Source organism: Mobula birostris, chromosome 6, assembly GCF_030028105.1.
Source record: "Mobula birostris isolate sMobBir1 chromosome 6, sMobBir1.hap1, whole genome shotgun sequence".
Lineage (NCBI taxonomy): Eukaryota > Metazoa > Chordata > Chondrichthyes > Myliobatiformes > Myliobatidae > Mobula > Mobula birostris.
Window position 1 is genome coordinate 4,161,808 of NC_092375.1, and position 144,179 is coordinate 4,305,986.

Below are 144,179 nucleotides of genomic sequence, written 5' to 3' on the forward strand. Positions count from 1 at the left end.
AAGAAGAGAAGTTAGAGCAAGAAGCTTGGGGGAATGGGAAGAATGGGGAGAGGGAGGGCTGAAGTAAAGAGCTGGGAAGTTGATTGGTGAAAGAGATAAAGACCTGGTAAGGGGGAATCTGATAGGAGAGGACAGAAGGCCGTGGAAGAAAAGGAAGGGGTGGGGCACAAGAGGGAGGTGATGGGCAGGTGTAACAGGGAACAGATAAGGTGAGACAGGGAAACAGGAATGGGGAATAACGGTGGTGGGGGGTGGGGTGCATTACCAGAAGTTCGAGAAATCGATGTTCATGCCATCAGGTTGGAGGCCACCCAGATGGACTAAAAGGTGTTGTTCCTGAGTGTAGCCTCATCTTTACAGTAGAGGAGGCCATGATGTAAGAATGGGAATGGGAGGTGGAATTAAAATGGGTGGCCACTGGGAAATCCCACTTTTTCTGGCAGACAGAGCATAGGTGCTCGGCGAAGCAGTCTCCTAATCTACATCCAGATACAGTAGATGACACTACCAGGCTCACAGGTGAAGTATCACCTCACCTGGAAGGACTGTTTAGGGCCCTGAGTGGTACTGCGCAAGGATGTGTAGGGTTTGGTGTAGCACTTGTTTCGCTTGCAAGGATAAGTGCCAGGAGGGAGATCAGTGGGGAGGGACAAATGGACAAGGGAGTCGCGTAGGGAGCGATCCCTGTGGAAAACAGAAAGAGGGGGAAGGGGAGGGAATGATGTAATTGGTGGTGGGATCCCGTTGAAAGTGGCAGAAGTTACAGAGAATTATGTGCTGGACGTGGAGGCAGGAGGGTGGTAGAGGAGGACAAGAGGAACCCTATCCCTGGTATTGCAGCAGAGGATGGGGCAAGGGCAGATCCGAATCAGGTTTATGATCACCAGCATGTGACATGAAATTTGTTAATTTAGCAGCAGCAGCTCAATACAATAAATAATCTAGTAAAGAGAGAGGAATAAAACATCATAATATATTAACAAGCAAATCAATTATGTATATTGAATAGATTTTTAAAATGTGCAAAAATAGAAATACTGTACATTAAAAAAAAAGTGAGGTAGTGTCCAAAGCTTCAACGTTCATTTAGGAATCAGATGGCAGAGGGGAAGAAGCTGTTCCTGAATCGCTGAGTGTGTGCCTTCAGACCCCTGTAATTTCCTACATAGAAACATAGAAAACCTACACCACGATACAGGCCCTTTGGCCCACAAAGCTGTGCCGAACATGTCCCTACCTTAGAAATTACTAGGCTTACCTATAGCCCTCTATTTTACTAAGCTCCATGTACCTATCTAAGTCTCTTATCGTATCTGCCTCCACCACCATTGCCGGCAGCCCATTCCACGCACTCACCATTCTACCTGCTGGTAACAGTGAGAAAAGGGCATGTCCTGGGTGCTGGAGGTCCTTAATAATGGACGCTGTCTTTCTGAGACACTGCTCCCGAAAGATGTCCTGGGTACTTTGTAGGCTAGTGCCCAAGATGGAGCTGATGAGATGTACAACTTTCTGCAGCTTCTTTCGGTCCTGTGCAGTAGCCCCTCCGTACCAGATGGGAAGAAACGTCCACGTTGCTCAATTTTAAATAACCAGCCCTTGGAACCTCTACTCCCTCATTCAAGATCTGACCCCAACACTAAACACAACCCCTGACCCTACACATACCCCTTACACACACTAATCCTAGACATCTCCTAATCTTGCACACACTAACCCTAGACATCCGGACCCTACACACATCCCTAATCCTACACATCCGAACCCTAGACATCGCCTGACCCTACAACATATCCCTAATCTTACACACCCTAACCCTAGGCATCCCGACACTAAACACATCCACTATCCTTACACACTATGACCCTAAACACATCCAGTATCTTTACACACCCAGAAGACATCCCCTGACCCAAAACACACCTAAACCCTAAACACATCCCATAACCATACACACCACACATTCCCTGATCCAAAACACATTACCCGGAACATATCGCCAAATACTAAACCCTTACCCTAGTCCTAAACATGCCCATTAACCCTAAGCACACACACTGACCCCAAGCAACACTTGCTGACTCTTGATCAGCTGTCCGCCAAAATAACAGGATCTCCCAGTGGACACCCATTTTAATTCCACTTCCTTCCCGTATGTCAGTCCACATCCTCCTCTCCTGCTGTAATGAGTCCAGACTCAGGTTGGAGGAACAACACCTTATTTTCCATCTGAGTAGCCTCCAACCTGATTGCTCAAATTCCAGTAATGCCACCCCCGCCATCACCATTCCCATCCTGTTACACCCTCTCACTTTAACTCCTTACCTGCCCTCTGGTTCTCCTCCCCCCTTTTCTTTCTTCCATGGCCTCCATCCTCTATCAGATTCCCCGCTTTTCCCGCCCTTTACCTCTTTCACCAATCAACTTCCCATCTCTTTACTTCACCCTCCCCTCCTTTCTGGTTTCAGCCATCACCTACCGCCTTGCACCTCTTCCTCCCCTCCCCTACCTCTTCCTCTGACCTCCAGTCCTGATGGGTGATCTAACCCTTCCCTCCCACATACAATATGATGTAAAATGAAGGGCTATAAATGATTTGGATGAAAGTATAGTTGGAATCATTAGTGTTTGCAGACAACACAAAAATGAGATATTTAAGAATTTTAACTCCACCACGGATGTTCCCAATCCCGGATTTGAAAGGGGGGTGTCAGGCATGGGGCTACAAGCCCATCCCGTAGAAACCCAGAGCTACAGAAAGTGCAAAGACCTCATACCCGGGAGAGGAAGGACACACGTCGGGACAACGTGAAATGCTGGCCCAGGACTCTGGCGAGCTGTCAGTAGGGGCAAGTAAGAAAGGTGATTGTCGGAACACACAGCAGGTTATAGATCAGTCACACATATAGGCAGATGGAATTTAATTTGGGCAAGTGAGAACTGTTAGCTTGAGAGGTAAAACGGAAAAGTATGCTGCAAATAGTGTTGATGTACCGAGGGTCCAAGTCCATCACTCAATAGGGTGACAGAGTGTGGTCGCCCTCACTTGTTGGAGCATTCAATACAAGAATGAGGGAGTCAGTTTGCAGTTTTATAAAATTCTGTTTAGGCCACGTCTGGATTATTGCAAACTGTTCTGGTCACCCCATACAGGAAGGATGTCGAGGCTTCAGAGAGGGTGCAGAAGAGGTTTACCGGGATAATGGCTGGTTTAGCGGGCACATGCTACAAGTAGAGGTTGGACAAACTTGGGTTGTTTTTCTGGAGGCTGAGGGTTGATGCATCAGATTATGAAAGTCATAGATAGGGCGGGGTTGATAACCAGTGTGGATAACTTCACTCACCCAATCTCTGAACCATCAGGCTCCTGAATCAGTGTGGATAACTTCACTCACCCAATCTCTAAGTTATCAGGGTCCTGAACCAGTTTGGATAACTTCACTCACCCAGTTTCTAACCATCAGGCTCTTGAACCAGTGTGGATAATTTCACTCACCTAGTCTCTAACCATCAGGCCCCTGAACCAGTGTGGATAACTTCACTCACCCAGTCTCTAACCATCAGGCCCCTGAATCAGTGTGGATAACTTCACTCACCTGGTCTCTGAACTGATTTCACAAACTACAGTCTCATTTTCACAGACCCTGCAACTCATGCTCTCATTATTACTTTTTATTTGTACAAATTGGCTTCTTTTGCACATTGGTTGTTGGTCCGCCTTCGTCCATGTATAGTTTTTCATAAATTCTATTGTATTTCTTTATTGTTCCTCTAAACGCCCGCAAGAGAAGGATCACAAGGCCATACAGAGTAATGTACTTCGATAATAAATTTACTCTGAACTTTGAGTGACTTCCCACTATTCAGGACAGTTACAAAGACAGGTGTGCAAAAAGGGCCCGAAGGATCATTGGGGACCCGGATCACCCCAACCACCAACTGTTCCAGCTGTTACCATCCGGGAAACAGTACCACAGCATAAAAGCCAGGACCAACAGGATCCAGGACAGCTTCTTCCACCAGGCCATCAGACTGATTAATTCATTCTGACACAATTGTATTTTTGTTATATTGACTGTCCTGTTTTACATACCATTTATTACAAATGACTATAAATAGCACATTGCACATTTAGATGGAGACGCAAGGTGAAGAGTTTTACTCCTCATGTATGTGAAGGATGTAAGGAACAAATTCAATTAGACCAGATGATAAAGGAACAGATTCGGCCATTCAGCCCATCGAGTCTGCTCTGCCATTTCACTATAGCTGATCCAATTTTCCTTTCAGCCCCAAGCTCCTGCCTTCTTCCTGTATCTTGCCTTAAATACAAACAAGGACTTGGCCTCCACAGCTAGGAAAGAACTGTCAAATACTGGAGGTTGTAGCTTTCGGCTGAGAGGGAGAGGGTGTGTTTATTTTTCCGGAGAGTGCTACAGTGCCTTTAAGGGGGTATGAACCGTGACATGAACAGACAGGGAATAGGCAGATACAGACCATGTACAGGCAGATGGAATTAGTTTGAATTGTTAACAGAAGAGATTCTGCAGATGCTGGAAATCCAAAGTAACACACAAAATGCTGGAGGAACTCAGCAGGCCAGGCAGCATCTGTGGAAGTGAATAAACAGTTGATGTCTCGGGCCGAGACCCTTCATCAGGAATAAATATTGGACTGTTTTTCCCTTTCGTAAATGCTGTGTGGCCAGTCCAGCCAGTCGGGACACTTCCTATGTCCGTGTCGTTCACATCTTGGAGTGAACTACTCATCCTCGATTCACCAACAAACCAGTTCAGAGCAAACTCCCACCCCCAGTCAACAGTTTTCTCTTTTGGATCGAACACCCTCCCTATCAACGTGACCGGGCAGGTCAGAAAACATAGCCAAACCTGCAAAATTTACATTAAAAACATCCAACTCTGTATCACAAATTTATTATACATTATTTACATTCAGAACGGTCTCAATGTAGCAGAACAAGTGATCCGGGAAGGAATTCAGTGTTTGGATCAGATCACACAAAATATTCTTAGGGAGTGAATCACAGATAAAGTTCCCTGTGATTTTCAGGGCAGGAACAGTATGAGTTAGATACAGAGTGAAGCTCCCTCTACACTGTCCCATCACACACTCCCAGGACAGGGACAGTTAGATACAGAGTGAAGCTCCCTCTACACTGTCCCATCACACACTCCCAGGGCAGGGACAGTTAGATACAGAGTGAAGCTCCCTCTACACTGTCCCATCGCACACTCCCAGGACAGGGACAGTTAGATACAGAGTGAAGCTCCCTCTACACTGTCCCATCACACACTCCCAGGGCAGGGACAGTTAGATACAGAGTGAAGCTCCCTCTACACCGTCCCATCACACACTCCCAGGGCAGGGACAGTTAGACACAGAGTGAATCTTCCTCTACACTGTCCCATCGCACACTCCCAGAGCATGGATGGTTCCTTCCTCAGCATGGCTTCCAGTCCACACCAGCAGACCACATAAACTCCTGTGGTGCGAAGTACCAATTCTACACACTTCACTCACAGCCGAACCGGTTGCGTCCCTGACTGCACACACCACCTGTAGCATGTCTGTAGTCGCAGTGCTGAGCTGGGAGGGAGCAGTGCTCACAGTTCTCAATCGCTTCCCTCCGTGAGATCATCCCCAGAGCTCTCGCATTCCTTGGACTCGCTGTCGGTTTCCTCCGCCTCTACGGGACGTTTCATCCCACGCTGCTGGGACAGAGCGAGAGCGAACCTCATATTGTAGCGATTCCAGTCACACCTACAGGCCATTGGAGTGAGAATGACGTCAGTCAAACAGCTCCGTACAACAGCAGGCAGGCATGGCGCTGAGTCAAATCCACCCCACTGAACCCCCACACCCCCACAGGTCAGAACGCACTGAGTACTGCGAGCAGCTCAGGACCTCTTATGTACAAATGATGTGTTGGCATTGGAGAGGGTCCTGTCGAGGTTCAAGAGAATGATTCCAGGAATGAATCAGTTAATGTATGAGGATCATTTAATGGCTCTGGGCCTGTACTCACTGGAATTTAGAAGAATGAGGGGGCATCTAATTACCTATTGAATACTGAAAGGCCTTGAGATAGTGGATGTGGAGAGGATGTTTCCTATAGTGGGGAGTCTAGGACCAGAGGACACAGATAGAGTGGATGTGGAGAGGATGTTTCCTATAGTGGGGGAGTCTAGGACCAGAGGACACAGATAGAGTGGATGTGGAGAGGACGTTTCCTATAGTGGGGGAGTCTAGGACCAGAGGGACAGATACAGCGGATGTGGAGAGGATGTTTCCGATAGTGGGGGAGTCTAGGACCAGAAGACACAGCTTCGGAATAGAGGGGCATCCATTTCGAACATTGATGAAGAGGAATTTCTTTAGCCAGAGGATGGTGAATGTATGGAATTCATTGCCACAGATGACTGTGTAGGCCAAGTCATTGAGTATATTTAAAGTGGGGGTTGACAGATCTTGATCAGTCAGGTTACGGGGAGAAGGCAGGAGAATGGGGTTGAGAGGGATAATAAGTCAGCCATGATGGAATGGTGGAGCAGATCTGATTGGTCAGGCCGAATGGTCTAATTCTGTTCTAACGTCTCATTATCTGATAGGTTGGAGAGTTCCAGTTCAGGGCAGATTGAGAGCTTGGAAACTCACCAGAATCAGTCCTGGGTCATCAACATCAACAATATGGATGATAATGTGGTTAACTGGATCAGCAAATTTGTGAATGACACCAGCGGAATCAAAGGTTATGGGGAGAAGGCAGGAACTGGATACTGATTGTGGATGATCAGCCATGATCACAGTGAATGGTGGTGCTGGCTCGAAGGGCCGAATAGCCTACTCCTGCACCTATTGCCTATAAGATTGGAGGTGTAGTGGGCAGCAAGGAAGGCTAATGGAGCTTGCAGCGACATCTGGACCAGCTGAAGAATTGGCTGAAAAATGACAGATGGAATTTAATGCAGATTAGTGTGAGGCGTTGCACTTTGGTACGACCAACCAGAGTAGGTCTTACACAGTGTATGGTAGGGCACTGAAAGCTGTGGTAGGACAATGGGATCTGGGAATACAGGTCCATAATTCCTTGAAAATGGCATCACAGATAGAAAGCTTTTGGCACGTTCTCTTTCATAAATCCAAGTACTGAGTACAGGAGTTGGGATGTTATATTGAAGTTGTACAAGATGTTGGCAAAGCCTAACTTGGGAGTATTGTGTGCAGTTTTGGTCACCTACCTACAGGAAGGATGTAATGAAGATTAAAAGAAAGCAGAGAAAATTTACAAGGATGTTACAGAGACTTGAGGGTCTGAGTTATACAGAAAGATTAAACGATGTTACAGAGACTGAGGGTCTGAGTTATAGAGAAAGATTAAAGTTGGGACTTCATTCCCCAGAACACAGAAGACTGAGAAGATTTGATAGAAGTTTACAAAATTATGAGGGGTATAGATAGGGTAAATGCAAGCAGGCTTCTTCCACTGAGGTTGGGTGGGTCTAAAACAAGCAATTGTGGGTGAAATATTCACTCAGAGGGTGGTGAGAGTGTGGAACGAGCTGCCAGAGGAAGTGGAGGATGAGGGTTCCATTTCAACATTGGAGAGAAATTTGGATGGCAGGGGTTCGGAGGGCTATGGTCCAACTGCAGGTCAATGGTACTCGGCAGATTAACATTTTGGCATGGTCTAGATGGGCTGAACAGTCTGTTTTCTGCTGTAGTGTTCTATGACTCCAAGTGTGAGGTGCTGCATTCTGGGAGGACAAACCAGGGTGAGACACCATATACAGACTCACAGTTTAGAGACGGTGTCGAAGTGATGCTGGATGCTCCTCTGAAGGGACTGGATCACCGGCAGCAGGTCCACCGAGCTGAGGAAATAAACTAACAGTTAGACACAGTATCCCCATCGACACCGAGCTGACAATAGACTAACAGTTACACACAATATCCCCATGGACACCGAGCTGACAATAAACTAACAGTTACACACAGTATCCCCATGGACACCGAGCTGACAATAGACTAACAGTTACACACAGTATCCCCATGGACACCGAGCTGACAATAGACTAACAGTTACACACAGTATCCCCATGGACACCGAGCTGACAATAAACTAACAGTTACACACAGTATCCCCATGGACACCGAGCTGACAATAGACTAACAGTTACACACAGTATCCCCATGGACACCGAGCTGACAATAGACTAACAGTTACACACAGTATCCCCATGGACACCGAGCTGACAATAAACTAACAGTTACACACAGTATCCCCATCGACACCGAGCTGACAATAAACTAACAGTTACACACAATATCCCCATGGACACCGAGCTGACAATAAACTAACAGTTACACACAGTATCCCCATCGACACCGAGCTGACAATAGACCAACAGTTACACACAGTATCCCCATGGACACCGAGCTGACAATAGACTAACAGTTACACACAGTATCCCCACCACTGTCGCATGCTCTCCCCACCACCGACACCGTGGTGAGTTTTGTTTGTTTGCATGCAGAGTGGTAGGTGCCTGGAACGGGCTGCCAGGGTTGTGATGGAAGCTGATATAATTGACACCTCTAAGACACACGAATGGACAGGGAGTGGAGAGAATTGGACCACGTACGTTTAACTGTCCCCAGAATGGCTGGAAGACCAAGATTTTCCCTGTAGAAGTGGGATGCAGGGGATTCGTTGCTACATCTACGACCAGTCTATTGAAGAAGATGGGGGTGAGGGGTCACTCCCTCCAACAAGCAGTCAAGTCCTTGTCAAATGCAGCAGAAGAAAGCAGCAATTGGATTTGGGTTAAAAGGAAAGACAACAACTGGGCCGCAAGATGAAGACAGGAGGGTATGGAACTGAGGGGGGGGTGTATCTGGGACGCCAGGTAGCATCGTTCGGCCCTCTGGAGACGTCGTGAGCTTATCAACGAAATGTCAAAGAAGGAGGGTGCCCACCTGATGACCCCAATGACGTACCTACCCTCCCTCCTTGTCACCACTCCAAGCCCACTGCCAACATCGAGAATGCCGACTTACCATAGGGATTGAAACATCAAGTCCTAGTAGCTCTACCACACACACACACACAGACACTATAGCCAAAGGGTCTGTTCCACTATTGAATTAATCTGTCTTCTTGGTACACAACAGGAGACAATTCCCGCACAATCCACATGACTCTGGAATGCGGGAGGAAACCAGAGCACCCAGGCGGCCACGGGGTGAGGGTACAAACTCCTCGGTGAAAGTACCGGCAGTCGAAGGATCTCCAGGGCAGTGATGCAGACGCATCTCAAAGTGACTAGGTGGACTTGACAAACCGGTGTGCCGAACACCACAGGAGTTGTCCAGGAGCAAGACTACTGGGGCTTCCACCGAGTGAGCCTCCCCCCACCCCCATAAATCAGGAGGGGAAGCCACGTGGCACCCCACTCACCGGGCCTTCAGCTTCTGTCCGTGCAGGCTCAGCAACTGCTCAGCCCAGGTCAGGAAGAACTCCAGATGACGGGATGTCTCCAGGGTCGAGGCGATGAACTGCAGCAATTTCTCCACGTACAGCGGCGGGAGGGTCGTACAGACGACTGGAACTGCAGAGAGGGGAGGTTGATCATTACACACGAGGTATGGCGAGCCTGTTCACAGGGAGATTCGCTACCACCCCCCCCTTCTTACAAACGTACAAAGCTTTAGTCAAGCACAAAAGATATACAAAGGGCAGGGGTTAGAATACCGTTACCGAATTCAAATTAAAATCCAGTAATTACCATTTATAATGCACACAATTCCCGAGATCGGGACACAGCTCCTGGAAATCCACCCACTCTACCCATAATAGTCATGTGCTCCCTCTCTAAGGGCACCCTGGCACGAGCGTAGTCCCGGAAGAGGGGCAGGCAGTCGGCTCGGACAGAGCCTTCACCAGCCCACTGCCTGGACCCATGAATGGCCAACTTGACCAGGCACAACAGCAAGTCTACTACAACATCCACCAAGCAAGCCACCCCTCTCCGTACCGGTGCCCATAAACCAGGATTGTGGGGCTGAAGTTCAGCCAGAACTTAGGAGCAATACCTTCCGATGTTCAAACGGACTGCAACCTCTCACACTTTAAATAGACCTGGTATACTGAACCCTCCCGTCCGCAAGACAGGTGGACAGGGCATCAGTGAACTTGCTCAGGAATCTATTACACAGTACTGTCCTGTGCAGTACCCTCCAGGCCCTGATATACAGGGGAAAGATGCCTCATGGAGACATCCCAGGTCACCATCACCCTCACTGTCCCGTTCCCACACTCACCCCAGTCCTCACCCCCACTGTCCCGTTCCCACACTCACCTCAGTCCTCACCCCCACTGTCCCGTTCCCACACTCACCTCAGTCCTCACCCCCACTGTCCCGTTCCCACACTCACCCCAGTCCTCACCCTCACTGTCCCGTTCCCTCACTCACCCCAGTCCTCACCCCCACTGTCCCGTTCCCACACTCAGCCCAGTCCTCACCCCCACTGTCCCATTCCCACACTCACCCCAGTCCTCACCCTCACCATTCCCACACTCACCCCAGTCCTCACCCTCACCGTCCCGTTCCCACACTCACCCCAGTCCTCAGCCTCACCGTCCCGTTCCCACACTCACCCCAGTCCTCACCCCCACTGTCCCGTTCCCACACTCACCTCAGTCCTCACCCCCACTGTCCCGTTCCCACACTCACCCCAGTCCTCACCCTCACTGTCCCGTTCCCTCACTCACCCCGGTCCTCACCCCCACTGTCCCGTTCCCACACTCAGCCCAGTCCTCACCCCCACTGTCCCATTCCCACACTCACCCCAGTCCTCACCCTCACTGTCCCGTTCCCTCACTCACCCCAGTCCTCACCCCCACTGTCCCGTTCCCACACTCAGCCCAGTCCTCACCCCCACTGTCCCATTCCCACACTCACCCCAGTCCTCACCCTCACCATTCCCACACTCACCCCAGTCCTCACCCTCACCGTCCCGTTCCCACACTCACCCCAGTCCTCACCCTCACCGTCCCGTTCCCACACTCACCCCAGTCCTCAGCCTCACCGTCCCGTTCCCACACTCACCCCAGTCCTCACCCTCACTGTCCCGTTCCCACACTCACCCCAGTCCTCACCCCCACTGTCCCGTTCCCACACCCACCCCAGTCCTCACCCTCACTGTCCCGTTCCCACACCCACCCCAGTCCTCAATCTCACTGTCCCGTTCCCACACTCACCCCAGTCCTCACCCCCACTGTCTCGTTCCCACACTCACCCCAGTCCTCACCCTCACTGTCCCGTTTCCACACTCACCCCAGTCCTCACCCTCACTGTCCCGTTCCCACACTCACCCCAGTCCTCACCCTCACTGTCCCGTTTCCACACTCACCCCAGTCCTCACCCTCACTGTCCCGTTCCCACACTCACCCCAGTCCTCACCCTCACTGTCCCGTTCCCACACCGTCACCCCAGTCCTCACCCTCACTGTCCCGTTCCCACACTCACCCCATTCCTCACCCTCACTGTCCCGTTCCCACACTCACCCCAGTCCTCACCCTAACTGTCCCATTCCCACACTCATCCCACTCGAGCCTCATCCAGTGGCCCCAACCTGGGGGTAACAGGTGGAATAGTGGCGTCTTCGGCACTTACCGGGACCCTGGCACTCCACTCCCTCGAGCTGTACGGACACTCACTCCGTGTCTCCGGGTCACTCTCGAACACCTCTGGGTTACTGACACTCACTCTGTGTCTCCGTGTCACTCTCGAACACCCCTGGGTTACGGACACTCACTCCGTGTCTTTAGGTCACTCTCGAACACCCCTGGGTTACTGACACTCACTCTGTGTCTCCGTGTCACTCTCGAACACCCCTGGGTTACTGACACTCACTCTGTGTCTCCGGGTCACAATCAAACACCCCTGGGTTATTGACACTCACTCTGTGTCTTTAGGGCACTCTTGAACACCCCTGGGTTACGGACACTCACTCTGTGTCTCCGGGTCACTCTCGAACACCCCTGGTTTACTGACACTCACTCTGTCTCACTCTCGAACACCCCTGGGTTACTGACACTCACTCTGTGTCTCCGGGTCACAATCGAACACCCCTGGGTTACTGACACTCACTCTGTGTCTCTGGGTCACAATCGAACACCCCTGGTTTACTGACACTCACTCTGTGTCTCTGGGTCACTCTCGAACACCCCTGGGTTACTGAAACTCACTCTGTGTCTCCGGGTCATTCTCGAACACCCCTGGGTTACTGAGACTCACTCTGTGTCTCCGGGTCACTCTCGAACACCCCTGGGTTACTGACACTCACTCTGTGTCTCCGGGTCACTCTCGAACACCCCTGGGTTACTGACACTCACTCTGTGTCTCCGGGTCACAATCGAACACCCCTGGGTTACTGACACTCACTCTGTGTCTCCGGGTCACTCTCGAACACCCCTGGGTTACTGACACTCACTCTGTGTCTCCGGGTCACAATCGAACACCCCTGGGTTACTGACACTCACTCTGAGTCTTTAGGTCACTGTCGAACACCCCTGGGTTACAGACACTCACTCTCTGCATGAGGGATGTTTTCCAACACCTCCAAGGTCAACTTCTGCTCATTCAGGCGGAAAGCCATCACAATGGCTACAGTGAACTCCTTCTGCCGCACTGCCCGCCGCACGCTGCTCGGCGTCACCTCCTCATCCAGGTCGAAGGGGTCAAACACGACACCACCATCCAGAGAGAAAATCAGCAGCCCTTCTGTACTCGTGGCTGCCCAGCTCCGGCCTGCAAGGGAGAGAGGTAACTTTACTCTGTATCTAACTGTCCCTGCCCTGGGAGTGTGTGATGGGACAGTGTAGAGGGAGCTTCACTCTGTATCTAACTGTCCCTGCCCTGGGAGTGTGCAATGGGACGGTGTAGAGGGGGCTTCACTCTGTATCTAACTGTCCCTATCCTGGGAGTGTGTGATGGGACAGTGTAGAGGGGGCTTCACTCTGTATCTAACTGTCCCTGCCCCAGGAGTGTGTGATGGGACAGTGTAGAGGGGGCTTCACTCTGTATCTAACTGTCCCTGCCCCAGGAGTGTGTGATGGGACAGTGTAGAGGGAGCTTCACTCTGTATCTAACTGTCCCTGCCCTGGGAGTGTGTGGTGGGACAGTGTGGAGGGAGCTTCACTCTGTATCTAACTGTCCCTGCCCTGGGAGTGTGTGATGGACAGTGTGGAGGGAGCTTCACTCTGTATCTAACTGTCCCTGCCCTGGGAGTGTGTGGTGGGACAGTGTGGAGGGAGCCTCACTCTGTATCTAACTGTCCCTGCCCTGGAAGTGTGTGATGGGACAGTGTAGAGGGAGCTTCACTCTAACTGTCCCTGCCCTGGGAGTGTGTGATGGACAGTGTAGAGGGAGCTTCACTCTGTATCTAACTGTCCCTGCCCTGGGAGTGTGTGGTGGGACAGTGTGGAGGGAGCTTCACTCTGTATCTAACTGTCCCTGCCCTGGGAGTGTGTGATAGGACAGTGTAGAGGGAGCTTCACTCTGTATCTAACTGTCCCTGCCCTGGGAGTGTGTGATGGGACGGTGTAGAGGGAGCTTCACTCTGTATCTAACTGTCCCTGCCCTGGGAGTGTGTGATGGGACAGTGTAGAGGGAGCTTCACTCTGTACCTAACTGTCCCTGCCCTGGGAGTGTGTGATGGGACAGTATAGAGGGAGCTTCGCTCTGTAGCTAACTGTCCCTGCCCTGGGAGTGTGTGATGGGACAGTGTAGAGGGAGCTTCACTCTGTATCTAACTGTCCCTGCCCTGGGAGTGTGTGATGGGACAGTATAGAGGGAGCTTCGCTCTGTGGCTAACTGTCCCTGCCCTTGAAGAGTTGTCATTTTGGGTTGAAGTCTTGCATTGGGGCTCCTGATTGTGATAGGAATCCATATGCGTGTCTCATGTAAACCAAACTGGATTGCAATTAGCTGCAATTGTAATTTCCTTAAAGAGGGTCCAGAGGAAGCTTACGAGAATGATTCTGGGAATGAACGGGTTATCGTACGAGGAGCATTTTAACGGCTCTGGGCCTGTACTTGCTGGTTTAGAAGAATGAGGGGAGAATCTCATTGAAACCTATCGAATATTAAAAGGCCTCGATAGGATGGATGTGGAGAGGATGTTTCCTATGGTGGAAGATTCAAGGACCAGAGGGCACAGCCTCATATTCAAGCAATATTCATTTTCAGCAGAGTGTGGAGGAATTTCTTTAACCAGAAGGTGGCGAATCTGTGGAATTTATTGCCAGAGAGATGTGGAGGCCAAGTCATTGCGTGTATTTGAAGTGGAGATTGATAAGTTCTTGATCAGTCAGTGTCAATGTGGAGAAGGCAGGAGAATGAGATTGAGAGGGATAATAAATCAGCCATGACGCAGATCTTCTCTATTTCTCATCTCTGTTCTAAACGAATGATCGTTGACTCTGAAGCTGTGCCCTCTGGTCCTCAACTGTCGCACTGTAGAAAACATCCTCTCCACATCCACTCTATCCAGGCCTTTCAATATTCAGCAGGTTTCAGTGAAATGCCCCTCATTCTTCTGAACTCCAGCAAGTACAGGCCCAGAGCCACACAGTCCTCATATATTAACCCTTTCATCCAGAATTATTCTTGTGAACCTTCTCTGGACTCTCTCCAATGCCAGCACATCTCTTCTTATATAAGGGGCCCAAAGCAGCATTGCCTTATAAATCCTCAGCGATTACTCAAATTATTCCACTGGCGTTTTTGCTCCACTTAATACATAACAGTCCTTACCTGTCGGAGAGAAGCGAAGGCATGTCACACGCATATCTGGCTTAAAGTGGCGCAAGCTCATGTCACCTAGGGGAGCAACCACAAAGACAAGGGGTCAGCTTAGTGTGGCCACAGAACTGCCCCTCTCCCAACAGCTCTACACAGTCCAGAACAAAACAAAATAAACTTCATTCATAATTATAAAAATATTTACAAGAATGAATTATTTTTAAGACTTGGTATATCACAAATGACACTCACTAATTTCTACAGATGTACTGTGGAGAGCATTCTAACTGGCTGCATCACCGTCAGGTATGAAGGCTACATGCACAGGATCAGAGAAAGTTCGAAGCTTAGCCAGTTCCATCATGAACACTAGCCCCCAAACATCCAGGACATCTTCAAAAGATGGTACCTCAGAAAGGCAGCATCCATCATTTTTTTTTAAAGCACACCAGCAATTACTTTAAAACATAAGACATAGGAGCAGCATTAGGCCATTCAGCCCATCGAGTCACCTCCCCCTTTCATCATGGCTGATCATGGAACCCACACAACCCCATACACCTGCCTTCTCGCCATATCCTTTGATGCCCTGACCGATCAGGAAACGATCAACTTCCATCTTAAATATACCTCCACCGCAGTCTGTGGCAGAACATTCCACAGATTTGCTACTTTCTGGCTAAAAAAATTCCTCTTTACCTCTGTTCTAAAGGGTTGCCTCTCGATTTTGTGTCCTCCAGTTCTGGATACCCCCACCATAGGAAACATCTTCTCCACATCCACCCTACATAGTCCTTTCAAAATTAGGTAGGTTTCAACGAGATACCCCCCGCCCCCACATTGTTCTAAATTCCAGTCAGTACAGGCCCAAAGCTGCCAAACACTCCACATATGTTAACCCCTTCACTCCTGGAATCATCCTTGTGAACCTCCTCTGGACTCTCTCCAATGACAACATATCCTTTCTGAGATATGGGGCCTAAAACTGTTGACAATACCCTAAGTGTAGCCTGACTAGTGTCTTATAAAGCCTCAGCATTATCTCCTTACTTTTATATTCTATTCCCCTTGAAATAAATGTCAACATTGTATTTGCCTTCTTTACCAGAGACTCAGGCTGTAAATTAACCTTCTGGGAGTCTTGCACGAGGACCCCTAAGTCCCCCTGCACCTCTGATGTCTGAACCTTCTCCCTAGTTAGATAATAGTCTACACCTTTGTTCCTTTTACCAAAATGCATTATCATACATTTCCCAACACTGTATTCCATCTGCCACTTTTTTGCCCATTCTTCCAATTTGTTTAAGTCCTGCTGCGGTCGCATTGCTTCCTCAGCGCTACCTACCCTTCCTCCTATTTTCATACCATCCTCATACCATCCCCAATCTCAGTTCTATTATCTAAACAATTGACAACCAATATGAAAAACAGCGGTCCCAATACTGACCCCTGAGGAACACCACTAGTCACTGGCAGCCAACCAAAAAGGCCTCCTTTATTGCCACTCACTGCCTCCTGCCTGTCAGCCATTCCTCTATCCATGCCAGTATCTTTCCTGTAATGCCATGAGATCTTATCTTGTGAAGCAGCCTCACGTGTGACACCTTATCAAATGCCTACTGAAAATCCAAGAAAATGCCATTCAACACCTCTCCTTTGTCCACCCTGCTTGTTACTTTCTCGAAGAACTCAAACAGATTTGTCAGGCAAGATTTCCCTTTACAGAAACCATGCTGACTTTAACTTATTTTATCATTAGTCTCTGAGTACCTCAAAACTTCATCCTTAATAATAGACTCAAGCATTTGCCCAACCACAGAGGTTAGGCTAACTGGCCTATAATTTCCTTTCTTTTGCCTTCCTCCCTTCTTAAAGAGTGGAGTGACATTTGCAATCTTCCAGTCCTCTGAGACCATGCCAGGATCAAATGATTCTTGAAAGATCATTACCAACGTATCTGTTATCTCTTTAGCAACTTCTCTCAGGACTCTGAGATGTAGTCCATCTGGCCCAGGTGACTTATCACCTTAAGATCTTTGACTTTGCACCGAAGCCTTGTTGATCTAAAGCCTTACTACTCTGACTCAAGACTACTCCGACAACAACCGCTCTCATGATGACCACTCTGCTAGTGGTACTTCTCTTTTATAAGAGACTGGGATTTTTAAAGCTCTTTGTCGGGCCTGAGCGGGAATACTCCTGTTGTATCTGTGCAGTACACCAATCATTAGGGACCCCCACTACCCAGGGTAATGTCTTTTTCTCATTACAGTCGTCGCTCGGTATCCACAGGGGATCGATTCCAGGACCCCCCGCGGATACCAAAATCCGCAGATGCTCAAGTCCCTTACACAAAATGGTGTAGTATTTGCATATAAACTACGCACATCCTCCCGTATACTTTAAATCATCTCCAGATTACTTATAATACCTAATACGATGTAAATGTGATGTAAATAGTTGTTATACTGTATTGTTTAGGGAATAATGACAAAAAAAAGTCTATACATGTTGAGTACAGACGCAACCATCGTAGCTGTTCTGGGAACGCTGACGCTGCCTCAGCTGTAGTGCTTTACGCAGCCAGCCAGTCATCCCTTACTAGCCTTAAACTCCTTCCTCTCGCTCACAAGTAGTGAATGAACGAGACGCGAGGCGAACAATGCTCAAACGAGCGCTGGGGAGAGACTGAGGATCTGTGAAATGGCGGGAGGCTACAGCAGGGTATGCCTATTCATTTGCGTGGATTCAGCGTAGTGCTCAGCGCGCAGCAAATTCAAGTTTTGCTCTTTGGAACTTTCTGGAATTTTTTTCGAATATTTTCGATCCACGGATGCAGAACCCGCAGATATGGAGGGCCGACTGTACTACCATCAGGGAGGAGGTACAAGAGCCTGAAGACACACACACTCAATGATTCAAGAGCGGAGTGGTGATGGCGCTAAACAGCGACTTCTTTGCTTGCATCTTCGGAAACAGCTCTATTTCCACCTTTAATATCTTTATTTTTCCCTTTCAGGGTTCTTTTGAAGACTCTGACCTGGAGTTGCACAGGGACCATGCTGCTTTGCAGAAATGGGACCCACTCTCAGGGTTTCATAACCAGCTGTTGTTGTTCGGCACACCAAGGACTCAGTCTAAAATTCCGGGTCGGATTTGGAAGCCTAGGATCTCGGGGGCTCTGGAGCGGGTGGATCAAGGATCAGTGTCAAAACAGGAGACCCATGTGTCGTCGGGGGAATTGGAATATCTGCGGTTGTGTGCCCAGATTTTTGGGTAGAGAGCTCGAAAAAAGTGACATGGCAGTCTTTTAACATGGTAAACCAGCGAGTTGTTTGTTATGTCTCCCCACTTGCTGGGAAAACGGAGACATCTCTTTCTCCCTTGTTAGGGAGAGAGAGAACCTGTGGTATGTTGAATACAGAGTGAAACACTAAGTCTTTGGGGTAACTGCAAGCCTGTATCTTTGCCGTTGCTTTGCTCGTGTTTAAGTGGTCGGTGGCGGGTGCTGATGCTTTTTTCTGCTGGTGGGGGGGGGGGAGGATTTGTTGCTTATACACGGGAGGGAGCAAAGCTGGGGAGGATCTCCAGGATTCTAACATTTGACTGTCATTCATTCCTTGGAACACTCCACTGTTTTCGAGGATGGTTGCGAAGAAAAAAGCATTTCAGGATGTATATTGTATACATTTCTCTGACATTAAATGTACCTTTGAAACCTTTGAAAAACCATTTTATCCCTTTCCGCCATCAGATTTCTGAACGGACAATGGACTCAAACAGTACCTCAGTATTTTCCCTCTAAATCTACGGAACCACACTTCAAACATACAGACAGCATCATGCTTAGAAAGATTATCTGCAACTCAGGAAAGCAATGCCCTCACTCAGACCCCCCGCTAGCTCTGCTAAAGAGACTCGTTGGGCAGAAATAGGACGGGTCAGACCATGGCTCCTCCACCTCCCCCTGGAAATTACATCAAGTACAATCCATTTGTAAGTGGGTACCCACGACAGGTATCTTCAGAAGTAAGGACCAAGGATCAACTTTATTCACTGTATATATTTACGTGGATTAGGAATTTGCTGCAGTGCCTGAATCAGGGTACGGACATGCAATAAAAACATTCAACAATTATAAAGAATAAAGAATTAAACGAAAAAATAAAGGTTGAGGTAAAGTACTGGGAGAAATGGAGTCAGACAATGATGCTGTGCCAATCTTTCAATCTACTCTTAAGAATCAATCTTAGTCAGAGGGTCATAAAGCACGGAAACCAGACCCCTTGATGCAACCCATCCAAGGTTCCCAACTACCTTGTCTCACTTACCCATGTCTGTCCCATAACCCTCAGACCTTTCCTATCCATTTAGCTGTCCAAGTGTCTTTTAAATGTTATTATTGTACTGCCATAGCCACTCACTCTGGCAGCTCATTCCAAATACTCACCACCCTCTGTGTGAATAACTCTCTCTCCCCTTCACCGTAAGCCTGTGTCCCTGGGAAAGACTGTGGACTGTGACTCCACTGAACAGAATAGTGTCTCAGCTGACGGACTGGCCCCGTATGGCTGAGAGCAGCAGTCACAGCGTGACAGCACTGAGCCCAACAGCACTCGGCCCTCTCTGCCTTACCTTTCTTCACCCCAGGCAGACGGACAGCCACACCATCATCACCAGCAGCATCATCGATCAGCGCCAGGCTTCCAAACTCTGTCATCTTCCTACGATCCAGGAACTCCTGCAACAGGGCATGTTACAGAGAACAGCAGCAAGGGCGGGGTGAGAGGGGGGGGAGGGGAGAGAGGAGGGGAGGGGGAGGGGAGGAGGGAGGGGGAGGGGGAGGGGGAGGGGGAGAGGGGAGAGGGGAGGGGAGAGAGGGGAGGGGAGGAGAGGGAGGGGAGAGGGGAGGGGAGGGGAGGAGGGGAGGGGAGGAGGGGGGAGGGGAGAGGAGAGAGGAAGTGAAGGGGGGACGAGAGAGGAGCGGGGGGGGGAGAGATGTTGTACGTGGGGTGTATATAGGGGGGTGTGTATGTGTGTGCGACCCATTCACTGACCCAGTGAGGGTCAGTGTGCAGTGTGAGAGTGTTTATATGCATATGTTTGAATCTTCCCCAAGTGAGGTGTGTGTGTGTGAGAGAGAGCGCTCCCCTTACCTGCATGGCGTCGAGCGACAGGTTGCAGGAGATTTCGAATTTCTTCACCAGGATCTGCTCAGTGACGTTGTAGATACAGACAAAGCGGGATTGTCCCCCCGCCAGCACCGAGTGCCCGTCCGCTGAGTAGCACAGTGTGGAGAATGACCTGAGGGTAGCAGCACGACCCAGGGGACTGTGTAAGTGTTCTCTGCCACTCGCCACTGGGATATCCTACCTCTCATCTTATCAACAACAGGACTCCCTTCTTTCCCCCATCCCCTCACCCAACAGGAGGACCCCCTCCTCCTCCATCCCTCACCCACAGGAGACCCCTCCCTCTCCATCCCTCACCCATGGGAGACCCCTCCCCTTTCCATCCCTCACCCATGCGAGACCCCTCCCTCTCCATCCCTGACCCATGGGAGACCCCTCCTCCTCCATCCCTCACCCACAGGAGACCCCTCCCTCTCCATCCCTGACCCATGGAGACCCCTCCCTCTCCATCCCTCACCCCACAGGAGACTCCTCCCTCTCCATCCCTCACCCATAGGAGACCCCCTCCCTCTCCATCCCTGACCCATGGGAGACCCCCTCCCTCTCCATCCCTGACCCATGGGAGACCCCACCTTCCTCCATCTCCTCAGCCACTGGAGAACCTTACTCAGCTATGGGTATCCCACCCCCTCCAAATATCTTTCATCCATGGTGGACCCGCCCCTCGACGTCCCCTTACGCCACCTGCACCCCCACTGCCAGGTGACCCTACCACTGTACATCACACGGGTGATCTCTCCACCCATTCACCCCTACTTACGGGTGACACTCTCCACCCACTCACACCTCCTCACAGGCAACACCTGACCCCTACCCATGGGTAACTCCACTGTCAGTGACACCCACCCGTGCACCCCCATCCATGGGTGACCCCTTTGCCGCCCCAACAGCCCCCACCCACGGGTGGGCCCTCGGAGTACCTGCCCTTGGCAGACTGCTTCGCGGTGATACGGTCTTGCTCCCTGCGTCCAATCTGCAGGTCATGCCGGCCCTCGATGGACCCTGTCTGCACCGCCTCCTGCACGTCCCAGAACGTGATTTGTCCGTCCAGGGTCACCACCGCCAGTTCCCTGCCATCCGGCCGGAAGGTGACCGCCAGAGCTGGGGGAGACAAGGACAGAGTGTCAGTGACAGCTGGAGAGGACAGGGACAGAAATTGGTTCAAACACCCTTCTCATTGTACAGACAGACAACATGCTACTCCCTCCCTTAGTCCTTTTCTTTGTACTCTGGTGTCTCTTAGTCCCCTCTCCCCGCAGGTGGAGATCTGTACACTGACTGGTCCTCCCCCCCCCTCCCTCCCTCAGAGATCTGTACACTGACTGGTGTCACTCAGTCCCTCTCACTCAGGAGGAGATCTGTACACTGACTGGAGGGAGTCTCTCAGTCCCTCTCTCAAGGGGAGATCTGTAAACTGACCAGTGTCTCTCGGTCCCTCCCTCTCAGGAGATCTGTACACTGACTGGTGTCTCTCAGTCCCTCTCTCTCAGGTGGAGATTTACATACCGAACAGCATTTCTCAGGGGGAGATCTGTACACTGACTGGTGTCTCTCAGTCCCTCTCTCTCAGGTGGAGATTTACATACCGAACAGCATTTCTCAGGGGGAGATCTGTACGCTGATCAATGTCACTCAGCCCCTCTCTCTCAGGGGGAGATCTGTACACTGATTGGTGTCTCTCAGCCCTTCTCTCTTGGGTGGAGATCTGCACAGTGACTGCTGTCTCTCAGTCCCTCTCTCTCAGGGGGAGATCTGTACACTGATCAGTGTCTCTCAGCCCTTCTCTCTTGGGTGGAGATCTGCACAGTGACTGCTGTCTCTCAGTCCCTCTCTCTCAGGGGAAGATCTGTACACTGATCGGTGTCTCTCAGCCCCTCTCTCTTGGGTGGAGATCTGCACAGTGACTGGTGTCTCTCAGTCCCTCTCTCTCAGGGGGAGATTTACACACTGAACTGTGTCTCTCAGGGGGAGATCTATACGCTGATTAGTGTCACTCAGCCCCTCTCTCTCAGGGGGAGATCTGCACACTGACCAGTGTCTCTCAGTCCCTCTCTCTTGGTTGGAGGTCTACACGCTGACCGTTCTCTCTTGGTCCACTACTATACACGGTGTGCAGCTGAGATGTCGTGCTCACCGTCAGAAGTCATGCGGAGAGTCCTCCTTTGTCTTCCAGCTGTCAGCCATATCCCACAGCTTCACCGTCTTATCCCAGGAAGCGCTGGCCAGGATGGTTTGTGTGGGGCTAAAACTCAGGCTGCTCACCGGTCCCTCATGTCCTGCCAGCACCTGTGAAACGGTGAACGGGGGGTTAGGGGCCACAGACACACACACCTGTCCTACCACAGGGAACACACCTGTCCTACCACGGGACACACACCTGTCCTACCACGGGGCACACACCTGTCCTACCACGGGGCACACACCTGTCCTACCACGGGACACACACCTGTCCCTACCACGGGACACACACCTGTCCTACCACGGGGCACACACCTGTCCTACCACGGGACACTCACCTGTCCTACCACGGGACACACACCTGTCCTACCACGGGGCACTCACCTGTCCTACCACGGGACACACACCTGTCCTACCACGGGGCACACACCTGTCCTACCACGGGGCACACACCTGTCCTACCACGGGACACTCACCTGTCCTACCACCGGGGCACACACCTGTCCTACCACGGGACACACACCTGTCCTACCACGGGACACACACCTGTCCTACCACGGGACACTCACCTGTCCTACCACGGGGCACACACCTGTCCTACCACGGGGCACACACCCTGTCCTACCACGGGACACTCACCTGTCCTACCACGGGGCACTCACCTGTCCTACCACGGGGCACACACCTGTCCTACCACGGGACACTCACCCTGTCCTACACGGGACACTCACCTGTCCTACCACGGGACACTCACCTGTCCTACCACGGGGCACACACCTGTCCTACCACGGGACACTCACCTGTCCTACCACGGGGCACTCACCTGTCCTACCACGGGGCACACACCTGTCCTACCACGGGGCACTCACCTGTCCTACCACGGGACACACACCTGTCCTACCACGGGGCACTCACCTGTCCTACCACGGGACACACACCTGTCCTACACGGGACACACACCTGTCCTACCACGGGACACTCACCTGTCCTACCACGGGACACACACCTGTCCTACCACGGGGCACTCACCTGTCCTACCACGGGGCACTCACCTGTCCTACCACGGGACACTCACCTGTCCTACCACGGGGCACACACCTGTCCTACCACGGGACACTCACCTGTCCTACCACGGGACACTCACCTGTCCTACCACGGGACACACACCTGTCCTACCACGGGACACACACCTGTCCTACCACGGGACACTCACCTGTCCTACCACGGGACACACAACCTGTCCTACCACGGGACACACACCTGTCCTACCACGGGACACTCACCTGTCCTACCACGGGACATTCACCTGTCCTACCACGGGACACTCACCTGTCCTACCACGGGACACACACCTGTCCTACCACGGGGCACTCACCTGTCCTACCACGGGACACACAGCTGTCCTACCACGGGCACACAGCTGTCCTACCACGGGACACTCACCTGTCCTACCACGGGGCACACACCTGTCCTACCACGGGGCACACACCTGTCCTACCACGGGGCACTCACCTGTCCTACCACGGGGCACTCACCTGTCCTACCACGGGACACTCACCTGTCCTACCACGGGACACACACCTGTCCTACCACGGGGCACTCACCTGTCCTACCACGGGGCACACACCTGTCCTACTACGGGGCACACACACCACGGGACACTCACCTGTCCTACCACGGGACACACACCTGTCCTACCACGGGACACACACCTGTCCTACCACGGGACACTCACCTGTCCTACCACGGGGCACACACCTGTCCTACCACGGGGCACACACCTGTCCTACCACGGGACACTCACCTGTCCTACCACGGGGCACTCACCTGTCCTACCACGGGGCACACACCTGTCCTACCACGGGGCACACACCTGTCCTACCACGGGACACTCACCTGTCCTACCACGGGACACTCACCTGTCCTACCACGGGGCACACACCTGTCCTACCACGGGACACTCACCTGTCCTACCACGGGACACTCACCTGTCCTACCACGGGACACACACCTGTCCTACCACGGGGCACACACCTGTCCTACCACGGGACACACACCTGTCCTACCACGGGGCACACACCTGTCCTACCACGGGGCACACACCTGTCCTACCACGGGACACTCACCTGTCCTACCACGGGACACTCACCTGTCCTACCACGGGGCACTCACCTGTCCTACCACGGGACACACACCTGTCCTACCACGGGGCACACACCTGTCCTACCACGGGGCACTCACCTGTCCTACCACGGGGCACACACCTGTCCTACCACGGGACACACAGCTGTCCTACCACGGGGCACACACCTGTCCTACCACGGGACACTCACCTGTCCTACCACGGGGCACTCACCTGTCCTACCACGGGGCACACACCTGTCCTACCACGGGGCACACACCTGTCCTACCACGGGACACACACCTGTCCTACCACGGGACACACACCTGTCCTATCACGGGACACACACCTGTCCTACCACGGGGCACACACCTGTCCTACCACGGGGCACACACCTGTCCTACCACGGGGCACACACCTGTCCTATCACAGGGCACTCACCTGTCCTATCACAGGGCACTCACCTGTCCTACCACAGGACACACACCTGTCCTACCACAGGACACACACCTGTCCTACCACAGGACACACACCTGTCCTACCACAGGACACACACCTGTCCTATCACAGGACACACACCTGTCCTACCACAGGACACACACCTGTCCTACCACAGGGCACACACAGATAACAGATGGTCTTCAGCTCCGCCTCTCTCCACCAAGACTTGCTGCCCACTACCCCTTCCTCCTCTCTACCTCTCAGTGGCCATCAAGGGTTTGGCAACACAGAAATAGTTCCCTCGGCCTACTCCCATCAACCTGAATCTGGACCACAGCCCTCCATGCATCTACCTATCCAAAATCTTTTAAATATTGAAATCAAACCCGCATCCGCCACTTCCACTGGCTGCCAATTCCACACACCTACTACCCTCTTTAACCCATGACCTCTAATTCTCAACCTTAGTGGAAAAAGTCTGCTTGCATTTACTCTCTCCATTTGTTCATTATGTGCCGTGTCATATGACATGGTGAACGTGGTCTTCCCGTGACCATGAGTGTTCCTGGTAAACTCTTCGACAGAAGAAGTTTGCCACTGCCTTCTTCTGGGCAGTGTCTTTACAAGATGGGTGACCCCAACCATTATCAATATTCCTCAGAGATTGTCTGCCTGGTGCCAGTGGTTGTATCACCAGGACTTGTGATGTGCACCGGCTGCTCACACGACCATCCACCACCTGCTCCCATGGTTTCACGTGACCCTGATCGAGCGGCTACGCAAGTGCTACACCTTGCCCACGGGTGACTTGCAGGCTAGCAGAGGGAAAGAGAGCCCTACACCTCTTTTGGTAGACGCACATCTCCACCCAGCCACCCAGACGAAGCCCAGGGAAGTAGTTCTGGGAGATCTCCACAGCAAGAGGCTAGAGAGGATGCGAGACAATGGCCTAATGCTCCTCAGTGGGATTCTCTTCAAGGGATATGTAAGAGCAGGCGTTACACAGTTGCCACCTGACCTCAGCAAGGTAGAAGTCAGTCCCCCAGACAGGAGCACTGTCTTTGACTGCAGAGAGTGGAGGGCAAGGCATTCAGGAGGGGTAAGGTTTGCAGACAGAAGGGGAGTGCTGAAGTTGAGACAATAGATGTCTCAACAGCAATAAGCGATGAAAAGATCCTGTGAGGAAAAGGACAGAGCGCGGTGTCCCACAAAGAGAAGGGTCATTGGTGCAGGAAAGGGAAGCCTTGCCAAGGAAGTGTGCTCAGAGACAGAAGCCATGACAGAAGACAAAAGGTGGGAACCCACCACAACAGGTAATAGATCTTCAGCCCCATCCCATTCCACCCAGACCCGCTACCTGTCACCCACTCACCAACTAGACCCTACTCCTCCCTGCTGCCTGGATGGGTTTGGATACAGTCACAAAAGTACAGCACAGAAACAGGCCATTCGGACCATCTAGTTTGTGCTGAACTATTATTCTGCACTAACCCCTCATAATTTTGAAAACTCTGAAATCTCCCCTCATTCTCCTACATTCCAGGGAATAGTTCTAATCTACTTGATCTTTGTCTGGTCAGGGAAAGTGAGGAGGTGATAGACAGGGGCTATAGGCAAGAAGACACACCGGGGCGTCAGGACACAAATAAGAGAAAAACAGTCAGGAGAGGGAAGGGCAAGAGTCAGATACTAGAGAGTACCCCAGTGGCTGTCCCCCTTAACAATAAGTACTCCTGTTTGAGTACTGTTGGGGCGGGACGGCTTACCTGGGGGAAGCAACAGTGGCCGTGCCTCTGGTACAGAGTCTGGCCCTGTGGCTCAGAAGGGCAGGGAAAGGAAGAGGATGGCAGCAGTGATAGGGGAGTCTATAGTTAGGGGTCAGACAGGCAATTCTGTGGATGCAGGAAAGAAACTTGGATGGTAGTTTGCCTCCCAGGTGCCAGGGTCCGGGATGTTTCTGATCGTGTCCACGATATGCTGGGAAGGAGAACAGCCAGAGGTCATGGTACATATTGGTACCAACGATGTAAGTAGGAAAAATGAGGAGGTCCTGAAAACAGACTACAGGGAGCTAGGAAAGAAGCTGAGAAACAGGACCTCAAAGGTAGAAAGCTCGGGAGTATAGCCTGTGCCACACAACAGTGAGTATAGGAATAGAGTGTATTAATGTGGAAGATAAATGTGTGGCTGAGGGATTGGAGCAGGGGGCAGGGATTCAGATTTCTGAATCATTGGGACCTCTTTTGGGGCAGATGTGACCTGTACGAAAAGTACGGGTTGCACTTGAATCCGAGGGGGACCAATATCCTGGCAGGGAGGTTTGCTAAGGCTACTGGGAAGAGTTTAAACTAGAATTGCTGGGGGGTGGGAACCGAACTGAAGAGAAGGAGGAAGGGGTGGTTGGCTCACAAATAGAGAAAGCTTGTAGGCAGTGTGAGAGGGAGATTAGGCAGGTGATAGAGAAGGGATGCACTCAGACTGATAGTTTGAGATGTGTCTATTTTAATGTAGGAAGCATCATAGAATCATAGAAAATAGGTGCAGGAGTAGGCCATTCAGCCCTTCAAGGCTGCACTGCCATTCAGTATAATCATGGCTGATCATCCAACTCAGAATCCTGTACCAGCCTTCCCCCCATACCCCTTGATCCCTTTAGCCACAAGGGCCATATCTAACTCCCTCTTAAATATAGCCCATGAACTGGCCTCAACTGTTTCGAACAAAGCGGATGAGCTAAAAGCATGGATCAGTACTTGGAGCTATGACGTTGTGGCCATTACAGACTTGGATGCCTCAGGGGAAGGAATGGTTAATTAAAGTGCCAGGCTTTAGATGTTTCAGAAAGGACAGGGAGGGAGGTGGAGACGTGGCACTGTTGATCAGAGATAGTGTCACGGCTGCAGGAAAGGTGCAAGTCAGAGAGAGATTGACTACTAAGTCTCTGTGAGTGGAAGTTAGGAACGGGAAGGGGTCAATAACTCTACTGGGTGTTTTTTATAGACCACCCAATATTAACAGGGACATTGAGGAGCAGATAGGGAGACAGATTCTGGAAAGATATAATAATAACAGGGTTGTCATGGTGAGAGACTTTAATGTCCAAAACATTGCCCCTAGGACAATGGCTTTAGATGGGGACGAGTTTGTCAGGTGTGTTCAGGAAGGTGTAGATAAGCTCACAAGAGGAGAGGCTGTACTTGATCTGGTATTGGGAAATGAACCTGGTCAGGTGTCAGGTCTCTCAGTGGGAAAGCATTTTGGAGATAATGATCACAATTCTATCTCCTTTACCTTAGCATTGGAGAGAGAGATAGGAACAGACAAGTTAGGAAAGCGTTTAATTGGAGTAACGGGACATATGAGGCCATCAGGCAGGAACTTGGAAGTATAAATTGGGAGCAAATGTTCTCAGGGAAATATATGGCAGAAATCTGGAAAATGTTCAGGATATATCTGCATGACATTCTGCATAGGTACGTCCCAATGAGGCAGGGAAAGCATGGTGGGGTACAGGAACCATGGTGTTCAAAGGCAGTTGTAAATTGAGTCAAGAAGAAAAGAAAAGCTTACGAAAGGTTCAAAAAACTAGGTAATGATCTAGAAGATTATGAGGCTAGCAGGAAGGAGTTTAAGAATGAAATTAGGAGAGCTAGAAGGGACCATGAGAAGGCCTTGGCGAGCAGGATTAAGGAAAGCCCCAAGGCATTCTACAAGTATGTGAAGAGCTGGAGGATAAGACGTGAGAGAATAGGACCAATTAAGTGTGACAGTGGAAAAGTGTGCATAGAAAAAGAGGAGATAGCAGAGGTACTTAATGAATACTTGCTTCAGTATTCACTATGGAAAAGGAGCTTGGCGATTGTAGGGATGACTTACAGCGGACTGAAAAGCTTGAGCATATAGACATTAAGAAAGAGGATGTGCTGGAGTTTTTGGGAAGCATCAAGTTGGATAAGTCACCAGGACCACACGAGATATACTCCAGGCTACTGTGTGAGGCAAGGGAGGAGATTGCTGAGCCTCTGGCAATGATCTTTGCATCAACAATGTGGACAGGAGAAGTTTCAGAAGATTGGAGGGTTGCAGATGTTGTTCCCTTATTCAAGAAAGAGAGTAGAGATAGCCCACTAAATTACAGACCAGTGAGTCTTACTTCAGTTGTTATTAAGTTGATGGAGAAGATCCTGTCAGGCAGGATTTATGAACATTTGGAGAGGCATAATATGATTAGGAATAGTCAGCGTGGCTTTGTCAAAGGCAGGTTGTGCCTTACCAGCCTGATTGAATTTTTTGAGGATGTGACTAAAAGCATTGATGAAGGTAGAGCAGTAGATGTAGTGTATACCGAATTCAACAAGGCATTTGATAAGGTACTCCATGCAAGGCTTATTGAGAAAGTAAGGAAGCATGGGATCCAAGGGGACATTGCTTTGTGATCCAGAAGTGGCTTGCCCACAGAAGACAAAGAGTGGTTGTAGGTGGGTCATATTCTACATGGAGGTCGGTGACCAGTGGAGTGCCTCAGGGATCTGTTCTGGGACCCTTATTCTTTATGATTTTTATAAATGACCTGGATGAAAAAGTGGAGGGATGGGTTAGTAAATTTGCTGATGACACAAAGGTTGGGGGTGTTGTGGATAGTGTGGAGGGCTGTCAGAGGTTACAGCAGGACATTGATAGGATGCAAAACTGTGCTGAGAAGTGGCAGATGGTGTTCAACCCAGACAGAGGTAGCTCAGTTTTGGTAGGTCAAATATGATGGCAGAATTTAGTATTAATAGTAAGACTCTTGGCAGTGTGGAGGTTCAGAGGGATCTTGGGGCCCGAATCCATTGGACACTCAAAGCTGCTGCACAGGTTGACTGTATGGTTAAGAAGGCATACGGTGCATTGGCCTTCATCAACCGTGGGATTGAGTTTAAGAGCCGAGAGGTAATGTTGCAGCTATATAGGACCCTGGTCAGACCCCACTTGGAGTACTGTGCTCAGTTCTGGTCACCTCACTATAGGAAGGATGTGGAAACTATAGAGAGAGTGCAGAGGAGATTTACAAGGATGTTGCTTGGATTGGGGAGTATGCCGTAAGAGAATAAGTTGAGTGAACTCGGCCTTTTCTCCTTGGTGTGATGGAGGATAAGAGATGACCTGATAGAGGTGTATAAAATGATGAGAGGCATTGATTGTGTGGATAGTCAGAGGCTTTATCCCAGGGCTGAAATGGCTAACATGAGAGCGCACAGTTTTAAGGTGCTTGAAAGTAGATACAGAGGAGATGTCAGGGGTAAGTTTTTTTACACAGAGAGTGGTGAGTGTGTGGAGTGGGCTGCCGGTAACGGTAGTGGAGGCAGATACGATAGGGTCTTTTAAGAGACTCCTGGACAGGTACATGGAGCTTAGAAAAATAGAGGGCTACGGGTAACCCTTGGTAATTTCTAAAGTAAGTACATGCTCGGCACAGCTTTGTGGGCCAAAGGGCCTGCATTGTGCTGTAGGTTTTCTGTGTTACTCAACCTTTCCCTATACCTCAGGTCCTCAAGTCCTAGCAACATCCTTTTCAATTTTCTCTGCAATCTTTCAATCTTGTTCATAGGTAGGTAACCAGAGCTGCACACAGTACTCCAAATTAGGCCTCATCAACATCTTATACAACTTCAACATAACATCCCATCTCCCATACTCAAGACTCTGATTTATGAAGGCCAATGGGCCAAAAGGACGTGCCAAAATTACCTTAATACACTACCCTGAGATTCATTTTCTTGCGGGCACTCACAGTAGAACACAAAAAAATAGAATCCATGAAAAACTTCATGCAAAGACAAACAACTAATGTGCAAAAGCTGACAAATTATGTAAATACAAATAAATTAATAAATGAGTGAATGTGTGAATGAATGAAGAAATAAACAACACTGTGAACATGAGTTGTCAAGTCCTTGAAAAGTGAGTTTGTCGGTTGTGGAATCAGTTCAGTGCTGAGGCGGGTGAAGTTATCCACACCGGTTCAGGATGGAAACCACTATGCACGATGAAGCAATAGACTCCGCACTTACATCGAGCAGCCGGCCGCTCTGCATGGACCAGACGAACACCTCGAACGAATCCTGTGAGCCTGCGCACACAATCTCTCCACTTGAATCCAGAGCCAGGCAGAAGAACTGAGTGAGTCGCGGGGATGTGAATGTGCGGAAGTTTCGATACCTGCAATGGGAGGACAGGAGGGTGATAGGGAAAGCACAGGTATGTTATTTAAAGAGGTGCAAAAGGGCACTTGGAAAATAACAAGGCTGAGCAAAGTCAACAAGCATTTATTTATTTACAGGTAACAGTAACAGGCTTTTCCAGTGTAACGAGCCCACACTGCCCAATTACACCCAAGTGACCAATTAACCTATGTCTTTGGACTGTGGGAGGAAACCAGAGCACCCGGAGGAAACCCATGTGGTCACAGGGAGAACATACAAACTCCATTCAGACAACAGAAGGAAATGAACCCGGTTTGCCAGTGCTGTAGAGTGTTACTCATCCCCAAAAAGGAAAACATTTGGAATTTTTTTGAGCATTTTCAGGTTATAACGAACAGAATAGATCAAGAAGAACGTTCACCAGGATGTTGCCTGGATTATTAGCTATAAGGAGACTTTAGACAAACTTCGGATGTTTTTCTGGAGCACCTGAGGCTGAGGGGAGACCTGATAGAAGTCAATAAAAATTTGAGAATAATGACAGGGCAAACATTCATTTGCCCAAGATGGAAATTTCAAATACTAGTGTGCAGGTTTAACATGCCAAGGGAAAGAGTAAAGGAGATTTATGAGGCAAGGTCTTTTTTTCCATGTACACAGAGTGGTGAGTCCTTGGAAAGGGCTGCCAGGGTGCTGGTGGAATCCGATATGATAATGATATTGAAAAGGAAGATAAAAGAGGACGGCACAGTGCTGACTATTCAGCCTAGAATGTTGTGACACACTCTAAAATCAATCTAACTCCTCCCTCCTACATAACCCTCTATCACGGGCCGATGAGATTAGATTCCTTGGCCTCATGGAGAGCACCGACATGGTCGGCTGAAGAGAGTGACCACTGAGTGTATGTTCATGGTCTTCTGCTGCTGTGCCCATCCACTTCACGGTTCGACAGGCTGTACATTCAGAGATGCTCTACTGTAATGTGTGGTTATTTGTGTTACTCTCAGCTTGAACCAGCCTGGCCATTCTCCTCTGACTCCTCTCATTAACAAAGCAACACTGCCCACAGAACTGCTGCTCACTGGAACACTTTTATTTTACACACCATTCTCTGAGCAGGTTTCTCAACCAGGTTCCACAGCAGGGAAAAATAAACATTGTCTTTTGAACTTTGTGTATTGGTGATTCTCGCGCTCACAGTGATGGGCAGTGACCGAACAACCCCATTAGCAATCGCTTTGGAGGTCTCTCAGCCCAGCGTGGCAATGCACAGCAGGACCCTGTTTACTTGGTTGAGTCCATTCCTCCCAAATTATCTCCTTCAACTTCCCCTTATGCACCGACAACTGACTTACAGTAGAAAGTTGGAGGTAAGTTTTCATTCTAAAGACGGTGCAATGCGACAATTTTTGAAGAGGAGGTGTGAAATGCAAGAGAAGCATTCTAGGCAATGGGCAATTCTGATCAGGTTAGATAAAGAATTACACACTCCCCACTCATTTCACTAGTGCAACAACGGACACAAAAAAGTCTGTCTTTACAATGAAAGCTACTTATCAATGGTTTTACATGGACTGGTGGTCCAAGTTATCTTATTCTATTGTCCCTAGTCTGTGGCAAACAACTTGCAAATGTAGCAATGGCACCAGCAAAATTGAAAAGACACTTAACTACAAATCACAGCTGTATGACACATAAAAGTGCTGATTATTTTAAACAGGTATTGGAATCTTAAAACAAATAGAGTAAAACTTCTGTTAATAAAGTAACAGTCAGCTAAAAGGCTCAGGAAGCAAGCTATTTAGTAGCAGCAACACAGACAAAATGCTGGAGGAACTCAGCAGGCCAGGCAGCATCTATGGAAAAGAGTATAGTCAATGTTTCAGGCAGAGACCCTTCATCAGGACTCTGAAGGGTCCTGCTAAGTTCCTCCAGCATTTTGCGGTGTTGCTTGGATTTCCAACGTCTGCAGATTTTCTCTTGTTTGTTATTTAGCAGCAGAACTTACTACCCAGAAAAGAAGTCATACATTTGTGAGAACCTAATGATGCCAGTATGCAAAATTATTGTGGGTAAAATGCTAGGACAAAATGCAGTACGAGAAATTGAAAAGATTTCACTCTCAAACAGTAGGATAAGCTGTCAGAGGATGCTGAAGAGGTTTTGTGTGATAAACTGAAGAACAGCTTCTCTTTTCCGGTTGATGAGTCAGAATTTGTAAGATTTTTAAATGATGGTGAAATTCAAAAAAACATTTTCTGTTGCAAAGAGCTGCAATCAAAGGCCAAAATATATTTAATGTTTTGTCTTCATATTTGGAAACAAAAGGTCTGTCTTGGAGGAACTGTGTTGTACTGATGGTGCCCCATCAATTGTTGAATCCATAAGAGGTTTTGTTTCTCTTGTTAAAAAAGAAAATCCTGACCTTGTCGCAAAACACTGCTTTCTTCACTGCGAGGTGCTGATGCCAAAAGCACTTGGAGACGAAATGAAAAAGTTCTGGACAATGTTACAAAAATTGTTCATTTTATTAAACAAAGACCAGTTCACTTGAGAATGTTCAGAAAACTACGTGAAAACCTAGACAAGGAGCACACCAATCTCCTGCTACATACAGAAATCCAATGGCTTAGCCATTTCTAGAAGAATTCTCAACAGGGTGTTTGAGCTGGAGGGTGAATTGCATGAGTACTTCCAAGAAAACAGGATGCCAGATTTTGCTGTGTGCTTTGAAGATGAAGAATGGCTGCAGAAACTAGCCTTCTTAGCAGGCATTTTTCATCATAAACAGTTGAATAAGTCTCTGGAGAAAATGTTTTGACTTTAAGTGACAAGATTCTTGGATTTAAAAGGAAACTGAATCTTTGGAAAAATCACGTGACAAAAGGAAATCTTGAAGTGTTTCCATTGCTGCTTGGGCTTGAGAGTGGGGCAAGTTATCAGAAAGTCTTGAGTCTTATTGAAAACCACCTGGAAGAACTGCAAAACAAAATTGACAGTATTTTCCCTCCCTTTCAACATGCGTATGACTGGCTGAGGGTCCCTTTCTCTGAATCTTCCGCTCAGCCTGAGAACTTGACTTTGACAGAAGAGAAAGAACTTTGTGAGCTACAGTCTGATCATGCACTCAAGATGAGATTTACTGACCTGTCCCTGGGCAAGTTCTAGATTTCTGTAAAAGAAGGGTATCCTGCCATTCATGGGAAACCAATGAACATTTTGCTAGTTTTCAACTTCTTACATGTGTGAGCAAGCTTTTTCTTGTTTAAAAAGCATCAAGAGCAAGGCCAGAAATCGTCTCATTTCAGTTGAAGGTGAAATTCATTTGTGCTTATCTTAAGTTCGATCCAGAATTGAGTGTCTGTGCAGCAAAAAACAAGCACAGATTTCACATGCTAGGCCGAAATTTGAGCCTGATCATGTCATTCAGTAAGAAATTTTTTTTTTCCCAAAAAGGCTTGTACAAAATTGTCTTATTGTTATTCATATTGCTTGGCTTGTGGTTTTTAGTACCTTTACTATTCAACATTGTCAATAAATTTTCCAGCTGTAAATAGCATAATTAAAATCAATTCATAACCTTATTTAAATTAAATCTACCAGGCCTACCTTTAGAAAAATTAAATCCCATTTTGGCTTAAGCCAGTTATTTTACATAAATTTATTATGTTCACCTTATGAATTTTTAAAATTTATGAAAGGGAGTAATTTCAAGAAAGATTGAATTGGCTAAAATTCATTTTCTACTCGAAAGAGCATTGACAAATATTTTTGGATTAGTATATCTACAACTTACTAATCATGCTAATGTACCGTGAGCTGTAGATATAACAACTTTTACGCAAGGGTTCCCTGAGACCTGAAAGTTATTTCAAGGGTTCCTCCAGAGCGAAAAGGTTGAGGAAAGACTGCTATGTGTGAAAATCCCAGGAGATCAGCAATTTCTGAGATACTCAAACCACCCCATTTGGCACCACCAATCATCACATTTCTTCCTCATTCTAATGTTTGGTCTGAACAACAACTGAACCTCTTGACCATGTCTGCATGCTTTTATGCATTGAGTTGTTGCCACATGATTAGCTGATCAGATCCTTGCATTAGCAAACAGGTTCAACTATGTTGCGAAATTAACAAGGTGTTAATTGTGCCACATTGTTCTGTGGCAGTACAGTGCATTACACTGAAAACCTACTGTGAGTCACAGGAAGAAATATTTAAAAAGTAAGTTCAAACAGAGTGCTGACTGGATTGGCTGGTTCGGTATGTGTGTTAACGAGCAGGTGTACAGAGCACTGACTGCATGTTCCAGTGACCATGTGTTTGGAGTTTCAGGATCTGAGGAACAGTTACTGTGAGAGAAATCATGAGCTTGTGTGCAGGGTAACACACGCCGCCTCATTATCTCAGGAGCAGACGCCATTCAGAGTATGCAAGCTGAGCAGCGCGCAGACAAGCCAAACACATCCTTGTCTCACCTGTGAAGATCAAACGCCCTCACCGTGCCATCCAGAGAGGCACTGACCACAACAAAGCCGGTAGAGTTGAAGGTAACCGCGGTAACGGAGCTGGTGTGTTCACTAAACGTCACAATGCAGAAACCGCTGCTGGTATTCCAAACCTTCACCTAATGGGAGAGATAACGTGGTCAGTCTTCAAGCACCACTGAAAGCACCAACTGTTTATTCCTCTCCACAGTCTGACATGCTGAGTCTCTCCAGCACTTTGTGTGTGTTGTTGAAGTCTTACAGCCTCTACAGAATCTCTCTTGGTTATAGTTATCACTTTACATTTTCCTTTCTTACATCTAATTCTCAACCCTTGTCATGCACACGAATAAGAGAAAATCGGCAAATGCTGGAAATCCATGTAACACACACAAAATGGCTCGAAATGTCAACTGAACTTTTTTTCCCATTGATACTGCCTGGCCTGCTGAGTTCCTCCAGCAATTTTTGTGTGTTGTTCAAGACTTCCAGCCTCTGCAGAATCTCTCATACTGGTAAAATCACAGATTTTTATTTCATAAATTGTCACTTATATCAATTCAATAGTTTAACATCAGGGTTAGGGTTCAGTTCTGATGAAGGGTCTTGGCCCGAAACGTCAATAGTACATTCCTCTCTACAGATGGTGCCTGACCTCCCGAATTCCTCCAGTATTTTGTGTGTTGTTGCTCAAAATTACCAGCGTCTGCAGAATCTCTTACGCATCAACAAGGTGTAAGGAAAGAGTTAAATCAGATTTTTTCTTAGACGTTTAACACGAAATGGAAGTTTGTGAAATAAAACAGTTTCAGCTTGGAATGCGTGGGGATACTTGCAGGCTGTGTAGGTTGTTAATGCATTTCACAATATTGTTTTGATGTACATGTGATAAATAAATCTAAATCTGAATGTGATGATAATCTGGAGATGTGCATGCACAAACATCATTGAGATGAGATTCAGGGGAAGGATGTTTGCTCCTTTCAGGCCTGTTGCCTGTCATAGACCAGAAGAAATAGAGGAGAATTAGGCCACTCGGCCCATCAAGTCTGCTCTGCCATTCCATTATGACTGGTTTTATTATAGAACATAGAATAGTACAGCACAGTACAGGCCCTTCGGCCCACAATGTTTTGCCGACCCTCAAACCCTGCCTCCCATATAACCCCCCACATTAAGTTCCTCCATATACCTGTCTAGTAGTCTCTTAAACTTCACTAGTGTATCTGCTTCCACCACTGACTCAGGCAGTGCATTCCATGCACCAACCACTCTCTGAGTAAAAAACCTTCCTCTACTATCCCCTTTGAACTTCCCACCCCTTACCTTAAAGCCAAGTCCTCTTGTATTGAGCAGCGGTGCCCTGGGGAAGAGGCGCTGGCTATCCATGCTATCTATTCCTCTTATTATCTTGTACACCTCTATCATGTCTCCTCTCATCCTCCTTCTCTCCAAAGAGTAAAGCCCTAGCTCCCTTAATCTCTGATCATAATCCATACTCTCTAAACCAGGCAGCATCCTGGTAAATCTCCTCTGTACCCTTTCCAATGCTTCCACATCCTTCCTATAGTGAGACAACCAGAACTGGACACAGTACTCCAAGTGTGGCCTAACCAAGAGTTTTATAGAGCTGCATCATTACCCCGCGACTCTTAAACTCTATCCCTCGACTTATGAAAGCTAATAAGCTTTCTTAACTACCCTATCCACCTGTGAGGCAACTTTCAGGGATCTGTAGACATGTACCCCTAGATCCCTCTGCTCCTCCACACTAAGTATCCTGACATTTACTTTGTACTCTGCCTTGGAGTTTGTCCGTCCAAAGTGTACCACCTCACACTTCTCTGGGTTGAACTCCATCTGCCACTTCTCAGCCCACTTCTGCATCCTATCAGTGTCTCTCTGCAATCTTCGACAATCCTCTACACTATCTACAACACCACCAACCTTGGTGTCATCTGCAAACTTGCCAGCCCACCCTTCTACCCCCACATCCAGGTTATTAATAAAAATCACGAAAAGTAGAGGTCCCATAACAGATCCTTGTGGGACACCACTAGTCACAATCCTCCAATCTGAATGTACTCCCTCCACCACGACCCTCTGCTTTCTGCAGGCAAGCCAATTCTGAATCCACCTGGCCAAATTTCCTTGGATCCCATGCCTTCTGACTTTCTGAATAAGCGTACCGTGTGGAACCTTGTCAAATGCCTTACTAAAATCCATATAGGTCACATCCATTGCACTACCCTCATCTATATGCCTGGTCACCTCATTAAAGAACTCTATCAGGCTTGTTAGACACTATCTGCCCTTCACAAAGCCATGCTGACTGTCCCTGATCAGACCATGATTCTCTAAATGCCCAGAGGTCCTATCTCTAAGAATCTTTTCCGACAGCTTTCCCAACACAGATGTAAGCCTTATAGCCTCATAATTTGCCCTTCCCCAATTAAAAATTTTCCTGTCCTCTCTGACTCTATCCTTTTCCATGATAATGCTGCAGGCCAGGGAGCAGTGGTCACTGTCCCCCAGGTGCTCACCCACTGAGAGATCTGTGTGTGACCTGACCCGGTTCATTACCCAATACCAGATCGAGTATGGCATTCCCCCTAGTCGCCCTGTCAACATACTGTGACAGGAATCCGTCCTGGACACACTTAACAAACTCTGCCCCGTCTAAACCATTGGAACTAATCAGGTGCCAATCAATATTAAGGAAGTTAAAGTCACCCATGATGACAACCCTGTTATTTTTGCACCTTTCCAAATTCTGCCTCCCAATCTGCTCCTCTGTATCTCTGCTGCTACCAGGGGGCCTATAGAATACTCCCAATAGAGTAACTGCTCCCTTCCTGTCCTGACTTCCACCCATACTGACTCAAGAGAGGATCCTGCTACATTACCCACCCTTTCTGTAGCTGTAATAGTATCCCTGACCAGTAATGCCACCCCTCCTCCCCTTTTTCTGCCCTCTCTATCCCTTTTAAAGCACTGAAATCCAGGAATATTGAGAATCCATTCCTGCTCTAGTGCCAGCCAAGTCTCTGTAATGGCCACTACATCATAATCCCATGTATGTATCCAAGCTCTCAGTTCATCACCGTTGCTCCTGATGCTTCTTGCATTGAAGTACACACATTTTAGCCCTTCTACCTGACTACCTTTACACCCTTTATTCTGCTTCTCTTTCCTCAAGCCTCTTTATATATTAGATCCGGCTTTACTCCATGCACTTTACTTGCAGTTGCCGCATGACCTTTATCCTCCTCCACCTCACTATCTGCTCTAACACTCTGGTTCCCCTCCCCCTGTAAATCTAGTTTAAACCCTCCCTGGAGCAGCACTAGCAAACCTTCCCGCAAGGATGTTAGTCCCCCTCCAGTTCAGGTGCAACCCTTCCTGTCGGAACAGGTCCCACCTTCCCTGGAACAAGGCCCAATTGTCCAGAAACATGAAGCCCTCCCTCCTGCACCAACTCCTTAGCCACGTATTTAGCTGCATTATTTTCCTATTTCTAGCCTCACTAGCACGTGGCACGGGTAGCAATCCTGAGATTGCAACCCTGGAGATCCTGTCCTTCAACTTTGCACCTAACTCCCTAAACTCTCTTTGCAGGACCTCCTCCCCCTTCCTATCCTTCCTGAGAATACCGAGAACTCAATCTGAGATATCGCGGACCCTGGCACCAGGGAGGCAACAGACCATCCGGGATTCTCGATCGCTCCCACAGAACCTCTTATCTCAACCCCACTCTCCTGCCTTCTTCCTGTAATCCAATGCCCTGACTAATCAAGAACCTATCAACCTTCGCTTTAAATATACCCAATGACATAGTCTCCATTGCCATCTGTGGCAACAAAATCCACATATTAACCACCCTCTGGCTAAAGAAATTCCTCCTCATCTCTGTTCTAAATGGACATTCCTCTATTCTGAGGCTGTGCCCTCCGTCCCAAACTCCCCCATTATAGGAAACATCCTCTCCACATCCACTCTATCTGTGCCCTCTGGCCCTAGACTCCCCACTATAGGAAACATCCTCTCCACATCCACTCTATCTGTGCCCTCTGGCCCTAGACTCCCCACTATAGGAAACATCCTCTCCACATCCACTCTATCTGTGCCCTCTAACCCTAGATTCCCCACTATGGGAAACATCCTCTCCACATCCACTCTATTTGTGCCCTCTGGTCCTAGACTCCCCCACTATAGGAAACATCCTCTCCACATCCACTCTATCTGTGCCCTCTGGTCCTAGACTCCCCACTATAGGAAACATCCTCTCCACATCCACTCGATCTGTGTCCTCTGGTCCTAGACTCCTCCACTATAGGAAACATTCTCTCCACATCCACTCTACCTGTGCCCTCTGGTCCTAGACTCTCCCACTATAGGAAACATCCTCTCCACATCCACTCTATTTCAATATTGAATAGGTTTCAATGAGATTCCTCCCTCATTCTTCTGAATTCCAGCAATTACAGCTCCGAGCTGTCAAACACTCCTCATATGTCAACACTTTCATTCCTGGAATCTTTCTCGTGAACCTCCTCTGGACCCTCTCCATCTTGAGGGCTAATGTGCGGTGGGGCATCAGGGTTACACGGAGAAGGCAGGAGAATGGAGTTGAAATCAGCCACGATGGAATGGCAGAGCGGACTCAACGGCCTCATTCTGCTGCTGGACCATTTATGGTGAAATGAGGGCCTTCAGGAGCCCAACAGAAGTGCATGGATGCGGAGGCAGACTCACCTTGCCATCATCACCCCCCGTGACGATGTACTGGGCATCGGGAGAGTATGACAGCGTAACCATGTTGTTGAAATGTCCCTGCTGCTTCAGCACGTAGCTCTCACTCTGCCACTCCCATACCAGTAGCTGTCCCAGGCCTGTAACACACACACACAGACAAAAGGTCTCACTCTGATTATTCCGTCTGGGTAGCCTCCAACCTGATGGCATGAACATCAGTATGTTCAACTTCCAGTCATTTTTCCCCTTCCCCTTTCCTTCTTCTGTTCCCCACTCTGGTCTCTTACCTTTTCTCCTCACTTGCCTATTGCCTCCCCCTGGAGCCCCTCCCATTTTCTTCAGTCAGACTCCTCCTCCTCCTCAGCCCTTCACCTTTTCTACCTACGGCCTCGCGGCTTTTTATCAACCTCCCTCCCCCACATGCCTAGTGTCACCAATCACCTTCTAGCCTGTCTTCCTTACCCTCCCCCACCTTATCCTGGCTCCTTCCCCCTTCCTTTCCAGTCCTGATAAGGGTCTCGGCCTGATCTGTCAACTGGTTAGTCCTCTTTATCGGTCCTGCATGGCTTGCTGAGTTCCTCCAGCATTTTGTTCGTCTTGCTACAACCAAAGGCAAAAAAACTGGAACATGCAAGGGAAACTTGAAGGGGAGGTTTTTCACTCAGAGGATGGTGAGAGTGTAGAACGAGCTGCCAGCGGAAGTGGTGGACGTGGGTTTGATTTCAACGCAGGAGAAATTTGGATGGGTACATGGAGGGGAGGGGTACGGAGGCTCTGATCCAGGTGCAGGTTGACGGGACGAGGCAGATTAATGGTTTGGCAGAGACAAGATGGGTGTGTCTGTGTGCTGTGGTGTTCTATAACTCAAAGCAAAGGCAGGAAAATGGGGCTAAGAGGGATATGTTCTAAAACGCAGCACCTCACACTTGCCTGATCAAACTCCTTTAGGGCCAAACACAGGCAAAAGGGACTATCTTCCATCGGCACCTTGGTCAGTATGGATGGGACGGGCCAAAGGGCCCGTTTCTGTGCTGTATGACTCTATAACCAACCCACTTAGCCATGAAACAACAAGCTTTATGCCTCTTCCCTGACTTCTGAAAGATTCCAAAAACTTGTTGCTTCACGATCACTTGCTATGTGTGATAGACATTGAAACGAACAGTGATAGAGGTCTGTAGGTGAAGGGCAAAACAAAGAGCTAAGACACTAAGATGGTGCTGAGCTTGTGGTCAGATTTTATACTCAGGGGTAAGGAAAATTCCATTCAAATGAGAAAGCTCTTCTCTAAGTAATGCAGCACCAACAGAAGTTTCCAGAATCATACTTTGCATAAACACTAGGTGGAGCACACTAAACTTGCATATACACCCCGTGGCCACTAGGAGGCATATTAAACTGTCATGTACATATAAATAATTACATAAAATACAAGCAATTAATTGTTAAACTGCCAAAAAAAAACAATTAAACAGTTTAATCTAAGAATTAAATAATCGGAAGCAACAAGTCCCACCCATGAGGAATCCAGAAGCAACATAATCTCCCAAGGAGTTTGTGGACCCGGGACCCCCCGTTGGCCTGGGACCCTTGGTGTTCCCAACTCCAGCCAATCCAGAACCCTGGTTGGTGCTGCTCTCCAGTGTTTGCTCGGTGGAAGACAAGCAGGATTGTGTTTGTCTAAGGCTGCACTAGCGCGTGATGATGAGACTGCTATGCGCTTGTTCTTGTCGACAACATCCCAGGCACCATCAATGGACAGGACATGGCATTCAGGGACTTGGGCTCTATATCGTTTTTGTGCGTTTTGCGTTGTGTGACTGTTGGTTCTGTTTTGCACCTCGGCATCAGAGGAACGTTGTTTCGTTTGGCTGTATTCATGTATGGTTGAATGATAATTACACTTTCAGTTTTGAGTGACATAGCATAGAAAAGACTCTTCCAGCCCCCCCAGCAACCTCCATTAACTCGAACCTAATCCTGGGATTTACAATGACCCACAATACGTAACCTACCCGATACATCTTGGGACTGTGGGAGGAAACAGGAGCACCTGGAGGAAACCCACACATTCCATGGGGAGAATGTACAAAGACTCCTTACAGAATGGCACCAGAATTGGGCTCCAAAACACCTCAAGCTGTCATAGTGTCACACTAATCGCTACACCACCAGGGCAAAAAGCTGAACTTTAGAAACACAGCCCAGTAACTGTGGGGTGGGAGAGACGGGTGGAAAACCCACAGATATACCTCACCTGAGCTCCCGAATGCAATCCAGTCCCCGGAGCTGTTGATGGAGATGGACTCGATCCTCTGGTCTGAAATACTGGAGATAAAACAGGTGTCAGGTGGTGGTTGAGCAACCTGACCCAACAAAGGGAGGCTCCACTTCACCCCTCCCCACCCCCACAGGAGAGAGCCTCGATTTCTGACTCCCCCCACACCTCAGCACTCGTCTCCCTCACCACCTACCCCCAGGAAAAAGCCTCAACTTAGCAGGAATATTCCATGCAACCCATTATAGGACGAGTGTCGAGGCTTTGGAGAAGGTGCAGAGGAGGTTTACCAGGACGCCACCTGGATTAGAGGGCACGCGCTATAATGAAAAGTTAGAAAAACTTGGGTTGTTTTCTCTGGAGAAGATTATGAAAGTAGATAGACAGTATCTTTTTCAAAAGTTGAATTGTCTATTACCAGAGGGTCGGGTTTAAGGTGAGAGGGGTTCATTTCAAAGGAGATGTGAGGGGCAAGTTTTTTTATACAGAGAGTGGTGGCTGCCTGGGGTGGTGGTAGAGGCAGAAACATTAGAGACTTTTAAGAGAGGTTTAGATAGGCACATGGATGTGAGGAAAACGGGAGGATATGGACATTGTGTAGGCAGAGGGGATTAGTTTAGTTGAACATTTAATTATTAATTTACTTGGTTTGGCACAGCACTGTGGGCTGAAGGGCTTGTTCCTGGTCTGCAACCTCACCAACCTGCGGTTAGCAACCAGACCACCCCCTCCACCTGCCTCTTCACACCACCCACCCACACACCCACAGGACACAGCTCAGCTGGAGCTCATACCTTTCCCCCCGCCCACCCCAGCCCAAACCTCCTCACCAGCCACACCTGAGGGAGTGGATGAGATTGAATTCCGGCAGTTCATGCAGCTGGAAGATGCCTGAGGCGAAGCCGGTGACCAGGAGGTGAGTTTTCTTGTCATAGGCCGCAGCTGTCAGGTCGTTGAAATCATTCTCTTTGTTGAAGAAATACCTTCAAAAATGGGAGACATCAGTTGGAGAAGGCAGTGAGAGGGGGAGGGGGAGGTTGGAAACAAGAGCTGGAGAGGGGGAGGGAGGGAGGAGACAGAAGAGAGCAAGGCAGAGTGGGAGGGTGGGGAGAACAAATGTAATGGGGCAGGAGGAACAGAGCAGGTCCGCAGTGGGGGGGGGGGGACAGAGGGCAAATCTAGACTGGGGGAAGGCAAGAGCATATCTAGAGCTGGAGAGGGAACAAATGAATAGTAAGAGGTGAGGGGAGACAGGAGACAGCAAGTCCAAGGGTGGGAGATGAATGGTAAGGAGATAAGGAGCAGAGACCAGGTCTACTGCAGAAAGACAGGTGAGAGTGAGTGGGAAGGTAGAGGGGTAGAGGACGGATCTAGAGCTCGAGTAGGAGCTAATGAACGGTGAGAGAGAGTGGGGAGGTAGAGGGGGTAGAGAACGGATCTAGAGCTGGAGTAGCAGTGAATGAATGGTGAGAGAGAGTGGGGAGGGAGCAAAGGCGAAGGGAAGTAGTCTACAGCAAGAAGGGAATAGTGACTGGAAAGGGGTGGGGGAGAGAGGAGGTTTAGAGTCAGAGAGGGGGTCGAATGAACAAAATGGGGCAGTGAAGGGAGAGTATGTCAAGAGAGGGAGAATGGGGCTAGGGAACGAACGATGGATGGGGAAGGGGGTTGGACAGGAGGGACTCGGCAGATGGGCAGGGGAAGGGAGAAGGGCAAAAACAAATGGAGTGAGACAGATGAAAGGGGAAGCTACGTTGACGGGGACAGAGGAATCTTGGGACAGAACAAGGGAACATGCGGAGAAGCTATGATCTGTATCCAACCATCTCTTACTTCCCAACCCGGGAATATTTCACTTTTCCGGCCCTCTCCTGCTCTGACTCCGATTTCCCTCGGACGACGTCAGCCTTCTGGTCCTGCCCTTCCCGGTCCCGTCCAGAGTCTTTGTGATCAGCCTTGGCCTTGGGAACAGGTGCCAGAAGTCCTTCCGGGTCCGTATCACACTGCCACACGCACAGTGTGGCATCACGGCTCAGCGTATAGATCTGTGGCAGGAAAACTCCACTGATTATTCACAGAGCACACACCCCATGCTCACTGAGTGATACTGACGGAGATGGGCACGGGGTGAGACACAGTACACACCCCATTCTCACTGAGTGACACCGATGGGGATGGGCACGGGGTGAGACACAGTACACACCCCATTCTCACTGAGTGACACCGATGGGGATGGGCACGGGGTGAGACACAGTACACACCTCATTCTCACTGAGTGACACCGATGGGGATGGACACGGGGTGAGACACAGTACACACCCCATTCTCACTGAGTGACACCGATGGGGATGGGCACGGGGTGAGACACAGTACACACCTCATTCTCACTGAGTGACACCGATGGGGATGGGCACGGGGTGAGACACAGTACACACTCCATGCTCACTGAATGATACTGACGGAGATGGGCACGGGGTGAGACACACTGAACACATCCCATTCTCACTGAGTGACACCGATGGGGATGGACACGGGGTGAGACACAGTGCACACCCCCCATTCTCACTGCTGGCCCAACGCTATTATAGTTCGGGGCATCTGAGTTCACAATATCATCTGTACGTTCTCTCCATGAACACATGGGTTTCTACCAGATGCTTCGGTTTATTCCTACATTCCAAAGATGTCCTGATTAATAGGTAATTGTAAATTGGCTGATAATTAGGCTAGGTGATTAGTAGGTGGGTTGCCGGGCAGGGCAGCTCGAAGGACCAGAAAGTCTAATTCCAGGCTGTAGCTCAATAAATAAATTAACCAACACACTGTTTCCTCTGGAAACATGAACAGAGATATTTTGAGTAGGGGTTTGGAAAGCAGACGGAAGGGACAAGAGGACAAACAACATAGCAGGCAGTGATTCAGAGGGGGCAGCATTGTGGAAAGACATGAGGGGTGCTGATGTGTGAACACTGTAGAGCACAGGAACAGGCCATTTGGCCCGCAATCCCTGCCTGTTCAGGTCACATTAGTGTTTTATTCATTGACTGGTTGATTGAGGTAGTGTGGGAAAGGCCCTTCCAGTCCAACGAGACACAACGCCCAACAACCCATCGATTTAACATTAGCATAATCACAGGACAATTGACAATGACCAATTAACCTACTAACCAGTCAGTCTTTGGACTGTGGGAGAAAACCAGAGCACTCGGAGGAAACCCAAGCATTCACAGGGAAAATGTACAAACTCGCTACACAGTGGCGGGAATCGAACCCAGGTCACTAGCGATGTAAACATCGGTCATATATTCTAACCTACTAACCCGTACGTATTTGGAAATGTTCTGAGTTCTGTTTGTTGGGTCTTCTCCAGATGTTTATGGCCTCTGTCCTCACTGGCAGACTGGGGGCATCCAGATGTGGAGGCTGCGATCCCCGGCTCTCTTGCCAGATGTGGAAGCACCCCAAGGAAACTCAAGGGTGAGTGTACAAACTCCTTACGGAGGATGCCAGAATTGAACTCACAGAAATGACGCTCTGAGCTGTAATAGCAGTGTGCTAACCATGACACAACTGTGGTGCCCTGCTGTATGGGCACATTGAAATCCCTTGCTAGCGTGAAGCACACAGACCAAACTATGTACACAGTGATCATAAACACGATAACGAAACAATAACTAGACCAACACGGGCAAAATAGTTGCAAAGATTGTAGAGCAGTCTGAATTAATCACAGAAACAGAAACAGGCACTTCTGCCCATCTAATCATGCTAAACCATTTAAACTGCTTAGTTCCATCAACCTACACCCGTTGTATCCCTCCCATCCAGCTACCTATCCCAACTTCTCTTAAACATAGAAATTAAGTTCACACGCACTACTTGTGCTGGCAGCTCAAATCAGTGCAAAAAGAAATGTGACTAACTTAGAGAGAGAGAATTTATGGGTCTCTCTAAAAGCCTCCTAAATGCCAATAAACATGAGATGGGTGCAGATGCTGGAAATTCAGGGCAATAAGAGGCATGCACACAAAATACTGGGGGAACTTAGCAGGCCAGGTGTCATCCCACCTTCATATTCTGGCATCTTCCCCTTTCCTTTCCAGTTCTGATGAAGGATCCCAGCTCAAAACGTAGACGGTTTATTCATTTCCACAGATCCTGCCTGACCTGCTGAGTTCCTCCAGCATTGTGTGCACGCCTCTTAAAGGTCGATCTGCTGTCTGCCTCTACCACCCCTGGCAGCACACCCTAGTCACCTGCCACTGTGTGAAAATCTTGCTCCTCACATCACACCCCCAACCCTGATCTTAACAACTGTCCTCTGGTATTAGAGCCTGGATAAAAAGACTACCTATGTCTCTCACGTCACGTCTCCCCTCACCCTCTGACGCTCCAGAGAAAACAATTCAATGGGCCTGGGGATTGACAGATGGACAGAGAGCACCAGGGATTCAGGGAGGGTAGCTGGGCTGTCATGGGAGGGGCAGCACCTCTGGCAAGGAGGCTTGTCACACCCATTCCGAGGCAGCTCACTCACCGGACTCAGGCCTCGGCTCTCACCTGTGGCCATGTGCGACAGGGGCCACACCGCTTCAACAGGCAGCAAGCTAAACCGAGTGAGGGTAGCCGGCAGCCGAATACCCCGGTGTGATAGGGACAAGTATGTCCTAGTACCTGAAGCAGTTCCAGCGGACTGAGCGGATGAGACCCAATGGCCACACTGTTTCAAGGTCATTATGGGAAAGGATGGGTATGGTCCATGGGTTGAGATTCTAAATGAGAGAGGGGGCATCTTTGATAGTATCAGAGAGGATCTAGCAAGTGTGGACTGGGGCAGGTTCCTGTGCAAAATTGAACTTGGTAAGTAAAAGGCCTTCAAGTGTGAAATTCTGGGAGTACACAGCTTGTATGTGCCTGTCAGAATAAAAGGCAAGGATAACAGAATTAAGGAACCTTGGTTTTCAAGAGATATTGAGGCTCTGGCTAAGTAAATGAGGTGCATAGCAGGTACAGAACAAATGAGGTTCTTACGGCGTTAAAGACACTTAAAGAAATCAGGAGGGCTAAAAGAAGGCTTGAGGTTGCCCGAGCAGGCAAGTTGAAGGAGGATCCTGAGGACTTCTACAGATATATTATCAGTAAATGGATAGGAAGGGACAAAATTGGTCCTCAGAGTGGTCATTTATGTGTGGAACCGAAAGAGATGGGAGAGATCTTAAATGGATTTTTTGCATCTGTGTTTACTCGGGAGACGGGCATAGAGTCTATACAGGAGAGACAAAGTGGCAGCGAGGTCATGGTCCCTATACAGATTACAGAGGAGGAGGTACTTACTGTCAGGGTGAATAAAACCCCAGGGCCTGACAAGGTATTCCCTCAGATTCTATGGGAGGCAAGTGCAAAAACTGCTGACTCCCTAGCAAAGATATTTAAATCATCCTTCGCCAAAGGTGAGGTGCCAGAGGACTGGAAGATAGCCAATGTTGTATCATTGTTTAGGAAAGGCTCAAAAAAATAAACCAGGAATCTATAGGCCAGTGAGCCTGACATCAGTTGTGGGAAAGTTTTTGAAAGTATTCCAGGGGACCAGATGTACAAGTAGTTGTACAGACATGAATCAATTAATGGCTTTGTGCATGGTAGGTCATGCCTTAACAATCTAATAGTTTTTCAAGGAAGTTACCAGGCAAGTTGATGAAGTCAAGGCAGTGGATGTTGTCTACATGAGCCTTAGCAAGTTATTTGACAAGGTCCTGCATGGGAGGTTGGTCACAAAAGGTTCAGTCGCTCAGCATTCAAGATGAGGTAGTAAATTAGATTTGACTTCGGCTCTGTGGGAGAAGCCAGAGAGTGGTAGTAGAGGGTTGCCTCTCTGGCTGGAGGCCTGGGACTAGTGGCGTGCTGCAGGGATCGGTGCTGGGTCTGTTGTTTGTCATCTATATCAACAATCTGGACGATAGTGTGGTAAACTGAATCAGAAAATATGTGGATGAGACCAAGATTGGGGTTTCATGGACAGACAGGAACTTTACCAAAGCCTGCAGTGGGATCTTGACAAACTGGAAAAGTGGCAGATGGGATTTAATGTGAGGTGATGCACTTCAGTAGGACCAACCAGGATAGGTCTTACACAGTGAACGGCAGGGTACTGAGGAGTGTGGTAGAACAGAGGGATCTGGGAATACAGGTCCAGAATTCATTGCAAGTGGCATCACAGGTAAATAGGGTTGAAAAGAGAGCTTTTGGCACGTTGGCCTTCATAAATCGAAGTATTCAGTACAGAATTTGGGATATGTTGAAATTGTGTAAGATGTTAGTGAGGCCATTTTGGAGTATAATGGCAGTTTGGTCACCTCCCTACAGGAAATACATCAATAAGTTTGAAAGGGTACAGCGAAAAATTATAAGGATGCTGCCAGTACTTGAGGACCAGAGTTATAAGGAAAGGTTGAATAAGTTAGGAATGTAGAAAATTGAGAGCAGATTTAATAGGGGCGTACAAAATTATGAGGGGTATAGATTGGGTAAATGCAAGCAGGCTTTCTCTGCTGAGGTTGGGTGAGACTACAACTAGAGATTATAAGTTAAGGGTGAAAGGTGAAATGTTTCAGGGGGAATTTCTTCACTCAGAGGGTGGTGAGAGTGTGGAAATGGTGGATGGGGATTGGATTGCAACAATTAAAAGAAATTTGGATAGATACATGGATGGGAAGGGTATGGAGGCCTATGGTCCGACTGCAGGTCAATAGGACTAGGCAGATTTTTGGGTTGGCACAAACTAGATGGGCAGAAGGTCTGTTTCTGAGCTGTAGCATCCTATGGAAGGCGGTCCATGGAGAGTGACGGGCATGACAAGGCATGGAAGATGTCACAGTCATCCACCGCAGCCAAAGACGGCTCCAGTTTGTTTTACCATTGGAATCAGGCTTCCAAAGTCCAGAGAGTGGAACTGCCTGTGCAACGGCTTTTCCACTTTAACCTCTCCCACAAAGGTTTACCGACACTGTCAGACACGACACAGAACTACAAATACTCACATCAAGACTGCCAGCTTCGAAGAAGCATCCAACAATTGCGTCCTTGTGCCCGCCCAAAGAGTAGTAGATGAGATTCTGCCAACGCTCCGCTCCGAACACCCAGGTGCTGCTGTCCAGACTGCCCACAGCAAAACACCTGTAACACATGGCACCATCACCACAGCCATGAGACAACCATCAGCTCAAACTGCAATACAGGCAAACCACAGGCTGACTCCCCAACATCGCACTCCCCACAAGGGAGGACAGCACAAGGCCACACCAGCACGTAGATTCTGACTGAGGGAGGGTCACACTGTGAAAGGGGCATTACTGAGGGAGGGTCACATTGTGAAAGGGGCATTACTGAGGGAGGGTCACAGGGTGAAAGGGGCATTACTGAGGGAGGGTCACAGGGTGAAAGGGGCATTAGCGAGGGAGGGTCACACTGTGAAAGGGGCATTACTGAGGGAGGGTCACAGGGTGAAAGGGGCATTACTGAGGGAGGGTCACACTGTGGGACGGGCAGCTTCTCGACGTCAAGGTGATAGTGGGATGAGAGTGTACTGACGACCCACACGACCGATGGTTTTTCTGTCACCATAGTCTGCGGGAACTCACACCACACCAACCAGCTAATGAGTGACCAGTGGAATCGCATTGGGCTGGGTGGAGATGAAAGGAGCCGCTGCGAGATTCCAGTCTCATCTTACTTGGAGTCCTCAGTCCAGTCAATGCAGGTGGTCTCGTCATAGGGGCCGAAGTAGGACTTGTCCAGAACGAAGGGGTTGAATTGGCGGGACTTGCCGGGGGCATGGTACATCAGCGCAACATTCTCCTTGGTCACCACAAATTTCCTGTTAAACAACAAAACATTTACACTTTTTAAATCGATGTGCTATAAAAAGTTGAGGTGGAAACTTATTTTCATGTAACTGTACACATGTACACAGCTAAACAAAACAATGGTTCTCAGGGTCCAAGGTGCAAAACGAAGAACATAAAACCACAAGCAGCACACAGACCACAGACTACACAGACCGCAGACCACACACAGACCAGCACACAGACCGCAGACCACACAGACCGCAAAACGGCACGCAGACCGCAGACCACACACAGACCGCAGACCGCAGACCACACACAGACCGGCACACAGACCGCAGACCACACACAGACCGGCACACAGACCGCAGACCACACACAGACCGGCACACAGACCGCAGACCACACACAGACCGGCATGCAGACCGCAGACCGCAGACCACACACAGACCGGCATGCAGACCGCAGACCACAGACCACACACAGACCACAGACCACACACAGACCGCAGACCACAGACCGGCACACAGACCGCAGACCGCACACAGACCGGCACACAGACCGCAGACCACAGACCACACACAGACCACAGACCACACACAGACCGCAGACCGCAGACCACACACAGACCGGCACACAGACCGCAGACCACACACAGACCGCAGACCACACACAGACCGGCACACAGACCGCAGACCACACACAGACCGGCACACAGACCGCAGACCACAGACCACACACAGACCACAGACCACACACAGACCGCAGACCGCAGACCACACACAGACCGGCACACAGACCGCAGACCACACACAGACCGGCACACAGACCGCAGACCACAGACCACACACAGACCGCAGACCACACACAGACCGCAGACCGCAGACCACACACAGACCGGCACACAGACCGCAAAACGGCACGCAGACCGCAGACCACACACACCGGCACACAGACCGTAGACCACAGACCGCAAAACGGCACGCAGACCGCAGACCGCACACACCGGCACACAGACCGTAGACCACAGACCGCAAAACGGCACGCAGACCGCAGACCGCAAAACGGCACGCAGACCACAGACCGGCACACAGACCGCAGACCGCACACAGACCGCAAAACGGCACGCAGACCGCAGACCACACACACCGGCACACAGACCGCAAAACGGCACGCAGACCGCAGACCGCAAAACGGCACGCAGACCACAGACCGGCACACAGACCGCAGACCGCACACAGACCGCAAAACGGCACGCAGACCGCAGACCACACACACCGGCACACAGACCGTAGACCACAGACCGCAAAACGGCACGCAGACCGCAGACCACACACACCGGCACACAGACCGCAGACAGACCGCAAAACGGCACGCAGACCGCAGACCACACAGACCGTAGACCACAGACCGCAAAACGGCACGCAGACCGCAGACCACACACAGACCGCAGACCACAGACCGGCACACAGACTGCAAACCACAGACCGCAAGACGGCACGCAGACCACAGACCGCAAAACAGCACAAACCGTAGACCATTCACAAACCGCAAAACGGCACACAGACTGCAAAACGGCACACAGACGGCATGCAGAGCACAAACAGTGGTGTTCAGAAATCTCAGAGCCTGAGGGAAGAAGCTGTTACCCAGCCCAAGTCCTTGTTCTTACACTGAGGTACCAGCTGCCTGTGAGTTGGAGTTCACAGAGATTGCAGGATGGATGGGAGGATCCTTGGCAATGCTGAGGCCTCTGCTTCTGGTATATATATCCTGTCCTATACTGATCTATAATGGCTGGTCAGGCAACTGCTCTGCCCATGCCAACAAGAACCTGTGGAGAGTTGTGGCACATCACTGAAAGTAGCCGTCCCTTTGTGGAACGTCAACACTCCTCAATGCCTCAGTGAAGCATCCAGGATAATCAAAGACTCATACACCTGGACACTCTCTCCTCCCTCTTCCCACCAGGCAGGAGATACAGAATCCTGAAAGCACATCCCACCAGCCTCAAGCACAGTTTCTGCAGGAGACTACTAAATGGCCTAATATGATAAGCTGGACTCGACCTCACAATCTAGCATCTTATCGTCCACCTGTACTGCACTTTCTCTGCAGTTGTTCCACTCTGTTCTGCATTCCGTTGCTTAAGAACATGGAATAGTGCAGTTCAGATCCTTCAACAGATAATGCTGTGTCCACCTCTTAACCTGCTCTAAATTCAATCCAACCTTTACCCTCCATGGTTCTATCATCCCTGTGCCCATCTCAGAGTCTCCTAAATGCTCCTAACGTACCTGCCTCTACCACCACCCCGGCAAATCATTCCACACACCCACTCTCGCTCTGTAAAGAAATGTACCTCTGACATCCCCCTATACTTTCCTCAAACACATTAAAATTATGCCCGTCACCACCTGAGAGCACTGCGTAATGATCTGATCTGTATGAGCAGTATACAGGACAAGCTTTTCACTGTGATAACAATAAACCAGTACCAATTCTTCCTGTGGTAACAGTGTAGTGACCAGACATCGCATGATACTCCAAGTTCAATGGTTTGTTCAACAGTAACATGTCACACCTCCTGGATTACTACTGATTGCAGTCGGGAAAAGATACATTCATTTATTTTTATTTAGAGAGAAGAGTGTGGAACAGGTCCTTCTGGCTCAAAGGGTTGCAGCAACAGGAACCCAGCTATTTAACCGTAGCCTAATCACAGGGCAACTTACTATGTCCAATTAACCTACTAACTGGTAGGCCTTTAGACTGTGGGAGGAAGCCCGAGTATCCCATGAGGAGGACATACATACTTCTTACAGAGAACGCCAGGACAGAACTCTGAGCTCCAACTCTCCAACTCCCTGAACTGTAGGACAGCTACACTACCACGGCACCCTACCAGAGCAGGCTGCCTGCCCTTCAGCCCCCGAAGAAGATGTGCATCCCCTACAATCATACTTTATCAGCCCCGGTGACTGAGCGACTTCGGGTCTCGGACTGCTGCATGACCTGACACCATGGGGAGGTCAGGGTGTGATTGCCTCAAGATGGGAGGGGGCTCAACTTCTCCTAGGCTGGAGCTGGAACAAGGGTCTCGAGCTCTGATGTTGAACGAAGGCAAGGGGGAAGTTTAGTGAGGAGTCAGGGCACTTACCGGCCGTCGGGAGAGAAGGAGACACTGTGCACCAGAGCATGGAAGTGGAAATGATGCAACACTGCCTTCCGTAGCAGACTGACCAGCACGGCCACACCCTCTACAAGAGAACAGAGACCGGTTAGACTCACTGGGGGGTGGGGGGGGGGGGTAACAGACTGACCAGCACAGCCCTACAGGGTCACCTGCCACTCACCTGTCCCCTACAGGGTCACCTGCAACGTACCTGTCCCCTACAGGGTCACCTGCCACATACTTGTCCCCTACAGGGTCACCTGCCACTCACCTCCTTTACTAATCAAAGTCCAATACTTCCTTACTCCCTCAAGCACCACACAGAGCACTGGAGGAACTGAGAGGGTCAGGAGGCATCTTTCGAGGCAGAGGGATGGTTGATGTTTCAGGTCACGTCAAAGAGTCTTGACCAAAAACGTCAACTGCTCATTCTCCTCGAAAGATGCTGCCTGACCTGCTGTGTTCCTCCGGCCTTCAGTATCTGTTGCCTAGATACCTGCAGAGGTAGCCTTGTGACCCCTCTTCCTCCATCTGTCGTCGCCAACCTTGATACTCCCCCAACCCCACCTTCACTCTTCCCTCGCCTGTTATTCCTTCTTTCCCCACCTTCCCCTCTCTCTGCCCCCACCTATCATCCAGCTGCCACCATCTGCCAACTTGCCTCTCCTCTACTACTCTCCCCCCGCCCACCAATCACCTCAGGCTCCTATTGCAGCACACTCCCCTCCTCTCTCTCTCTATGCCGGTTACCTCCCCTCTCTTCTCTCAATCCAGAAACATGCCATTGCCTCTCCCTTCCACACGGACGCTGCCTGATCAGCTGAGTATGGCAGCGGACAGGAGAGGACCCACCTTCATCAACCAGGATGGCCAGATGCCCGTCGGGAGACTGTCCCACACACACAATGTTCCTGTTCAGAGCTAATGGCAACGTCTCTGCTTTGTTACTGCAGGGAACCAAAAGAAATCAAAGTTTAAAGTACATTCATTATCAATGTGCATACAATCAAGATTGTTCACTATCATACCTAGTACACAAGTGTAAAGCAGAGCAAAATAATTTTCTCTCCAGATCCCATTTCGCACAAAATAAACACAAAAAGATTTTTAAAATGTTAAATGCAGTAAATATAAATACACAAGATAACTTACATTCTGTACTAGATTGATTGTATGCCCATAAAGTGAAGCTTTATATTGGGCACATGGCCAGGTGGTTAAGGCATTGGACTAGCGATCTGAAGGTCGTGAGTTCGAGCCCCAGCCGAGGCAGCGTGTTGTGTCCTTGAGCAAGGCACTTAATCATACGTTGCTCTGCGACGACACTGGTGCCAAGCTGTATGGGTCCTAATGCCCTTCCCTTGGACAACATTGGTGTCGTGGAGAGGGGAGACTTGCAGCATGGGCAACTGCCGGTCTTCCATACAACCTTGCCCAGGCCTGCGTGAAGTGAAGTGAAGACTTTCCAGGCGCAGATCCATGGTCTTGCAAGACTAACGGATGACTTAAAAGTGAAGCTAGGCACAGGAGTGACAGAGCATAAGGTGACTCTGACAGGAAATGATAAAGTAGTGGTAGTTGGGGGTATGGAGGGTTGATCAGCCTCACTGCTTGGGGAAAGTAACTGTTTTTAATTCTGGTAGTCTTGGTGTGAATGTTATGTAGCCTCCTCCCTGATGGGAGTGGGACAGACAGTCCATGAGCAGGGTGTGTGGGATCCTTCATGATGTTGAAAACATCACCATATACAACCCCAGCTGGACTGAGCACATCTATACTCACATCATTCTAGCGATGTGCAATAGACAGCATCCCAACAAGCTGCATCACTGCATGGTACAGAAACTGCACGGTGGACAGGAAGGATCTACTGATACATTGTAGTCAATACTGCCCAGTGCACCAGCAACACCAGCCGACCCACCATTGGTTTTCACCGGGTGCTCAGCTTTCTCCCAGGGTCCAAAGACGCACCGGGTAAATTGTCCTGTGACTAGGTTAGGATTAAATCGGGGTTTTGGAGTTGCTGGGCGGCAAGTTTCAAAGGGCCAAATGGCCTACTTTGAGCTGCATCTCTAAATAAAATAAAATAGATATGGGAAGGTGCCGAAAAAGGGCCAGCAGTTTCAGGAAGGATCCCACCCACCCTGCTCAGGGACTGTTTGTCCCACTTCCATTGGCTGCAAACTTGGCGTTCCCACCAATGTTTGTAAGGAGTCTGTACGTTCTCCCAATGACCGCGTGGCTTTCCTCTCACAGTCCAACCTTGTGGCATTACCCTGTACGGATGTAACTCACACCCTGACTCCTGTACCCAACGCTCTGACTGATAAAGACCAGCATGTCAAAAATCTTCTCCACCACTCTATCCACATGTACTTTCACTTTCAGAGAACCATGTACCTGCACTCCAACCTCCCTCAGTTCTACAACACTCCCAGGGCACTGTGTATATCCTGTCCTGGATTAACTGACCAAACTTCAATGCTTTGCCCTTGACCATATAAAACTGTCAGGGGGCAGTACCCAGCCGATGATCCAGTCTCGAAGGGCAGTATTCACCCAAGGCTGGGAACACTGTTTATCACTCAACACATTGAGGAAATCACAAAGAAAGCACACCAGTGGCTATACATCATCAGGAGTTTGAGAATTGGTATGTCAGAAAGTTGTAAACTCAGCCAGCTCCATCACGGGCTCTAGCTTCTCCTGTAGCAAGGTCACCTTCAAAAGGAGATATTAAGGACCCCATCACCCAGGACAAGCCCTCTTCTCATTGCTACTATTTGGAAGGAGGTACAGAAGCCTGAAGTCTCACACTCAACAATTCAGAAACAGCTTCTTCCCCCTTCTCCATCAGATTTCTGAATGGACATTGAACACTTCCTCACTATTCTTTTGCAATTTTATTGAAAAGGTTCATTTATTATCAAAGCATGTATCCACATACAACTCTAAAATTTGTCTTGATTTTGTGATATATTGTAACACTACATCTGATACAAAAAACGACAAATTTCAGGCCATCTGTCACCAATAATAAATCCTATTCTGAAACTGAGCACAGACCATCTTGGCATTGTCAGAGTGCTCACTACGGTCTCAACAGCTGCCACAAAGGTAGGCCCTTCAGCCCATTATCTCCATGCTGACCATCTCCAGCAATACCATTAATCAGCACTTGGCAGTAGCCTGGTACACTTTGGCTTATCTGGATATTTAAATGTTGCGAGCCTCTCGGAGCATCCTCTTGGGTTGACTACCCTCCAGACCCCCGACACCACCCCCGCCCAGCAAAATGTCCCAAGGAAGTGAGAGCTCAGATCACGCCCACTCACTTCTTCAGGTCAAAGACGGACAGGCGGTTCCCCACTGGGCTCAGCACCGAGCTCCCGTCCGGCGAGAAGTTCAAGTTCCCTTTCCGGTAAACTGTCCCCAGAAGGTTGGAGAACTGTGGAGCAAACACGACACGGTCACTCAGAGCGGCCGACCGGAACAGGTTGAGAGTTCACAGCAGGGGAACAGGGGGTCGGAGCGAGTTGGGGGAGAGGTCGGAGGTCAGAAGAAGGGCATTGAGGTTAGGGCAGGGGGGAATGGATGTACTGTTGGAGCAGAAGAGAGGTGAGAGTAGGGAGAGGGTGGGAGAGGTGAGAGGTCAAAATATGGGCTCAGAGTGTCACAGAGATGAAAGGTCACAGTCGGAGCACATGGGGCTGGGGCATGGTCAGAGCAGAGGGACAGACAGTTTGGGCTTGGGGAGAGGTGAAACATTTGAGCAAGGGAGAAGTGAGAGGTTGGGGCAGGGACGTGGGTGGGTCAATGGTCAGTACCGCGGGGTGGAGGGGGGTAACCCCCGTGAACCTTCACCCCACGGGACCCGTCACCCCTCACCCACCCACCAGAGTCCATAACCCCTGCGACCCTCCAGCCCACGGGACCCCTCACCCCTCACCCCTCACCCCCCACCCACCACAGTCCGTTACCCCTGTATCCCTCCACCCCACGGGACTCCTCACCCATCACCCACCACAATCCGTTACCCCCGTGACCCTTCACCTCACGGGACCCCTCACCCCTCATCCACCCACCACAGTCCGTAACTCCCGAGACCCTCCGCCCCACGGGCCGCCTTACCCGATAACCAAACTTCATCCCGGCTTCACACTCCACACACGCGGCGACAATGCTATACTTGGGCTTCCGGTTTCGGGGAGACCCACTTCCGCCCCACTCTCCTCACGCGCTTCCGGTTTCGGGGACACCTACTTCCGCCCCACTCAGTACGCACTTCCATGTCTAGTTCCGCCCCGCTCCTAGTTCAGATTTAATATGTATCTGTTGGACGTGGACTCGTCAAGAAACAGTGCAGCGTTTATTGTTTGAATCTAACCATATAACAATTACAGCACGGAAACAGGCCATCTCGGCCCTTCTAGTCCGTGCCGAACTCTTACTCTCACTTAGTCCCACTGACCTGCACTCAGCCCATAACCTTCCCTTGCTTTCCTGTCCATATAACTGTCCAATTTTACTTTAAATGACAACATAGAACCTGCCTCAACTACTTCTGCTGGAAGCTGGTTCCACACAGCTACCAGTCTCTGAGTAAAGAAGTTCCCCCTCATGTTACCCCTAAACTTTCACCCTGTAACTCTCAACTCATGTCCTCTTGTTTGAATCTCCCCCATTCTCAATGGAAAAAGCCTATCCACGTCAACTCTATCTATCCCCCTCATAATTTTAAATACCTCTATCAAGTCCCCCGTCAACCTTCTACACTCCAAAGAATAAAGACCCAACTTGTTCAACGTTTCTCTGTAACTTAGGAGATGAAACCCAGGTAACATTTTAGTAAATCTTCTCTGTACTCTCTCAATTTTGTTGACATCTTTCCTATAATTCGGTGACCAGAACTGTACACAATACTCCAGATTTGGCCTCACCAATGCCTTGTAAAATTTCAACATTACATCCCAACTCCTATACTCAATGCTCTGATTTATAAAGGCCAGCATACCAGAAGCTTTCTTCACCACCCTATCCACATGAGATTCCACTTTCAGGGAACTATGCACCATTATTCCTAGATCCCTCTGTTCTGCTGCATTCTTCAATGCCCTACCATTTATCAAGTATGTCCTATTTTGATTAGTCCTACCAAAATGTAGCACCTCACATTTATCAGCATTAAACTCCATCTGCCATCTTTCAGCCCACTCTTCTAACTGGCCTGAATCTCTCTGCAAGCTTTGAACTTCATTATCCACAACTCCACCTATCTGCATACTTACTAATCCAATTTACCTATTTACCACCACATCATCCAGATCATTAATGTATATGACAAACAACATTAGACCCAGTACAGATCCCTGAGGTACACCAGCCTCCAACCACACAAACAGTTAAACACCACTACTCTCTGGAGTCTCCCATCCAGCCACTGCTGAATCCATTTTACTACTTCAATATTAATACCTAACGATTGAACCTTCCTAACGAACCTTTCGTGTGGAACCTTGTCAAAGGCCTTACTGAAGTCCATATAGACAACATCCACCAGTTTACCCTCATCAACCTTCCTAGTAACCTCTTCAAAAAATTCAATAAGGTTTGTCAATCATGACTTTCCACGCACAAATCCATGTTGCCTGTTCCTAATCAGACCCTGTCTATCCAGATAATTATATATACCATCTCTAAGAATACTTTCCATCAATTTACCCACCACTGATGTCAAACTCACAGATCGATAACTGCTAGGTTTGCTCTTAGAACCCTTTTTAAACAATGGAACCACATGAGCAATGTGCCAATCCTCCGGCACCATCCCTGTTTCTAATGACATTTGAAATATTTCTGTCAGAGCCCCTGCTATTTCCACACTAACTTCCCTCAAGGTCCTAGGGAATATCCTGTCAGGACCCAGAGACTTATCCACTTTTATATTCCTTAAAGGCGCCAGTCCTTCCTCCTCTTTAATCATCATAGTTTCCATAATTACCCTTCTTGTTTCCTTTACCTTACACAATTCAATATCCTTCTCCTTAGTGAATACCGAAGAAAAGAAATTTTTCAAAATCTCCCCCATCTCTTTTGGCTCCACACATAGCCGTCCACTCTGATTCTCTAAGGGACCAATTTTATCCCTCACTATCCTTTTGCTATTGATATAACTGTAGAAACCCTTTGGATTTATTTTCACCTTACTTGCCAAAGCAACCCCATATCTTCTTTCAGCTTTTCTAATTTCTTTCTTAAGATTCTTTTTACATTCTTTATATTCCTCGAGCACCTCATTAATTCCAAGCCGTCTATATTTTTTCTGAACCAAGTTTCCAATATCCCTTGTAAACCATGGCTCTCTCAAACTTTTAACCTTTCCTTTCAACCTAACAGGAACATGAAGATTCTGTATCCTCAAAATTTCACCTTTAAATGACCTCCATTTCTCTGTTACATCCTTCCCATAAAACAAATTGTCCCAATCCACTCCTTCTAAATCCTTTCACATCTCCTCAAAGTTAGCCATTCTCCAATCAAAAATCTCAACCCTGGGTCCAGTCCTATCCTTCTCCATAATTATATTGAAACTAATGGCATTGTGATCACTGGACCCGAAGTGCTCCCCAACACAAACCTCTGTCACCTGACCTATCTCATTCCCTAACAGGAGATCTGACACTGCCCCTTCTCTAGTTGGTACCTCTATGTATTGCTGCAAAAAACTATCTTGCACACATTTTACAAACTCCAAACCATCCAGACCTTTTACAGAATGGGTTTCCCAGTCTATGTGTGGAAAATTAAAATCTCCCACAATCACAACCTTGTGCTTATTACAAGTATTTGCTACCTCCTTACAGATTTGCTCCTCCACTTCTTGGTCCCCATTAGGTGGTCTATAATACACCCCTATAAGCGTTACTACACCTTTCCCATTCCTCAATTCCACCCAAATAGCCTCCCTAGATGAGCCCCCTAGTCTATCCTGCCAAAGAACCGCTGTAATATTTTCTCTGACAAGCAATGCAACACCTCCCCCTCTTGCCCCTCTGATTCTATCACACCTGAAGCAACAAAATCCAGGAATATTTAGTTGCCAATCCCCATAGGCAAAGGAAACATCTGATTGCTAAATTGAGATCTTTGGGACGTTTATAGTTTAACATGAATATTTTGTTTGGCTATTGCTGTCATTGTAATATAGACAAGTGTGAATTTGACATTCTGAAAGACATTTGACTTGGTTTTTGTTTCGGGGAGGTTGGGACTTAGAACACTACAGCACAGAAACAGGCCCTTCAGCCCACTGGGTATACTCACCATGATACAGTCAGAGTGACGGGGTGCAGATACGTCTCTACCAAAGGAGGTGTAAGGCACTCCTTCCCTCCGCTAGCCTACAGGCCACCCTCGGGCAAGGTGTAGCACCTGCTTAGCCCCCCGATCAGGGTCACATGAAGCCATGGTAGCAGGTGGTAGATGGTCGTATGAGCAGCCGGTGCACATCGCAAGCCCTGGTTATGTGATCATTGACTCCAGTCGGACAATCTCTGAAGAGTATTGACAATGGCTGGGATCACCCATCCTGGAAAGACGCTGCCCAGAAGAAGACAATGGGAAACCACTTCTGTAGAAAACTCTACCGAGAACAATCATGGTGACGGAAAACCATGACTGCCCACATCATACAACATGGCACATGATGATGATACTGCTTGTCTCTTTGCTTCACACTCCAGCTCAGTAGGTGGCGGTAATGTACCTTATGTTGGTCTGCCAACCACCATTAAACTTTACAAGCAGAGGAAAAGGGTGCTGCACAGCTGGTGTCAGAAAACAAGAACAATTTCTCTCTCCTCACGTGCTGACCTGCTGAGGGCTGTGGACACAGCTCAGCATATCACAGGAACCAGCCTCCTCTCCGTAGAGTCTGTCCACACTTCTCACTGCTTCAGTGAAGCAGCCAGAATGATCAAAGACTTCACCCACCCCGGACATTCTCTCTTCTTCCTTCTCCCATCAGGCAGAAGATATAAAAGTCTGAAAGGATGGGCTGACAGGCTCCAGGACAGCTTCTATCCTGCTGTAACACACACAAAATGCTGGAGGAACTCAGCAGGTCAGGCAGCATCTATGGAGAGGAACAAATGGTCAAAGTTCAATTTATTATCAAAGTACCATATGTCACCATATACAACCCTGAGAGTCATCTTGTGGGCATTCACTGTTAATGCGAGAAACACAATAGATCAATGAAAGACCACACACAACAGGATGGTGGAAGGGAAAAGTTAAATGTGATTCCTCATTGGTAAATGCTCAGTAGGAGGAGAAGATGGCGGGGCGATGGCAGCGTGCGCGGCCTCTCCGGTGATTGATATCTGTAATCTGTCAAGTAGGGGACCGTGCACAATTCTGATTTGATGGAGACGGACATGAGAGTACGGAGGAACATCTGGAAAACCTCTGAAACGCCCGCTTCGCTGCCGCTGCTACTGTGTCGGAACCAGAATCTCCGGAGCAGAAGGCGCCGAATCCTCGGCTTTGCATGTTTCAGCGGCCAGGGCGAGGTCGAAGGTGCTTGGCAGAGGATGGCGCTCGGGAGGCTGTATCGGAGAGGCTGGTCGGAGGCTCGAAGTTTTCGGATGGATGGACTCAGTGTTGGCTCTGTTCGGCTGCTTCCAAGGCATCGGCAAGTTGACAGTGCCTGGAGGTTTATGGCAGGGAGTTTCTCCCTTTTGCCGCCTGCTATCGGGGACTCGGGAGTCGATTGACTCGGGGACTTTGAGACTTTATTTACCGTGCCCATGGTTTGTTCTTCATCAAATTATGGTATTGCTTTGCACTGCTGTAACTATATGTTATAATTATGTGGTTCTGTCAGCGTTAGTCTTTGGTCTGTCCTGTTTTCTGTGATATCACTCTGGAGAAACACTGTATCATTTCTTAACGCATGTATGCATTTCTAAATGATAATAAAAGAGGACTGAGTGTTCTCATAATCTAAACATAAAATGGAAGTTTGAAGGACAAAATGGTGGTAGCTTGGAAAGGGATTGTTTTGAGAAAGTACAATGGACTATGGGATTAATGGATTTGTGGCTAAATTTGCCAATGATACAAAGATAGGTGGAGGAGTGGGTAGTGTTGAGGAAACAGAGAGCCTGCAGAGAGACTTAGATAGTTTAGAGGAATGGGCAAAGAAGTGGCAAATGAAATACTATGTTGGAAAGTGTATGGTCATGCACTTTGGTGGAAGAAATAAACAGGCAGACTATTATTTAGATGGGGAGAGAATTCAAAATGCAGAGATACAAAGGGACTTGGGAGTCCTTGTGCAGGATACCCTAAAGGTTAACCTCCAGGTTGAGTCGGTGGTGAAGAAGGCGAATGCAATGTTGACATTCATTTCTAGAGGTGTAGAATATAACAGCAGGGATGTGATGTTGAGGCTCTATAAGGCACTCGTGAGACTACACAGAGCACTGTGTGCAGTTTTGGGCTCCTTATTTTAGAAAGGGTATACTGACATTGGAGAAAGTTCAGAGAAAATTCACGAGAATGATTCCAGGAATGAGAGGGTTACCATATGAGGAACATCTGGCAGCTCTTGGGCTGTATTCCCTGGAGTTCAGGAGAATGGGGGGGGGGGGGCACGGATCTCATAGAAACATTTGGAATGTTAAAAGGCCTGAACAGATTAGATATGGCAAAGTTATTTCCCATGGTAGGGGAGTCCAGGACAAGAGGGCACATTCAGGATTGAAGGACGTCCATTTAAGAACTGAGATGCAGAGAAATTACTTTAGTCAGAGGGTGGTAAATCTCTGGAATTTGTTGCCATGAGCGGCTGTGGAGGCCAAGTCATTGGGTGCATTAAGACAGAGATAGATATGTTCCTGATCAGCAGGGGAGTGGGGATGTCTGGAAAAATTGGATCAGCCTGTGATTGAATGGCAGAGCAGACTCAATGGGCCAAATGGCCCACTTCTGCTCCTATATCTTATGGTCTTACAAAGGAACCAATTCACAGCAACGGTTTGAGAAAATTGAGGGGGGGAGGGGGAGAGGGACAGTCTGTCAGCATAAGACCATAAGATATAGGGGCAGAATTAAGCCATTTGGTCAATCGATTCTTCTCTGCCAATTCACCGCGGCTGATCCATTCTCCCTCTCAGCTCCAATCTCTTGCCTTCTCCCCATATCCCTTCATGCCCTGACCAATCAAGAATCTGTCAACTTCTGCCTTAAATATACATAAAGACGTGGCCTCCACAGCTGCCTGTGGCAATGAATTTCGTAGATTCACCACTCTCCAGCTAAAGAAATTGCTCCTCATCTGTTCTAAAAGGACGCCTCTCTATTCTGAGTGTGTCCTCTGATCTTAGGCTACCACCATAGGATACATCCTCTCTATCAAAGCCTTTCACCATTTGATAGGTTTCAATGAGGTCTCCCCTCCATTCATACCAGTGAATACAGGCCCAGAGCTTTCAAACATTCTTCACATGACAAGCCGATCCCGGAATTATTTTCATATTAATTTGATTCCTGTACTGCTACTACTGTAGCAATTAGATAGCTTTTCTTTCTGTATTGCATTGTGCTAGTTCTAACAAACTGTTTCCTGGTAGTCTTGAACATGTGTGTCCTCCACTTTTTTGTGGATTCATTTGTGAATACCTTGACCTGAAGCAGGAAAAACACATAATAAATTTTAAAATCATTTTCATTTACAGATGAACAAATAACCAGTGTGCAAAAGATAATGAACTGTGCTAATACAAAAAGAAATAATATTGTGTAGTGACTTTGGGATTATATTATGACTGATCTTTTATTACAGATAGGGCATTATTCAGGGTATTTACAAAGACAGGTGTGTAAAAAGGGCCTGAAGGATCACTGGGGACCCGAATCACCCCAACCACAAACTGTTCCAGCTGCTACCATCTGGGAAATGGTACCGCAGCATAAAAGCCAGGACCAACAGGCTCTGGGACAGCTTCTTCCACCGGACCGTCAGAATGATTGATTCATGCTGACACAACTGTATTTCTATGTTATATTGAATGTCCTATTGTACATACAATTTATTATAAATGACTATAAATTGCACATTGCACATTTAAACAGAGACGTAAGGTAAAGGTTTTTACTCCTCATGTATGTGAAGTGTTAGGTTACCGGCAACAATGAATATCAATTGAGTCAGGTTATATAAAAACAACCAAACATTTATTAATCATGGATAAGCAATAAGAAAAACAAATGAAAACCTTAATGCGGCCATTCAACAAGTCGCCACTCGGTACTGGTTCTTAAAGTGATAAATGCGAAAACAGTTCTTAAAGCGGTAAAGTCAAACACAGTTCTTGAAATGGTAAATTCGAAAGTTCCAACAGATTTATACATTCAATTGGGAGAGACTTCTCTGGAGAAGGATTTCTTCATAGACATGACTTTCCTGCTGGTTCTGTCCAAAAGGATTCATGATGAAGGAAATAAACAGCTTAAAACAACTCACCTTTCTTCTGGTGAGCAAATCCTGCATGACTACCTTGCCCCTTTAGCAGGAGTTATCTTCGATGCAGGTCACTACTTCTTTAATGAAGACTCAATAAGGTCGATCATTTATTAAACTGCTGAACATTAACGACTTCTCTTAATCCTTCATATCCGGTACTTCAATAAAGTCTTCACTTTCCAATACTACTGAAAAGGTACATAAACAAATCTGGCAGAAATGGGTAAACTGCCAATCCAGCACTATTGTACCTTACAATAAAATGTAACACTCTGTTTTAAAAATGAAACTGCGTCATAAAACAAATACGCAATGGAACGGAGACACTGACTAACGTTCTAGCTGGAAAACTATCTGCATCACCAGGGGTCTTCCCTTATATACCCGGGGTGAACATGTCATCACGTGACCTCACATCGGTGGGAAAATTACATCAGGTGACCTCCAAAAGACCATTACATCATTCTCACGAGAAAGTCACAAGATCTCCTTGAGGTACGTAACAGAAGGATGTAAATAATAAAGTCAATTCAATTCAATTAATAGATATCTCCATTCCAAACACGATAACATCCAGAAATCGGTAAGTGAAAAACACCAGGAACATGCTGAATTAAAAGAGGAAACTGAAAGACTATGGAACATGGACAGGGTATACATTGTCCCAATAGTAACACTTACAACTGGTATCATCCCAAAGTTACAACAGAATACCATTAAACAATTAGGTCTACACAGCAGTATTTATGTAAGCCTCCAGAAAGCCACAATACTAAACTCCACTAGCATTGTCGAAAAGTTCCTTGCAATTGAGAAATGAGTCTGCTTGGCTATGCCTGTATGTCAGATTTTACCAGCTTGAGCTGAGAGAAAAAGAAAAATCATAAATAAATAAATAAACAATAAACACGGAGAACATGATATGAAGAGTCCTTGACAGTGAGTGCACAGGTTGTGGGAGGAGTTCAGTGGTGGAGCAAGTGATGTTGCCCAATGGTTGGGGGGTTGAGGGGTAACAACTGTTCCTGAACCTGGTGGTGTGAGTCCTGAGGCTCCTGTAGCTTCTTCCTGATGGCAGCAGTGAGAAGAGACCATGACCTGGGTGGTGGGGTCCCTGATAATGGATGCTGTGACAGTGCTCAGTGTAGACGTGCTCAATGGTGGGAAGACTTTACCCATGTTGGACTGGGCCATATCCACTATATCTATAGAAATTCATCAAAAGTTTTAGATGTCGTGCCAAATCTTTGCAAACTCCTAAGCAATTAGAGGTGCTACCGTGCTTTCTTTGTAATTGCACTGACGTTCTGGGTCCAGGACAAGGCCTCAACAATAATAACACCTCAAAATTTAAAGTTGTTAAATTTCTCCAACTCTAATCCTCCGACGAGGACTGGCTTACGGACCTCTGGTTTCCTCCTTCTGAATCATTTCCTTGGTCTTGTTGACATGGAGTAAGAGGTTGTTATTATTACAACACTCAGACAGATTTTCAGTCTCTGACCTACGTGCTGAATCATCACCAACTTTGATTTGTCCATTAACACCGGTGTCATCAGCAAATTGAATATGGCATTGGGGCTGTGCTTCGCCTCACAGTCACTTGGAATATGGTGATCATGTGCTGGTGTTGGAGAAGGTCTAGAGGAGGATCAGGAGAAGGATCCAGGATCCAGGGAATGCATCAGTCTTCACTGTGGAAGACACAGGCAGTGTGGTAGAAGGTCCAGGAGTCAGTGGGCATCATGTGTGTGAAGTTTCCATAACTAGGGAGAAGGTCCTTTGGAATCTGAAAGGTTTGTAGGTAGATAAATCACCTGGACAAGATTGTATACACCCCAGGATTCTGAAAGAGGTGTCTGAAGAGATTGTAAAGTCATTAGTAATGATCTTTCAAACTCCAGAAGACAGCAAAATTGCAAATGTCACTCCACTGTTCAAGAAGGGAGAGAGACAGAAGAAAGGAAATTATTTTTCAGTTAGTCTGACCTCAGTGGTTGGAAAGATGTTGGAGTCGATTATTAATGATAAGGTTTCAGGGCACTTGGAGATACATGATAAAATAGGCTGTAATCAACATGGTTTCCTCAAGGGGAAATCTTGCCTGACAAATCTGTTGGAATTCTTTGAAGAAATAACAAGCAGGATGGACAAACGAGAATTGGTTGATGTTGTGTACTTGGATTTTCAGAAGGCCTTTGACAAGGTGCCACACATGGGGCTGCTTAACAAGCTACGAGCCCACGATATGACAGGAAAGATTCCAGCATGGATAAACCAGTGGCTGATTGTCAGGAGGCAAAGAGTGGGATTAAAGGGAACCTCTTCTGGTTGGCTGTCAGTGATGAATGGTGTTCTATAGGGGTCTGTGCTGTGACTGATTATTTTATATGTTATATGTCAATGATCTGGATGATGGAATTGATGGTTTTGTTGAAAAATTTGCAGACAATTGAAGATAGGTGAAAGGGCAGATAGTTTTGAGGAAATAAAGAGGCTACAGAATAATTTAGATTAGGAGAATGGGTAAGGAAGTGGCAGATGGAATATAGTGTCAGGAAGAGTGTGGTCAGGCACTTTGTAGAAGAAATGAACGGATAGATTATTTTTATATGGAGAGAAAATACAAAAATAAATCTGAGGTGTAAAGGGACGTGGGAGACTTTATGCAGTATTCCCTAAAGATTAATTTGCAGGTTGAGTCTGTGGTGAGGAAGGCAAATTCAATCTCAGCATTCATTTCAGGCAGACTAGAATATAAAAGCAAGGATGTAATGTTGAAAATTTATAGTCATAGTCATAATTTATTGATCCTGGGGGAAATTGGTTTTTGTTACAGTTGCACCATAAATAATAAATAGTAATAGAACCATAAATAGTTAAATAGTAATATGTAAATTATGCCAGTAAATTATGAAATAAGTCCAGGACCAGCCTATTGGCTCAGGGTGTCTGACCCGCCAAGGGAGGAGTTGTAAAGTTTGATGGCCACAGGCGGGAATGTCTTCCTATGACGCTCTGTGCTGCATCTTGGTGGATTATAAAGTACAGGCGAGGCCTCACTTGTAGTATTATGAGCAGTTTTGGGCCCTTTATCTTAGCAAGGATGTGCTGGAACTGAAGAGGGTTCAAAGGAAGTTCACGAAAATGATTCCAGGTTTGAATGGCTTGTCATTTGAAGAGCGTTTCCTGGCTCTGGACCTGTATTCACTAGAATTCAGAAGAATGAGTGATGACTTCATTGAAACCTATAGAACGTTGAAAGGCCTTGAGAGAATGGATGTGGAGAGGATATTTCCTATGGTGGGAAAGTGTAGGACCAGAGGACATAGTGTCAGAATACAGGGGTATCCTCTTTAAAGCGGAGATGACGTGGAATTTCTTTAGCCAGACAGTGGTGAATCTATGAAATTCTTTGCCATAAACTGCTGTGGAGGCCAAGTCTTTATGTGTCTTTAAGGCAGAGATTGTTAAGTTCTTGATTGGTCAGGGCATGAAGGGATATGGGGTTAGGTGGAGGAAGGCAGGAGGTTGGGCTGAAAGGAAAAATGGATCAGCCATGACAAAATGGGCCAAACGGCCTAATTCTGCTCCTATGTCTTATGGTCTTATATATGTACTTAGATAATATATTTATCTTGAACTGTAAGCTATGAAGTGCAGTGTGACCAATGCCAAAACTCGGCCCAAAATGTTGACAGTTTCTGTTCCTCCGGCATTGTGTGTGTGTTGCTCTGAATTTCCTGCGTCTGCAGGCTCTGAATGAATGACTCCGCGATTTTATAAAATGGACTCGTGACATCACAAGTAGCCAGTGCACAGGCGCGGAAAGTGTCAGGGGCATTGACGGCAGCGGGAGACAGGCGCAGCACCACCAAATGCGGTGAGTTCTTGCTCTTTGTGTAGGGGTTTTCCTTATTTTTTAAACCATAAAAGCATAAATTGGGAACAGCAGAGAAAGGAGTGGACACTGTCAGAATCATGTATCGTATTAAGCTAATCTAAAGAGAAAAGAGAACCACCTCTCCTCTTAACAGTTCATAAAAAAAGGATTCAAAATTTTCTATTATTGGGGGAAAAAACCCCACTAAACTAACCTAAAACAAAAAAAAGAGGGGGACTGGGCAGTCCATTTTGAGGATACAGTTAAAAAGAAAGGGAAGATCCTTCTGGTCATATCTAAAAGTTGGCAGAGAAAAAAGAATAATTAACTTTTAAAGTAACAAAAATTAGATCATATGAAAATATTGAATAAAAGGTCGCCAAGTTTGCTCAAATTTAAAAGATGTATCAAACGACCAACTTCTAATTTTCTCCAGACTTAAACAAGACATAATGGAGGAGAGCCAAAAAGATACAATAGGTGGATTGAGATCCTTCCAGTACAATAGAATAGCTCTCCTGGCCAATAAAGTTGAGAAAGCTATCATGCGTTGAGTGGAAGCAGGAGCATTTCCTGCTTCCGTTGAAATAACCCTAAAGATTGCTGTAAGTGAATTAGGTTGTAGGTCCAGAGTTATGACTTCTAATAACGTTCTAAAAACCTCTCTCCAAAAGTTATTTAACTTTATGCAGGACCAAAACATATGCATTAAAGTGGCCACCTCAGTGTTACATCTATCACAAGTAGGATTTATATTAGAAAAAAATGTGCTAGTTTATCTTTTGACATATGCGCCCTGTGCACTACCTTGAACTGAATCAAGGAATGACGGGCACAGATAGATGTGTTATTAACTAAATTACAAATTTTATTCCATTGATTATCTGCAAATGGTTCTTGAAGTTCCAATTCCCAAGCACGTTTAACCTTAACATTAGACATCATTCGTAAATTCAATAGTGGTTTACATATGATGGCTATCAATCCTTTTTGCAATGGTTTAAGCTGAAAGATAACATCTTTCATATCTGGTAAATGAGCAAATGGGTAATTCAGTAACAAATTATGTAAAAAATTCCTAACTTGTAAATACCTAAGAAATTGTGCATTAGATAAATCATATTTGTCCATTAGCTGAGAAAAAGACATCAAACAATCCTCTAAAAACAGATCTAGAAAAGTTATTATTCCCTTAGTTTTCCATGTTAAAAAGGCCTTGTCTAAAATTGATGGTTTAAAAAAATAATTAAAGTGGATATTACTAGAAAGAACAAAGTTATTTAAGTCAAAAGATCTGCGAAACTGAAACCAAAATTTTAATGTATGTCTAACAATGGGACTAAGATCTTGTCTACCAATCTTAGAAAACAAAAAGGGAAGAGGAGCTCCCAGCAAGGAAGCCAAAGAGAACTCCTTTACCGAGTTCTCCTCCAAGTCCAACCATGAAAGACAGACCTGGTTATCTATACAGTTAATCCAGAAAGTAATATAACAAATATTCATTGCCCAGTAACAGAGTCTAAAACTTGGTAAGACCAAGCCACCATCTTCTTTTAATTTTTGCAATGAAGGTTTACTCACTCTGGAACTTTAATTATTCCAGATATATGATAAGATCATAGAATCTATTCTATCAAAAAACATTTTGGGAACAAAAGATGGAACAGCTTGAAACGTGTATAAGAATTTTGGTAAAATTGTCACTTTTATAGCATTTATTGGACCAATTAGCGACAACGTCATAGGCAACCATTTGGAAAGCGTTTATTGTGTATATTCATTTAAAGGAAGAAAATTATATTTATATAAATCTTGAAAATTTTTTGTAATTTTAATACCAAGATAGGTAAAATAATTTTTAGCAATAATAAAAGGTATTAGATCATATTGATCTGAATATTTATTAATAGGAAAAATTCACTTTTATGTAAATTTAACTTCTATCCAGAGAAGGCACTAAATTCAGTAAATATGGATAACATAGAAGGGATAGATTTCTTAGGGTCTAATAAATCATCTGCGTACAACGAAACCTGATGTACTTTATCTCCTCTCTTAACACCCTGAACAGAGTTGGAATCCCTAACAGCGATAGCAAGTGGTTCTAAAACCAAATTAAATAATAAAGGACTAAGAGGACAACCCTGACAGGTTCCTCTATATAGTCTAAAATAAGGAGATTTTTGATTGTTAGTTATAACCGCAGCCATCGGGGCTTGATAGATCAGTTTGATCCAGGAGATAAATCCCAGTGCAATACTCTTTCTACTGGGCTTCCAAAGCAAATTCACCTCATTCAGAATGCTGCCGCTAACGTTTCAAATGTTGAAAGACCCAGACAGAGTAGACATGGAAAGGATGTTTCCCATGGTCAGAGCGTCTAGGACAAGAGGGCACAGCCTCAGGATAGAGGGGCGTCCATTCAAATCAGAGATGTGGAGAAATTTCTTTCACCAGAGGATGGTGAATTTGTGGAATTTTTGTCATATGCAGCTGTGGAGGCCAGTCCGTTGGCTGTATTTAAGGCAGAGATTGATAGGTTCTTGATTGGACACAGCATCAAAGGTTACAGGGAGAAGGCTGGGGGGTGGGGCTGAGGAGAGGAACAATGGATCAGCCATGATTGAATGGTGGAGCAGACTTGATGGGCCAAATGGCCTAATTCTGCTCCTATGTTTTATGGTCTTATGCTGGAATTTTAACCAAAACCAGAATGAGGAAACATATCACCCTTGTCCTAACTACACTGCGTTGGATTCCTGTACCTTTCAGAATTGATTTTAAAGTTCTCAATGGTCAGGGATGGGAGTACATTACAGAACCGTTTCTGCTTTATAATCCTGCTTGAGTTCTCAGGTCTTCTTCCACCGGTCCCTCAAAAAATAATTGGCAGCTCAGCTTTTCTGGACTGTGCTCCTAAACTGTGGAATTGAATAGCTAAAACTATAAGGCAGGGGTTCCAACCTGGGGTCTATGGACCCCTCGGATAATGAACCTTTATTAAACACCGGCTCAAAACCTTTTTATTTTACCATGCTTTCACCTTCTTGCTAGCCTTACAATCTTCTAAATCTCTATCATCACCTAGTTTTTTGAACCATTTGTAAGCTCTTCTTTTCTTCTTGACTAAATTTACAACAGCCTTTGTACACCATGGTTCCTGTACTCTACCATCTTTTCCCTGTCTCATTGGAACGTTTCTACGCAGAACCCCACTCAAATATCCCCTGAACATTTGCCACATTTCTTCCGTAAGTTTCCCTGAGAACATCTGTTTTCAATTTATGCTTCCAAGTTCCTGCCTGATGGCTTCATATTTCCCCTTACTCCAATGAAACACTTTCCTAACTTGTCTGTTCCTATCCCTCTCCAATGCTACGGTAAAGGAAATAGAATTGTGATCACTGTCTCCAAAATGCTTTCCCACTCAGAGACCTGACACCTGACCAGGTTCATTTCCCAATACCAGATCAAGTACAGCCTCTCCTCTTGTAGGCTTCTCTACATATTGTGTCAGGAAACCTTCCTTTACACACCTAACAAACTCCACCCAATCTAAACCCCTCGCTCTAGGGAGATGCCAATCAATATTTGGGAAATTGAAGTCTCCCACCACAACAACCCTGTTATTATTATGTTTTTTCAGAATCTATCTCTCTATTTGCTCCCCAATCTCCCTGTTACTATTGGGTCGTCTATAAAAAACACCCAGTAGTCATTGACCCCCTCCTATTCCTAACCTCCACCCACAAAGACTCCGTAGATAATCCCTGCATGACTTCCTCCTCTTCTGCAGCCGTGACACTATCTCTGATCAGCAGTGCCACACCCCCACCTTTTTTCCCTTCTTCCCTGTCCTTTCTGAAACATCTAAAGCCCGGCACTTGAAGTAACCATTCCTGCCCCTGAGCCATCCAAGTCTCTGTAATGGCCACAACGTTGCAGCTCCAAGTACTGATCCACGCTCTAAGCTCATCCACTTTATTCATGATACTCCTCATATTAAAATAGACACGTCCCAAACCATCGGACTGAGCGCATCCCTTCGCTATCACCTGTCTATCCTCCCTTTCGCACTGTCTCCAAACTTTCTCTAATTGTGAGCCAGCCTCCCTTTCCTCCATCACTTCAGTACAGTTCCCACCCCCCAGCCATTCTAGTTTAAACTCTCCCCAGTAGCCTTAGCAAACCTCCCTGCCAGGATATTGGTCCCCCTCGGATTCAAGTGCAACCTGTCCTTTTTTGTACAAGTCACACCTGCCCCAAAAGAGGTCCCAATGATCCAGAAATCTGAACCCCTGCCCCCTCTTCCAATCCTTCAGCCACGCATTTATCCTCCACCTCATTCTATTCCTATACTCACTGTCACGTGGCACAGGCAGTAATGCTGAGATTACTACCTTTGTGGTCCTGCTTCTCAACTTCCCCCCTAACTCCCTGTAGTCTGTTTTCAGGACCTCCTCCATTTTCCTGCCAATGTCATTGGTACCGAAATGTACTACGACCTCTGGCTGTTCTCCCTCCCACTGCAGGATATCTTGGAATCCATCTGAAGCATCCCGGACCCTGGCACCTGGGAGGCAAACTACCATCCGTGTTTCTTTCCTGCGTCCACAGAACCACCTGTCTGACCCCCTAACTATAGAGCCCCCTATCACTACTGCCTTCCTCTTCCTTTCCCTACCCTTCTGAGCCACAGGGCCAGACTCTGTGCCAGAGGCACGGCCACTGTTGCTTCCCCCAGGTAGGGTGTCCCCCCCCCCCCAACAGTACTCAAACAGGAATACTTATTGTTAAGGGGTACAGCCACAGGGGTACTCTCTAGCCTCTGACTCCTGCCCTTCCCTCTCCTGATTGTTACCCATTTGTCTATCTCCCCAGGCCCCGGTGTGACTACCTGCCTATGGCTCCTACCTATCACCTCCTCGCTCTCCCTGACCAGACGAAGGTCATCGAGCTGCATCTCCATTTCCCTAACCCAGTCCCTAAGGAGCTGCAGCAGGTGCAGATGTGGCCGTCCGGGAGGCTGGGAGTCTCCAGGACCTCCCACATCTGACACTGAGCACAGAACACTGGTCTCACACTTCCTGTCTGTATAACCTAACTCGCCTCGACCCGTTATCACCGAAGCTCTGTTGAGCCAAAGCCCTCCCACTCTGTCTCCCTCTACTCCGACACCTGCTCCTCTGGCGTCCACTCTGTAAAGCTGTCTTCTTTTTAAACTCTTCCCGCTGTTCTCACTGGCCGACTTCTATGCACTTGCGCAGTCGTACCCCTTTCAAACCGCTGAAGAAATAGACTCTTTCATGTCGAAGTGCAAACAAGTCTCTCTCTACAAAGTGATCTAAATTAATTCCAAATATAAAACACAACATAATTGATTGCACAAATATTCACCTCTTCAAGTCAGTATTTAGTAGATGCACCTTTGGCGCAATTCCAGCCTTGATCTGTATGGATAGGTCTCTACCAGCTTTGCACTTCTGGACACTGCAATTTTTCCCCATTCTTCTTCACAAAACTGCTCAAGCTCTGTCAGATTGCATGGGGATTGTGAGTGAACAGCCCTTGTCAAGTCCAGTCACAAGTTCTCAGTTGGATTGAGGTCAGGACTTTGACTTGGCCACTCCAGGACAATAGCTTTGTTGTTTTAAAGCCATTCCTGTGTAGCTGTGGCTTCATGCTTGGGGCCATTGTCTTGCTGGAAAACAAATCTTCTCCCAAGTCGCAGTTCTCTTGCAGACTACATCAGCTTTTCCTCCAGGGTTTCCCTGTATTTTGCTGCATTCATTTTACCCTCTACCTTCACCAGCCTTCCAGGGCCTGCTACAGTGAAGCATCCCCACAGCATGATGTGGCCACCATGATGCTTCACGGTACGGATGGTGTGGTTTTGATGATGTGCAGTGTTTGATTTATGTCAAACATAGTGTTTAGTTTGATGGCCTAAAGCTCAATTTTGGTTTCATCAGACCACAGAACCTTCTTCCAGCTGACTTCAGAGTCTCCCACACAGTTTCTGGCAAACTCTAGCTAAGATTTCATGTAAGTTTTTTTCAATAATGACTTTCTTTTTGCCGCTCTCCCGTACAGCTGCAACTGGTGAAGCACCTGGGCAACGGTTGTTGTATACGCAGTCTGTCCCGTCTCAGCCAGTGAAGCTTGTAACTCCTCCAGAGTTGTCATAGCTCTCTTGGTGGCCTCCCTCACTAGTCCCCTTCTTACACGATCACTTAGCTTTTGGGATCCGCCTGCTCCTGGGCAGATCTATAGCTGTTCCATATTCTTTCCATTTCTTGATGTTTGACTTAACTGTACTCCAAGGGATATTCAGTGCCACTGAAAGTTTTTTTGAGTGCATCTCCTGACTTGTGCATTTCAATAACCCTTTCGTGGAGTTGCTTAGAATTTTCTTTTGTATTCATGGTGTAGTTTTTGCCAGGATACTGACTCACCAGCAGTTGGATCTTCCAGATACAGGTGTATTTTTACTACAATCAATTGAAACACCTTGACTGCATACGGGTCTCCAAAAATAGATCTCCATTCAACTGATTATCTGACTTCTAAAACCAATTGGCTACACAGTAATGATTTAATATGACACACCTTTAATATGGTGGGGGAATACACACACACATATCACTACACCAGAGAAACAGGCACATCTAGTCTGTGCTAAACTATTAATTCTGTTTGTTCCATCAATGTACACCCACAACATCTCTCTGCATACTCCTGTTCATCTACCTGTTTAAATTACTCAATATGCATATGATTACATTTCATCTGTAATGCTAGCAAGACACCAGACCAGACAGTTCAGAGCCTCAAGGTTATCTGGCATAATAGGTAAATTCAGATGTATGTTGTCTGCCAAGCTGTAATTCACTGGTAATTCCCCTTGTGTTTTTGATTAAATTTGACCTAATGGAAGTGTTGAGAGTGAAATAAGAACAAAAATTGATCCTTAAGGAACAGAAAACACACTATCCATGGATTTTAGATGCACCATTACCACAGCAAACAAAAAATTTCTTGTGCAACTCCAGGTCAGAGTCTTCAAAAGAACCCTGAAAGGGAAAAATAGAGATATTAAAGATGGAAATAGAGTTGATTCCGAAGTTGCAAGCAAAGGAGGTGCCGTTAATTCTCCTAAGCTCCTCCTCCTTTGTGTGTGGAGATGATTAAAAATAACAATTGTGTTTGTGTGGAGATTATTAAAATAATGATCATGTGTGGAGTCTGTGTGGAGGTTATAAAATACTGTATAACAATTGTGTGTGTAGAGTGTGTGGAGATTATTAAATACAATTATCATTTTGCACCATTCATACATTAATATACAGGCTCTAATTGCTTTACATATGTGAATTGCAAAGATAAATCAATATTGTCATAAAAATATGAGACGCAATGAAAAAGTGTAAGAGAAGACGCACGTTATATAGATTAAAATGTAATTAAATACCTGTATACCAAATTATAGAAACATAATTCACATCAACAGGCATTAAGTAATCCTATAAGTAGGCCAAATTTACAAAGTAGGTTTTTAGAAATGTTTTGAAATGTTCCACAGTACCAGCCTAGTGTATTTCCGTCTGTAGAATATTCCAGATTTTTGTTGCATCAGAGCAAAAGAACGCATCACCAATTCTTACATACTCGGCACTCGAAACACGAAGTAAACCAGTATTCACAGATCTAAGGTTACAATTAGGGATGTAAGGGGATAGGCACTTCAAAACATACACAGGAGCAAGATTATTCAGAGACTTGCGTACAATTAAGAATATTTAAAAATTGATCCTAAAGGACATGGCTAGCATGAGAGGGCACAGTTTTAAAGTACTTGCAAGTGGGTACAGAGGAGATGTCAGGGGTAAGTTTTTTAATCAGAGAGTGGTGAGTGCGTGGAATGGGCTGCCGGCAATGGTGGTGGAGGCAAATACGATAGGGTCTTTTAATAGACTCCTGGATAGGTACATGGAGCTTAGTAAAATAGAGGGAGATGGGTAACACTAGGTAATTTCTAAGGTAAGGACATGCTCGGCACAGCTTTGTGGGCCGAAGGGCCTGTATTGTGTTGCAGGTTTTCAATGTTCCTATGACACATTTACTGTAGGTGTGTGTAGAGTGGCTGTGTATGATGCCGCCAGACAGAATTTTCTGGAACGAAGGGACATCAACCTGAGTTGCGGTTCCTTCTCCACTGACACCTGCTGAGAATTTCCGAGAGTTTGTGCTTTTCTGCCGAACCCTTGGCGTAGCACACAACCCAGCTCTCCCTTGGGCTCTACGGTGCCTGAGGGAGTGAGTCAGAGGCACGTAAAATTGAAAGATCACGAGGAGAAGAAGGTGGGTCTTCCGGCGGAAGACTGGCAGCTAAGAATCCCGCTCAAGGATTCTTGGCGGCATTGCAGTACGACTTATCAACTTGGAAATACTGGTAAATCTAGAAATACTGGAATCCCAAATCAAAACTGGGGTAGAGGTTAGCAGAATTGGCGACGGGAGAGAGAATGGAGGTGGGGATTGGTGGTGGGGAACGAGGATGGGGTGGGGAGGTTAATGTTTCATAGAATCCAGATCTGCGCCATAAAGGGCCTAGGAGGGATTTGGAATGACCTTCCCCATGTATGAATGGAGCTTCGGTGAGCTGTGGGATGGACATTGGCCTGGAGAGAGGCTTTACTCTGGGGTTGCTTTTGCCCAACCGAGCCTCATGTTTGTAAATGTCTGTGATTATGTAGCCCGTCAGCAGAGACTGCTCGTGTGTGTCGGGAGCTCGGCCCTGGGTGAGAAGCTGAATTTACAGAAGAATGCAGTCTGGCTCGTTCCAAGTCCCGCCTCAGGAAGTGGTGAGATTAATTTTATTTGTCTTTAGAAATACAGCATGATCACAGGCACAACGAGCCTGCACTGCCGAATTGCACCGACGTGGCCGATTAACCTACTAACCCGTACATCGTTGGATGTGGGAGGAGAGGAGAGCGGGGCACCCATAGTAAACCCACAGGACCCACAAACTCCTTACCGACAGCAGCAGGAATTGGACACTGACCACTCTGTTCCTGTGCCACTGCTAACACTGGTTCAGGCCCTGTCATGTCCTTGAAATTATCCTTCTGCGAGCGATAGTGTCCAGTAAGGGATCTGTGCTGACATGTGTTGTGGGGTGTCTTGGAAAAGGAGGGAGGAGTATGAGTGACATTGAGGGAAACAGGCCATTCACTCCACTGAGTCCACATGGACTATCAACCTCTCTACGTCACCTCAGCTCCTCATCCGACATTAATCTTATTCTCTCCCCACCTCTCATTGCCAACACCTCCCCCAGGGTTCTACCCCCCCACCCATACGCTAGAGGCAATCTACAGCGCAGTAACAATTACTTTGTTCCTCTTTACACTTGGTCTACTGGAAATGGCATTAAACAATCTTGAATTCAATTTCAGTCAAGCAGATTGATTTGACTCTTCCTGACCCTTTCTCTACCACCCCAGTGCCCTCAGCTCCCTCTCCCACCCTCAAATTTTAACTTCCCCTCACGCATTCACTATAACTCTCTCTCTCTCTATCTCTGATTTTCTCAGATGAATCCATATTCGGAGAAGGGAATGATCAACTTTATACGGAATTTGTTCTGCAGTCGGGGTGATGTTGCGGATTGTAACTACCGTGCTGAAATTCTTCGTAACAGTCCTGATGCACTGGGTACAATATATTCTCCTGGAGAGGAAGCTGAGACATGCTATGTGATTGAAAATTTTGTTGTAGCTAGTGATCACATCAAGAAATTCATAAATGAGAGCCCCACGCATGCTGTGTTTAATTCTGGTTTATCGTACCTGATTGAAGGTTCTAATTCAGTTAGTAACAATCAAGCAAATTTTCTCAGGATTATTAAGACCGCACATGGTCTCGTTTTCATGGTGTTGAATCATGCAGACGCGAGTTTTCCGAGAGGCTTTAAAATTGGCAATGTTAGAATATCAGATCAAGGCAAATGTTTTGTCCTGAAAGCAAAGAATAATTTGGTAGATTGTCGCTTAATTCCACTGAATGAACAATGGAGAGTACTTGCCATATTAGAGGGCATTGCCTCTCAACATTCAGAGTGTGAAAACATGAAGTGTGGAGATGTGGATGGTGGGAGGGATTGTATCCAGTACTTCAATAAAGATAGTTATACTGATGAGAATCTCATCATCTATTTTACCAGCTCCTCCATTGAGGACCAATGTAGCCTTGTGTTCAACAGGAATGGTGAGGTCATTGGATTTCATATTTCACACTGCCACTTGGTACATGGGAGCTCTGAAATGAACACCATTGCGAAAGCTGTGTACCTGAGAGAATTCATCTCTGATTTTGTCTGAAAGGCCTGTTACTGGTAAATGAGTATAAAAATTTAGTAACATAGCAGAATACAGGCCCTTCTTGTGTCCTGTGCCCTCTTGTGGCAACCATTTCAGCCCTGGGAAAAAGCCTCTGACTATCAACACGATCAATGCCTCTCATCATCTTGTACACCTCTATCAAGTCACCTCTCTCTCTCCGTCACCCCAAGGAGAAAAGCCGAGTTCCCTCAACCTCTTTTCATAAGGTATGCTCGCTCCCCAATCCAGGCAACGTCCTTGTAAATCTCCTCTGCACCCTTTCTATGGCTTCCACATCCTTCCTGTAGTGAGGCAACCAGAATTGAGCACAGTACTCCAAGTGGGGTCTGACCAGGGTCCTGTATAACTGCAACATTAAGTTTAATAAAGCTCTGTGAATAGAAATTGATTAACTTGACCCAGTGTTCTGTTATTTCTGTGATTTTTAATCTATTCAATAAACATGTAACACTCTGTAAGGTTTCACTGCTAAGGTAATGGTTTCTCTGTCGCAGCAATGTTTGGGTTATGACTAGAGATAACGGGACTTTGGAATGTGGGGCTATCCAATGAGTAGGATGTTGTTCTTTCTCGTGGGTCTGGGAGCCGGATTTTGCAGTCCTTTCTCGGGGAGAGATGAAGAGAGAGGACGCGAATGGAGACAGTTGCTAGACCACCGGACCAGGTGGACTGAGGAGCGAGGGTCCGAGGGTCGGCCACGCTCGGAGGAGGTCGATGGGAACAAGTGGACGAAACCATGAGCTCCAACGTTGCCCATTACACTGTTTCAGGAAAATGGGTCCTTTTCTTTTTTTTTGTTTCTTTACTCACCATATAGTCAAATTAAGAATTACAAAGCTCAATCGTTTAATCACATATTGCGTACTGTGTGTTGTTTTGTGGTACTGATTTATAACGGGGGACACATCGCACAGTATCCACCCAAACGAGATTTCTTAAGTTTAGCAGGGCCGGGGGCTATCACCCCCGAGATTAAGCGTTAGCTGAACTGAGGGTTACATATATATACTGTAATGTATAGATTTTTTTTCTCTTCTATATTATATATTGCATTGAACTGCTGATGCAAGTTAACAAATTTCACGACTCACGTCGGTGATAATAACTGCGTCGGTCAGAAATGGGACAGAACAAGGGCAGGAGGACGATGTTGTCCTCTGTGACACAGGGCAGGCTGGCACACTCTGGGATGGGGCGAAGGATTTCCGTCAAATCCCAAAGATGGGCCGGGTTGGTTTGGAGAATCAGGAGAGCGAGAGGGTGTGTGGTTGAGAGGAAATCAGGAAGAGAACTGGGATTATTGTTGGGCACGGCACAGAACTGATGGGCTGAATGTCCTGCTGGGATGTGAGAAGCAGGAATTGCTGCTTGGACTATATAAGACACAGGAGCAGAACTAGAGCGTTTGGCCAATTGAGTCTGTTCCGCTATTCCATCATGTCCGATTTATTTTCCCTCTCAACCCCACTCTCCTGCTTTCTCCCCATTACATTAGCCCCCTTGCTACTCAAGAGCCTGTCAACCTCTGCTTTAAATAGAAGAGCACAAGACCCTGAGAGAGAAGAGTAGGATTTCACCATTTGTCCCATCGAATCTCTGCTATTTCATCACAGCTGATCCAATTTTCCAGTCAGCCCCAATCATCTGCCTTCTCCCCATATCCCTTCATGTCCTGACCAATCAAGAATCTATCAAGCTCTGCCTTAAATATACACAATGACCTGGCCTCCACAGCTGCCTGTGGCAATGAATTCCACAGATTCACCACTCTCTGGCTGAAGAATTCCTTTTCATCTCCGTTCTAAAAGGACTCCCCTCTACACTGAGGCAGTGGCCTGTGTCTTAGACTCTCTCACCATGGAAACATCCTCTCCATGTCCACTGGATCAAGGCCTTTCAGCATTGGATCAGTTCCTATCAGATGACCCCTCATTCTTCTGAATTCTCGTGAATACAGGCCCAGAGACATCAATGCTCTTCATATGACAAGCCTTTCAATCCCGGAATCCTTTTCGTGAATCTCCTTTGAACCCTCTCCAGTTTCAGCACATCCGTTCTAAGATAAGGGGCCCAAAACTGCTCCCATTGCTACAAGTGAGGCCTCACCTGTGCTTTATAAAGTCTCAACATTACGTACATCCTTACTTTTATATTCTAGTCCTCTTGAAATGAATGCTAACATTGCATTTTTCTTCCTCACCACTGACTTAACCTGCAAATTAACCTTCAGGGAATCCTGCACGAGGACTCCCAAGTCCCTTTGCACCTCAGTTTGTTGTATTTTCTCTCCATTTAGAAAATAGTCAACCCTTTCACTTCTTCTACCAAAGTGCAAAACCATACACTTCCCAACACTGTATTCCATCTGTCACTTCTTTGCCCAATCTCCTAATTTGCCTGTCCTTCTGCAGCCTCTCTACTTCCTCAAAAATACCTGCCCTTCCATATATCTTCATATCGTCTGCAAACCTTTCAAACAAAGCCATCTATTTCATCGTTTATCTCATTGAAACAGAATGTAAAAAGAATTGGTCCCAATGCAGACCCCTGTGGAACGCCACTAGTCACTATCTGGCAGACCAAAAGGGCTCACTTTATTCCCGCTATTTCCCTCCTGCCAATCAGCCATTGCTTTATTCATGCTCGAATCTTTCCTTTCATACCATGGGCTCGTAGCTTGTTAAGCAGCCTCATGTGTGGCATCTTGTCAAAGGCCTTCTGAAAATCCAAGTACACAACATCCAACCTGCTTGTTATTTCTTAAAAGAATTCCAACAGATTTGTCAGGCAAGATTTTCCCTTGAGCCTCCACGTACCCTGAGACCTCATCCTTAAAAATCAACTCCTGTATCTTCCCAACCACTGAGTTCAGATGATTGGCCTATAGTTTTCTTTATTCTGCCATTCTGCCATCTTGAAGATTGGAGTGACATTTGCAATTTTCTAGTCTTCCAGAATCATTCCAAAATCTGGTGATTTTTGAATGATTATTATTAATGCCTTCAGCCGCCTCTTTCAGAACTCTGGGGTGTTCACCGTGTGGTTCAGGTGACTTACCCAGCTTCAGACCTTTCAGTTTTCCAAGAAACTTCTCTCTAGTTATGGTAACTTCATACCCTTCATGCCCCCTGACAGCTGGATCTTCCACCATACTGCTAGTGTCTTCTACAGTAAAGACTGATACTAAATACTTATTCAGTTCATCCACCATTTTTCTGACCTCATTACTATTTCTCAGCATCATTTCTAGCGGTCCGATATCCACTCTCACCTTTCTTTTACACTTTATGTATCTGAAAAATCTTTTGGTATCCTCTTTAATGTCACTGTCTAGCTTATTTTCTTATTCCATCTTTATCTTCTTAATTACTTTTTTAGCTGCCTTCTGTTGGTATTTGAAAGCTTTCCAATCCTCTAGCTTCCTACTCATTTTTGATCAATTAAGTGTCTTCTCTTTGGCTTTGACTTCTCTTGTTAGCCACGATTGGTTCATCTTTCCTTTAGAATACTTCTTCCTCTTTGGGATGTACATATCCTGTGCCTTCCGAATTGCTCCTAGAAATTCCTGCCATTACTGCCCTGCCGTCATCCCTGCCAGTGTTCTTTTCCAATCAATTCTGGCCAACTCCTCTCTCATGCCTCTGTAATTCTCTTTACTCCACTGTAATACTGATACATCTGACTTTAGCTTCCCCTTCTCAAATTTCAGGGTGAATTTGATCACATTATAAACACTTTCCCCAAAAGGTTCTTTTACCTGAAACTCTCTAATCAATCTGGTTCATTGCACAACACCCAATCCAGAATAGCTGATCCCCTAGAGGGCTCAACCATGAGCTGCTCTAAAAACCCGTCTTGTAGGCACTCTAGAAAATCTCCCTCCTGTAATCCAACACCAACCTGATTTTCTCAATCTACCTGCATATCGAAGTCCCCATGACTATTATAACATTGCCCATTTGGGATGCATTCTCTATCTCCCCTTGTAATTTGTAGGTTACATCCTGACTACTGTTTGGGGGTCTGTATACAACTTCCATCAGGATCTTGTTACCCTTGCAGTTCCTGAGCGTCATCCACAATGATTCAACACCTTTCAACCCCATGTCACCTCTTTCTAATGCTTTGACTTCATTTTGTACCAACAGAGCAACGCCGCCCCCTCTGCTTACCTACCTGTCCTTTCGATACAATGTGTATCCGTGGACAATAAGCTTCCAGCTATAATCTTCCAGCCATGATTCAGTGATACCCATCATGTCTCATCTGCCAGTCTGCAACTGTACAAGTTCATCTACCTTACTCCATATACTGCACGCATTCGAATCCAACACCTTTAGTTCTGTATTCATCCATTTCGATTTTCTCCATCTTTTACGTTACAACTTATGCCGTTGACTGCAATGTTGTCCCACCAGCATCCTCTCCTCACTACACATTGCCCCTATTTGTAAACCAGCTTCCTCATCCTTAGCACTATAATCTGCCCGAAACCCCTCTTTACCGAGCATTTCTAAAGATGCAGCTCGTTCGCCCCTCGTTAACCGCCACCGGACTCAGCACATTTCTCTGACTCTGCACGTCCAGGGTAGATATGACTTGGGACCTGCCAAACCCGTGAGGTGGGATGCCTTGCCCACCCCAACCTTGGTTTGTGTGAATACTGTGCGATTTACTGCCCCATCCAATTACCTGTTGGCAAGAAATAACATCGTACACCGCATACAATTAGAAAGAAAGTAATGGATTTGTGGCTAAATCTCCCGATGATACAAAGATAGTTGGAGGAGCAGGTACTGTTGAGGAAACTCAGAGCCTTCAGGAGTTTAGCTGAATGGGCAAAGAAGTGACACGTGAAATACAATGTTGGAAAGTGTATGGTTATGTCTACCAAGAGTTATTAAAGAACAAAAAGGGCCCAGTATAATTAAAGTCAAATGTGCACAGAATGGAGCTTAAATCTTCCAAAAGCCGTTGTGTCTGAGGTATTCACTGCACCAGCTCATAGTTACCGAGCCCTGGTAGAATTTCCTCTCTTGGGCTCCATCGGATCACACATTCCCGCTGGATCAAATCCCACAGCCAGTTCTCTCGAACTCCTTCTCTCTCCATCACCCGCCATAAAAGACCTCAACCTGCCTAAGTGACTATCACAAAAACCTCTCCCCCAGCATTCTCTAGAACCTTCTCCCAGTTCCGCCCTCCTGACTGGATGACACAACATTCCTAAGCATCCCTTACCTTTAACGGTAACCCAAACACTACCAGCACAGCACACTGCTTCTACAGAAAACCATTATATGAAAGACCCTATTATTAAAACCTTGACTAGGCATTACACTCACCCCCACCAAAAATAGTCATATCCTCATGACTTTGAAATTTATCATCCCCTGTTTAAGGCTCAAGGACAGCTTCTATCCTGCTGTAACACATACAAAATGCTGGTGGAACTCAGCAGTTCAGGCAGCATCTATGCAGAGGAACAAATGGTCAAAGTTCAAAGTAAATTTATCATCAAAGTACATATGTCACCATGTACAACCCTGAGAGTCATCTTCTTGTGGGCATTCACTGTTATTGCGAGAAACACAATAGAATCAATGAAAGACCACACACAACAGGATGGTGTACGATGGAGTTAAATGGGATTCCTCCTTGGTAAACGCTAAAATAAAATGGAAGTCTGAAGGACAAAATGGTGGTAGATTGGAAAGGGATTGTTTTGAGAAAGTACAATGGACTATGGGATTAATGCATACTTGGCTAAATTTGCTTATGATACAAAGATAGGTGTTGAAGTGGGTAGTGTTGAGGAAACAGAGAGCCTGCAGGGAGACTCAGATAGATTAGAGGAATGGGCAAAGAAGTGGCAAATGAAATACAATGTTGGAAAGTGTATAGTCATGCAGTTTGGTGGAAGGAATAAAAGGACAGACTATTATTTAGATGGGGAGAGAATTCAGAATGCAGAGATGCAAAGGGCCTTGGGAGTCCTTGTGCAGGATACCCTAAAGGTTAACCTCCAAGTTGAGTCGGTTGTGAAGAAGGCGAATGCAATGTTGGCATTCATTTCTAGAGGTATCGAAAATAAGAGCAGAGATGTGATATTGAGACTCTATAAGGCACTCGTGAGACCACACTTGGCGTATTGTGTGCAGTTTTGGGCTCCTTATTTTAGAAAGGATATACTGACATTGGAGAGACTTCAGAAACGATTCACGAGAATAATTCCAGGAATGAAAGGGTTACCATATGAGGAACATCTGGCAGTTCTTGGGCTGTATTCCCTGGAGTTCAGGAGAATGAGGGAGGATCTCATGAATCATTCTGAATATTAAAAGGGCTGAACAGATTAGATATGACAAAGGTATTTCCCATGGTAGGGGACTCCAGGATAAGAGGGCACAACTTCAGGATTGAAGGACGTCCATTTAGAACAGAGATGTGGAGAAATTACTTTAGTCAGAGGGTGGTAAATCTCTGGAATTTGTGGACATGAGCAGCTCTGGAGGCCGAGTCATTGGGTGTATTTAAGGCAGAGATAGATATATTCTTGATTAGCCAGGGAATGAAGGGGTATGGGGAGTGGGGATGACTGGAGGAATTGGATCAGCCCATGATTGAATAGCCTACTTCTGCTCCTATATCTTATGGTCTTACAAGGGAACCAATTCACAGTAACAGTTTGAGAAAACTAAGGGAGTACAAGTCTAGAGCCTTGCCTGTGGAAAATGGTGAAAATCCTGTTTTTCATGGGAAGGTGAGGTCATTGTGCAGGTGTGGGTGCAGGTACAGGTACCAGTGAAAGGGGTTTTGAAGGGTATAACAGGGGCACCGTCATGGTGTAAGGAAAGAGAGTTTTGTCCCTGTTATGAACCGTAATGTTTTAGAAACAAACCCCAACAGCAAGAGATTTCACACTGAGTCAAGTTTTAATGTTAAAACCACTATTTTCAGTAGTAGCTACTTATAATATAGTAACTCAACCAAGTTAACCAGAAGTTAACAGTATTACGTGTGTATATGTGTAAATATAGGTCCCAAATTATGTTGAGCTTGGGGGAACAAGGCTTGGAGTCTTGAGATGGTGAAGTTGGGAAGTTTGGTCATCCATGTAATAACTGATGGGAGAGGGATATTTGTAATCCAGGGTGAAACGTAGAGAAAAGCTGCTAACCTCGAATTCCACAGGTAAACAACAGAACCGTCGTCGAAGATCTTGCTCGTCGTATCGCTCCAAATCCACATATGAATTATCACCGAAAGCGACCTGTCACACGAATATAGTCTTCGAGTGGCTACCACACAACACACCCAGGCAAGGGTTAACACATAAGTGGTCTCCACAGGATATCCCGAAAACCCACTCCTATGGATTTTATGAAGTGACAGTCCCACATTCGTTGTGCACCGTGTGCCGATATTTAACCCAATCTTTTGGGTTTAAAAGAGCTTCAAACCATTGCAGTGACCAGCCAAGATTCCAGCAGCTTGTCTAATCTCTCTCTCTCTCTCTATCTCTCTCTCTCTCTGCTGCGACTGAAAAAGTCTCTTTCTCTCTCTCCATATAAAAGCTGAAGCAAACGGTTTCAGTCTGTGACTGACATCATAATCCTGCCTCACTTAGGTGCTCTTAAAGTGACAGTCCACAGTAAATGAAACCTGTGAGTTTGTTACAGTCACATCCACTCTATCAAAGCCTTTCACCGTTTGATAGGTTTCAATGAGGTCTCCCCTTCATTCATACCAGTGAATACAGGCCCAGAGCTTTCAAACACTCTTCACATGACAAGCCGATCCCGGAATTATTTTCATGAATCCCCTTTGAACCGTCTCCAGTTTCAGTACATCCTTTTTAAGATCAGGGGTCCAAACTGCTCACAATAGTCCAAGTGATGCCTCACCAGTGCTTTATAAAGTCTCAGCATTAAGCCTTGCTTTTATACTCTAGTCATCTGGAACTAACCTTGCAGATCAGCTCATTTACTGAATGATAATTATTAATTTGATTCCTGTACTGCTACTACTGTAGCAATTAGATAGCTTTTCTTTCTGTATTGCATTGTGCTAGTTCTAACAAACTGTTTCCTGGTAGTCTTGAACATGTGTGTCCTCCACTTTTTTGTGGATTCATTTGTGAATACCCTGACCTGAAGCAGGAAAAACACATAATAAATTTTAAAATCATTTTCATTTACAGATGAACAAATAATCAGTGTGCAAAAGATAATAAACTGTGCTAATACAAAAAGAAATAATATTGTGTAGTGACTTTGGGATTATATTATGACTGATCTTTTATTACAGATAGGGCATTATTCAGGGTATTTACAAAGACAGGTGTGTAAAAAGGGCCTGAAGGATCATTGGGGACCCGAGTCACCCCAACCACAAACTGTTCCGGCTGCTACCATCTGAGAAACGATACTGCAGCGTAAAAGCCAGGACCAACAGGCTCCGGGACAGCTTCTTCCACCAGGCCATCAGACTGATTAATTCTCTCTGATACAACTTTATTTCTATGTTATATTGACTGTCCTATTGTACATACAATTTATTATAAATGACTATAAATTGCACATTGCACATTTAGACAGAGACGTAAGGTAAAGATTTTTTCCTCGTCGGGTACGTAACAGAAGAATGTAAGTAATAAAGTCAATTCAATTCAATTAATAGATATTGCCATTCCAAACACAATAACATCCAGAAATCAATAAGTGAAAAACACCAGGAACATGCTGAATTAAAAGAGGAAACTGAAAGACTATGGAACATGGACAGGGTATACATTGTCCCAATAGTAACACCTACAACTGGTATCATCCCAAAGTTACAACAGAATACCATTAAACAATTAGGCCTACACAGCAATATTTATGTAAACCTCCAGAAAGCCACAATACTAAACTCCACTAGCATAGTCGAAAAGTTCCTTGCAATTGAGAAATGAGTCTGCTTGGCTATGCCCGTATGTCAGATTTTACCAGCTTGAGCTGAGAGAAAAAGAAAAATCATAAATAAATAAATAAACAATAAACACGGAGAACATGATATGAAGAGTCCTTGACAGTGAGTGCACAGGTTGTGGGAGGAGTTCAGTGGTGGAGCAAGTGATGTTGCCCAATGGTTGGGGGGTTGAGGGGTAACAACTGTTCCTGAACCTGGTGGTGTGAGTCCTGAGGCTCCTGTAGCTTCTTCCTGATGGCAGCAGTGAGAAGAGACCATGACCTGGGTGGTGGGGTCCCTGATAATGGATGCTGTGACAGTGCTCAGTGTAGACGTGCTCAATGGTGGGAAGGCTTTACCCATGTTGGACTGGGCCATATCCACTATATCTATATAAATTTATCAAAAATTTTAGATGTCGTGCCAAATCTTTGCAAACTCCTAAGGAAGTAGAGGTGCTACCATGCTTTCTTTGTAATTGCACTGATGCTCTGGGTCCAGGACAAGGCCTCAACAATAATAACACCTCAAAATTTAAAGTTGTTAAATTTCTCCAACTCTAATCTTCTGACGAGGACTGGCTTACGGACCTCTGGTTTCCTCCTTCTGAATCATTTCCTTGGTCTTGTTGACATGGAGTAAGAGGTTGTTATTATGACAACACTCAGACAGATTTCAGTCTCCGACCTACGTGCTGAATCATCACCAACTTTGATTTGTCCATTAACACCGGTGTCATCAGCAAATTGAATACGGCATTGGGGCTGTGCTTCGCCTCACAGTCACTTGGAATATGGTGATCATGTGCTGGTGTTGGAGAGGGTCTAGAGGAGGTTCAGGAGAAGGATCCAGGATCCAGGGAATGCATCAGTCTTCACTGTGGAAGACACAGGCAGTGTGGTAGAAGGTCCAGGAGTCAGTGAGCATCATGTGTGTGAAGTTTCCATAACTAGGGAGAAGGTCCTTTGGAATCTGAAAGGTTTGTAGGTAGATAAATCACCTGGACAGGATTGTATACACCCCAGGATTTTGAAAGAGGTGTCTGAAGAGATTGTAAAGTCATTAGTAATGATCTTTCAAACTCCAGAAATCTAGAAGACAGCAAAATTGCAAATGTCACTCCACTGTTCAAGAAGGGAGAGAGGCAGAAGAAAGGAAATTATTTGTCAGTTAGTCTGACCTCAGCGGTTGGAAAGATGTTGGAGTCGATTATTAATGATAAGGTTTCAGGGCACTTGGAGATACATGATAAAATAGGCCGTAATCAACATGGTTTCCTCAAGGGGAAATCTTGCCTGACAAATCTGTTGGAATTCTTTGAAGAAATAACAAGCAGTATGGACAAACGAGAATTGGTTGATGTTGTGTACTTAGATTTTCAGAAGGCCTTTGACAAGGTGCCACACATGGGGCTGCTTAACAAGCTACGAGCCCACGGTATGACAGGAAAGATTCCAGCATGGATAAAGCAGTGGCTGATTGTCAGGAGGCAAAGAGTGGGATTAAAGGGAACCTCTTCTGGTTGGCTGTCAGTGACGAATGGTATTCTATAGGGGTCTGTGCTGTGACTGATTATTTTATATGTTATATGTCAATGATTTGGATGATGGAATTGATGGTTTTGTTGCAAAGTTTGCAGACAATATGAAGATTGGTGGAGGGGCAGGTAGTTCCCCATGCAAAGTTCTTTCAGTAAGTAAGGAGACATGGGATCCAAGGAGCCTTGCCTTCTGGGCCGAGAATTGGCTTGCCTACAGAAGGCAAAGAGTGATTGTAGGTGGTTCGTATTCTGCATGGAGGTCAGCGACCAGTGGTATTCCATGGGGATCTGCTCTGGGAACCCCTCCTCTTTGTGATTTTTATAATTGACCTGGATGAGAAAATGGAGGGATGGGTTAGTAAGTTTGCTGATGACACAAAAGTTGTGGGTGTTGTGTATAGTCTGGAGGGTTGTCAGAGGTTACAGCGGGACATCAATAGTCTGCAGAACTGAGCTGAGAAGTGGCTGATGGACTTCAACCCAGATAAGTGTGAAGAGGTTCATTTTGGTAGGTCCAATTTGAAGACAGAATATAATATTAATGGTAAGACTCTTGGCAGTGTGGGGGATCTGAGAGATCTCAGGTTCCGTGTCCATAGGCACTGCTGTTAAGAAGGCGTATGGTGTGTTGGCATTCATCAACCGTGGGATTGAGTTCAAGAGCCGTGAGGTGATGTTACAGCTATACAAGACCTTAGTTAGACCCCATTTGGAGTTCTGTGTTCAGTTCTGGTCACATCATCACAGGAAGGATGTGGATACAGGGGAGATTTACAAGGATGTTGCCTGGATTGGAGAGCATGCCTTATGAGAATATGTTGAGTGAACTTAGGCTTTTTCCCAGGGCTGAAATGGCTAACACAAGGGGGCATAGTTTTAAGGTGATTGGGAATAGGTACAAAGGAGATGTCAGGGGTAGGTTTTTCACACAGAGAGTGGTGGTTGCGTGGAATGCACTGCTGGTGATGGTGGTAGAGACGGACACAATAGGGTCTTTTAAGAGCCTCTTAGATAGGTACATAGGGCTTAGAAAAATACAGGGCTATGCACTAGGGAAATTGTAGTGTGATGGAGTCCTGAATTACCCCTATGAACTGTGCTCGATTACCCCTATGAAAAGAGAGAGAGAGAGGTATTTAACACCGACATCTTGTTTTTAAGAGAGAGAGAGAGAGAGACAAAGACTGCTCACAGTTTGTTCATACTTTCTCAAGGATATCGGCTGCTTGTACATTCCTACACAGACAGAGAAGGGAGGAGCTGATTGAGTGACAGTTGGTACTCAGCACGGGGAGATAAATAGAAGGTCAGATGATAGACCTGGGACACATGGTTTTGGACACTGAATGAGCTTTGTTGTGCCCACAGAAAAAGTGGGTTTTGGAGGATCGATCAGGCTGATCGATCAGTGGCTCTCGCAGTGTGAACAGGGAGTGACCGGTGGGGAGTTGTTTGTGTGGCCAACCCTCACCTGGGTTAATAGTTCCACCACAGAAGAACAGTCCCCTTTGTTGTGGTCACAGTCGGTGATGTTTAAAGGATTTTGGAGGACAACGGGAAGATCGACGGGATCAGCTCACCTGAAGACTCAAATCTCTCTCTCTCCATCACTACTCAACTCAATACCACGAACTGAACTGAACTTTACTCATCATCGTAAGACTATCTATTTACCCCTAGACTTAGAGAAGCTTGATTTTCATATATTACCACACTTACTGATATACTTACTTATATATAATCACTGCTAACCTGTGTGATATATCTGCATTTATATTACTGTATTGCGTAGTTACTAATAAATATTATTAGTTAATAGCAATACTGGACCCCAAAGTGTTTTCCATTTCTGCTGGTTCTTTAACACGTCACGGGGTACGTGACAAAATTGGGGCCTCATCCGGGATATGAACAAATTGGTTGTGGGGCCTGTTTGAATTGATTGGGGAAATCCCCTTTTGATTTGGTTGTGTGGAAAAGCAGCAGAAAAGGATGTTAGGAAATTTCTGGCATCGCCAAACCCTGTGGTCTTGAAGAGAGCTCATCACTTAGGATGAGTTGCGGACAACCGTTGAGGAGTTGGAACATAAGGTGGTAAAGAAGGATATGACTAAGGTAGAAATTCAAAGAAAAATAGTTGAAGGTTATATTTCGATGAAGCAATTTACTGAGAATGTGTTGAAAATATTTGCTGAAGGTAACGTACTTACTGAGGCTGAGCTGCAGCTTCAGTTGGAAAAATTAAGAATGGAGCATGAATTGAAATTAAAACAGCTCGAGAGAGAGGCTAGGGAGGCAGTAAATTGGAGAAGAGGCGGAACAACAGAGACAGTTTGAGAGGGAGATGTGGCTGCTGAGAGGTTTAGTGTTAGACCCTGCTGATTATTACAGCTTGGAAGAGCTTGATTTGTTTGATGAATTTGAAAGTTGTGTCCCCTATGATGTCAGGGTATACCTAGATGAAGAGGATGCAGCCATCCTGCAGGGTTCTGCTAAGAAAGCAGACAAAGTTGCTTTAACCCACGAGGTTGAGTTTACTCCAGATGAGAGTTTGCCAGAGAATAGCTGGGAGGTTCGGGGTGACCTTGAATTTGAGACTGGGACAAGTGATGACAGCCCAGGAGAGGCAGCTGTCCCGATTCTCTGTGTTCAGGCTGTTGAAGTACCTGTGGATTTACAGGGTACTGAACCTTGTGTTGAAGCTCAGTTAAAGTCTGATGTGTCTGACTTGGTTGGAAAGGAATGCAGTTTTTTTGGGTCAGATGGTTTTTGTTCAGTGAATAAGGGGTTAACCTTTGTAGCTTAGATTAGATTATGAGCATTCTCAGTCCTCACTTATTGTCATTTAGTAATGCATGCATTAAGAAATGATACAATGTTCCTCCAGTATGATATCACAGAAACACAAGACAGACCGACTAAAACTGACAGAACACACATAATTATAACATATAGTTACAACAGTGCAAAGCAATACTGTAATTTGATGAAGAACAGACCATGGGCACGGTAAAAAAAAGTCTCAAAGTCCCAATAGCCCCATCATCTCACACAGACGATAGAAGGAAGAAAACTCTCCCTGCCATGAACCTCCAGCGCTGCAAACTTGCTAATGCAGCACCTTGGAAGCACCCGACCACAGATCCAACCAGCCCTTCGACACCGAGCACCATCCTCTACCGAGCGCTTCGACCCCGACCCCGGCTGCCAAGCAACAGGCAAAGCCAAGGATTCAGGGCCTTCCCCTCCGGAGATTCTGGATCACACAGTAGCAGCAGCAGCGAAACAGGCATTTCAGAAGTTTCACCAGATGTTCCTCTATGCTTCTCACGTCCGTCTCCATCAAATCAGGATTGTGCACGGCATCCTACTTGACAAATAACAGATATTCATCACCGGAGTGGCCGCTGCGCGCTGCGTCGTGCCGCCATCTTCTTATCTTGAAAGTACCAGTGGGAATTGAGAATTCTCAGTCACTTGTATTAGACAGTGTTCTAAAAGTTAGTAATGAGATAAAAATTGCTGAGATAAATGTAACTGAAGGTATTGGGGAAAGTGTTGTTCCTGGACTTTTGAATAAAGTACTGGTAAAGGTTGGATTGGTTGTGCGACCTTTGACCCTCCTTGCAGGACAAAGGCCTGCTGAGGAAGTATGTCCTCCTCTGTTGAATTTTGCTTTGACATTTGGAGGTAAACATCTGCAAGGTTATGATGTTATTCACGATGATGTTGTTCAAGTTTGGGGTGTGAAGAGACAAAACTTGAAGGGTTGTTGTGACCAGGAGGGATGATCGGTAGTTGTTGCTATGGAGACAAGTGGAAGGAAAGGTCGTAGAAATCAGATAAATGGATTGTTTTGGCCTCTTCCACGATGTACACATGGTAGTTCTAAGTCTGATAATCGTGCTAAGTTTAGTAAACAATGTGGGGAGGTTGACATCTCTCCAAGGAAAGGGTGATTTAGCAATTCACCTAATGAGCAAAGCTGTTGCTAATGAACCACACAGAAAGACTGATGTTTATCCCACATGCGCAGTTACTCGAAGCATGTTTAGGAAGTCTGCAGGGGCCCATGATAGCAAAACCAGAGGTTTAAAGTTTGATAATGTTTATGGAGGAAGGAATTTATAGAGGAACAAAATAAAGATTCTGAAATAGTGGCTTTACAGGAGACAGCTCTCACAAAGAGGAGGTTCAGAGAGAGTCAGTGGGATATTACCTTAAAGATGGGGTGTTGATGAGGAAGTGAAGACCAGCCACTGTGCCTGCAAGTGAGGATTGGGCTGCTGAACATCAGGTAGTAATTCCGAAAGTTTACAGGGCTGAAATTTTAAACATGACTTACAGTATACCTTTAGGTGGACATTTTGGAGGGAGAAAGACAGTGAACAGAATTATGAAGGAATTCTACTGGCCTAATTTAAAAGGGGATGTTGTGAGTTTTTGCAGGACTTGCCATATCTGCCAGGTTGAGGGGAAACTTAATCAGGTTTAATCAAGTAATCAAACTTAATCAAGTAACACCACTTAAACCGAGACCTGCTTTTGGTGAACTTTTTTCTAGGGTCATAGTGGATTGTGTTGGCCCATTGCCAAAGACTGCAGCTGGTCATCAGTATCTGTTAACAATTATGTGTGCTGTGTCTAGTTTCCCTGAAGCTGTGCCTTTTGGAAACATCCAGGCAAAGGCTGTGGTAAAAGCATTCAGTAAGTTTTTCACACTGATAGGTCTACCTAAAGAAATTCAATTTGACCAGGGTAGTAACTTTACTTGGAGAACAATCCAGCAGATAGTTGGGGAACTGGGAGCTAAGCACATTGGGTCATCTGCATAACACACAGAGTCCAAGGGAGCCTTGGAATGGTTCAACTCCACTCTTAAGACCGTGATTAAAAAATATTGTGTGAAAAACAGGAAAAACTGGGATGAGGGGGCTCCCCCACTCTTATTTACTGTTGGAAATTTGATTGAAAAATCATTGGAGGGTAGTCTGTTGGAACCTGTGTTCGGTCACAGGCCAAAAGGAACTTTGACCCGACTCAGAGAACTATGGTGTGGTTTGGAAACATGTGTCAGTGTGCTTAATTAGGTTTTAAAATTCGGGAAGAGATTTACTAAGGATTGTGACCTTACAAAGGAAAGTTTGCAGAATGTCCAAATTAAAATAAAACACTTGTTTGATAAGGTAGTACCTGTAGGTACTGTTATAAAAACAAATGGCGTCGTGGAGGCTGAAAATGAGATGAAAAATCATTTTACCAAACTGAATCTATTATCAACAAGATGTAAGAATTCCATTGTTCTGAAAAATATTACTGATAAGGTTCATCAGTTGGATCCTACACCACAAAAACAATTGAAAGAATTAATTAGCAAGCATAAAGATTTATTTCCTGACATTCTAAGATGGTGTACAGCTGAAGGGGATGACGTCATTGTAGATTCAGCCCAGCCCATCAGAGAGCATCCTTACAGAATGAATTTAGAGGAAAGTAAAATGGATGAACAAGAAATTGGAAACAAGAAGGGATGAGGAAAGAGAGTGGATGACTGTACTGATAAATATCTTATAAAGATTGACTTGTTGAAAGGATACTGGTGTGTTCTTTTGACTGAGAGGGCTAAAGAGATAACAGCCTTTGTGACACTATCTGGGCTGTATGATATAATGTTTTACCCTTCGGGATGAAAAATGCGCCAGGGACATTTCAAAGGATGATCAATTCTGTGATTAGAGGTTTAGAAAACACAGGGGCTTATATTGATGATTTAATGGTCTGGAATGACACGTGGGAAGAGCATATTGCAGCTGTAGAAACACTGTTTGAAAGGCTGAGCAAGGCAAATCTTACTGTGAACCTGGCTAAGAGTGAGTTTGGCCATGCCACAGTTACATATCTGGACTATGTAGTAGGTCAGGGCCAACCGGCTCCTGTACAGGCCAAGGTTCAAGCTATTGCTGAGGTTCCCGTTCTGACGGGCAAGAAAGCGTTAAGAAGGTTTTTGGGAATGGGTGGGGTATTACTGAAAGTTTTGTAAGAACTTTGCAGATATCGCTCTTCCCCTAACAAAACTCTAGGGAAGAGTGAAAGATTTGGATGGAATGACCTTTGCCAGGAGGCATTTGAACGCCTGAAAACCATCCTGTGTTATCATTCTGTGCTCAAAGCACCTGATATTTCAAAACCATTATCTATAGCAACAGGCAGTAGTGACGAAGCTGCTAAGGCAGTATTGTTACAGAAAGGTGTGGATGACATTGAACACCCAGTAGCTTATTTCTCAAAGAAATTTAATGTGCATCAGAAAAACTATTCCACTGTTGAAAAGGAGTTACTAGAACTTATTCTGCCTTTACAACATTTTGAAGTCTATGTTTGTCCTGCCCAGAGACCACTTGTGGTATACATGGATCACAACTAACTAAAATGAAGGATAAGAATAGAAGGCTGTTAAATTGGAGTCTGATATTGCAAGAATATGACTTAAAAATCAAACGTGTGAAAGGTACTGACAACATTATAGCTGATTGTTCATCCAGATGTTAAGTTGGAAATTGTACATGTTTTTGCTCTGTCATTTGATGATTATACATGTATTGTTTCAAACTCTGAAATTTCCAGTTAAACAAAAACTTTGCCTTCATCAAAATCTTTTTTGAAGGAAGCGGGTGTGACGGGGTCTTGAATGACCCCTATGAACAGACAGAGAAGGGAGGGGTTATTTGAGAGACAGTTGATGCTCAGCACGGGGAGATAAATAGAAGGTCAGATGATAGACCTGGGACACATGGTTTTGGACACTGAATGAGCTTTGTTGTGCCCACAGAGAAAGTGGGTTTTGGAGGATCGATCAGGCGAATCGATCAGTGGCTCTCGCAGTGTGAACAGGGAGTGACCGGTGGGGAGTTGTTTGTGTGGCCAACCCTTGCCTGGGTTGATAATTCCACCACAGAAGAACAGTCCCCTTTGTTTTTGTCACAGTTGGTGACTTAAAAAGGATTTTGGAGGACAACGGGAAGATCGACGACGTCAACTCACCTGAAGACTCAAATCTCTCTCTCTCTCTCTCCATCACTACTCAACTCAATACCACGAACTGAACTTTACTCATCATCGTAAGACTATCTATTTACCCCTAGACTTGAAGAAGCTTGGTTTTCATATATATATTCCACACTGACTTATATATAATCATTGCTAACCTGCTTGATTTATCTACATTTATATTACTGTATTGCGTAGTTACTATTAAATACCATTAGTTAATAGCAATATTGGACTCCAAAGTGTTTTCCATCTCTGCTGGTTCTTTAACATGTCACGGGGTTCGTGACACTAGGCAGTTTCTAGAGTAGGTTACATGGCCGGCACAACATTGTGGGCCGAAGGGCCTGTAATGTGCTGTAAATTTCTATGTTCTACGTACTATCTATCTTGTCATGAACTTGCGCATTATTGTCTGCATGCACTGCACTTTCTCTGTTACTGTAGCACTTTATTCTGCATTGTTCTTGCTTTACTTTGTATGAACTACCTCTATGTATTTACCTGATGAAATGATGGTATGCAAAACAAAGCTTTTCAATGAACTTTGGTATCTCAAAACTTGTTAATAAACTTGGGAACTTGGCTGCTCTTGTGAGATCAGATGTAGCAAGCCCAGGTGTTTTCATTGATTCCGGTTTGAAGTTTAAATTGCAGATAAAGAAAGTGACCAGAGCATCATTTCTACAATTATCAAATATTGCAAAGGTATGTCTGTTTCTGTCACGAAATGATGCTGAAAATCTAATCCACGCCTTTATATTGAATAGGCAAGATTACTGCAATACACTTTCTACTGGGCTTCCAAAGCAAATTCACCTCATTCAGAATGCTGCCACTAATGTTTCAAATGTTGAAAGACCCAGACAGAGTAGATGTGGAAAGGATGTTTCCCATGGTCAGAGAGCCTAGGACAGGAGGGCACAGCCGCAGGATAGAGGGGCGTCCATTCACAACAGAGATGCGGAGAAATTTCTTTCACCTGAGGATGGTGAATTTGTGGAATTCGTTGTCACATGCAGCTGAGGAGGCCAGGCCTTTGGCTGTATTTAAGGCAGAGCTTGATAGACAACCCTTCCATGATTTCCTCCTTTTCTACAGCCGTGACACTATCTCTGATCAGCAGTGCCATGCCCCCACCTCTTTTGCCTCCCTCCCTGTCCTTTCTGAAACATCTAAAGCCTGGCACTCGAAGTAACCATTCCTGCCCCTGAGCCATCCAAGCCTCTGTAATGGCCACAACATCATAGCTCCAAGTACTGATCCACGCTCTATGATCATCCACTTTGTTCCTAATACTCCTTGCATTAAAATAGACACATCTCAAACCATCTGTCTGAACTCGTCCCTTCTCTATCACTGCCTATCCTCCCTCGCACAGTCTCCAAGCTTTCTCTATTTGTGAGATAATATCTCCTTCCTCCGTCTCTTCAGTTCAGTTCCCACCCCCCAGCAATTCTAGTTTAAACTCTCCCCAGTAGCCTTTGCAAACATCCCTGCCAGGATATTGCTCCCCCTGGGATTCAAGTGCAACCTGTCCTTTTTGTACAGGTCACACCTGCCCCAAAAGAGGTCCCAATGATCCAGAAATCTGAATCCCTGCCCCCTGCTCCAATCCCTCAGCCACGCATTTATCCTCCACCTCATTCTACTCCTATACTCACTGTCATGTGGCACAGGCAGTAATCCTGAGATTACTACCTTTGTGGTCCTGCTTTTCAACTTCCTTCCAAACTCCCTGTAGTCTGTTTTCAGGACCTCCTCCCTTTTTCTGCCTCTGTCGTTGGTACCAATATGTACCACGACCTCTGGCTGTTCACCTTCCCACTTCAGGATATTGTGGACACAATCAGAAACATCCCGGACCCTGGCACCTGAGAGGCAAACTACCATCCGTGTTTCTTTCCTGCATCCACAGAATCGCCTGTCCAACCCCCAAAATATAGAGTTCCCTATCTCTGCTGCCATCTTCTTCCTTTCCCTACCCTTCTGAGCCACAGGGCTGGACTCTGTGCCAAAGGCATGGCCACTGTTGCTTCCCCCAGGTAGGCCATTTCCCCCCAACAGTACTCAAGCAGGAATACTTATTGTTAAGGGGTACAGCCACAGGGGTACTCTCTAGCCTCTGCTACTTGCCTTTCCCTCTCCTGACTGTGACCCACTTGTCTGTCTCCCCAGACCCCGGTGTGACCACCTGCCTGTAACTCCTTTCTATCACCTCCTCGCTCTCCCTGACTAGATGAAAGTCATCGAACTGCATCTCCAGTTTCCTAACCCAGTCCCTAAGGAGCTGCAGCTCGACGCACCTGGTGCAGATGTGGCCGTCCGGGAGGCTGGGAGTTTCCAGGACCTCCCACATCTGACACCGAGCACAGAACACCGGTCTCACACACATACTTTCTTTCTGTATTCTAATCAGATAACCTACCTTGCCTCGATCCATTATGGCCAAAGCCTCGTTGAGTCAAAGCCTTCCTACTCTGTCTCCCTCTACTCTGGCGCCCGCTCTGTAAAGCTGTCTCTTTTTAAACTCTTCCCGCTGTTCTCACTGGCCAACTTCCACGCGCTTGTGCAGTCGTGCCCTGTTCAAACTGCTGAAGGAATAGACTCTTTCATGTCAAAGTGCAAACAAGTCTCTACAAGGTGATCTAAATTAATTCTAGATATAGAACACAATGTAATTGATTGCACAAGTCTCCACCTATTCAAGTCAGTATTTAGCAGTTGTACATTTGGCAGCAATTCCAGCCTTGAGTCTGTGTTGATTGGTCTCTACCAGCTTTGCACTTCTGGACACTGCAATTTTTCCCCATTCTTCTTCACAAAACTGCTCAAGCTCTGTCAGATTGCATGAGGATTGTGAGTGAACAGCCCTTGTCAAGTCCAGCCACAAATTCTCAGTTGGATTGAGGTCGGGACTTTGACTTGGCCACTCCAGGACAATAGCTTTGTTGTTTTAAAGCCATTCCTGTGTAGCTGTGGCTTCATGCTTGGGGCCATTGTCTTGCTGGAAAACAAATCTTCTCCCAAGTTGCAGTTCTCTTGCAGACTACATCAGCTTTTCCTCCAGGGTTTCCCTGTATTTTGCTGCATTCATTTTACCCTCTACCTTCACCAGCCTTCCAGGGCCTGGTGCAGTGAAACATCCCCACAGCATGATGTGGCCACCATGATGCTTCACGGTACGGATGGTGTGGTTTTGATGATGTGCAGTGTTTGATTTATGTCAAACATAGTGTTTAGTTTGATGGCCTAAAGCTCAATTTTGGTTTCATCAGACCACAGAACCTTCTTCCAGCTGACTTCAGAGTCTCCCACACAGTTTCTGGCAAACTCTAGCTAAGATTTCATGTAAGTTTTTTCAATAATGACTTTCTTTTTGCCACTCTCCCATACAGCTGCAACTGGTGAAGCACCTGGGCAACGGTTGTTGTATACGCAGTCTGTCCCGTCTCAGCCAGTGAAGCTTGTAACTCCTCCAGAGTTGTCATAGGTCTCTTGGTGGCCTCCCTCACTAGTCCCCTTCTTACACGATCACTTAGCTTTTGGGATCCGCCTGCTCCTGGGCAGATCTATAGCTGTTCCATATTCTTTCCATTTCTTGATGTTTGACTTAACCGTACTCCAAGGGATATTCAGTGCCACTGAAAATTTTTTTGTATCCATCTCCTGACTTGTGCATTTCAATAACCCTTTCGTGGAGTTGTTTAGAATTTTCTTTTGTATTCATGGTGTAGTTTTTGCCAGGATACTGACTCACCAGCAGTTGGATCTTCCAGATACAGGTGTATTTTTACTACAATCAATTGAAACACCTTGACTGCACACAGGTCTCCAAAAATAGATCTCCATTCAACTGATTATCTGACTTCTAAAACCAATTGGCTACACAGTAATGATTTGTATTTGTATTTGTATTTCAAAGGATCCCACTCATCCTGGACATCACCTGTTTTCCCCTCTACCTTCTGGGAACAGATACAGAGCATTAAGGACAAAAACAAAGAGACTCCTTAACAGCTTCTACCCACAAGCAGTGAAATGTATAACACCCTCTTCCCTTCTCCTGCCCCCCTCCTAAGACGGCGGCAGCTAAATGCATCACACTTCCAGGAATGGCAGGTGTGCAATAGTCCTGCCCCGCCCCCCCATCCATATATTATTAATTTTGGACTGCACTCCTGAGGTTTTAGAGTTTATTTTATGTATATATTCTTCGTCATGCTGCAAAACGTTGAGCTGCTAAACTGTGTTTCATTGCTTCACAACAATGACAATAAAGATATTCAATATTCTATATTCTATGATAAACGTGTGTGTGGAGATTATTAAATACAACAATCATCTGTGTGGAGTGTGTGTGGAGATAATTAAATATAATGAATGTTTGTGGAGGTTATTAATTATAATGACTGTGTGCAGAGATTATTAAATATAATGAATGCGTGTGGACAGTGTTTCAAAGGTACATTTAATGTCAGGGAATTGTATACAATCAGATGTATACATTTCTGCAGCTGGATCTTCAACTTCCCCACAGACAGGACCCAGGCTGTAAAAATAGGGGACAAGCTCTCCTCTACAATCACTCTGAGCACCGGTGCCCCACAAGGCTGTGTACTCAGCCCCCTGCTGTACTCACTGTACATCCATGATTGTGTAGCCAAGTTTCTATCAAACTCAATATATAAGTTTGCTGATGACACAACAATTGTAGGCCGTATCTCGGGTAATGATGAGTTTGAGTACAGAGAGGAAATTAAGAACCTGGAGGCATGGTGCGAAGACAATAACCTATCCCTCAACGTCAGCAAGACGAAGGAATTGGTTGTTGACTTCAGAAGGAGTAGCGGACCGCACGACCCCATTTACATTGGTGGTGCGCAAGTGGAACAGGTCAAAAGTTTTAAGTTCCTCGGGGTCAATATCACAAATGACCTGACTTGGTCCAACCAAGCAGTGTTCACTGCTAAGAAGGCCCACCAGTGCCTTTACTTCCTGAGAAAACTAAAGAAATTTCACCTGTCCCCTAAAACCCTCACTAATTTTTATAGATGCACCGTAGAAAGCATTCTTCTAGGGTGCATCACAACCTGGTATGGAAGTTGTCCTGTCCAAGACCGGAAGAAGCTGCAGAAGATCGTGAACACGGTGCAGCACATCACACAAACCAACCTTCTGCCCTTGGACTCACTTTACATCGCACGCTGTCGGAGCAGTGCTGCCAGGATAATCAAGGACACGACCCACCCAGCCAACACACTTTTCGTCTCTCCTCCCTCCGGGAGAAGGCTCAGGAGCTTGAAGACTCGTACAGCCAGATTTGGGAACAGCTTTTTTCCAACTGTGATAAGACTGCTGAACGGATCCTGACCTGGATCTGGGCCGTACCCTCCAAATATCCGGACCTGCCTCTCGGTTTTTTTTGCACTACTTTACTTCCCATTTTTCTATTTTCTATTTATGATTTATAATTTAAATTTTTAATATTTACTATCGATTTGTAATCCAGGGAGTGGGAAGTGCAGAATCAAATATCGCTGTGATGATTGCACGTTCTAGTACCAATTGCTTGGTGACAATAAAGTATGAAGTATATACGTCCTGAAATGCTTTCTCTTCGCAGCCATCCATGAAAAACAGAGGAGTGCTCCCAAAGAGTGAACAACAGCTAAATGTTATCTCGTATCCCCTTTTGCCTATCACCTGTCCAGCTCTTGGCTCTATCCCTCCCCCTCCTGTCTTCTCCTATCATTTTGGATCTCCCCCTCCCCCTCCAACTTTCAAATCCCTTACTCACTCTTCCTTCAGTTAGTCCTGACGAAGGGTCTCGTTCTGAAACGTCGACTGCACCCCTTCCTACAGATGCTGCCTGGCCTGCTGCGTTCACCAGCAACTTTGATGTGTGTTGTATAGATAAAACCCAACTACTTTCACATAACTATAGCCAACCAAGAGAAATTGAAAGTAGATATCCTTGGGCATGGCAAACAGAGTCCGTCAAATATTTGGGCATCATTATGCCAAAAGATTCGGCAAAATTATCAGAATGCAATTATCAGCCTATATATAAAAAAATTAAGGAAGATATAACAAGATGGAACCTAATTCCTTTTCTTGGTCTCAGTTGAAGGATTGAATCTATTAAAATGAATTTACTGCCCAGACTACTATATCTCTTTCAGACCCTACCAATAGAGATTAACCAAAATCAATTCAATGAATGGAACAAGATGCTATCAAGATACATATGGCAAGGTAAAAGGCCGAGGTTTCATCTCAAAACTTTGCAATTAGCCAAGAAAAAGGGGGGATGGGGCCTACCTTCTCTTAGAGATTATTATTTTGAAGCACAGTTGAGAGCTGTGATGTGCTGGTGCAACCCATCATATGACGCTCAATGGAAAAACATTGAGGAGAGGATACTTTCCATCCCCATACAGGCAATTTTGGCTGATAACAACCTAAAGAGTTACATAAATACTATTGATAACTCGTGGGTGAAAAGGACTCTTAAAATATGGAAAACTATTATAAAAGAATATAAACTAGAGAGAGACATTGCAGTTCTTAAATGGTGCGTATATGACTCGGATTTTACGCCGAATAAACTGGATGCTAGATTTAAGGACTGGGCAGCTAAAGGAATAACAGCTATTTGCAACATAATGAAAGAAGGAACACTGTTCAGTTTTGAAATGCTCAAAGGGAAACACTTATTAGAAAAACAAGACTTTTATCGATATTTACAGATGCGACGGTATGTTAATAGGATGGTTAAAAATGTAACCAAAGCAAGTACATGTTTGATGGAGCTATTTAGAAAAACATATAGTTCAGACAATGGTAGTAGAATAATTTCAAATGTGTATAAGGGTTTGTCAAATCTTAAACCACATTCGACTTCATACATTAAAACAAAATGGGAGAAGGAAGGAGGGATAATAATATCTGAGGAAGGCTGGACAATAATATGGAGGTATCAATGGAAGTGTACCAGTTCACAGAAATGGAGGGAGTTCAGGTGGAAAAACTTGATAAGATATTTTATTACACCCTCTCAGAAATCCCATTATGATAGAAACCCCCCTGTTTGCTGGAGAAATTGTGGAAATCAAAATGCAAACCATTATCATATTTTCTGGGAATGCCCCGTTATCAAAGACTGTTGGAGTGGGATACACAATGCCCCACAAGACATCTTTAGATGTGAAAAACCCCTAGAAAGTAAGACCATATATTTTGGGTATATACCTCAAGAATGGTTGAAAAGAGATAAATATTTAATGAATATACTGCTGGTGGCTGGTAAAAAGACCCTTACCAGGAAATGGTTATCACAGGACAGCCCTACTTTAAATGTATGGATGGAAATTACAATGGACATTTACAAAATGGAGAAGATAACCATATAACCATATACCAATTACAGCACGGAAACAGGCCATCTCGGCCCTTCTAGTCTGTGCCGATCTCCTACTCTCACCTAGTCCCACCGACCTGCACTCGGTCCATAACCCTCCATTCCCTTCCTGTCCACATATCTATCCAATTTAACTTTAAACGACAACATCAAACCTGCCTCAACCACTTCTGCTGGAAGCTCATTCCACACAGCTACCACTCTCTCAGTAAAGAAGTTCCCCCTCATGTTACCCCTAAACTTTTGCCCCCTAACTCTCAACTCATGTCCTCTTGTTTGAATCTCCCCCACTCGCAATGGAAAAAGCCTATCCACGTTAACTCTATCAATCCCCCTCATAATTTTAAACACCTCTATCAAGTCCCCTCTCAACCTTCTATGCTCCAAAGAATAAAGGCCTAACTTGTTCAACCTTTCTCTGTAACTTAGGAGATGAAACCCAGGCCACATTTCAGTAAACCTCCTCTGTACTCTCTCAATTTTATTGACATCTTTCCTATAACTCGGTGACCAGAACTGTGCACAATATTCCAAATTTGGCCTTACCAATCCCTTGTACAATTTCAACATTACATCTCAACTCCTATCCTCAACGCTCTGATTAATAAAGGCCAGCATACCAAAAGCTTTCTTCACCACCCTATCCACATGAGAATCCACCTTCAGGGAACTACGCACCATTATTCCTAGACCCCTCTGCTCTACAGCATTCTTTAATGCCCTACCATTTACCATGTATGTCCTATTTTGATTAGTCTTACTAAAATGTAGCACCTCACATTTATCAGCATTAAACTCCATCTGCCATCTTTCAGTCCACTCTTCTAACTGGCCTAAATCTCTCTGCAAGCTTTGAAAACCTACTTCATTATCCACAACGCCACCTATCTTAGTATCATCTGCATATTTACTAATCCAATTTACCACCCCGTCATCCAAATCATTAATATATATGACAAACAACATTGGACCCAGTACAGATCCCTGAGGTACACCACTAGACACCGGCCTCCAAACTGACAAACAGTTATCCACCACTACTCTCTGGCGTCTCCCATCCAGCCACTGCTGAATCCATTTTACTACTTCAATATTAATACCTAACGATTGAACCTTCCTAACGAACCTTTCGTGTGGAACCTTGTCAAAGGCCTTACTGAAGTCCATATAGACAACATCCACCGCTTTACCCTCATCAACTTTCCTAGTAACCTCTTCAAAAAATTCAATAAGATTTGTCAAACATGACCTTCCACGCACAAATCCATGTTGACTGTTCCAAATCAGGCCCTGTCTATCCAGATAATTATATATACCATCTCTAAGAATACTTTCCATCAACTTACCCACCACTGATGTCAAACTCACAGGCCGATAATTGCCAGGTTTAATCTTAGAACCCTTTTTAAACAATGGAACAACATGAACAATACGCCAATCCTCCGGCACCATCCCCGTTTCTAATGACATTTGAAATATTTCTGTCAGAGCCCCTGCTATTTCTACACTAATTTCCCTCAAGGTCCTAGGGAATATCTTGTCTGTACCCGGAGACTTATCCACTTTTATATTCCTTAAAAGCGCCAGTACTTCCTCTTCTTTAATCATCATAGTTTCCATAACTACCCTTCTTGTTTCCTTTACCTTACACAATTCAATATCCTTCTCCTTAGTGAATACCAAAAAAAAGAAATTGTTCAAAATCTCCCCCATCTCTTTTGGCTCCGCACATAGCCGTCCACTCTGATTCTCTAAGGGACCAATTTTATCCCTCACTATCCTTTTGCTATTAACATAACTGTAGAAACCCTTTGGATTTATTTTCGCCTTACTTGCTAAAGCTGCCTCGTATCTTCTTCTGGGTTTTCTAATTTCTTTCTTAAGTTTCGTTTTACATTCTTTATATTCCTCGAGCACCTCATTTACTCCAAGCTGCCTATATTTATTGTAAATCCTTCTCTTTTTCCGGACCAAGTTTCCTATATCCCTTGAAAACCATGGCTCTCTCAAACTTATAACCTTCCCTTTCAACCTAACAGGTACATAAAGATCCTGTACCCTCAAAATTTCACCTTTAAGTGACCTCCATTTCTCTATTAAATCCTTCCCATAAAACAAATTGTCCCAATCCACTTCTTCTAAATCCTTTCGCATCTCCTTAAAGTTGGCCTTTCTCCAATCAAAAATCTCAACCTTGGGTCCAGTCCTATCCTTCTCCATAATTATATTGAAACTAATGGTATTGTGATCACTGGACCTGAAGTGCTCCCCAACACAAACCTCTGTCACCTGCCCTATCTCATCCCCTAACAGGAGATCCAACACTCCCCTTCTCTAGTTGGTACCTCTATGTATTGCTGCAAAAAACTATCTTGCACACATTTGACAAACTTTAAACCATCCAGCCCTTTAACAGAATGGGCTTCCCAGTCTATGTGTGGAAAATTAAAATCTCCCACAATCACAACCTTGTGCTTACTACAAATATATGCTATCTCCTTACAAATTTGTTCCTCCAGTTCTCGGTCCCCATTAGGTGGTCTATAATACACCCCTATAGGCATCACAACGCCTTTCCTATTCCTCAATTCCACCCAAATAGCCTCCCTGGACGAGTCCACTAATCTGTCCTGCCAGAGCACTACTGTTATATATTCTCTGACAAGCAACACAAAACCTCCCCCTCTTGCCCCTCCTATGCTATCACACCTGAAGCAATGAAATCCTGGAATATTTAATTGTCAATCACACCCCTCCTGCAACCATAGCATCTGTTAATCATAAATTGGAACAATTTGTTTCATACTAGGAAAAATGGTTTAACTACATAACACCTCATAGGCCTGATTTTATTCTCACAAGTCAATGAATACGTTGTTAAAAAAAAGATCATTCCCTACTTTGTACATAGTTTTCTTCTTTTGATTGTTCTTTCATTCCTCTGCTTTCTATAACTGTATAACTCAGATAAATATTATGTGGAGATTTGTGACAAATATGACTATATGATATATATGTACATTATCTCAAATACATCTTATGGAAATGTTTGTTTGATGATGAACTTCAATAAAAAATAAATTACAAAAAAAAGAATATTCCAGATTTTCGCTGCATCAGAGTAAAAGGCCGCATCACCGATTCTTACATACTCGGCACTCGGAACACGAAGTAAACCAGTATTCACAGATCTAAGGTTACAATTAGGGATGTAAGGGGATAGGCACTTCAAAACATACACAGGAGCAAGATTATTCAGAGACTTGCGTACAATTAAGAATATTTAAAAATTGATCCTAAAGGACATGGCTAGCATGAGAGGGCACAGTTTTAAAGTACTTGCAAGTGGGTACAGAGGAGATGTCAGGGGCAATTTTTTTTACTGAGAGAGCAGTGACTGTGTGGAATGGGCTGCAGGCAACGGTAGTGGATGCGAATACGATAGGGTCTTTTAAGAGACTTCTGGATAGGTACATGGAGCTTAGTAAAATAGAGGGCTATGGGTAACACTAGGTAATTTCTAAGGTAAGAACATGCTCAGCACAGCTTTGTGGGCTGAAGGGCCTGTATTGTGCTGCAGGTTTTCTATGTTTCTATGACACATATACTGTAGGTGTGTGTAGAGTGGCTGTGTATGACGCTGCCAGACAGAATGTTCTAGAATAAAGGGACATCAACGAGTGGCAGTTCCTTCTCCACTGACACCTGCTGAGTATTTCCGGGAGTTTGTGCTTTTCTGCAGAATGCTCTTCCTCGGGCTATAGCATGCCTGAGGAGGGTGAGTCAGAGGAACATGACGTTGAAACGTCGCGAGGAGAGGAAAGTGAGTCTTCCGGCGGAAGTCTCATGAGTCCTATATAGGCTTTACACGCCATGCTTTGGAAAATTTTGGCGAAACGTGCGAGACAGGTAGGTCCCATTCTTACTGACCTGTATCCCTGTGGAATATAGTCTTTATCTGTGGATCTGCCACACATGTCAAGACAGCAGTTGAGCAGGAAGAATTGGTGTCCATTAAAGAGGCTTCAAACAGGTAGGAATCCCGCCCAACGACTCTTGGAGGCATTGCAGCATGAGTCAGCAACTTCGAGTTACCGATAAATCTAAATCTAAATAAGTATCGGATATTTAGATTAGAATTGGCGATGGGAGAGAGGATAGATTGTGGGATTGGTGGTAGGGAATGAGGATGAGGTGGGGAGGTTAATTTTTCATAGGATTAAAATCTACACCATGAAGGGCCTAGGAGGGATTTAGTGTGTGTCGGGAGCTCGGCCTGAGTGAGAAACAGCGCACTTACAGAGGAAAGCAGCCCAGCTCGTTCCTGGCCCCAATTGTGTGTGTAGAGTGTGTGGAGATTATTAAATATAACTATTATAACCATTCATACATTAATATACAGGCTCCAGTTGACCCCTCTAGGGGATCAGCTATCCTGGATTGGGTGTTGTGCAATGAACCAGGATTGATTAGAGAGCTTAAGGTCAAAGAACCTTTTGGGGAAAGTGTTTATAATGTGATCGAATTCACCCTCGTACTAAAAGGCTGTTAAAGCATGGTGCATGGGCTTATATAGGACTCGTGAGACTTCCGCCGGAAAACCCACCTTCAACTTTACGTGCCTCTGACTCATCCCCTCATATTATTATATTATACCAATAATATAATTGAATATACCTAATTATATAAATATAATTAACATAAACAGGCATGAAGTAATCTAATTTGGAAATACAACTAAATCTAGAAAAGATGAAATCCAAAATCAATACTGGGGTAGCGATTAGGAGAATTGGTGGTGGTAGAGAGGACAGAGGGGGAGGAATGGTGGTAGGGAGCAAAGATAGGGGAGGAAAGATGGGGTGTGGAGGGAGGATTGGTGGTGGGGGTAGGATAAAGTGGAGAGGTTATTGTTTCATACTCTCTCGATCTACACCATGAAAGGCCTAGGAGGGATTAGGAATCAGGAGAGAGGTGGTGGCTGGGGAGGGAGCTTAATGTTCCATAGAGTGCATATCTACACAATGAAGGGCCCAGTGTGGTTTCGGGGAGAACATTCCCACATTTGAATGGAGACCAGATGAGCTGTGGGACAGCAGGCTAAGGGCTGGAGAGGGGCTTTTGGCCAGCAGAGACTCGATGGGCTGAACAGCCTCATGTTTGTAAATGTCTGTGATTATGTAGCCCATCAGCAGAGACTGCTCGTGTGTGTCGGGAGCTCGGCCCTGGGTGAGAAGCTGAATTTACAGAAGAATGCAGTCTGGCTCGTTCCAAGTCCCGCCTCAGGAAGTGGTGAGATTAATTTTATTTGTCTTTAGAAATACAGCATGATCACAGGCACAACGAGCCTGCACTGCCGAATTGCACCGACATAACCGATTAACCTACTAACCCGTACGTCGTTGGATGTGGGAGGAGAGGAGAGCGGGGCACCCATAGTAAACCCACAGGACCCACAAACTCCTTACCGACAGCAGCAGGAATTGGACACTGACCACTCTGTTCCTGTGCCACTGCTAACACTGGTTTAGGCCCTGTCATGTCCTTGAAATTATCCTTCTGCGAGCGATAGAGTCCAGTAAGGGATCTGCGCTGACATGTGTTGTGGGGTGTCTTGGAAAAGGAGGGAGGAGTATGAGTGACATTGAGGGAAACAGGCCATTCACTCCACTGAGTCCACATGGACTATCAACCTCTCTACGTCACCTCAGCTCCTCATCCGACATTAATCTTATTCTCTCCCCACCTCTCATTGCCAACACCTCCCCCAGGGTTCTACCCCCCCACCCATACGCTAGAGGCAATCTACAGCGCAGTAACAATTACTTTGTTCCTCTTTACACTTGGTCTACTGGAAATGGCATTAAACAATCTTGAATTCAATTTCAGTCAAGCAGATTAATTTGACTCTTCCTGACCCTTTCTCTGCCACCCCAGTGCCCTCAGCTCCCTCTCCCACCCTCAAATTTTAACTTCCCCTCACTCACTCACTATAACTCTCTCTCTCTCTATTTCTGATTTTCTCAGATGAATCCATGGAGACGGGAATGATCAACTTTATACGGAATTTGTTCTGCAGTCGGGGTGATGTTGCGGATTGTAACTACCGTGCTGAAATTCTTCGTAACAGTCCTGATGCACTGGGTACAATATATTCTCCTGGAGAGGAAGCTGAGGCATGCTATGTGATTGAAAATTTTGTTGTAGCTAGTGATCACATCAAGAAATTCATAAATGAGAGCCCCACGCATGCTGTGTTTAATTCTGGTTTATCGTACCTGATTGAAGGTTCTAATTCAGTTAGTAGCAACCAAACAAATTTTCTCAGGATTATTAAGACCGCACATGGGCTTGTTTTCATGGTGTTGAATCATGCAGACGCGAGTTTTCCGAGAGGCTTTAAAATTGGCAATGTTAGAATATCAGATAATGGCAAATGTTTTGTCCTGAAAGCAAAGAATAAGTTGGTAGATTGTTGCTTAATTCCACTGAATGAACAACAGAGAGTACTTGCCATAATAGGGGGCATTGCCTCTCAACATTCAGAGTGTGAAAACATGAAATGTGGAGATGTGGATGGTGGGAGGGATTGTATCCAGTATTTCAATAAAGATAGTTATACTGATGAGAATCTCATCATCTATATAACCAGCTCCTCCATTGAGGACCAATGTAGCCTTGTGTTCAACAGGAATGGTGAGGTCATTGGATTTCATATTTCACACTGCCACTTGGTACATGGGAGTTCTGGAATGCACACTATTGCGAAAGCTGTGTACCTAAGAGCTCTGTGAATAAAAACTGATTAATTTTAACCCAGTGTTCTGTTATTTCTGTAATTTTTAATCTATTCAATAAACATGTAACACTCTGTAAGGTTTCACTGCTAAGGTAATGGTTTCTCTGTCGCAGCAACGTTTGGGTTATGACTAGAGATAACAGGACTTTGGAATGTGGGGCTAGCCATTGACTGGGACATTGTTCTTTCTCGTGGGTCTGGGAGCAGGATTTTGCGGTCCTTTCTCGGGGAGAGATGGAGAGAGGATGCGAATGGAGACAGTTGCCAGACCACTGGACTGAGTGGACTGAGGAGCGAGGGTCCGAGGGTCGGCTACGCTCGGAGGAGGTCAATGGGAACAAGTGGACGAAACCGTGAGCTCCAACGTTGCACATTGGACTGTTTCAGGAGATTGGGCCCTTTTCTTTTAGAAACCATAGAAACCATAGAAAAACTACAGCACAGAAACAGGCCTTTTGGCCCTTCTTGGCTGTGCCGAACCATTTTCTGCCTAGTCCCACTGACCTGCACACGGACCATATCCCTCCATACACCTCCCATCCATGTATCTGTCCAATTTATTCCTAAATATTAAAAAAGAACCCACATTTACCACCTCGTCTGGCAGCTCATTCCATACTCCCACCACTCTCTGTGTGAAGAAGCCCCCCCTAATGTTCCCTTTAAACTTTTCCCCCCTCACCCTTAACCCATGTCCTCTGGTTTTTTTCTCCCCTTGCCTCAGTGGAAAAAGCCTGCTTGCATTCACTCTATCTATACCCATCATAATTTTATATACCTCTATCAAATCTCCCCTCATTCTTCTACGCTCCAGGGAATAAAGTCCTAACCTATTCAACCTTTCTCTGTAACTGAGTTTCTCAAGTTCTGGCAACATCCTTGTAAACCTTCTCTGCACTCTTTCAACCTTATTTATATCCTTCCTGTAATTTGGTGACCAAAACTGAACACAATACTCCAGATTCGGCCTCACCAATGCCTTATACAACCTCATCATAACATTCCAGCTCTTATACTCAATACTTTGATTAATAAAGGCCAATGTACCAAAAGCTCTCTTTACGACCCTATCTACCTGTGACGCCACTTTTAGGGAATTTTGTATCTGTATTCCCAGATCCCTCTGTTTTACTGCACTCCTCAGTGCCTTACCATTAACCCTGTATGTTCTACCTTGGTTTGTCCTTCCAACGTGCAATACCTCACACTTGTCTGTATTAAACCCCATCTGCCATTTTTCAGCCCATTTTTCCAGCTGGTCCAAGTCCCCCTGCAGGCTCTGAAAACCTTCCTCACTGTCTACTACACCTCCAATCTTTGTATCATCAGCAAATTTGCTGATCCAATTTACCACATTATCATCCAGATCATTGATATAGATGACAAATAACAATGGACCCAGCACTGATCCCTGTGGCACACCACTAGTCACAGGCCTCCACTCGGAGAAGCAATTCTCTACCACCACTCTCTGGCTTCTTCCATCGAGCCAATGTCTAATCCAATTTACCACCTCTCCATGTATACCTAGCGACTGAATTTTCCTAACTAACCTCCCATGCGGGACCTTGTCAAAGGCCTTACTGAAGTCCATGTAGACAATATCCACTGCCTTCCCTTCATCCACTTTCCTGGTAACCTCCTCGAAAAACTCCAACAGATTGGTCAAACATGACCTACCACGCACAAAGCCATGTTGACTCTCCCTAATAAGCCCCTGTCTATCCAAATGCTTGTAGATTCTGTCTCTTAGTACTCCCTCCAATAACTGACCTACTACTGACGTTAAACTCACCGGCCTATAATTTCCTGGATTACTTTTTGATCCTTTTTTAAACAACGGAACAACATGAGCCACTCTCCAATCCTCCGGCACCTCACCTGTAGACAGCGACATTTTAAATATTTCTGCCAGGGCCCCTGCAATTTCAACACTAGTCTCCTGCAAGGTCCGAGGGAACACCCTGTCAGGTCCCGGGGATTTATCCACTTTAATTTTCCTCAAGACAGCAAGCACCTCCTCCTTTTCGATCTGTACAGTTTCTATGATCTCACTACTTGTTTCCCTTAATTCCATAGACTTACGCCAATTTCCTTAGTTTTTTTTGTTTCCGTACTAACCATATAGTCAAATTAAGAATTATTTAAATCTTTTTATTAATTATTATTGAAAATCAACAAAAAATACATTAAAGTAATCAAGTCAACATGTCAATATCTACAATAAGAATTAAATTATCAAACAACTGATTAACAAAGCTAAACAATATATCAATAATAATATGAAAAAACAAGATGTTAAAACTATTTTTTTGGAATAAAGAAAGAAGGAAAAAAGAACCCCTACTAACTAAAACAAAAAAACCCTACTAACAAAAAAAACGAAAAAAAACCCCATTGGGAGCACAACCCCGGAGCGAAACTTCATACAAGCTTCCATAAAAGAAAAACACCAATCCGCCAACTCAAATCCATTTTCCCAAGAATCAGAAGGGGACCATCTTAATTAACTCAAATCAAATGATAGTAGCGGGCAGAAGAACCCCACCTTTTCTCACAGTCAAATCGAAGATCAAAAGTTCGACTTCTGATTTTCTCCAAACTAAGACATAACATCACCTGGGAAAACCATTGTATCAAAGTGGGAGCAGAAGCATCTTTTCATTTTAATAAAGTAGCTCTTCTGGCCAATAGTGTGGCAAATACAATTACATATTGGTCTGATATAGAAACACTGTGAATATATTGAGGGATTATACCAAACAAAGCTGTCAATTTATTAGGTTGTAAATTAATTTTTAAAGCTTTTGAAATTGTAGAAAAAATAGATTTCCAAAACTATTTCAATACAGAACACGACACAAAAAAGCAGACCACCATATACAGCGGCCATCATTGTAGTGGCCATCATTGTAGTGGCCATCGTCGGAGTGGACTGAGTCAGAGTGGGACGGCTTTGGCTCAACAGGCTTCGGCGAGAACAGGCAGAGGCCAGGGTAGGTTCCGGTGAGTTTGTAATTCAGATTGTCTGGCGTAGAGAGAACGCCAGGCAGGATGTTGGAATGCTCCTCTTGCAGGATGTGGGAAGTCAGGGAGTCCTCCGGTGTCCCTGACAATGACACCTGCAAGAAGTGCATCCAGCTGCAGCTCCTGACAAACCGCGTTAGGGAACTGGAGCAGGAGTTGGATGACCTGCGGATCACTCGGGAGAATGAGGAGATTATAGATAGTAGCTACAGGGAGGTAGTTATGCCAAAGGAGCAGAGGACAGGAAATTGGGTCACTGTCAGGCGAGGGAAGAGGAAAGGGCAGGCAGAGCAGGGTTCTCCTGTGGCCATTCCCCTCAACAACAAGTATACCGCATTGGTTACTGTTGGGGGGGATGACTTACCTGGGACTAGCTGCAGTAGCCGGATCTCTGGCACTGAGTCTGGCTCTGCAGTGCAGAAGGGAGGGTGGAAAAAGAGGAGAGCAGTAGTGATAGGGGACTCAATAGTTAGAGGTACAGATAGAAGGTTCTGTGGTCGTGACAGAGAATCCAGGATGGTTTGTTGCCTCCCAGGTGCCAGGGTCAAGGATGTCTCTGATCGATTGCATGACATTCTGAAGTGGGAGGGTGACCAGCCAGATGTCATGGTGCACATCGGTACCAATGACATAGCAAGGAAGAGTGAAGAGGTCCTGGACAGTGAGTATAGAGAGCTTGGTAGGAAGTTGAAAAGCAGGACCTCAAGGGTGGTAATCTCAGGATTGTTACCTGTGCTAGGTGCCAGTGAGGGTAGGAATAGGATGCTCTGGAGGATGAACAAGTGGCTGAGGAACTGGTGTAGGGAGCAGGGTTTCAGATTTCAGGATCATTGGGACCTCTTCTGGGTCAGGTGGGACCTGTACAAGAGAGACGGGTTACACTTGAACTACAGGGGGACCAATATCCTTTCAGGGAGGTTTGTTAGTGCTATTGGGGAGGCTTTAAACTAGATTTGCAGGGGAATGGGAACCAGAGTGCCAGAGCTGACAGTGTGGCTGGGGTGAAAATAAATGATGTTGAAAGTTTAAGCAAATCCGCTGATAGAAAGGTTGTGAGTTGTGGTAAAAATCTTCTGAGGTGTATATATTTCAATGCTAGGAGTATTGCGGGGAAGGCGGATGAATTGAGGGCGTGGATTGACACGTGGAATTATGATGTCGTAGCAATTAGTGAAACTTGGCTACAGGAGGGGCAGGACTGGCAGCTTAATATTCCAGGGTTCCGATGTTTCAGATGTGATCGAGGCAGAGGAATGAAAGGTGGGGGAGCAGCATTGCTTGTTAGGGAAAATATTACAGCAGTGCTCAGGCAGGACAGATTAGAGGGCTTGTCTACTGAGTCCTTATGGGTGGAGCTGAGAAACAGGAAAGGTATGGCCACATTAGTGGGATTGTATTACAGACCACCCAATAGTCAACGAGACTTGGAAGAGCAAATCTGCAGAGAGATAGCAGGCAACTGCAGGAAACATAAAGTTGTGGTGGTAGGGGATTTTAATTTTCCATACATTAATTGGGACTCCCATACTGTTAGGGGTCTAGATGGTTTAGAGTTTGTAAAATGTGTTCAGGAAAGTTTTCTAAATCAGTATATAGAGGGACCAACTAGAGGGAATGCAAGATTGGATCTCCTGTTAGGAAACAAGTTAGGACAAGTGACAGAAGTCTGTGTAGGGGAGCACTTTGGTTCCAGTGATCATAACACCATTAGTTTCAATTTGCTCATGGACAAGGATAGATCTGGTCCTAGGGTTGAGGTTCTGAACTGGAAGAAGGCCAAATTTGAAGAAATGAGAAAGGATCTAAAAAACGTGGATTGGGACAGGTTGTTCTCTGGCAAAGATGTGATTGGTAGGTGGGAAGCCTTCAAAGGGGAAATTTTGAGAGTGCAGAGTTTGTATGTTCCTGTCAGGATTAAAGGCAAGGTGAATAGGAATAAGGAACCTTGGTTCTCAAGGGATATTGCAACTCTGATAAAGAAGAAGAGGGAGTTGTATGAAATGTATAGGAAACAGGGGGTAAATCAGGTGCTTGAGGAGTATAAGAAGTGCAAAAAAATACTTAAGAAAGAAATCAGGAGGGCTAAAAGAAGACATGAGGTTGCCTTGGCAGTCAAAGTGAAGGATAATCCAAAGAGCTTTTACAAGTATATTAAGAGCAAAAGGATTGTAAGGGATAAAATTGGTCCTCTTGAAGATCAGAGTGGTCGGCTTTGTGCGGAACCAAAGGAAATGGGGGAGATCTTATATAGGTTTTTTGCGTCTATATTTACTAAGAAAACTGGCATGAAATCTATGGAATTGAGGGAATCAAGTAGTGAGACAATGGAAACTGTACAGATTGAAAAGAAGGAGATACTTGCTGTCTTGAGGAAAATTAAAGTGGATAAATCCCCAGGACCTGACAGGGTGTTCCCTCGGACCTTGAAGAAGACTAGTGTTGAAATTGCAGGGGCCCTGGCAGAAATATTTAAAATGTCGCTGTCTACGGGTGAAGTGCCGGAGGATTGGAGAGTGGCTCATGTTGTTCCGTTGTTTAAAAAAAGATCGAAAAGTAATCCGGGAAATTATAGGCCAGTGAGTTTAACGTCAGTAGTAGGTAAGTTATTGGAGGGAGTACTAAGAGACAGAATCTACAAGCATTTGGATAGACAGGGGCTTATTAGGGAGAGTCAACATGGCTTTGTGCATGGTAGGTCATGTTTGACCAATCTGTTGGAGTTTTTCGAGGAGGTTACCAGGAAAGTGGATGAAGGGAAGGCAGTGGATATTGTCTACATGGATTTCAGTAAGGCCTTTGACAAGGTCCCGCATGGGAGGTTAGTTAGGAAAATTCAGTCGCTAGGTATACATGGAGAGGTGGTAAATTGGATTAGACATTGGCTCGATGGAAGAAGCCAGAGAGTGGTGGTAGAGAATTGCTTCTCTGAGTGGAGGCCTGTGATTAGTGGTGTGCCACAGGGATCAGTGCTGGGTCCATTGTTATTTGTCATCTATATCAATGATCTGGATGATAATGTGGTAAATTGGATCAGCAAGTTTGCTGATGATACAAGGATTGGAGGTGTAGTAGACAGTGAGGAAGGTTTTCAGAGCCTGCAGAGGGACTTGGACCAGCTGGAAAAATGGGCTGAAAAATGGCAGATGGAGTTTAATACTGACAAGTGTGAGGTATTGCACGCTGGAAGGACAAACCAACATAGAACATACAGGGTTAATGGTAAGGCACTGAGGAGTGCAGTGGAACAGAGGGATCTGGGAATACAGATACAAAATTCCCTAAAAGTGTCCTCACAGGTAGATAGGGTCGTAAAGAGAGCTTTTGGTACATTGGCCTTTATTAATCGAAGTATTGAGTATAAGAGCTGGAATGTTATGATGAGGTTGTATAAGGCACTGGTGAGGCCGAATCTGGAGTATTGTGTTCAGTTTTGGTCACCAAGTTACAGGAAGGATATAAATAAGGTTGAAAGAGTGCAGAGAAGGTTTACAAGGATGTTGCCGGGGCTTGAGAAACTCAGTTACAGAGGAAGGTTGAATAGGTTAGGACTTTACTCCCTGGAGCGTAGAAGAATGAGGGGAGATTTGATAGAGGTATATAAAATTATGATGGGTATAGATAGAGTGAACGCAAGCAGGCTTTTTCCACTGAGGCAAGGGGAGAAAAAAACCAGAGGACATGGGTTAAGGGTGAGGGGGGAAAAGTTTAAAGGGAACATTAGGGGGGGCTTCTTCACACAGAGAGTGGTGGGAGTATGGAATGAGCTGCCAGACGAGGTGGTAAATGCGGGTTCTTTTTTAACATTTAAGAATAAATTGGACAGGTACATGGATGGGAGGTGTATGGAGGGATATGGTCCGTGTGCAGGTCAGTGGGACTAGGCAGAAAATGGTTCGGCACAGCCAAGAAGGGCCAAAGGGCCTGTTTCTGTGCTGTAGTTTCTATGGTTCTGTGGTACGACCAAAACATCTGTGTAGCTGTCTCAGTTTTATATCTATCACACTGACTATCAACATTAGGAAATATTTTAGACTGTCTCTCCTTTGTCAAATAGTAATGATGTGCAATTTTAAATTAAATTAGGGAGTGACTGGCACAAATCAAAGAGTTAACCAACTTCAAAATTCGCAACCAATCCTCTGTTATCAAGGTCTTGTTAAGCTCTCTTTCCCAACCTTGCTTAATCTGATTTTTGTAAAGGATAATTGTACTGTTGTAATAGTAAGTTATAAATTTTCCCAATAAAACGTTTCACTAAAGGATTCATTTTTAAAAGAATGCCTAACAGGTCAGAATCTTGTATATATGGAAAATTAATTAATATTCTTGTAAGAAATGCCTGACCTGAAGGTATTGCAAGGAATGTGAATACCTGAGAGAATATTTAATTACTAATTTCTCAAAAGACATCAATCGGCCTTCTTGGAACAGATTCATGAGGAATAAATTCCTTCATTCCTCCAAAGAGAAAAGGCAGGATCACTAAGTGAAGGCTTAAATAAATGGTTTCGATAAATTAACCTAAGAAGGACAAATTTTTTAAGATTAAAAAAAATTATGAAACCGGTACCAAATTTGTAATGACTGCTTAATCATAGGATATAATTTAGAATAGAAAATTTGGCTAGTTGTACAGGTAAAGAAGCTCCTAATAACAAAGTTAAGTAAAATTGTTTCACAGCTTTCAATTCCAAATCAACCCAAGGTGGTCATTCATTTGGGGAAGGAGAAGATGGCGGCACGACGCAGCGCACGCGGCCTCTCTGGTGAATGATATTTGTATTTGTCAAGCAGGATGCCGTGCACAATCCTGGTTTGATGGAGACAGACGTGAAGAAGCATGGAGGAACATCTGGTGAAACTTCTGGAATGCCCACTTCGCTGCCGCTGCTACTGTGTGATTGAGGATCTCCGGAGGGGAAGGAACCCAAATCCTCGGCTTTGCCTATTGTCTGTTGCCGGGGCCGAAGCACTCGGCAGAGATGGTGCTCAGTGTCGGAGGGTTGGTCGGAAGCTCAAAGTTTTTGGACGGACTTAAGAGTTGGCTGTGATCGGGTGCTTCCAGAGTGCTGCATCAGCAAGTTTGTGGCGCTGGAGGTTCATGGCAGGAAGAGAGTTTCTCTTCCTTCTACCTTCTGCGTGAGATGTTGGGGCTATCGGGACTTTGGGACCTTTTTTTACCGTGCCCATGGTCTGTTCTTTATCAAATTACGGTATTGCTTTGCACTGTTGTAACTATATGTTATAATTATGTGGTTTTTGAGTCTTGGTCTGACTTGTGTTTCTGTGATATCATTCTGGAGGAACATTGTATCATTTCTTAATGCATGCATTACTAAATGACAATAAAAGAGGACTGTGTGTCCTCATAATCTAATCTAATTTTTATCAGTCCAATATAACCAAGAACACGCATAACGTATATAACAGCCCAATAATACAATTCTTAAATTAGGCACAGCAAGACCTCCATCCTTTTTTAATTTTTGTAAATGATATTTTCTAATTCTTGGTCTCTTATTATCCCAAACAAAAGATTAAATAATAGAGTCAACCTGATCAAAAAACTCCTTAGTTAAAAAAAAGGAATATTTTGAAATACATATAAAAATTTTGGCAAAATCATCATTTTAATTGCATGAATTCGGCCAGCTAACGAAAGTGTAAGTGGATTCCATCTATAAAATAATTGCTTCACAAAATCCACTAAGGGAACCAAATTAGCTCTGTAAAGGTCTCCATAATTTTTAGTGATGATAATACCCAAATATTCAAAAGTGTCCGTAACTTTAAAAGGAATGTCATCATATATAGAAGCTGAATCATTTAGTTTATTTCCCAAAAACTTTCCAAATTCATTTAATAATTTCAGTAAACTACAAATGGATTGTTCAGGATTCGAAACATAAACTAAGAGATCATCAGCATAAAGGGAGATCTTATGAATAGTCCCATTTATGGAAATTCCTTGAATATCTTTAGCTTCACGAAGTGCAATGGCCGAAGGTTCCAACACCAAATTAAATAACAGGGAACTTAATGGACATCCTTTTTTAAAAATATATTTTATTTAATTTTTTAAAGAAGAAATATAAGGACTCAATTAATACAACATTTCATACATATTGGAAAAAATAATTCAAATACATTAATAAATCTGAGAAAAAAAAGAACACCTATCCCAACACCATCTCCCCGCATTTAGAAAAAAGGAGGGAGAAAAAAAACATGAGACAGAGGAAAGGAAGGAGAGAAGAAAAAAGAAAAGAGAAAGGAAGAAGAAGAGTAGGCATCCAGCTCTCAGAGTCAGTTTAAAATACAAATGAAAGAAACTAGCTTACAATAAGGGATATATTAATTTTTAAAAATTAAAATAAATAGATTAAACAATCTGGGCATTTAAGTAATCCAAATATGGTTGCCAAATCTCAATGAACATAGTGTATCCATTCCTGAGGGTAGAAGTAATCTTCTCAAGGGGCATACAACTTTGCATTTCTTTATTCCAACGATCAATATGTACAAGGGCATCGGATTTCCATGTTACCACTATGCATTTCCTGGCCACTGACGATGCAACTTTAATAAATTTGGATTTATTCCTGGGGAGGTTAACTTTCAAAACTGCTAAGTTCCCCAGAAGAAACAATTCTGGGTCTAGAGGGAAATCCATCGCCAGAATCTTCCCCAGATCTATCCGAAAAGATCTCAGTTTCATGCATAGCCAGGTGGAATGCAAAAAGGTACCAACATCTCCACCACACCTGAAACACTTGTCAGAAATTTCTGGTTTATTTTTATGTATTTTTTCAAGTGTGAGATAGAACTGATGTAAAAAATTAAAATGTATCATTCTGTATCCAGAGTTGATAAGAGTGGTAACACTATCCAAACATAGATGTGACCAACATTGATCAATTACAATGCCCAAATCCAACTCCCACCTCTCCCTCGATCTGTATATACCACGCTTTGGGCATTGGTCCTGGAATAAAGAATACATATTAGAAATAAATTTAGTTGTATTCCTCTTTCGAATTAGAATCTCCATGTCTGAGCACCTTGTTAGGGCTAGTGATGGATCCAAACAGTCCCTCAAAAAAGATTGTAATTGGAGATAACAGAAGAATGTGTTATTAGATAAATTATATTTATTTTTAAGTCCCTCAAAAGACATAATTGCTTCTGCTGATTATAACAATCTTCAATGCGCCTGATACCGTGTTGATACCAGGTGACTAGAAATTTATTACCCAGAGTCATGGGTATTAATCTGTTCTGAGATAGAGGCGTCTTTGAGGATATTCCTTTTATCAGACCCATAAGTTGTTTAATTTTTTCCCAGATATAAATTACATGTCTCACTAGAGGCTTGTTTGTTTTCTTTTTAATTAATTTGGAGTCCCATTTATATATAAATTCTTCTGCCATCTCTTCTCCTACCATATGTAAGCCAATTGTAACCCAAGAAGGAATAGTTGCCTCATCAAAAAAAGAAGCAATAAAACATGCTTGTGCAGCTAAATAATATTTTTAAAAATCTGGTAATTTTAACCCTCCCAATTTATAGTCCCAGGTCAATTTTTCCATGGAGATTCTAGATATTTTACCTGACCATAAAAATAGATGAATATGTCCATTGAGAATTTTTAAAAAATTAGATAATGGGATGGGTTAAACCTGAAAAAAACACTTTAGTCTTGGCACTATGTTCATTTTTACACAGTTTACCCTGGCCAGCAGTGTGAGGGAAGCTTTATCCACCAACATAGGTTCTCCTCGACATTCCGCAGCAAGGGGAGATAATTAAGTTTATAAAGGTCATCCAAATTACGATTAAACTTAATCCCCAGATATTTCATGTTGAATTTAACCCATCTAAACTGGGTGCCATATTGATATTGGGTATAGTCTCCTCTACCTAAAGGTAAAATTTCACTTTTATTCCAATTTTCTTTTATATCCTGAGACTGTTGTTGTTCGTCCATCGTTGACGTCGATGAGGACCTCGACATTGTATTGTTGGTGTCGAGACTAACGCGTGATTTGGATTTAAGTGAGGGAGAGATGCGCAGCGTCAGCCTCACTCTCTCTACCCAATTCCCATCTGGATCCAGTGGCAAGACAGATTCGAGACGGCTGGAGATGGGACTAGGCGCAGTGGATGACCAGGACGTCTTCTGTGTCTTGTCCTGCTCTACACGTTCCACAACGCTTGCAGAGACCGCCTTCTTGACCGTTGGACCTTCCATAGGTCTCGTCCGCTCAATCCGCTGGAGTCTGTCTTCACATGCTGGGATAGACAACTCCCTATCTCACCGAGGGTTTGAGACCCGTCGGCTACCCTCTCCTGGTTTAGTCGGCTTGTCGAAGCCGTTGCCCGGGGTGTGGACGCTGTCGCATGTAAACAGCTATGGGGAGCCACAGGTGAGAGCTGAGTGCCAGGTGGGGACCAAAGGTGGACTAACCGCCCTGAAAAGGATGCAACATGTTCCCCCAGCAGAGGTGCACCCCTCCCAGACTCCCCATATCCCGAGACTACACCATAATTGTCCAGCAAGGCCCCAAGTCTTACCAAAGAGCTGGCTGGGTCAGCCAAATATACTAAAATGTCATCAGCAAATAAATTAATTTTATATTCTTCCTGGGCCACTTTAAATCCCCTTATGTCTGGATCGACTTAACGGACATTCTTGTCTCGTACCCCGTGAAAGTCGGAAAAAGGGGGATCTACAGTTATTAGTAATAACAGTGGCAATAGGGCTTTTATATATCAATCTAATCCACTTATTAAAATTAGTACCAAAGTTGAATTTCTCCAAAACGTTAAATAAGTATTTCCATTCAACGCTATCAAATGCCTTTTCAGCATCAAGAGAAACAACACATTGGGAAGTCTTAGAGAGGGATGAGTATATAATATTTAACAGTCTCCGAGTATTAAAAAAGGAATAACAGCCTTTTATAAAACCTGTTTGGTCCCGAGAAATAATTTTAGCTGGGATATTCTCCAGCCGATTAGCTATTATTTTTGAAAGAATTTTAGCATCCACATTTAATAATGAAATAGGTCTATATGAAGCACAATCAGTAGGGTCTTTATCTTTCTTTAAGAATTAAAGAAATAGAAGCTTCATAAAATGTGGGAGGTAACCGTTGTTCCCTCTAAGCTGTGTGTGCGCACACGTTTTTCAACCAGCCCACAAAGGAAATTAATGTGTGCACAAAAGGTTAGTTACCTAAAATAATGTAGTAATTAATAATTATACTTATTGAAAATAGTCTTTTAACTAACTGTTTCTGTTAACTAGTTAGTCGGTTTTTCAAATACCACGATGCACGTCACTAATTTACGTCACCTCACCTTTCCTGTTCCGGTTTGTACAGCTGCATCACGGCGGCAGACATCATTGGCGGACAGTGTTCATATCATAAAGTTTACAAAGATCTGTTTCAAATTCTGTAGATAGCTTTCGAAGTTTTTATTGAAAAAGATCAGTCGAATGACCCTGTGGCTAAATACTGTCACAAGAAATTGATAAACATCACATACAAAGTCGCTCTACCAGACATCCAACCCTGCAAAAACCCATTTCAGGGAGGTAGCACCCCCGCCCCCCACAACCCCATATCCCACCCCTCCCATCGACCTCCAAGGGTGTAGTGATTTTGCCTAATCTGTAAACCAAGTTCTGTATATGCAGAAAATGTGACCTTAAAATATGTAGTTAGATTATATTATGTTTATTCTATTACAAATTTACATAAGTCTGCAAGAAGTTTCGTCTCATCACATAGGACATCAATAGCGTAGCTCCTTGGCAGCTAGCCAGCTAGTTTAAAATCAGAGGTCCCCAACCTTTTTTGCACCACAGACTGGTTTAATGTTGACAATATTCTTGCGGACTGGCTGACACGGGGGGGGGGCGTTGGGGGGGGGGGGTGTTAAACATCACCGGAATATCGGTGATATGTCAACTATAAGTCACTTGTAAGTGGCTAATACACTCAATTTCGTTTCTAAAAGGGTTTATCTAACGAATTTAATATTAAACACACAGCGCATATTTTCCTCGCCTGAATGTAGTGATAAGTCAATTATAACAGTGGTCCCAAACCTCCGGGCTGGGAAGAATACAACGGTAGCCGGAACGCACCCAGCACATCTTTAAGAAAAAAGCCAAAATAAACAAGCTAATTGATTACATGCCAGGCAGCACCTAATTAATTAACTTGTTTATTTCAGCTTTCTTCTTAAAGATATGCTGGGTGCGTCCCAGCCACCACTGTATTCTTCCCGGCCCGGAGGTTGGGGACCACTAAATTATAAGTCACTTATAAGTCAATTGCATCATATATTTTAAGTAATGTTTGGATATTAAATACACAGCACATATTTTCCCTGTATGAACATATAAAATCATTGCAACACACCAATATCGCTGAATCAGTGGGAGCCCTGGGCTTGTTTTCCTGCAACAAGACGGTCCCATCGAGGGGCAATGGGAGACAGCGATACTCGAAGGAGGTTCCTTATGTCCAGTCTATTCAGCAATTTAGTTTTTGTTGCATTCATTGCAGAAAACTCCGCTTAGCAGAAATATGCTGGAAATGGAAGCAACGTTTTCAGTGTTTTCATGGTTATCTCAGGATATTCAGCCCTGACTTTGATCCAGAATGCCGGCAGAGATGTTATGTCAAACATACTTTTCAGCCCGTCGTCATTTGCAAGCTCAAGGAGTTGATCTTTTTCCCACGCTGACACGGATGATTCACTGGGGACATTCACAAGTGGGTGGGACCCATTCCTTTGCACGTTTTGGGTCACTGATGACCTCATGTGCCTTAAAATTCAACAGTGCGTGACAGGGAATGAGGAAAGGTGCAGCTGACTCATATCATTTCATATCGCCAAATCATATATTGTTTCCTCGTGGCGCGGTGGTTGGGGACCACTCTTAGCATGAAGAGAGACCAATCAGGATGCTCCATCTTCCTCTCAAAAAAATCTATTTCCGGGATATTGTATATAATTTCCAGGCGTCAGGGAGCCACTGTCGATATGCGGGAGACTCCTGGAACTTCCGGGAGAGGTGGGATGTCTGCTTTACAGGTTTTAAGTGATGTCTTTGATGAACTGGCTGCACTGTGCAAGATTCTGCAAAAGAGTGGCCTGACACCGATTGATTCACTTCATTTTGCCCGAGGCAAAATTAACAATAGCAATATCTGGGAGACAATGTTTCGTGGAGTGACAAAGTTAAAGTTTTACTAAGCCAACAATGTGAAGAAAACGTCACAGTAGATACAAGTTCGCTGTTGACTTTTATAAATAGCCTTTGTGTTCATTTAAAAGAAAGGTTTCCTGAAGATGAGGTACAAGAATGGTCAGCTTTTGATTTCTCCGCAATTGCAGATTGTGACTTCACATTTGGCGATGAACAAGTTAATGCCTTATGTCTAAAATATCATGATTTTCTAGCTGAAAATACTGTAATAGTTAGACAGTTTAATGATTTCAAATTTTCCATGCAGGAAAAAATTAAATCCAAACTGATTTCAAACTTTGCTCAAATGGTGCCATTTGTACTTCAAAATGAACAGTTTGCAACCTTGCACAGTTGATGGACATTGGGGAAACCTTTCTTGCATCTAGTGCGGACTGTGAGCGAGGTTTTAGCCTAATGAATCAATTCAAAAACAAGCTGAGAAACCATTTAGGTGAATGTCATTTGGATATGTTAATGAGAATCAAAAGCTATCAATTCGATGGAAGTTCTGTTAGTCTAGATAGAGTTTACAAAGAATGGGTAAATGCCAAAGACGGGAGAGAGAAAAAAATAACTGAGTGACTTAAGTATGTTATTTTGTTGTTATTCTGTGCAGTTTCATGTCAAATATTTTGTAAACCTACATAAACTGTGCCATGTGTATATTCAATGCGCACAGACTTTCGTCACAGGAAAAAAAATTTGCGCAACGTAAGATTCTTGCGCATACTGACTACTAAAAATGTTGGCTATCACCCCCGAGATTAAGCGCTAGCTGAACCGAGGGTTACATATATATATACTGTAATGTATTGATTTTTTTTTCTCTTCTATATTATATATTGCATTGAACTGCTGATGCAAGTTAACAAATTTCACGACTCATGTAAGTGATAATAAATGCGTCGGTCAGAAATGGGACAGAACAAGGGCAGGAGGACGATGTTGTCCTCTGTGACACAGGGCAGGCTGGCACACTCTGGGACAGGGCGAAGGGTTTCTGTCAAATCCCAAAGATGGGCCGGGTTGGTGTTGGAGAATCAGGAGAGTGAGGGGTGTGTGGTTGAGAGGAAATCAGGGATTATTGTTGGGCACGGCACAGAACTGATGGGCTGAATGTCCTGCTGGGATGTGAGAAGCAAGAATTGCTGCTTGGACTATCTAAGACACAGGAGCAGAACTAGAGCGTTTGGCCAGTTGAGTCTGTTCCGCTATTCCGTCATGTCCGATTTATTTTCCCTCTTAACCCCACTCTCCTGCTTTCTCCCCATTACATTACCCCCCTTGCTACTCAAGAGCCTGTCAACCTCTGCTAAAAATAGAAGAGCACAAGACCCTGAGAGAGAAGAGTAGGATTTCACCATTTGTCCCATCCATAGAACCATAGAACCATAGAAACTACAGCACAGAAACAGGCTCTTTGGCCCTTCTTGGCTGTGCTGAACCATTTTCTGCCTAGTCCCACTGACCTGCACACGGACCATATCCCTCCATACACCTCCCATCCATGTATCTGTCCAATTTATTCTTAAATGTTAAAAAAGAACCCGCATTTACCACCTCGTCGGGCAGCTCATTCCATACTCCCACCACTCTCTGTGTGAAGAAGCCCCCCCTAATGTTCCCTTTAAACTTTCCCCCCCTCACCCTTAACCCATGTCCTCTGGTTTTTTTCTCCCCTTGCCTCAGTGGAAAAAGCCTGCTTGCATTCACTCTATCTATACCCATCATAATTTTATATACCTCTATCAAATCTCCCCTCATTCTTCTATGCTCCAGGGAATAAAGTCCTAACCTATTCAACCTTTCTCTGTAACTGAGTTTCTCAAGTCCCAGCAACATCCTTGTAAACCTTCTCTGCACTCTTTCAACCTTATTTATATCCTTCCTGTAATTTGGTGACCAAAACTGAACACAATACTCCAGATTTGGCCTCACCAATGCCTTATACAACCTCATCAAAACATTCCAGCTCTTATACTCAATACTTCAATTAATACAGGCCAATGTACCAAAAGTTCTCTTTACGACCCTATCTACCTGTGACACCACTTTTAGGGAATTTTGTATCTGTATTCCCAGATCCCTCTGTTCCACTGCACTCCTCAGTGCCTTACCATTAACCCTGTATGTTCTACGTTGGTCGAATCTCTGCTATTTCATCACAGCTGACCCAATTTTCCAGTCAGCCCCAATCTCCTGCCTTCTCCCCATATCCCTTCATGCCCTGACCAATCAAGAATCTATCAACCTCTGCCTTAAATATACACAATGACCTGGCCTCCACAGCTGCCTGTGGCAACAAATTCCACAGATTCACCACTCTCCGGCTGAAGAATTCCTTTTCATCTCCGTTCTAAAAGGACTCCCCTCTACACTGAGGCTGTGGCCAGTGTCTTAGACTCTCTCACCATGGAAACATCCTCTCCACGTCCACTGGATCAAGGCCTTTCAGCATTGGATCAGTTCCTATTAGATCACCCCTCTTTCTTCTGAATTCTCGTGAATACAGGCCCAGAGACATGAAATGCTCTTCATATGACAAGCCTTTCAATCCCGGAATTCTTTTCGTGAATCTCCTTTGAATCTCTCTCCAGTTTAAGAATAAATTGGACAGATACATGGATGGGAGGTGTACGGAGGGATATGGTCCGTCTGCAGGTCAGTGGGACTAGGCAGAAAATGGTTCAGCACAGCCAAGAAGGGCCAAAAGGCCTGTTTCTGTGCTGTAGTTTCTATGGTTTCTATGATTTCAGTACATCCTTTCTAAGTTAGGGAGGAGAGGGGAGGGAATGTCGACTCAGACCATGAGAGGCCTGTGTTGGGCATTTTCATGCCTTACAAGGTGCAGATTGGAAGTCTGTGTGGGGCGCCACTCCTCGCACAGACACTAGAGCAATATGTGATTAAGTGCCTTGCTCAAGGACACAAACACACTGCCACAGCTGAGGCTTTCTAAGATAAGGGGCTCACAACTGCTCACATTTCTACAAGTGAGACCTCACCAGTCTCAACAATACATCTTTACTGTTACAGTCTAGTCCTCTTGAAATGAATGCTAACATTGCATTTTTCTTCCTCACCACAGACTCAACCTGCAAATTAACCTTCAGGGAATCCTGCACAAGGACTCCCATATCCCTCTGCACCTCAATTTGTTGTATTTTCTCTCCATTTAGAAAATAGTCAACCCTTTCATTTCTTCTACCAAAGTGCAAAACCATACACTTCCCGGCACTGTATTCCATCTGTCACTTCTTTGCCCAATCTCCTAATTTGTCTGTCCTTCTGTAGCCTCTGTACATCCTCAAAAATACCTGCCCCTCCATGTACCTTCGTATCGTCTGCAAACCTTTCAAACAAAGCCATCTATTTCATGGTTTATATCATTGAAACAGAACGTAAAAAGAATTGGTCCCAATGCAGACCCCTGTGGAACACCACTAGTCACTATCTGGCAGACCAAAAGGGCTCACTTTATTCCCGCTATTTCCTTCCTGCCAATCAGCCATTGCTTTATTCATGCTCGAATCTTTCCTTTCATACCGTGGGCTCGTAGCTTGTTAAGCAACCTCATGTGTGGCATCTTGTCAAAGGCCTTCTGAAAATCCAAGTACACAACATCCAACCTGCTTGTTATTTCTTAAAAGAATTCCAACAGATTTGTCAGGCAAGATTTTTCCTCGAGGAAACCATGCCGACTCTGGCCTATTTTATCATGTGCCTCCACGTACCCTGAGACCTCATCCTTAAAAATCAACTCCTATATCTTCCCAACCACTGAGTTCAGATGAACTGGCCTATAGTTTTCTTTATTCTGCCACTCTGCCATCTTGAAGATAGGAGTGACATTTGCAATTTTCTAGTCTTCCAGAATCATTCCAAAAGCTAGTGGTTTTGAAAGTTCATTATTAATGCCTCCATAATTTCTTCAGCCACCTCTTTCAGAACCCTGGGGTGTACACCGTGTGGTTCAGGTGAGTTATCTACCTTCAGACCTTTCAGTTTTCCAAGAAACTTCTCTCTAGTTATGGTAGCTTCACATCCTTCATGCCCCCTGACAGATAGAATGTCCACCATACTGCTAGTGTCTTCCACAGTAAAGACTGATACTAAATACTTATTCAGTTCATCCACTATTTTGTTGACCTCATTACTATTGCTCCAGTATAATTTCTGGTGGTCCGATATCCACTCTCACCTTTCTTTCACACTTTATGTATCTGAAGAATCTTTTGGTACCCTCTTTAATGTCACTGTCTAGCTTATTTTCTTATTCCGTCTTTACCTTCATAATTACTTTGTTTAGCTGCCTTCTGTTGGTATTTGAAAGCTTTCCAATCCTCTAACTTCCTACTAATTTTTGATCAATTAAATGCCTTCTCTTTGGCTTTGATTTCTCTTGTTAGCCATGATTGGTTCATCTTTCCTTTAGAATACCTCTTCCTCTTTGGGACGTACATATCCTGTGTCTTCCAAATTGCTTCCAGAAATTCCAGCCATTGCTACTCTGCCATCATCCCTGCCAGTGTTCTTTTCCAATCAATTCTGGCCAGCTCCTCTCTCATGCCTCTGTAATTCCCTTTACTCCACTGTAATACTGATACATCTGACTTTAGCTTCTCCTTCTCAAATTTCAGGGTGAATTTGATCACATTCTAAACACTTTCCCCAAAAGGTTCTTTTAGAAACATAGAAACATAGAAAATAGGTGCAGGAGTAGGCCATTCGGCCCTTCGAGCCTGCACCGCCATTTATTATGATCATGGCTGATCATCCAACTCAGAACCCCGCCCCAGCCTTCCCTCCATACCCCCTGACCCCCGTAGCCACAAGGGCCATATCTAACTCCCTCTTAAATATAGCCAATGAACTGGCCTCAACTGTTTATTTTACCTTAAGTTCTCTAATCAATTCTGGTTCATAGCACAACACCCAATCCAGAATAGCAGATCCCTTAGAGGGCTCAACCACGAGCTGCTCTAAAAATCCATCTTGTAGGCACTCTAGAAAATCTCCCTCCTGTAATCTAACACCAACCTGATTTTCCCAATCTACCTGCATATCGAAGTCCCCATGACTATTGTAACATTGCCCATTTGGGATGTATTCTCTATCTCCCCTTGTAATTTGTAGATTACATCCTGACTACTGTTTGGGGGTCTGTATACAACTTCCATCAGGGTCTTGTTACCCTTGCAGTTCCTGAGCTTCATCCACAATGATTCAATACCTTTCAACCCCATGTCACCTCTTTCTAATGCTTTGACTTCATTTTGTACCAACAGAGCAACGCCACCCCCTCTGCTTACCTGCCTGTCCTTTTGATACAATGTGTATCCTTGGACATTAAACTCCCAGCTATAATCTTCTTTCAGCCATGATTCAGTGATGCTCACAACATCGTACCTGCCAATCTGCAACTGTACAGCAAGTTAATCTACCTTACTCCATTCACTGCACCAACTCATACTTACCGAGCCCTGGTAGAATTTCCTCTCTTGGGCTCCATCAGATCACACATTCCTGCAAATCCTACGGCCAGTTCCCTTGAACTCCTTCTCTCTCCATCTCCCGTCATAAAAGATCTCAACCTACCTAAATGTCTATCACAAAAACCTCTCCCCCAGCATTTGCTAGAACCTTCTCCCAGTTCCGCCCTTCTGACTGGATAACACAACATTCCTAAGCATTCCTTATCTTTAACGGTAACCCAAACACAACCAGCAGAGCACACTGCTTCTATAGAAAACCATTGCATGAAATACCCTACTAGTAAAACCTTAACCAGGGTTTTACACTCTCCCCCACCAAAAATAGTCATATCCTCATGACTTTAAAACTTATCATCCCCTCTTTAAGAACAGTTTTCAAAGGAATTTCGTGATGTCAGGTTTTGCAATACATTTGTAAATGGTAGTGACGTATCTTACCAGGGGGAGAGGTGCAACACTCTGTTCCCCCGGTGCGACATAGGCCAGCCTATCTGGGGGTTTCCTCTTATGATCTTGATTCTGCTTGGTTGCAGAGACCTCTGCTAGTTTATAAGCCTTTTGTAATTCCCTCCTCATGTCAGACACATATTTAAGATAGGTCTTCTGTGGCAAGTTTTCCCAACCAGCCCCAAACAGAGGTCTACAGGCAACCTCGCTTTGTGCCCAAACATTACATAATATGGCGAGTATCCAGTTGCTTCATTCTGTGTACAGTTGTAGCAGTGGACCAGATGCCCAATGTGCAGAGACCATTTGTTCTTCTGGCTGATCTCCAGGGTTGTGAGCATGTCTAGCAAAATCCAGTTGAACCTCCCCAAGGGTGATAAGGCAGAGTCCTCCACTTTGACTCCAAGCATGCCCAGTAACTCATGTTACTCTCGAACTCCCATCCCTGATTGATTTGCTATGTATCCATCTGGAAAGGCCATAATGAACAAAATACTTTTCCCATAAAACTTTTACACAGTGGAAACCCTCTGATCTTGTAGGGAAGGCTTGAGCATATTTGGTGTAGTGATCAGTAATAACCAAAGCATTCACATTGTTGCTGGAATCAGGCTCTATGGAGAAGAAATCCATACGTACCAGATCAAGTGGCCCTGCACTCTGTAAATGGGATAAGGGAGTGACCCTCGCTGGCAGGGTCTTCCTCCAAATACATCAAATGTACGACTTAGAGTACCTTTCCACCTCAGGCTTCATACTGATTTAACCGATCTCGGACCAATCCATAGGTCTTGTCAAGCTCCAAATGACCTGATTCATCATGAAGCGACTTCAGCACAATCCTCCAATGCTTCTCAGGTAAAACCAATTGGGACCACTGAGGCCTGTCTGGAGGAGACATGACCCTGTGTAGAACACGGTTCCTCAAATCCAGTTTGTTCCATTCCCTCATCAGTAGGGATGTGCCAGGGTGTTTCATTATTTCATTTTGGGCCATATCCCCTCCTGCAACAGCTGGCCAAATGGTACCTATACAAGGGTCATCTCGCTGAGCAGCGGCCACTTCCCCTGGACTCAATGCAGGTAACTGCTTCATATCCAGAGTGGTCAGATTGTAGTAAGCTTGTGGAATGGTACAGCCAGAAGCTCCCAAATGATCCACTGCTCAAACCTGCCCTAGCCCTGCTCCTGACTCTCCCATGATGGAAAACTGGCACATTGCTTTAAGTCCAGGAGCAGGAACGCTCTCCCAGTCTCCACTCATTTCCAGCCCTTTATACACACATTGGAACAATGCATCCACATCAATGTTGCAGTTCCCCCGGCAGTTCTTCAGGCTGAAATCATAGGCAGACAATGCTGCCTGTGGCATCTAATTTCACCAAGGTCAGGATATAAATCTTTCTTTCTTTTTTTAAACTTTTTATTAATTTTCAAGTTCATAAATAGTGATACAAAGAGATTGAAATTACCTTATTGTTAAAAAATATATACAAAAAAGACTACAAGTAGTACAAGTGTAATAGACTTCCAAACTCTTGATACAGTTAGTCATGAAGAAAAAAGAAATAAAAAAAGGATATTGCAAAGAAAAACTCCAAAAAACTAAAAAAAAGAACTAATGGCTAAACCCCCCAAAAAAGCAAACAGAACAAAACAAGGCTGAACCAATGTATTAGATCGAATACATTCATTAATGTCATCAACTCTGCTCCTCTATTCATATATTCTAAGTTAATAAAAGAGATTCAGAAAAGGTCAAACTGGAGGGTTTTAAAATCCTCCCAATCCTCTGTCTTCACACTAATTTTTGCTTTGTTGTATACCCTCTCTTTTGCTTTCCCAGTTTTATCACCATGTATACAGAATTGACTACTAGTTTTAATTACTTGATTGTCAATCGAAGATGATAGTAATAGATTATGTTCCATTTGAAGTTCGACTCTCTCTTTATAAAGCTCCTGATTAGGAGCAATAGAATATCCCTTGTCAGTTTCTTTGATCTTGTCAACCGGCTTAAGTATTTCATTATTAGTTCACTTTTTCAGTCCAGCAGAATATGAAATAATTTGTCATGAATATATGCTTTAAAAGTGTCCCACAGTACCCCGCTGGAAATTCCCTCCATAAAATTTGTTGTGAAGAAAAAATTAATCTGTTCCTCAATAAAATTAATAAAGTCTGAGTTCTGAAGCAAAGTGGTATTAAATTGCCATTGTCTAGTACTAGAAGATGTATCCATTGACTTAATAGATAGTTTCAATGGTGCATGATTGGAGACAGCAATAGAGTCATATTTGCAGTCAATAACAAGTGGAATTAATCGAGAGTCAATAAGAAAGTAATCAATTCTAGAATACTGATGATATACATGTGAAAAGAATGAAAACTCTTTATCATTGGGGTGTAAGAATCTCCAAATTTATGAAATTCCAGAGTCAACCATAAAAGAGTTAATAAGAGTAGCTGATTTGTTTGGGAGTGCCAGATTAGACATAGATCTATCCATCAAAGGATTTAAACAACAGTTAAAATCTCCACCCATAATCAACATATAATTGTTTAAGTTAGGAAAGGATGTAAAGAGATGTTTAAAAAATTTAGGACAATCAACATTTGGAGCATAAACATTAACCATAACAATTTTTTTGTTAAATAACAAACCAGTAATTAACAAAAATCTACCATTTGGATCTGAAATAGTCTCATAATGCACAAACGAAATTGAAGGATCTATAAAAATAGAAATGCCTTTCACTTTGGCCTGTGAACTTGAATGGTACTGTTATTCCTTCCAAAACCTAAAAAAATGCTGGTTATCTTCTTTCTGCACATGAGTTTCTTGTACTAAAACAATATGAGCATTCATCCTATGGAACACTTTTAAAAAATTTCTTCCATTTAATCGGATGGTTTAACCATTTGTATTCCAAGAAACCAAATTAATAATCTTATCCATAGTACTGAAATCGAACATAAGGTATGTTAAGGGTTAACCAGAATACAAACTCATGACCCCGGAAGAGGAAAAAAGGTTCAAAGAGGAACCAGAAATCACAACATTTCAGACATTTTGGTAGTTTCAAGTCAGCCCATGTAAAGAAAAAATATAAATTAAAAATAAGAACAAAAATACCATCCCCTCCCACAAAAACCTAGAAAAAGCCAGAAAGTGGCTAATGCTAAATCCAAGGCTAAATCTAACCCCATCCCTCCAGAAGGCAACCCAAAAGAAATATGTTTTTCTTAAAAAGCACCATTCGTGGTCAAAAAAGTAATCACTATAAATGTAAAGAAAAGATCACAACAATTACAAACATAAAATAGTTTCTTCTTACTCATATTTCAAAAAAAAAGAGACTAAGTGCCAATTCATATCATTAATTTTTTTCATATATAAATGATCGGAAATGATGCAGCAAGAAAAAATAAATTCTGAGAAGAGGGAGAGAGCAATCCACCATCTTAAGATGTAAAACTTCTCCAATAAAGTTTCAAAGAAAAGGAAAATCAAACACTGAATCTACTACTTAATTACTCTCAAAAGCAAAAAGATTAAAAGTGAAAATACAAAATCACTAATGAAAAAAGAAAAAAAGAATACTTTTATTCAAAAATATGAAAACTACCTACACTACAAAACCAAGGCAAGAACTCTCAAAATATAAAAATCTAAATCTGCAAGCTAGATGTTAGCTTTTTTAAAAAAAATGAAAAGCAAGTTAGAAAAAAGACAAAAAACGAGAACAGTGCGTTAATTAGTCCTTAGCAGAGGAAGACAGATTGTCGAGAAAACTTTGAGCTTCATCCGAAGTCTTAAACAAACAACGAGAGTTATCCGCCAGAACAATTCCCAGACACGCTGGGAACAGCAACGCTAATTTGAAGCCCTTACCATAAAGTTCTGACATCTGTGGTTTAAAAGCCATCTGTTCCCTCAATACTTCTGGGCTGAAATCCTCAACGATGCAAAATCTGAAATTTTGAAATTTGATCATACCTTTCCACCGAGCAGCTCATATTACTTGATCCTTAATGTGAACATAGTGAAACCAAACAATAATAGGTCTCGGTTTAAATTCTTTGTAAGGTTTGGGGCGTAAAGTATGATGCGCACTATCTAGCAATGCGGGGGTGGGGGGGTCCAAAACTTCTGGACCAAACACATTCATTAACAATTTAGAAAAGTATTTAGTAGGATCACCCGACTCAACATCTTCGGGAAGCCCGATTATTCGCAGATTCTGTTGCCGGGATCGATAACCTTTGATTTATAACGTTTCAACTGCTGAGATGTCGAAGCTAGATTTTTCTCCAGGGATTCAATTTTGTGGTCTCTCTTACTACCGGCTTCATCCAGCTCTGAAATTCTAATCTGTTGTTGATCGACTTCGCATCTAAACGATTTAACATCATCTTGAATCGTCTTCAAAACTTCTTCAAACGCAGCAAATCTCTGGTTAACTCATCAGTGGAAAAGACACCTTCAAACTTAAACATTTTTCTGTCAGTCTCCTTTTCCAACTATTAGGTTCAAGGAGTCACCAAAGTCGAATGACTTGGTTGTGGACTTTCCTGTTCCAGGAGAAAGTCTCTCTCCTGCTTTTCTCACCGGAAAACTAGACAATACGGTCATCAGAAAAGGACGTGTAATCACCATAACAACATAAAAAATAGAAGCAGGAGTAGGCCATCTGGCCCATCGAGCCTGCTCCACCATTCAATAAGATCATGGTTAATCTGGCCATGGACTCATCTCCACCTACCTGTATTTTCCCCATAATCCTGAATTCCCCTACTATGCAAAAATCTGTCCAACCTTGTCTTAAGTATATTTACTGAGGTAGCCTCCACTGCTTCACGGGGCAGAGAATTCCACAGATTCACCACCCTCTGGAAAAAGCACTTCCTCCTCATCTCCGTCCCAAATCTACTCCCCTAAATCTTAAGGTTATGTCCCCTAGTTCTAGTCTCACCTACCAGTGGAAACAACTTTCCTGTCTCTATCTTATCTATCCCTTTCATAATTTTATATGCTTCTATGAGATCTCTTCTCATTCTTCTGAATTCCAGCGAGTACAGTCCCAGATGACTCAATCTCTCCTCATAGTCTAACCCTCTCATCTCTGGAATCAACCTGGTGAACCTCCTCTGCACCACCTCCAGAGCCAGTATATCCTTCCTTCTTTCTTCGAGGCCTTCTGTCCTCTCCTATCAGATTCCCCCTTCTCCAGCCCTGTATCTTTTTCACCAATCGAATTCCCAGCTCTCTACTTCACCTCTCCCCACCCCAGATTCACCCATCACTTTGTGTTTCTTCCTCCCCTCCTCCCCCCTTCTTACTCTGACTCCTCATCTTTTTTGTCAGTCCTGATGAAGGGTTTCGGCCCGAAAAGTCCACTGTACTCATTTCCATAGATGCTGCCTGGCCTGCTGAGTTCCTCCAGCATTTTGTATGTGTTGCTTGGATTTCCGGTGTCTGCAGATTTTCTTGTTTCCAGCTCCTTAACGCGGTTTGCTCGAAGCTGCAGCTGGATGCACTTCTTGCAGCTGTCTTCCCACATCCCTCGAGAGGAGCGATTCACTGTCCTGCCTGGCATCCCTACTGCCCCTAGCTGAGCAGATATAAAGGGAACAAAAATATTTGATCTTTTGCTTCTGTGTGAAGCCTCCCCCCCTCATTGAAACCTCGGAGAGCTAAAGCCTCAAGGTCACCACTCTGACTCTGCCCACTCAGACGACTGACGGCCACTGCGCTTGCCCCTGCCTTCCTTTAACTTGCTCTTTCTAGTTAAACCCAGATGCCGAATGGTCATCAGTCAAACCTATAATTACTAATAATAAGTATGCTATTTCAGATACAATTGTGGGGGATGACTTCCCAGCGGAATGCCACAGAGACCAGGTTACTGGCATTGAGCATAGGGAAAGAGGGAGAAGAGGGAAGTGGTAGTGATAGGGGACTCGATAGTCAGAGGAACAGACAGGAGATTCTGTGGATGTGAACGGGACACCCGGATGGTACGTTGCCTCCCAGGCGCCAGGATCAGGGATGGCTCGGACTGCGTCCACAACACTTTGGAGAGGGAAGGTCAGCAGCCAGATGTTTTGGTACATATTGGTACCCATGACATAGGAAGGAAAAACAATGAGGTCCTGAGGAGGGAATTTAGAGAGCTAGGTAGAAAGCTGAGAAGCAGGACCTCCCGGGTAGTAATTTCTGGATTGCTGCCTGTGCCATGAGCCAGTGAGGGTAGAAACAGGATGATTTGGCAGATAAACGTGTGGCTGAGAAGCTGGTGCGGGGGCAGGGCTTCAGGTTCTTGGATCATTGGGATCTCTTCTGGAGGAGGTATGACCTGTTCAAAAGTGACAGGTTGCACCTGAACCCGAGGGGGACCAATATTCTCCCGGGCAGGTTTGTTGGAGCTGTTGGGGAGGGTTTAAACTAATTTGACTGGGGGGTGGGAACCGGAGTGAAGGGACTCAGGACAGGACGGATGGTAAAAAAGCAAAGATAGCGTGCAGTCAGATTGTCAGGAAGGGCAAGCAGGTGATAGGACAAAATTGCACCCAGTGGGTTGAGTATCAGTGCATTAAGATGCAGAATTAATAAGGGTAGAAAATAGAGTACTCACAGTGTTATATCTCAGTGCATGGGGTATAAGAATTAAAGAGGATGATCTTGTTGCACTATTACAGATTGTCAGGTATGATGTTGTGGCCATCACTGAATCATGGTTGAAGGATGGTTGGAGTTGGGAGCTGAATGTCCAATGTTACATGTTGTATCAGAGGGACAGGAAGGTAGACAGAGGAGGTGGCGTGGCTCTGCTGGTAAAGAATGGCATCAAATCATCAGAAAGATGTGACGTAGGATCGGAAGATGTTGAATCCTTGTGAGTTGAGTTCAGAAACTACAAGGGTAAAAGGACCCTAAAGGCAGTTATATACAGGCCTCCCAATAGTAGCTGGGATATGGACTACCAATTACAACAGGAACTCAAAAAGGTGTGTCAAAAGGGCATGACTGTTATGATAGTCATGGGAGATTTCAACATGCAGGTTGATTGGGAAAATCAAGTTGGAAATGGATCTCAAGAGAGAGAGTTTGTTGAATGCCTACGAGATGGCTTTTTAAGAGCAATTTGTCTTGAGCCTCTTAGGGGATCAGCTATACTGGATTGGGTGTTATGTAATGAACCAGAGGCAATTAGGGAGCTTAAGGTAAAAGAACCCTGAGGAGACAATGATCACAATATGATTGAGTCCAAAGTGAAATTTGATAGGGAGAAAGTAAGGTTTGATGTAGTATATTTCAGTGGAGTAAAGGAAATGACAGTGGTATGAGAGAGGAGTTGGCCAAAGTAACTTGGAAGGAGATGCTGGCAGGGGTGACAGCAGAGTAGCAGTGGTGTGAATTTCTGGGGAAATGAGGAAGGTGCAGGATAGATGTATTCCAAAAGCAAAGAAAGATTCAAATGGCAAAGTAGTACAACCGTGACTGACAAGGGAAAACAAAGCTAATGTAAAGCAAAAGAGAGGGCATACAACAAAGCAAAAATTAGTGTGAAGACAGAGGATTGAGAAGCTTTTAAAACCATACAGAGAGTAACTAAAAGAATCATTAGGTGGGAAAAGATTAAATATGAAAGCAAACTAGCAAATAAAATCAATGTGAATAATAAAAGCTTCTTCAAAGATGTAAATAAAAGAGAGAGGATATAGGACCGCTAGAAAATGAAGCAGGAGAAATAACAACAGGGGACAAGGAGATGGCTGATGAACCAAATGGGCATTTTGCATCAGTCTGCACTGTGGAAGATAATGGCAATGTGCCAGATGTGGAAGGGTGTGAGGGAAGAGAAGTGAGTGCAATTACTATTGAAAGGAAGAAGCTGTTCAAAAGGCTGAAAGACCTAAGGGTACATAAGTCACCCGGACCAGATGAACTGCATCCTAGGGTCCCGAAAGAGGTAGCGGTGGAGATTGTGGAGGTATTAGTAATGATCTTTCAAAAATCATTGCACTTTTGCATGGTGCCAGAGGACTGGAAAATTGCAAATGTCACTCCAATCTTTAAGAAAGGGGAAGGCAGCAGAAAGAAAATTATAGACCAGTTAGCCGGACCTCAATGGTTCAGAAGATGTTGGAGTCAATTGTTAAAAATGATGTTATGGAGTACTTGGTGACACAGCACAAGATAGGACAAAGTCAGCATGGTTTCCTGAACCTGTTAGAATTGTTTGAGGAGATTACAAGTAGGATAGATAAAGGGGATGTAGTGGATGTTGTAGATTTGGACTTTCAGAAAGCCTTTGACAAGGTGCCACACATGAGGCTGCTTACCAAGTTAAGAGCCCATGGTATTACAGGAAAGTTACTAACATGGTTAGAGCATTGGCTGATTCGCAGGAGGCAGCGAGTGGGAATAAAAGGATCCTTTCCTGATTGGCTACCAGTGACTAATAGTGTTCCACAGGGGTCGGTGTTAGGATCGCATCTTTTTATGCTGTATATCAGCGATTCAGATGATGGAATAGATGGCTTTGTTGTCAAGTTTGCAGATGATATGAAGATTGGTGGAGGGGCAGGTAGTGTTGAGGAAACAGATAGGATGCAGAAGGACTTAGATAGATTAGGAGAATGGGCAAGAAAGTGGCAAATGAAATAAAACATTGGAAAATGCATGGTCATGGACCTTGGTAGTAGAAATAAATGTGCAGACTATTTTCTAAATGGGGAGAAAATCCAAAAATCTGAGACGCAGAGGGACTTGGGAGTCCTTGTGCAGAAAACCCTGAAGGTTAACTTGCAGGTTGAGTCGGTGGTGAGGAAGGCAAATGCCATGTTATCATTTATTTCAAGAGGTCTATAATACAAGAGCAGGGATGTGATATTGAGACTTTATAAGGCACTGGTGAGGACTCACCTTGAGTATTGTGAACAGTTTTGGGCTCCTCATCTAAGAAAAGATGTACTGGCATTGGAGAAGGTTCAGAGGAGGTTCACAAGGATGATTCCGGCAATGAAAGGGTTATCATACGGGGAACGTTTGATGGCTCTGGGTCTGTACTTACTGGAATTCAGAAGTATGAGGGAGGATCTCATTGAAACCTTTCGAATGTTGGAAGGCCTGGACAGAGTCGATGTGGAAAGGATGTTTCCCATGGTGGGGGAGCCTAGGACAAGAGGACACAACCTCAGAATGGAGGGGCATCCATTTAAAACAGAGATGTGGAGAAATTTCTTTAGCCAAAGGGAGGTGAATTTGTGGAATTTATTACCACAGGCAGCTGTGGAGGCCAGGTCATTGGCTGTATTTAAGGCAGAGATTGATAGGTTTTTGATTGGACATGGCATCAAAGGTTACAGGGAGAAGGCTGGGGAGAGGGACTGAAGTGGGTAAAAAGGATCAGCCATGACTGATTGGTGGAGCAAACTCAATGGGCCAAATGGCCTAATCCAGCCCCTATGTCTTATGGTCTTATATTACGTTGCCATGACCTGTTGCTGCCTTTTATCCTCAGGCAGTGGGCCTGATTGAAGTCTCCTCCTCTCCAAACTTCTGATGTCCGGGTTGGCCGCTGGTCAAAGCTCTATTACACTCAATGACTTGGCCTCCACAGCTGTCTGTGGCAATGAATTTCACAGATTCACCACCCTCTGGCTGAAGAAATTCCTCCTCATCCCTGTTCTAAATGGACTTCCTTGATTTCTGAAGCTGTGTCCTCTGGTCCTAGACTCCTCCACTATAGGAAGCATTCTTGCTTTTATATTCTAGACCTCTCAAAGTGAATGTGAACATTGCATTTGCCTTCTTCACTGCCAACTTAACCTGCAAGTTAACCATAAAACTATAAATTTAACCATAAAACTATAAATTTTGGAGCAGAATTAGGCCACTCGGCCCATCTCAATTTTCCCAGGGCTGAAATGGCTAGCAGGAGAGTGCACAGTTTTAAGGTGCCTGGAAGTAGGTACAGAGGAGACATCAGGGGTAAGTTTTTTTTTTTTACACAGAGTGGTGAGTGCGTGGAATGGGCTGCCGGTGGCTGTGGAGGCGGATACGTTAAGGACTTTTAAGAGACAGGTACATGGAGCTCAGAAAAATAGAGGGCTATGGGTAACCCTAGGTAATTTCTCAGGTAAGGACATGTTTGGCATCGCTTTGTGGGCCAAAGGGCCTGTATTGTGCTGTAGGTTTTCTATGCTAACATTGCATTTGCTTTCCTCACCGCAGACTCAACCTGCACATTAACCTTTAGAGAATCCTGCACAAGGACTTCCAATTCCCTTTGCACCTCAGTTTTTTTTTTAGTGTTTCCTCTCCATTTAGATAAGCCTTTCATTCCTTCTACCAAATTGCATGACCATACACTTCCTGACATTGTATTTCATCTGTCACTTCTTTGCCCATTGTCCTAATCTGTTTGAGTCCTTCTGTAGCCTCTCTACTTCCTTAAAATACCTGCCCCTCCACTTGTCCTCATATGGTCTGCAAACATTTCAACAAAGCCTATGGAACGGCTGCCAGCCAGAAAAGGCTCCCTCTATTCCCACTCTTTGCCTTCTGTCAATCGGCCACAGCTTTATCCATGCTAGAAATCTTTCCTGCAATACCTCAGGCTTGTAGATTGCTTCGTAGCTTCATGTGCAGCACCTTGTCAAAGGCCTTCTGAAAGTCCAAGTACACATCAACCAGCTTGTTATTTCTTCAAAGAATTCCAACAGATTTGTCAGGCAAGATTTTCCCTTGAGGAAACCATGCTGACTATGGCCTATTTTATCATGTGCCTCCAAGTACCCTGAGACCTCATCCTTAATACTCGACTGCAGCATCTTCCCAACTAATGAAAGACTAACCAGTCTATAGTTTCCTTTTTTCTGGTGCTCTCCCTTCTTGAAGAGAGGATTGACATTTGCAATTTCCCAGTTTTCCAGAACCATTCCAGAATCTAGTGATTCTTGAAAGATCATTACTAATGCCTCCACAAACTCTTCAGCCACCTCTTTCAGAATCCTGGGGTGTGCACCGTCTGACCCAGGTGACCTGATATCCCTTCAGACTTTTCTGTTTCCCAAGAACCTTCTCTCACACACTTCATGCCCCCTGACACCTGGAACTTCCACCATCCTGGTGGTGTCTTCCACAGTGAAGACTAGTACAAAATACTCATTCAGTTTGTCGGCCACTTCTTTGTCCTCCGTTACTACCTCTCCAGCATCATTTTGCAGTGGTATGATAGCCGTTTTTGCTTCTCTTTTACACCTCATATATCTGAAGAAACCTTTGGTATGTTCTTTAATACTATTAGCATGCTTACTTTCGTGTTCCATCTTTACCTTCTTAAAACTTTTTTTAGTTGCCATCTGTTGGTATTTGACAGCTTTCCAATCCTCTAACTTCCCACAATTTTTTGCTGTATTAAATGCCCACTCTTTGGCTTTTATGTCAGCTTTAATTTCTCTGGTTAGCCATGCTTGTGTCACCTTGCCTTTGGAATACTTCTTCCTCTTTGGGGTGTATATATCCTGTTCCTTCCAAACTGCTTCCAGAAATTCCGGCCGTTGCTGCTCTGCTGTCATCCCTGCCAGTATTCTTTTCCAATCAATTCTGGCCAACTCCTCTCTCGTGCCTCTGTAATTCCCTTTACTCCACCGTAATACTAATACATCTGACTTTAGCCCCTTCTCAAAACTCTGGGCAAATTTGATCATATTATAATCACTTGCCCTGAAGGGTTCTTTTACCTCAATCAATTCTGGTTCATTCAAAACACCCAATTCACAATAGCTGATCTCCTAGTGGACTCAACCATGATCTGATCTAAAAAACTACCTTGGAGGCGTTCTTGAAAAATCCAGCACCAACCTGATTTTCCTAAACTACCTGCATATTGAAACCCCCCCCCCCATGACTATTGTAACATTGCCCCTTTGACATGCATTTTCTTTGTCCCGTTATAACTTGTAGACCACATCCTTACTACTGTTTTGGGGTCAACTCCCATCAGAGTTTTTTTTCCCCTTGCAGTTCTGTGGCTCTATCCACAATGATTCACCATCTTCTGACTGCTATGTCACCTTTTTAATGATTTGATTTTTGTTTACCAACAGAGCAATGCCACCCCCTCTGCCTTCCTGCCTGTTCTTTCGATACAATGTGTATCCTCGGACATTAACCTCCCAGCTCTAAGCTTTCAGCCACGATTCAGTGATGCCTACAACATCTTACATACCAACCTGTAACTGTGGTACAAATTCATCTACCTTATTCCGTATACAGCACGCATTCAACTACAACACCTTCAGTCCTGTGTTCACCCTTTTCGATTTTGTCTTAGGAGGAGAATTAAGCTTTTTGGCCCAGTAAGCCTGCTCCACAATTCATCCATGGCTGATTTATTATCCCTCTCAATCCCATTCTCCTGTCTTCTCCCAGTAACCTTTGATACCTTGACTAATCAAGAAGCTATCAACCTCCACTTTAAGTTTACCCATTTGCTTGGCGTCCCCAGCCATCTGTGGCAATGAATTCCATAGATTGATTAAGCCTGAAACATCCTCTCCATAGACGCTGCCTGACCTGCTGAGTTCCTGCAGCACTTTGTGTCTGTTCTGGGTTTGCAGCAATGGCAGAATCCCTCGTGTGTATCATCTGGACTTCCTCTGTAAATGTCACACTCTATTCGACAGGTTTTCCCTGTTTACTGGCTTCACGTATTCCGCTCTGGGATGATCGTTCTGGACAACAGTACACGTGACAATAAATAAAGCAAATACCAATTCAACCACTAACTTCTCGCACTGTTACAGAACAGCAAACCAAAGAAAGACATGACACCACGGTCAGGTTTTCAGCATATTGATAT

The 144,179-nt window shown here is 45.1% G+C and overlaps 1 protein-coding gene and 1 long non-coding RNA gene across 2 annotated transcripts; one reads left to right on the forward strand and one right to left on the reverse strand.

The window, feature by feature from the left end:
• Positions 1-3,754: 3,754 nt before the first annotated feature.
• pwp2h (PWP2 small subunit processome component) lies at positions 3,755-57,700 on the reverse strand. Its single transcript, XM_072259823.1, is given in 22 exon segments — positions 3,755-5,781; positions 7,818-7,892; positions 9,479-9,629; positions 12,615-12,833; positions 14,841-14,906; positions 19,464-19,569; positions 19,985-20,132; positions 20,941-21,121; positions 22,155-22,176; positions 22,178-22,306; positions 30,815-30,962; positions 35,428-35,576; positions 40,192-40,328; positions 42,449-42,519; positions 43,309-43,452; positions 44,300-44,511; positions 49,504-49,639; positions 50,196-50,339; positions 53,468-53,567; positions 54,335-54,429; positions 56,821-56,933; positions 57,617-57,700. Coding segments are annotated over 22 exon segments (2,712 nt in total). The 5' UTR covers positions 57,635-57,700; the 3' UTR covers positions 3,755-5,633.
• An 11,143-nt stretch (positions 57,701-68,843) lies between these two features.
• Positions 68,844-79,652, forward strand: LOC140199714 (uncharacterized). The gene is made up of 3 exons (XR_011886469.1): positions 68,844-68,898; positions 77,655-77,762; positions 78,498-79,652. It is a non-coding gene; the product is annotated as an uncharacterized lncRNA (long non-coding RNA).
• The last annotated feature ends 64,527 nt before the right edge of the window (positions 79,653-144,179 follow it).